The sequence below is a fragment of the Cyanistes caeruleus genome, chromosome 13 (assembly GCF_971803275.1).
Source record: "Cyanistes caeruleus chromosome 13, bCyaCae1.hap1.1, whole genome shotgun sequence".
Lineage (NCBI taxonomy): Eukaryota > Metazoa > Chordata > Aves > Passeriformes > Paridae > Cyanistes > Cyanistes caeruleus.
In genome coordinates, this window is record NC_141713.1 from 5289661 (window position 1) to 5411556 (window position 121896).

Sequence of the window (121896 nt, forward strand, 5' to 3'; positions counted from 1 at the left end):
CTGTGTGGGTTCTGGGTCCTTGGGAAGACACCTCGTGCTTAGTGACCATGCACTGTCAGACGTGTGTGTTTCTGTCAGATAATTTCAGGGAAAGGCTGGTGCCTTCTGGAGTTGTAAATGCACAAGAAGCAATTCCTCATCATTTTTCCATTGAACTTTGCCTACAAGTGCACAAATTACTCCATCTTGGCACAGGCTCACACGCCCAGGAAGGAAAGGGGAAGCTGGAAAAGTGTCTTTACCACCGACTTGAAAAGGCTTTGGAAGTCATCACAGGTCCATAAAAAAGCCAAAAGCCAGTGCTCTTCCTTTGGGCAGTGCAATGCAAACCTAGCAGGAGTGAGTGTCCCAGTGCCCAGAAGTTCATTAGTGTGTGACCTGTTAAATGTTCCAAGAAAATACAACATCTTGCCTGGCTTCACCAAGTCCCTGTATAGGGTCCTTAGATCTTAAATATGTTTTAATTTGGTCCCATATTTGTCTCTCTGGAAACTGCACACATGATGGGCAGTGGATGTTAACTGCTTACTGGAAAGAAAGGCAAACTTCATCTGGATTTAAGAAGCACTTGGATAGGTCTAGCTTTGCCCTCCATGAATCAGTGTCATCCGAGGACTGAGAGGAGGAGTGATGGGCACTCTGTGGAAACTTTTCAAAACATCTCCCTTCCAACAAGTCTGTAAAAACGCTGAGCTGAAAGACTCAAAGCAACTCACTTGAGACTCATTTTCAGTGTGGTTAAAGTTCTGCAACCCAGACTGCAGAATCTCAGGAAGCAGCTGGGTTCCTAATTAAAACAAATCGTTAATAGATTTAGCAGGCCAAATTTATGCTTCTCAATTAAAACCACTGTGGGGCTTGGTGTGTGTGCTCGAGGAGATTGGGTGTGAGCTAGAGGAGTTGGGGGAGTGATGTGTGAGGGGCTGCCTCAAACCTCTTGTCCACAGCACACATTAAGAGATTCAGAACATCTCTCTAAACAGGGTACAACAACCCCAGAGCAGAGGAGCCACGACAAACGTGGTGTCAAGGACGCTTCATGCACTCCTTTCCCCACCACAGACTGTTCATCCTTCTGCATGAAGTCAGGCATTTTCCTCACAGAATTTCTTCCTCATTTGAAAGCTACAAATGTTTTAGTCAGCGTGATGGGTCCGAGCTATTGTTTGGCTGGTGGTCACCCAGCATGAATTAGTTCTTTAATTAGCCCTGCTTTTTTCTGGGTATTGTTGATTTTCACACTTCAGACCAGAGCATCCATTTGCTTCCCTAGAATGGCTCTTTTGCAGGCGTTTCAGTAAAAATGGGGTAAAAGCAATTTTGTTGTTGTTGTTATTTAAATTATTTTTATAGTATGACAATAATTCTCATTACACTAAATTTGATGAAATGATTTTTATTTCCATCTTTTTTCTACTGAGACAAAGATTGCATCTGTATGTTTTTGTTTCAAGAAAGAAAGAAAAAAGCCATGTGTTGCCTCAAAGCATTAAGCTGCCGAAAAGTTCTTTTGTTGCTACCAAAATGAGGCTAGCAGCTCATATATCTGCTTTTGAACAAGAATAAGCTAAAAACTGCTCTCATTTTCTAAAAGCTAATTTCTCTTTTCAAGTTAAATGAAGGACTACATCTATAGATAATTCCTGCTCCCCCCTCAGAAAAAAAAATTCAAATTTTATGTTTTCAAAACGCTGATGGGAAAATAAACTTTTTCCTGCAGCGAAATGTAAGGCAATTTTAAAAATAAAAAAAAAAGAAAAAAGGACAGGAGACCACATATCTCCCAGAACCTGTCCTCAGCTGATCACGGGACTCTCACTGTGCCTGACCCCTGCATGGTGTTCAAGTGAAAATAGAAGCTCCAGTCCCACCTCCAGTCCTCTGACTGTATAGATATTTATTCATTTGTGCTATAAATGGGGAACTTGGGGTTATGGGTTCACTGTAGCAGATTCCAATGCAAAATTGGGCCCCTCTCTATATACAAACATTTGTAACAGCAAAAGACTCTGTGGGCGCTATGGCTAAATGCAGGCTGGCTGCTCCATCTGCCTAAAGATTTTCTGCGACGCTCATATTTAGTGCATTGCCTTGCAAAGTGCTTTCAGAGACATCTCGGTGGCAAGCAGACAAAATTCTCCTGTATTGTATTATAATGTGCAGATCTGACCTGATTTATCCTCTCTACCAAGAGCAACATGGGGAACGTGCAGTGTTTTTGTAAATTTTGGGAATGCAGCGGCACCAGAGATGTATTTGGGGTTGTCATGCTGGCAGCCAAAGGGGAGGTGGGAAGGGGAAAATGCTGGGTAGATTCCATGGTGCTGCATTAAAACCCTGGAAAGCTCATTTAGTCAGAGATTAAGCTCTGGAGCTAAATCTGAAAGTGAGAAAGGAGAGGAAAAGCTATTGAAAACTGAGATTCTACTGCTGACTATGGAGGCCACATGACCCTGACACATAACTTTTACTGAGTTGACTATATCTCACTTCCTTTAAGTGCCTGTCCCTCCTGCTCACTCTCAAGGACTTGGCCAATCTCCTTTTGTAAATAGAACAATGCTTTATATTTCTCTATTACTCGGGAGTGACTATATCAATAATGCAGGAAAGGCATCTGTCCAGCACAATGAGATTATTTTTCTGATTTCGGTTGACAGTTATGGTAATAGTTTGGCAAACAATCTACTCCACCATCAATGACCACAGATTACAGCTGTTTTTAAAAATCTCAGCCGCTCCTGGAAACTTAGAAGATTGATTACTTGGACAGAAAGAGACAGAAAGATGTGTCAAAAGCTTTTATGGCTGAAACTTTTAACTCTGTCTTGCTCCCGTTTTTTTCTCCCCCTCCTGATTCTGAAAGTCGATGTACAGCCTTATGAGTGCAGAACATGAGTGCAGTGGGTAAACAAGTGGCTGTGCTGCAAAGGGAATTGGGGAGCTGCTCAGCCCCAAAGCCTGTGGAAAGCAGGATGGGAGGTGTGAAGGTGGCTGTGTGTTCCTCCAGAGCTGTGGAGGACAGCCAAGGGTGCTTGCCTTGTCCTCTACATGTCCTGTGGATTGTGCTGCATCCCCTGTGCACGCTGTCCCTGTGTTTGTGAGGCAGGATCTGGGTCAGGGTGGCTTCTGCTTATGGGAATCTCATGGAGGGTGATGTAAGCAGCTCCCAAGGTTTGTCCTTAATTCCTGAATTTGTTCCCCTTCATGATTTCCTTGTCCTCTCATTGAGCAGCTAGAGGATTTGACTGGGAGGCACCTGCAGGTTTAGAGGAAAATCTCCCAAGAAAAAGCAGTTTCCTTTCATTGTACCTATTTTTTATCTCACATGAATCAATAATGGGACCTTACAATCAAATATACACCTTGCAGAGCTTAACTCTACATTAAAGGACTCAGAAGTACCAGTAGCCAGAGTGGAAAACACACTGTTTTGAATGTATGTGCCCTTTATGGAAGGAACAGAAATAACACCATGAGATCTGTGTGTCTAGCTAGCACTGGGATTTCAGATAGCAAATGTTCACAGTGAACTGCTCAGGGACAAATTTGCAGAACAAGAATTATCCTCAGAAATTATTCAGCAGATATTTTCAATTTGAGTAACAACAGAAGAGAGAAAATCAGAGGCTGCTTGTGGACAGGGCCATGAACAGATAAAAAAAAAAAAGGGGGGGAGGTCAATTCATCAAATAAATTATTCCCTATGAATTATTCACGCAGGTCTAACTTAACTGTTATTCCTACTTTCCCAGCCTCACTACAGGGGTTGACAATAATACAGCTTTGTCAGTTTCTGGACTTTGATATTAGCAGAAATAAAATCTCAGAGTGCAGTTAGGTCTGCCAGAGTCAGTCAGGAGGTGCATTTGGTCCTGCAAGTTGATTTTTCTCACAGCCCATGACTTTGGTGTTATCAGCCATCATGAACGCAGAAGATGTAGTCAAGAAGGTTAGTCAGAAAAAGCTGACAATTACAGAAATCTCGTAATATTCCTTTTTTTTCTTAGATAAAGAGCAAAAACACTCCCAAGCAGTAGTGAATATGGATTAAGAATCTGTCTGCTCAAATTCTCAAAACTAATGTGGGTTCATCTGTCTTATGAACTCTTCACCCAAGCCCCAATTAGTATTATATTAACCTCTTAAAATATGGGATTGCTGTGATCTTACAACACTCCAAAATGGTCTATTAGCTACCCCATTTCCTGACTCCATCAGATGAGAATGCCTGCAGCAGGTCACTTGGAGGCATTGCTGAATTAATTCAGAGAGCTGCTGTGGGTTACCCGGGATGTCGACCATGCTTGGAGGACTTCCATTACACACCCTCACAATTTTACACTGTGAGTGCTTGTAAACATGATCTGAGAACTTGTGCACCCAAACACTCAAAAAGAAACTAAACCTTGACCTCTTGCTGAAATTGATAAAAATTAGGTGCTTAAATCCCATGAAGAAATAGGGCCACAGTCTCGTAAATAGCCTTGGATTAGGTCCCAGGCAAATGAGATTATTATTCTGGATGGTGTGAGCTCCATATTGCACCATCATATATTCTGAGCATAATGCAGTTTACAAGCAAGGAATAAGTTACCTCCACTTTTAGAGTTCCAGATCACACAGAGGATTTTTCAGGTGGACTTGGGGGAAAATTTCTTTTTTGTTGTTTGTAGGTCTATGCAATCATTTCCTACTGAAAGCTACTCACAACATTGCTTGAAAAAGCCCTCTGGTTAACTAGGCATATTTTTCAGAATCTGACTTCAACTAGCTTTTGAAAATGCAGGTGAAGCTCTCAAGCCAGCCAGGCATTTTGAAGGTTTTAGCTGAGATGCCTGTTATGTAATTCTGGGGCACCACATAAAACCTACTGCTATTTGTGGAGTCGTGGCATTGCTTCCACTGAATCCTTGCTAAATAAATCCAAAGTGTCATTTCCCATCTCCTTTCCCAATCATGGCTCATTAAGCATTATACGGAATGTAATCTATTAGCAGCGATCTCCTTGGTTGGTGAGAAAATCAGTTATGAGTCGCTAACTTTTATAAAACAGAAAAAAAAAAATAAAAATAAAAACAACATTATAAGGCCTGCCACTATTAAAGAGATTGAATGCAGGAGGTGTGTATTTATGCCATTGAGCCAACTTAAATGTTCATAAAGACGATGAAACTTCAGTATCCTGAGTCGTTGATTTCGAGCTTCAGGTCAGAGACAGATGACTTCATGCTGAGATTTATTACTAAGAGGCAAAGCTTTGGAGTTTGTGTCAAGGTGGGCTCATCCATCACTGGAAGAATTCTGCCATAATATTCTGCTGTCAGATCCCATCTACCCTTGATCAATCTATCAGTCGGCCTGCTTAGGAAATTGTACATAAACCCAATATAATCTGATTAGACATCCAAAAACAGCGCTGCTGGTTAATCATGCAGGTAAATTGTAGTGTGCTAAATGTGACTCCTTTCCCAGGGCATGCACCTCGTGATGGGGGAATGTCCCCAGCCTGGCTAATGAATTTCTCATTCCTCAGTGCCTGGGGAATCAGTGTTAGAGCTCTGCCCCTGTTAAAAATTCAAATGCTCTGGAAATAATCCACTGTGTGTGTGTGTGAGGCACTGGAGTTTGTACTTGTAAATCCTGGCCGTTAATTTTAAGCTGTTTTGAGGTGAAAACATTGATGTTTATCAGCAGGTACAGGTGATGCATTGTTTCCAGTGAATACAGTAATGTTATCAACATCTACCTGCAGCTGGTTGTCAACTTTGTGATATAAATACCCAGACTCTGATCCAGGAAGGTGGAATAGTTGACTTAACAGGGTTCTTCTGCTGTCTGTGATTGCTTAAAATCCACACAAGCAGGGACAATCCTGTCCACTCAATTGATCAATAAATCATTCCACGAGTTGCTACATCCTGAGATGAGGATAAAGGTGGATGTTGTCCACTAGAACTGCAGGAAACATTTTCCCCTGACTTTAGTCATGTCACCTCCCACTTCACTTCCAAGAAAAGCCCCTGACTGTGCAGTGCATCCTTGTCCCCCATGATGCCAATTTCAGTATTGGGTCCTTTCAGGGTGTATCTCAGATGTGGGACTGCTGGGTTGCAACCCTGATTTCCCACAGCTTAGTAACAGCTTCAGTATGGCCAAGACATTAACAGAAGTGTATTTTCCAAAATGAGGCAGACCAGTGAGCTGTGCTGGCAATGCAATTCCATTGCTTTCAAAGAACTTGAGGCTGTTACAGCCAGTCATGTGGAACAGAGTTCTGCCCTAAAGAAAAAAGTTCCATTTTTTTATGGTTGTTGTTTACTAATTATTATTACTATTATTATTGATAAAAATAGTGATTTTATTTGTTTGTTTATTTATTAATTTATTATTCATTTATTATAGTCCAATGTGAGAACATTAAAGAACTGGAGTAGTGGAGTTAGGCAGCAAACACATCTCCAAAGTGAAAGAACATTAGTTTTCCTGGGGTGTAAAAAGTAGCTGTCAGTGATTCCCAGATAAACTGATGTAAAACGGAACTTGGAAACACTTCACCCTCTGGTGCTTTGCCCATAGAGGATGTCCCCTGTGGCAAGCACAATCCTGAAAATTTCCATTAATTAAGGGTTCCAATCCAAAGAAATATCCAAAGAGATGAAGACTGAGGGTAAGGTGAGACTTGAAGAGCTACTGAAAGGGAGTGGAAGCTCACCCCAAGATCCTTTTTTCAAATGTCTGACTCACCTGTTTGGATAAGGAAAACTATGCAGATTGTCTACACATGCAGAGGCTGTTGGTCACATCCTTCAGCTTTATCTGAGTTTCTCTCCCAAAGGTGGCAGACTCAGGAAATGGGCAGTGATGAGCGAGGACATTTCTCATTCCTGCTCTCTATTCATTTCCCAGTCTGAATTTAAGGTATTTGGAAGAGCTCATCAAAAAGATTCCAGAGGAATTATTCAGATATGAATTGACAGAAAGCTTCTGCAGGTACAGATGATGAAAGAAGAAAAGGTGGAGCCCAACAGAATGTAAAAATTTCCATCCTACTACACACAGGATGTTGCACAATCCAAACAACAAAAGAGCCTGAACAGCACCAACATTTATAATATCCGGAAGCCTGTAAAACACTGAGTTGTTTGAAAATCCAGCAGGAAGGTGCACTGAAGCTTAGCATCTATGTTTCAAAATAGAGGAGGAAAGGCACAGAGAGCCAGGGACATTTTCCCTGGAGCCCAGCTCTGAAATGCCAGCCTTTAATGATTTTGAAAGAAACACATTTCAGCACTACCGTGGCACGAAGCAGAGTGGAGATGCAGTCAGGAGCCTGAGCAGGTCCTTCTCCTAAATACCTGAGGGGAATTTTGTCACTGCTCCAACCCACTCAAGTGCCTCCCAAGGGCAAAGTGTTAACAGCGTGGTGGCCTTGTTGGGGTCGGGTGATAGTGTGTATTACACCACCAAAACTGTACCAAAGCAGCTAGGGGGGATTAACCACAGGTATTTGACAGCTGCTGTTAGGCTGAACTTTGCGTTGGAAATGAATACCAAGTCAAGCAGTATTGTTACATGAAACCACTGCCCCAGATCTGGGTTACTGACCTGACAGGCCCTCCTTTGTTAGAGATTAAATTATTTGGATTTTTTTTTTTTTTTTAAATGGCTCCATTAAGGTAGGGTGTTGTTGCTGTTTCAACTGCCTTGCTAATTTTTTATTCCCTCCAGGGCGTTATTTCAAAAACTCCCCTGAATGTCTTTAGCCAAAATGAGTACAGTCCATGGTAAGCATTGCCTGGGCATGTGATCAATTGATTTTTTAATTATTTTTTTTACTGTAGCAGATGTTTATCTGTCTCTGAACTGCTTAAAATAGCACAAGACCAGGCAGTCTTATGATCAAATGAATGTTATAAAAGTGCTTGAACTTCAAGGGCACTTGCAGTGGCTGGGCAGATCATTCCTTAAAGGAATTTGATTTCTTCCAGTAGTATCCATGTCTCTTCAGGTACACTGATATACTGTAAAACCAGCACCCCACCCTTGCTAGCATCAGGAAAGTACATGAAAGTTACATTCCAGCAGAAAATCTAGGTAGCTCCATGATGTGACTTGCTTGAAAGAATTCATATATCTTTCCTCTCCCCACCACTCACTTCTGGCTATTTGTTTCAAGGTTTCTCAAGAGACCAGTTGCCTGGAAAATATGATGGATGAACAAATAAGCTGGGGGTTGAATTTTTCTTTTTATTATTATTTTTTTTTATTTTATTTTTTGTTTTCTAAGACTTTCTACCTTCTGTAGATGCTTTTCAAACATGGGAAAATCATTCATTTTCCTCAGCATACAACCCTCAGAGTTTAATTCCCAGTGAGGGAATGGCAAAAGCCAATGGCCTGTGTGGTACATACATGGTTTGGATCTGTACCCTCTTACTGTGCTGAACTTTATTATGGTGTAATGCAAATAACTCTGAATAGCCCCATGGTGACTCGGGGTAGATCACTCACAATCCATTATCTGTGCTTGAGGAGACTCAGCTCTAGATTTTTCAGGATGTGTTTCCAACACTGAGTGATACTGTTTTCTTAAAAGTAATTCTTAAAAAAACCTACAAAATACTTCCTTATAAATTTGTCAGGGGGGTATAGAAGAAAGGGGATGCTGATGTTCCGTTCTCAGAGAAAATGAAAATTATATGTGAAAATAATATGTGGGGAAATCATGACTGGTATTATCAAACTAAATATCCTACAAAGATCAGTAGAAACTACGTTTTCATTGGTTCTGAAGGCTGACTTTAGGGCACAATAGTACAGAATTAACTATGGATAACTAACTTCAGGTCAAATTTAGTAGCGGAAGGTGAAAATGCCTTTTGCTTTCTAATTAAAATCAGTCACTGGATCCAGCCCCAGCTATTAAATTTAATCCAAGAGTCTTGCCCAAGATCACAAAGGCAGCAGGAGTACATCACTGCAAGAATTGGCTCTCACTGCTTGGCCCCAGCCACTTCCCCTTCCTCCACCTCAGCCTTCTCTTTTGTACTTGGATTACTCCTGTCTGTGCAAGTGGATATCTGGCAGGGGTGTTTCTGCATATCTGGACATCACCAAACCAGTTGGGTTTTGCATTAAAAGAGAAGCAAACAAAGAGAACAGTTAACCTTCCCCTGCTCCCACACCCCCAGCATGTTCTTTACTGACCATGGCAGGCTGAATTCATTTGTTTTTATTAACCAAACTCTGGATCGGTGGGACAGCTAAAGGGGAGGAGGCAGTTATCAATAGACAATCATGCTGCTGTGGATTAGAGCCACTTAGCTATCTATTGTACCTTTGCTCTCCCAAGGGTCTGATTATAACCCTTGGCTACGCTTTAGATGATGTTAAAAACATACTGAAGCAACTGATATCCCTTCCAACCCCAAAACACATGCTAAAAAGGGAGATTAATCTCTTTTGGCAGCTGATCCCCTACCTGGTGGTGAGCCACTTTCATTAGAAGAGGAAGGGCAGGGCTGTGTTATATATACTTGCTGCTAACTATACAAGTATGGGAGACATGTGACTTCACTGGCTCCGTGCTGGCCCTTGCAGCCTTGCTCCTGGATAATTTTGCCTGTTTATTGAAAAATGCTTAGAGGTAGGAGGGAGAGAAGCACATCAGGCAAATATTACACGGGATAGCTAAAAACCAAAACGTCCTGGCCCTCTACCAGATTCCACTAGAGTCATAAAAATCCATCTTGTGGACATGTTCACGTGTGTGTGGTGAAAGGCCTTTGTCAGTGCAATAGATGCAGAAGAGAGATGCAGAACAATCTGATGTTTTCCCCACACACAGGGTAGTCAGGAACTCCTTGATCTCATCTCCGTTTCAACTCCTTCTGCGGCCTTTAGAAGGTCACTTCACTATTTTTTCTCCATCTGGAAAATGGGAATAAAAATAAATCACATGCTTATCTAACTATCTCCTGGGGTTGGTGTGAAGTTGTTCATAAAACACTTTAAACATTGAGCACGCTCTGTAGGGCTTGCCTTTATTATGAACTTTGTAAGTGTGTCCCAGATGAACCACTGCTGATGGGAGGATATTACTCCCACAAATTTTTCTGCCTTTAGAATCTGGCAATGCAAGGGGACAAGAAGGCAAATGTTGAAAATAAGTGGGGAAAACCAGTAATTATGGGTAAATTCAGAATAATTCCAAATTATTTAGTTAGTAGGTCTGCCTGTTCACTGCAGTCAGCTTCCTTTCATGCTCTCAAAACATATCAGGAACCCCAGAATCTTATCTATCTTCTTCACCTGCATATTCCCATTCCCAGAGGCTGTACTGGTACATTTCCATGGCCATCCTAGAACCCTGTGACCTTTCCTACAAGACAAGATGCTCCATGTCCTCCAGTAATGCTTGCCTTCTGCACCAGACAGCTGTTCATCCAGGCATTTCTAAGGCTCAAAGTGGCAACAAAGCCACAAATGCCATGTTCTAAACACAGCTGTTCCAATTGTGCAGTTGTGCTCTCCTTCCACCCCTCCACAGTTACTGCCCAACACATTTGACACTGACAATATAAAGTGTCACCTTGTGCTGACCATGTGAAGCCTACACTCACTGAGCCCAAGTAGTTTTCATGTTTGTTTATCCTATGAGAAGTGCTTGACCATAAAAATTTGAACATTGGCTTCCTTTATCCATCCTCTTCTCTGTATTTCACAGCTTCAGATACTGAAATTTAACTTTTTTTCCCTTTTAATTCAAGACTAGGACTTGGGTCCAAGGATATTACTCCCTGAAGGAAATAATCAATAACAGGCTTTAGTTATTTTCATTTGTCCACTTTTCTTTTTCACCCATCCAACCCCCCCTTTTCTCTTTCACTGGAGAGAACCAAACCTTTTAATACCCAGAATCCTTCTGACCCATCACTAATTGTTCCTATTTTTTAGGAGAGCTTGGCAGGTCTGGTGACATTATAGAAAAAGTCCTCCCTAAAGAGCACTGCCAATTTCAGCTTTAATTCCATCAGTAAACAACTTTGACTGTGTTGGGAAAATTCCATTAATCATTCATGTTCTGTGAAGAATGATACACAAAGGAGCTGTCAAAATCAAGCAGCTACTCTCCATTTGTTTGGTAATTAAGAAACTCCAGGCCATTCTGATGGTGCAGGGACACAAATTCCAAACCCAGCTAGAACCACTTCAAATGATACAGAATCACCTGCCCTTAAACACTAGTGGCCAGACTTTAAAGCCCTCTTTCCACTTCTGTGCTCTCAGTGGGTGTATTTAAGGTCACTTGCACATCTAAATGCCCCATCAGATTTTCTGATGTCTAAATTATGTCAGCTGCCCATGAAAATGTTTGTAGGAATAGACAATAATGCACCAGGGCCTGAACAAAGAATATCATCAAAACATGGAATGAAAGAGGAAGAATAATGTAGGTGGGTAACATTTAAGGTTGTGGGATTTATTCCAGGTGTTTTGCTTTAGTCAGTGCAGTTTTCCTAGGACTCATCCCTCCCCTCTCCTCTATCAGTTTGTCCACTGCTTTTCCTACCACATGACATCTGATTCTTGGAAGCCCTACCAAATTCAGTGCATTTCTTCTGGAGTAATTTACAATGGAAGATGGGGTAGAATCATAACATATCCTGAGTTGGAAGGATCATCAAAGTCCAATTTCTGGACCCATGAATCACACCATGTGCCTGAAAACATTGTCCTAGTCCTCCAAGAATTCTGGCAAGTCATTTCTGGTAGGAGAATTGACCTCTCAGCCATTAGTAGTAAATGTAGTTGGCTTTTCAAAAATAGTTAAAGTTGACTTCTTACACGATGATTCTAAACTTTGGTGTGAAGCCCTTTGTTCATGTCTCAACTGAGGTGGGAGTTAACACATTAAAAATATTTCAGGGTTATGTCAGACTGGTCTGGATAAGTACTCAGACTTAATCTCTACTGTCTTTGAACTGCCAGGCTTTGGAAAACAAGGCAGATTTTTCCAGGATACTCCTTAAGAGAGCTGCAATGCTGCTAAGTGAATTGCTGGTGAGGGTCCAACCTATGTTCATGTTGGAACCTCCACTTAGTTTATCTTAGTTGATACTGGTTCTATTCTAGGGGAAAAAAAAAAAAAAAAAAGGAAACTATGTTCAACATGGTCTTTCCCAATTTTAATGATTCCATGATTCTGTGACGAAGAATGGCAGGATGGAGTGTTAATTATGTAGGGCTACAAAGTATAATTTCACATACACATTTCACAAATTTTCTCCCACAGTGCTTCCAAGTAGGCTAAAATGATAAACATGGATTGCTGAATTAGGCAATGATGTACAGAAAGAAATGGGCTGAATGATGATCGATCAACTGATTTAATCACTGTTCTTCTCTTCTTACTAAAGCAGAACTAGAGGTTTACAAATAGAAACTTTGTTAAACTTTCACACTATAAGACATTACTGGGGATTTTTATATTTAAGCTAAGAAATATTTGATTTTCCATATAAAAATTATATATGATATTTTATGAATCAGTTGTACTATTTTTTTTTATTATAAAAATAGCCTATCAAGTAGTGATATAAAAGCACTCTGTGATACCTGATGTCCAACTGCTATCTCGATGTCTTCCTAGACACTCCAAATAAGTGCAATTTGGATTAAAAATTGCACTTATTTGGAATTTGGATTAAATGCTGTGGAGCCCATGCACTTTTAACTGATGGTACAAGCTCAACGGAGGCCCTTCAGAAGAATCTGTGCCTCTGGGGTTTGTAGCACTTCATGCTGCCTGGAACTGAGGGCAATGTATTATTTATGAGATTATTATTAGATCAGCAATGATGATCAGTAATTCACTGGTGGTGCTTGATTCTGGGCAGATGTTCTGGAATCAAAGTTGTCTGGAGAGATCTGCACAGTGGTTTTTATGCTGAGGTCAGATTGCCTTGCAGACATTCCAGGCAGTCTCACTGGGCTGATCCTGTGGTTGTGATGGGAATCACCAGGGAACAGCCCTCCTCTCCAGCTGCTCTCCTCTCCTCTCCCATTCCAAAGATGCTCCCTCTAAATGTCACCTGGACAGCTCCCAGACAAGAGGAAAGTCTCCTCTCAGGTGGGATTGGGCACTAGCAAAAGAATGTAATCCTTCTTTTATTTAACAAAGTTAATAATCCCACTCATTTATTCAGAACACAATGCCAGAAACACGTTCACTTTTTGACATTTAAATGCGACCTTTCCTTAAAACCACAATGTACTCTCTCCCTTACATGATGCTGGCTCTGACATTCTTAACCCGTTTATACAGAACCAGCGCAGCTCAAGAGAATCCAGTGATGTAACAAACCACATTTGAAGGGGTTTTAATTCTTTTTCTCCAAAATCTGGGTCTTGCCTCTGTTCTCTGAGGTCCTCATAAACATTTACTTGGCTCTGTTGATCAGGACTATAAAACTCCTAACAATTTGGAACAATGCATGGTCATTCAGGCTCATCAACTAACCGGGCATTTCTTCTTCCTTGTCCTAATATTGATTTCCTAGAAAATCACTCTGGAACCATAAGTTGCATTTTTGGGGTGGGAAAAGATAACTAGCGATTTAGTTTTTAATCTAAATTAAGAAAATCAATCAATCAGCATGTGCTTCCATTAATGGGCTGTATTTATTTAGGATTAATTAGGGTGGTGTTTCCAATTATCCATCATGCCTATGAACAAGTTAAAAATGCATGTTTCCTACCTGCTGCCAGGGAACAGTTACCATGTGCCAGCTGAGCTGCAGTGATTTGCTGCAAGTGCATTCCTATGCCTGGGGCAAATGCAAAATTATACACATCACTTTGTCCTCTTTCCTGGCAGGCTGAACCTTACCCTGTAAACTGGCCTTTCCTTTCAGATAAAAGCATGCCCAGGAATGGTTGCTGCAGCTTAGCTGACTCATGCTAACTTGTTGAACTGTTGTGATTTGATCATCTCTTCTGGTTTTTTTTTAATGAAAGCAGATTTTTTTTTTTTTTTTTTCAAGCTCCTCATTCTCTGAAGCTGTTCCTCTGGATAAAAAAACCATCCATCATCAAACTAGTGACACAACTACAAGAGTGGGCAAAACTGCTCTTCTGCATATTCTTGTAGCTTATGGAAGGCATTTAATAAATTCCTTGATATCAGACAGTTTTAATCTACATGGCTGGTAATTGAGATCGCTACTTGGCATACATTCATCCTGCATCTCATCTCTCCCTCCTATGTATATCACATCATATCTTAATTAGAAAAGTGAGTAGGTCTGCCTTGGAATACACTAGGAACATGCCTCTTGAGGAAAAAAAAGCAAAGTCCTCTTTCATATTCCATTTCTTCTGACTACAGAAGAAGGATCAGAAGTTACAGCATGTATCACATAGCCATGAATTTTTCTACCTGATGACAGTGGATGTCCTTTCAAGAAAGAATGATCAGCATTTTAGTACCTAACTGGCAACTTGTTGAAAAGTCTGAGGAGCTGAGGTTTTGCTGTACACCAGCAAGTCTGGAACTGCATTTGGAGGATGAGTCAGTCAAGCTGTCCAACATGGAGAATCAGATGAAATCAGGCGTGGGTTCACAGCCTGAGTCCTAAACCCTGGGAAATTACAGGCCCAGAAGGGCATCTCAGCATAGCAACAAGGCAGAGATAACATATTCCACCACAAAAATAAAAATTCTTCCAGCTAACAGGTCTCCTCAAGACAAATCTCAACTCTTCTGACCACGGCCCTAGAGAAAAAGAGTGGCCTTGAGTAAAAAACGTGCTACTCACCCACAGATTTAGAACCTGCTTTTCAGAAACCATAGTAAGCAGCCTTTTATTTGCTAATCCTAAAGACAAAACAGTTACAGCTGATCAGACTCTGTATACCCAAGTACAGGGACAGTACTTGAAATTTCAATGGGAATAAAACTGAAGGAAAGCATTGGTCAGACTGAGGGAGGATTGGTGGACCTTGTCCCCAAAGGAGAGCTGTAACCTTGAGAAGCCATCCTCAAGGAGGGTAATCTGGGAGGAGATCACTGTCTAGCTCTGGCATCTGGGGGTTTTCTCCTCTCTCCTGGCTCATGGTAGCAGAAGAAGGATGGTCTCAGCACCATCAAGGGATTCCCTTGTTGTCTCTGCAGAGGGTAAATATAAGGATTTCTGCAGCACCCCAGCTTGATTTGGATGGCTTACAGCACTGTAAATAGTCTGGTACTGGCATTGTTTACAGCTGTGGATTTCACTTAATGAAGGCAAAACCAGCTCCTTAAATAACATAGTTCTGGTAGGTAGCATAATCTCAGTCAGAGCACTCCTCCTCTGAGGAGTCTCCCTTCCACCACTCCTGCCCTTCCTTAGGCATGCAGGAAAGCCTGTGATTTTTTTTTTTTTTTTTATTTTTTTAATTTTTTTTAATGCCCTGTTTTCAGTAGGGCACCTTAAAGGTCAAGTAAGACATTTGATATATTTTAACACAGGCAGCTTTGGAGATGAACAGATTTGACATATTTAAATAAAACATCCTAATAGTATGTTCTGGCCTTGAAGGCCTCAGGCAGCATACATTGTATTTGTTAGACACTATGGCTTAATTACTCTCATAAATGAATTATACCCATTTCAATTTAAAACCATAAGTGTTGCATTTGAACTAGGGTCAAATTAAACTTTCTGTCAATTATGCAGATTACTTAAGCAATTATGTAAATTGTTAATAAATTCTTAAATGGAAGGAAATTTTTTTTCCTGCAAAAATATATATTTTATGCATTACCAAGCTTAAATATTTTCAGTGGTTTAAAGTACAGGAGGAAAAAAAAAAAAAAAAGAGCGTGGCTTTAAATAGCTCTCTTGGGATTTGCTGCACTATCTCTGTCTCAGACACTGGTGATTTGGGGTCACCTGCTCTCCAGCTGGATCAGAAGGGGGCCACTGAGTTAATGCCAGGTGATGGTTTTCCTTCTTTCATGGCATGAAAAGTGCCACTAGGCTTAAGGCAGGATGCTGTGGTGGTGACAGCCAGCACTGTCACAAGCTGTCACACCTTCTCAGAGGTCAGTGTAAGCTCCCCCTCCATCCCATACTTTGTAAGGCGTTTCCATAGATAAAAAGCTTTTGGAAGCAGAGACTATGTTTTGCTTCCATTGCCTTTATTGTTTAGGGTCTGTCTCCTTCAGTGAGGAAGAAACAAAAGCTCTGCCACTGGTTTAAGTATATATGGGTTAAAGTCAAGAACAATAAAAATGTAATTGAAGCAAAAGAGTTTCTTTCTCTGGATTTGTATTTCCTTGCCAGACACTGAAAGCAAAATCCTAATCTTGCTTCCATGAGGATGAGAGAGGGATTACACAGTTACAAGCATGGAGCAATCCCTCAGAATTCAGGCCACTGCTTGCTGGATGTGTTTTGATGTAATTACGCTGAATTTATTTCAGTGCAAGAGTGTTTGGAATTTTCAAGGTTCCATTTTAGTCCTGTCATTAGGAGGCTCAACTCTCCCAAGACCTGCTAGTCCCCTCACATCCACCAGTTTAATGCCAGTGTAACTCAATTGACTTAATTAGAATTACGCCCTGCAATGAGAAGAGAATCAGGTCCATTAACTTTGGTGGGAACTTTCATTAGGACTCAGTTCAGTCTCTAGGGGCTTCTAAATGAATTAAAGCTACATCCATTTTGTGCCCCCACAGAAACCCAGAAAGGTGCAGGTTCCATTTCTGTGTCACCTCCGCCCATTTGCACTGACTTGCATGTTGCTGTTATTGAATCCTGCTGATTTGTGCTCCTCCCAGGCCAATTTTTGCTTGTCAAAAAACCACAGAGGTTTCCAAGTCTCTACAAAGACATGTCCGTGATTTATCTCAGCCTGGCACTCGACTCACAGCTTAGTCCCGTTTCTGCCGTGATGCAAGTTGTTCCAGTGCCGGGTGGGGTGAGAACTGGAAATCCCACCAGGAAAAACAGGAAAGCAGACTAGTGGTTGGGTCTAGGAGTTCAGGAGCTTTTGCATCTCAGCTTTGGCAAGGGCGGTGTTCAAACCCAGAACTTGGGCGTTCCCAACTTGGCCCGTGACTAATTGAAATCCTAATAAAGAAAAGGCCTCTGCCCTCAATCCTCCGGGCCACTTACCTTGTGCAAATTAACATTTTAACATCAGTTATAAAATGTGCTACATCTCTGGGAGGTGGGTTGAGGGGGACATGAGGGAGGGGGAAGCATCTAATGCAATGAAATATGCATATCAAAGCCTAAAAAGAAATAGGGAAATTCAATGAATGCTAAATTATGGATCTACAGAGGGTTAAAATCTACACGGTGGTATCTTTAAACTCCAGAGTATTAACCAAAGGCACGGGGGCAAACATACCTGGCAACCCTTTACTTTTTATTCTTTGTGACACAGAGAAAATACTTTATAAAATACTAGATGAAAGGGCCCTTTCAAAGCTACTTTGCTTTTATGGTGCCTTTCTCTCGAGCTGTTCTGCATACTTAAAAGTCAGAGGCACCTTGAGTGGATTACATTTTTATTTTTTTTAAAGTGCATTATAGCTTTTTCGCAGCAGCCGACGTAACAGCCACCCGACCTGCGTTCCCAATGCCTTGTTGTCATCATGATAAGCATTTACTGTGATAGGAAGGCAAAGAGAATCAACCTTTTTAAACACACACAAAACCCTCGCTGCTTTGTTGAAGCAAGCGGCAGCCCCAGCTCGCAGGGATACACAGGGGCTGTAGACAGAAAGCTATTTAGAGCATTGAAAACAGGCTTATTACCCTGCTATTTTTTTGTGCACAGGATTTTTTTTTTTTTTTACCCTCCCTCTCTCTCTCTCTCTCTCTCTCTCTCTCTCTCCCTTTTTTTTTCCCTGTGACATTAGAGAGTCCGAAGTGACATACATTTTTTATAGCTTCATAAAGTCGTCTCCTGACCGGGTCACCCTTCTCATAACTAGGGAGCAGAACGCTTGAAAAAAGCCATTCATCAACGTGAAAGGAGCCGCTGTCTACTGGCTCCAATATGCACACAGTCTGGCAAGATTCAGCTCAGTGCAAATGCTAAGTTACTCCTTTGCTAATGCCAAATGACCCGCTCACTTCTATTAGCACACAGAAGGGGACAAGAAGGGCATGGCTGCTGTCCGTGTCTGCATAAACGCCTCTCAAGACGTAGAGCGGGATCAACACGTCTTGCTAAATGTACTGAACACGTAAAAAAAAATTAGTTTCATATTTATACTAATTAAATATTCAATTAAACAAAGATAAAATTATAGGAAGAAAATTTGTTCTTGCCTAATGGTCTATGTCCCATTTATTACTTTTCCACACATATACCATTAAAATCTCCGCGCAGGGATGCAGGATTGTTACTCCTGGTTTATGTCTTCCCCTTGCTCCCCCACGGCTCTTTGTTCTGATCTGAGCCTGGAGGACTGGGGAGGTAAAACCAGGCAGAGGGACAAGCAGACTTCCCTTTTTCCTGCAGAAAGCTCCCCGGTGAAAGGGCTGTTCTGAGAAACACACACATTTGCAGAGGGTTTGCATACGGGAATACACCAACACATGGGAAAATGGGAATGATTATCCTGGATAAGGCCTCTCCTTGCTATTAATGATGACCAAGACCAGATGCCTTCAAGGAACACCCTGGAGACCCTCTAGTGGGCAACTCTGGGATGACCTGCCAGGAGAAGAAGTTTCTTCCTGACCCTCAATAATTAGAGTTTAGATTTCTGCCTGGGAGCCCGAGGGTTTATCCCAACCCCTTGGAAAAAGTGTGCTGAAGATGTTCAAAATGAACAGTAGTTTTTGTCATTATCAAAATAAATGTCAAATGGCTTTTTCAATCTTGCTTTGGACTCCAGAGAGGCTTTGTGGTAATGAATCTCATAGGTTAATAAGTCACTGGGTAAAAAAGCAACACCAAGGAAACTGTTTATTTTCCCAAATTTAAATGTACTTCATTGTTCTTGGGTTATAGGAAGAGTGATAAATCATTCCTTGATTTAACTTCTCTAAGCTGTTCATTATTTTGCCAAACTCTTTCACTCCTCTCTGACTCACCATCCCCCAGTGCTAAAGGGTCCTCCTGGTTTTCATTTATGATTTTAGGAAAGAATTTCAGTACTGCTTTTTATTTTTCTGGAATTTCTGTGAATTTCTCTTTTGTATAATTTTGCAGACAAAGCCATGATGAGCTGCTTATTCATAGACTATACTGGTACCACTACCTTAAAGGTTTATTCCAATTGTTTTATTTCTTTCTGCTGTTTTCACAGCAGCTATACATTTAACCATGACTTTATTCACCTTTCCCTAATGCCCAAAACTTCTGTATCCTTTTCTCTTTTTTTTCTCCCTTGAAAGATTATAAATACAAAATACAAGGGAACTCTGGAAAATACAGGCCTGTGTAATCAGAGCTATGTGCTTATCTGGGATTTCCTTTTTTACCAAACATGAAGGTTTACAACAGCTGCAGGTATGGGGTTTACTTTGGAGCTTTTTTTTGCTTTTGAAAGCAGAATGCTTTTGCAGGATGAATGTAATAAGGCTCTTTACCTAGAGAAACCTGAGTTCACCGAAACATTTCATTTGTACAAATAATATGCTGAGTATTTTTCTCATTATTAGACAGAACTGATTGTCATTCATCTTTCTCCTGGACAAGCCACTAACTTTTAAAATAATGTTCATCAGAAAGTAGTTTTCTCAGAAGCAAACTGGGAGTGTTTCAGCAGCCAATAGGTCCAGAGGAAAATTAAAGTGCATTGTTAGTGCTTCCTGAATAATTTTCTTTCCAGAGCCCACCTCAGCAGATCTCAGATATTAAGTGGAGGAGGCAGGCTTGTCAGAAGACACTCTAAAGCTTTTGTTTTGAGGCAATCAACATGGTGTTTCTTATGGGCCTTTCAGGAGCTGTCAGTCAGAAGCAGCTTCCCAGACTGCATAGATGCACATAACACTGCAGTAAAGACTATGCTGTGAAATTCAGAGATCCAGCCAGAGAAGGGGGGAAAAAAATCAAGCTTTCATGATTCCAAGCTTTAGGTCAAAAGCCCCAATGGAAAATTTGGAAGGCCTTATTAACCCTTCTTTTGTTGTGGCTGTTCAGGAATCTTCTGCAGTGAATAGCACTTCTTTCTTCAAAAAGTCATTTTTCCAGTTAGATACATGAAGGTCAAAGAAAGGCAAAAAATGTGGGGGAAGTTCATGTGTGGAGTCAGTGGCTTAAACACAAAGTGCTGCCCCCGTTCCTTGATGCAGAAACGCTGCTGCCCTGCTTTGGGCTGCCTGTGCAGGAAATGGAGTAACACACATGAAGATATTTGGGTGTCAAGGCAGCCAGGCTGTAATTGCCAATTACAAAAGAAGACTGTGAGGCTGCACTATTGATTGAGTTTTTGGAAGAGAAACTAAAGTAAACATAGCGCATTCCGTAAGCATCATACCTTTGTTGTGCCAAGTTAGATAAAAAAGGGCCAGAGGATTTTCTGCTATAGAAGGAGTTTGTCAAATGCTCCCCCTGACAACTGAAAGTCTTTGCCCCAAAATGATGTCTCTAGAAGGGTTTATTATTTTCTGTGCCATTTGCCATGAAGCAACAACCTCACAAAGAGAAAACAACAGCAACATCATCAAAAACAACAAGAAGTTTTGATTGGTTTTGAAACAGAGATTCTCTTTAAAGCCCCAAATGGTTTCCAACTGTTTCAGATTCAAAGCAATTCCAAGTATATGTGGAATTTAGAGCACAGAATTGGGCCATACGAATGGATGGAGTGTGAGCACCCCTCACTGCTCTTCTGCCATCATCCCAGTGAATGTGGTGTGACACTGAAACTCTGAAGATGGGAATTACCAGGCTTTGGCAAAGGTCAAATGTCTGCTTGGATCAGCCAGGTTAAAATTCACCTGCAGGCTGCCTGTCCTGTTCCGAGGCTTCTTCATCCTATCGTGCTTCCAGATGTCTCCCTGTTGTTTTCTGGGCATATTAAAAATCACACTAGAAATCAGCAGAGAGAAGAGCCTCTCAGTCCTTCAATCTAATCTTAAAATACAAACCATAAAGAAGAGTTATCTGTGAAGCAGAAGGGAATTTGGGGGTTCTTGTCCACTGCCAATGAGCTCTTCAGAAGTTTCAAAAATTGTCTTCAAAAGCAATGAAAATGTAACTTCTTTTGCTAGCTCTCATGTTTAGTTGCTAAATTATTTTTTCAGTATATGTTTTCTTGTAAGATTTGCTAAACAATCTAGTTACAGCCAGATTCATATTCACAATTTCCTTTGGTTTCACTGTGACTTACATATGAATTTGTGGGCAGAACTGGAGGGCTGAGTAATTTATAGAGAAGGTCAATACTAGATTTGTGTGAATAATTGATTTTTCAGCTTGTTTGTGATTTTTTTTTTTTTGTAAATAGACTGTTTAAAGTCCAGCTGAAAAAGAGCCTTTGTTAATGTCCTGAATGCCTCACTGAGTTGAAGAAAAAAACAATCCACAGTGAAATATTTTATTCTTGGGAAGTCTTAATTTTAATTAACTTAAAGTGTATTGAGAACAGAGCGATTCAAGTTGAAAAAGAAAATTAACAAAACGTTGCAGTTTTTCTTAGACTTCTTCAAAAGAAACAATTTGGTCAGTCTGACTTTTTCTTTCTTTGCTCTTAAACCAAAAAGGAATTTTGAAAGAAGCTTTTACAACCAAAATATTTGTCTAGCTGTAACTGTTGCTGAAAATGACTGCCAAGTGTGAAGAAATTGAGTATTGTCTTTTCTGTAATTTCTGTTATTGTTCAAGTCTTTGGTTTTGCATATCAGATCTTGAGTTCTCAATTTAAATGTCAAAATACATTGAAATTAAGAGTGACCTGAAAAAAAATATAGATTGGATTCTGAGCAGCACTGGGTGTCCTAAGGGGGCTATATTTGTTTTAATGCAATTCTAATTGTTCAAGTTCAGTTGAAACTCTGGAAAAAAGAAAACAAAACCCCTTGTAAGTAGAAAAAGAAGTAGCATTATTTGGAAATAACCCTTTTTCTCCCAATCTGAGGTCTATTCTCAGAAAAATACTGCCATTGACTTCATGTTTCTGTCCCTGAGGTCCCACCTCAGATGTGGCATTGTCCCCCCCCAGTCTCTGTACAATTTTCCAGCCATGCTTTCCCAACAGCTCTGACATCTCCCAGTCACACAGCACTGCAACCTTCAATTCCTTGTCACAGCTTTGCCCCAATCTCTCGTTTCCATTTCTCTGCATCCTGCTACTTCTCTCTCTTTCCCCAACACGCTGTCCTATCTTTTGCCTCCCAATCACATCTTGCTGTTGGATCACTTCATGCTGCATCCCATTTGCATACTGAATACCAGCAGAGACAAGGTACCAATGTCGTGGGACATGACCCGCAACATTTAGATTGAGACGCACATTTTTGGATCACTCACCCTAATCCCAATTGAGATGAAACACATCTGAGCCACAACTTTGGCAGATGGCTCACAAATCAGGTGTTTTCAAAATCCCCCCCAAAAGTGGGAAGTATTTGTGTATGCTTTGTAAACTGCAAAACTCCCCTGGTGACAAAGAGCCTGGTTCTCTCCTTGGGCATCCAGGCTGGGCTTAGTTTTCAGGGGATTTCCCAAAAAAAAACATACCCTCTGTTTGCTGCCTGGAAATATTTGGAAAGGATTTTACAGGGCCTTTTGGGGGAGTGCTTTTTGTGTTTTTCTAGTTTCTTTTCTTTTTCCTATTTAATTTTTGGAGCTCACCTCAACCTCTTGCTCAGTCTCCTGTAGATAATTAGCTTGAATGCCATTTCCATCCGTTGTGCTAATGTGAAATCAGACAATGTCAGGAACTGGTAGAATGGGTTTTGAAATGAGATTGCTTACTTTGTGGGTGTGCAGAGAGGATTTTTTTTTCCCCTGGACTTGGGGAGCCACTGGGGAGATTGCTTCAGATATCTTTTCACTTACTTTTATTAACTACATTGTACAGAATTTACATCAAGTCAAGAGCGATACACAAACGGCTGAGAGAAGGGAAAAACAACCCCACTTGCTCCCTTCACTTGAAACAAACATCCATGAGAAGGTTACAGAGGGTAGTTACGAATCATTTGGAAACTCTTGGTTTTCAACCATCTTTTAATAGTTTCTTGTCTCCCTGACAGTTGTTGCCTGCCCTCTTCCCAGTGGTGTCTGTATCAGGCAGAGATGAGTTAATCAGCTTGATGAAGTTTGACCATAGTGAGCCTCCTGCCTGCACTTGGTAAATCAGTATTTGGCCTGATGGTGCAGTTCTCCTCTTCCCTGTTCCACTGGTTGAGTTCATTGTTCCAATATCCTTGGTGGAGACAGCAGGGAAGGGATTCTGCATGAGGTATGGGATTCTCTATTTCATCCTTCTCGTAAAGTGTGAATGAAGCTCAGCAGAATGACACTTCTTTAAATAAAGTGTCTTGCTAATTTTTTTTTCTAATTTGCCTCCAGATTCCTGGGAACGAGAGGCTAAAGTCTTGCCCAGTGTTGCAGGTCGGGAGGAACAGCCAGAGAGTTACAGATTTACACAGGCATAAAACAAGCAGAAGTGAAACCAGAGTCTCCAGTTCTTTTATCCCGAGCACAATGCCCTTTTTCCTTTGCTCTGTCTTCCACTGAAAAGAAAGATCCCTACACCCACCACCACTTTGCTTTCCTACCACCTCATTACTCTTCTATGAATGCTTCTTGCTTTACCATTTCAATGGGGAATGGGTCCGAAAAATTTACAGCTGCTGTCTTGTCTCCAGGGGAGGAGAGGAACCCTGGAAGGTGCTGGATGAGCTCACCAGCTCTCCAATCCCTATTTCCCAGGGAATGTGCTTAATATCTTCTAGGCTGAACCCCGTCCTTGAGCTGTGATCCTGTGGTGACACGTGTGGGTCTCTGCCCTTGTGCTTGTTTGAAGTCCTGTACCAGAGCGTGTCAGTGCCCGTCCCCTGCCCGTATCAAGGCTCCAGACATCCAGCGAGTGTAAACCAATCTTCCCAGCGCGTGATGCATGCACAGCAATTTGTTAAATTTCCACATATGACACCTCCTTCCCCCGGCAGCCCTCCCCACATTTCCTCTCAGCGTAGTTGAACTTTAAAAGGCCCAGGAGAAAAACGAAATAAGACTTTAAATAATTTATTTTGGAGAAACAGTCAGTGAAGAGGAACAAATAATGTTTCACTAAAAGAAGCGGGACCTTTGACACTCCCCTTTTCGCTCGGGTACCTGAAGGCCTAGCCGGATTGCATTAGTGAAATTTTCATTTGATGGCATTTTAATATTCTGCCTTGATGACTTTTTAGCAACATTTACTTTCAGAGGTCTTGAGTGCTCCCTCGGAGGAAATGAAACATGTCAAAGCCCATTACAAAAATCAAAATTTAAATACCTCGGCCACGTTGGGGCTCACACACAATCCCATCAGCGCTTAAACTGCAGCTCACAACTACTCATTCACTTGCTCAGTTGGTAATGAGTACATTTGATGAAGCATTCTGGGGTCATGGAACATACGTTAGTGATCTAAACTTAACCCATTGATTGCTTATACACAGAGGGACCAGAGGAGGGGTATTTTATTGAAATGTAATGTTAGAATAATTTCCGTCAGTGCTGAAATAAGTTTTTTCTTTTTTTCTTTTTTTTTTTTCTTTTTATTTAACAATTGCTTTGATGAACTAGAATGTTAATAAGCATGATGGGAAGGCCTTTTATTTAAGGTGGGGAGGAAGGAGCCAGGCTGGGAATACAGAGCAGTTAGCTCAGTTCTTCAGCCACTCAAAGGCAAGCCCAATGGTGGGGCTTTCTTCCTATGAAACTTACATTTGAACTTCACTGGAAGTCTTCCTTGTTTTATCATCTAGCTTCTTTTCTTACTGAAATATTGATTGGCCTGGTAGAGGGAAATGGAGGTGTTCAGCCTGATACAGTAGAATGGTATTAAGAAAATGCTATATTCTAAATATCATAGCTAGAAGCCAGCATTAAAATTTTCCATAAAGTATCTGCATTATATAAATCAATCTGTAGATATACTGCATTTGGTTCCAGTGTGAAGGTTGCACTTTCTCTCAACTGTTCCCCTTTTCTCCTTATTTTCCAAGATGTATAGAACAAATGGCTGAGAATGTACATATTTCCATTCTTTCTCCTCTCCTTCCCCTCAAAAATGGGAAGGAATGGGAGGGAATTTCTGCTGTATGCCAGCCTCATCCATGAGGTAACTGTGACTTCAGTACCCCAGTGTTTTGCTGAAATCATCTTTAGTGTGTGTGATCTATAATCAGAAGCTCAGCAGTAGTTCCATAAGTCATTCCAGGATTTCCATCCCTAAAGAAGACTGGCTTCAAACTGCTCTTTGGCACCCCTGTACAATCAGCAGAACCTTTCTTGGTTTGTCCAGTAATTTGTGTCCTTTCAGTCAGATAGATCATCTCCATTTTCTTCCTTCCAATTCCAGTGGTAAAACCAGCATTTAGACAGCAAATAGGATGCAGAACCCAAAAGCTTATTAGGATCCAGAATAACATTTTTCCAGGAAAGGCTACATATCATAAAATCATTACAAACAACTTTACATCCATGAAAACCACTTTCTTCCAGCCAAACACTTGTATTCCATAGTGGAAGCTCACATTTCAGCACTAAATTGGCTCCTGTACCCATTTTAGATTTGCCTCTTGGAGCAGTCCTAGTAAGATGAACCACTGATAATTTTGACTTGTTCAGTCTTTGGTACTGGGGTTACAGAAGTAATGAAAAATGTCTTAACTGAGTAATTTGAAACAAGCTGCAAATACCTTCATGTTAAGGACAGCTAAAAACCTGAAATCTGGAGAATTTTGCAAATATGCTGAGCAAAAATCAGGACCCACACTAAAGTTCACAAAGCACAATCACCTTTAGAGCTGATTTCATATGTGAGTGATAAGATGCCAAACAACCCTTGAAGATGAAGGAATGATCAAACTTTGGAAAACAGCTTGGATCTCACCTGAATATCAATGACTCTTTGAGCTGATGGGAGACTTTCTCCCTCACACACCATTAGATAGAGATTAGACTGGGCTGGCAATTCCCAAAGGCAAAATACAATAAAAACATTGTACATGGGGAAGGTTGTAACCCCTCCTTTTGTTGATGAAAGAGTAGCATAACTCTAAGGATTCATAACATTAAACAGTTGTAGGTATTGTGAGGAGACCTCTATTAAATTGAATCAGGCCCTACCACTATGTTGTTGTGGGCTTTTATTGCTAGGAGGAACACAGAATACAGAAAGAATCTTGAGTGTAAAAGCTCTTTCTGGGATTATGAAGGACAAGTGGTTCAGTGCAATTTATACATGCTGTAAATGTTGTCAAAAGTCCAGTTATGGCCTCTTCCCAATTACTCTGCATTGCACTAACCAGAGAGGAGGAGGAGGGAAAATACTGGTTGTTATAAACAAACTTTAGGAGTTCCCACTATTCCATCTTGCAGTCTCTTTGGATATAACACAATTAATTTTGGCCAATCCAGCTGTAATTTATTTTGAAACTTTTTTTTTTTTTAAGTCATGTTCAAGAAATGTGCCTGCAATCAATTTTTTTCAAGAAAGAATAGTTAGCAGGAGCCAGTTTTAATCACATATATTTAGATAATGTCAAATAGCAGTGCAGGCAGTTAGCAAACTGGGGGAATTCCTCAGTAGATTTGTGTAATGAACATTTTTGACATTCTATGAAGAGAAAAAAGAGGCAAATTCTCAGAACTTGTTACAGATTCTTCACTCATCTCTGTTGGTAACTGGGTAAAATCAATACAGTATGAATGAGGGATCCTGAAATCAGGTAAATGGGACAGATATAAGGAGGCTTCTGAAATTCTTATTCTTGGTGAGCATCAGACCTGTTGCTTTTGCAGAATTTGTCAGTATATCCATTACAGAGCCAGGGAGCAGAAATTGATCTGTGAGAGCTGTTCTCATCACACAGTAAGAATGCAAAGCAGAGCACCTCATGTGCACTCCAAATTTTGATGTCTTCATGCTCAAACCCATAGAAAACAGCAGCCGAGAGATTTGACTGTTGCATGATAGATAGTCACTCTGAGACAACATCACCACTGAAAAGCAGCCTGGTTGCATTTGCCCTGGTTCTGCCAATCTGACTCAAGACCTGCCTATGAATTTGTTGACCCATTTCTCCCTTGTTCTGGTGCCCGCCCCGCACACCGCGTGTGCAATAAATCCATCGCGCACGATGCTGCACTGCTCTTCTGTAACATGAATTTATGCTAATGGCTGTCTGCATATGCTTATATCACATATCTATATTAAACTTAATAGTCTGTTACATTGCTTCTTAACCCTGTGTCCACACATGATTAACTTTTCTGATTTCTTTCAAAACCGTTATTAACACAGTGTAGCATTTCACTCAACATGTCACCAACTTTCCCTGCCTGATGCGGGAGTTGGGGTAATTATGCAGCCCTATAGTTCTGTCAAATAACACTGTACACTTAGGAGTTTATTCAGAGATTTGGGGAGCTGCATCAATGTGTGCTTGTGTACACTCATTTTTCTTTAAGGATAAGTGGTGGTAAAGGATGATCCTTCAAAAGCCACTTTTCAGCAAAATGATTCTTCATTTCATTCAGTTAAATGAGTCCTTTTGGGTTTAGACATCAAGTTTAGACAAAAAAGCATCAGCATCCTTATATTTGTAGTGATATTCATGAAAGTCACTTGAAAGTTGGAGTTTAGAGAATCATTCAGAGGACATGGAACTAATTTGAAAACCTTCCTGGAGACCTACAAAGGAGACAGGGTTGAACCACGCTGACAATTTGAGGATCACAATCATAAATATTCTTTTTATGTGAATATCACATTAATAAAATTTAATTTACATACAACATAAAATAGTGTATTTGCTTTTAGATATATATTTTCATTGGGAACTCAAATGAAGCTCCTCGACTTTCTGCACAAGGGTGCACTGACACATTTTCTTCCCTTAGTCACGGCTCTGACTGTGGCTGTTAAAAGCAAAGAAGTTAGAGCTGGAAGGTTATTCCATATAACATATGTTCTGAAGTCAGAATTGCAGAGAAAACTCTGCAGTTTCATTTTCATGACACATTTTAAGGTTAAAATGCTACTGTCATTTATAAGCCTCTGAAATCATGAAGTTGTGCTGGAATCCAAAGGCCTTTGGAAAACTCTGCCTGCTGCAATTCATGCTGAAAAGATGAATTTGGTATTTCCATCATATTTTATCTGTGGCCTTTGAATTTTAACTAGTTGGAAGATGGGACACCAATGGAAAAATAACAACAAATTGTATATCATCTGTACCTTCATACAATTTACTTGCTGCATAAATTAATGGGAATAATAGGCACAGGCACTACTTTTGTTGGGTGAGGGTAATAATTACTAAGCAAGATAAAACAGTGGTTTCCAAACCAGCAGCAGGGACAGCAGTCAGGAGTTTCTAGTCACAGACACCACACCTCCAGTAATTTCACTCTCTCTACACCCCAAATTCCCTGGAAAATGAGAGTTTTTTACCAGTTCAAAAAACAAAGTGAATGCTTAAGTAGTAATTATAATAAGATAATATCTGAAGGTCGTGCCAATACACAGCTGAATATTTATATGAGCCAGGTACAAATTTAACACTGGAAAGTCTTTTAGTGTCTCAACCCAATGGCCACATTCCTTTTTTCTTCATTTTCCATGCCTTCATCATTTTGAACCTCCCATGTGTTCATCACGGTATCTTGCAAGAAAAACGCTTTTAAAACATTTTCCACCAAACATTGCATTAACAGGACCATAAAGTTTTACAGACTTTTCTAATAGCTGGATACTGATTTCAAAGTGGTTTTCAAATTTTCTATCTTGCCTTAAAGCCTTTTGACAACATGATAGAGCAACACATAATAATAGTAATAATAATAGTAATAGTAATAGTAATAGTAATAGTAATAGTAATAGTAATAGTAACAACAACTAGTAATGACAGTGGTGATAATTTTAGTGGATCAAAATTAGACTGAATAAGTCCCTGTGGATGTTAATCCACTACATTTAAATCCACTGCTGAAGAACATAAAGGTTTTTCATATCTCACATAAGTAAGTGGTTGTTCACTGGGCTAATGGGACAAAGCCAAATACACTGTAAACCACCACAAAAAGGATCCTTTTCATCAGATACTAAACAAGGAAAAGCTATCACTGAGTATTTCTGCTCCACAGGCAGCTTTATCACTTTCCAAATGTGTGCTTGATCTGTTCTACTGACCTGCAGAGAAGCAGATCCCCCTCCAGCTGCAGAGCTGGAGTGTAATGCTCCCTCCACCACTTTTTCCACTGCTCCAGAACTCATTTCTAGCTCATGTAGAGGTTAGGAGCAGCACAGGAACATTACCAAGGAAATTCAATGTCAAAGCATTTTTTCCAAATCTGAACATGACAAAAAAGTAGTATCAGTTGACAGGGTGTCCTTACATGTACCATTACTCTGCAATTTTTGTTGACAACTGTTATCACTGTCTTGAACCCACAGAGCACATTAGTGTGTTTGTGTTGTCTATCAGTCTCGATAGATGTGAAGTAAGGGGAAAGGAAAAATGGAAACTAGTGAAAAAGTAGTGCAAATAAACTGTTGCACCCATGCCATTTTTTATTTTTTGGTTTAGTTCAGTTTGTACAACAGCTTTATGAAGCTCATTAATGACAATGTTATTTATTCAGCCCAATTTCTGAAATCAGAAAATAGCTATTTTCAGAAGATTAGAGCCCATCAAAAGAAATAGACTTTTTTTTTTGCTGAGCAGAGACTTGAGAGGTGAACTATAAAAGTCTGTCTGCCCAGTGTGCAGTTTGTGTTCAAATAAACCTTTCCAATTCCATGGAGAGGTGGGAAAGACAGGGGCTCCTGAGGTGCTTTGAAGGAGACAGCACCTGACTCGTAATACACCCTGCTTGCTGAGTGGACTGGCATTTTTTACACTTACTAAGGGGACAAATACATAATTTACTAGCTTATGTGCAAATGTACTTCTAGCTTCTGCTGGATCAGTTCTGGCTCACAAACTTCTGCTCCAGTACTTGAACTTATTTTATCCTTTAGTCTCTGGCCAATAATTTTTTTATTTTTACTGGATGACAGTTAAAGTGATAAAATTATTTCTCTAGCATTATGTAGGGCTTCACTGGCAGCCACAAAGCTATGAAATCATTGTAATCATTATGCAAAATCACTGTAAATGTTGATTTTAACTCTAGTCTACTTAAGAAAAAGCTTGCCCAGGGTACTGGGGGTAACCTAGATTGAATTGCTCAGATGAGAGGTCGTGGCTATCCCAAAGGTTGGGATGTATCTGATCCAAATCAGTATCATGTTTAAATACAAAACAAGTGGCAGCCAAGTCTCTGTGAGCTCTCTAAAATATTGAGCTTTCTCTGGTGTAGTACATGTAGCCATTATGAAAGAGATTTGGCACTAAGGGGGCAAAAACAAAGTGAAATACCAGAGTGCTCTTGGGATTGATTGTATCACAGAAGTGAACAAGGGAAAAGGAAAAGACTTTTGCTAGTGGAAAAAAAAAAGTCTTGGCAACTCAGGGATGTGTTGTAACAAGAACTTGAATAAAATAAATAGGGAGCATTTTCAGGCTCTGGGGGCTGAATGAACACAATCAATCTTCCCTGGGCTGGAACTGCATCAGTCTCACCCACAGCTCCCTCTACTGAATTAAAATCCCACGGTAATTTTAGTTACACGGTGCCACTCTGACATGGGACATTCACCAAGGACTCCATGATGTGTATAATCATATATGGGATTTCTGAGTGGAAGGTTCTGGGGAGGTGCAGCCTCCCACTGGTACAAACCCCACAGACCAAGAGGTGGCTCGATGTGGGCATGTTCAAAAAAGCCAGCAGCATCTGTGTTCAGACTGGATCTACATCCAAGTCTTGGCATGAGAATAAATAAGTCATCAAACTAATGATGATTCATTTTTTTTTATTCAATGTAATCAGATCAGTGATTACTAATTTTCCATGTCTCATTCTGACATGCCCTACTCTTACCTACCACTTCTTTATCAGTCCTTTAAGTTCTCCTTGCTTTTAGATTAACACTTAAATTGTCTCTTCCAGGATGCTTTTGCCTTTCCTACTTCAAAGGAACCATGAAGGAAATATCAGAAACTTTGTTTTAGTGCCACTAATCCTATATTCACCTGTTACTTCACAATTATTTGAAGGTTCTTGAATTTTGGCTGGGGGAAATGCTTTTGTCCAAATTTCAGACCTCAGTATGTAACTTCTGAGTAGAGAGCCTGCAGTCAGGACTCCCAGGTGCAGGTTTATCCAAGTGGTAGAGGAATTTTGATATTGTGGTTTAGGGAGTTATTGTGCCCTACTTTGTGCATTTGACAAGTGTCATGTGGCTCTTTGGTTTTTTCATTATTATTATTGTGGAAACACCTAATATGAGCCAAGTTCATGCAGACTCTTGAATAAAAGATTTCATTAAAAACCTTTGTGTGGCTATTTATTATGCTGTTGATCCCTGGAAATAGAAGATGTCATGTGCAGGAGTCAGACCTTCAGCTCTGCAGAGTTTCTGCTAATTAAATTGCTAAGTGTGTCTGTTATTAGGAAAACCATGAGAAATGCAGCAAGGGGAGGGAGAGAAGTGCCCGTCTTGTCCTTTCTCTGCAGAGCAGCGTTTGGAGAACTCCGACCCCCAGGTCTCGGAGAAGCTGGTTTCTATCCCATCTTAGCCAAGGAGAGAAAAAGGTGACGGGCAAAGAGTCAGGGCTGGGGGAAGTGTGTGGCCAGGAGTTCATCTGGAGACTTTCAGGCAAAACTTGCCCTCCTTAGACACACACTTCACCCTCTCCTCCCCCGGCAGCCCCACGCATCTGACATTTCTGTCAAAAGATACCCTGAGCTGCCCCTCCTCCCTCCCCCTCCTTTCTCATCCCTCTGCCCTTTTTTTTCCTCCCTCTTCTTCCCCCTTATATGTGAATAGTGAGAAAATGACTGGAAACAATGTGCCAGTTTGCAGCACTTTACACTGAGGCCCTTTTCTCCTTTCCCCTGACTCGCGAATGACTGAGAGTTGTTTTATTGTACAAAGATTCTCGGAGAAAAGAACTTTTATTTTACCCAATAACACAAGAATGGGCAGCGGGCAAACAGTTACTGCCTTGTTCCCAGCTGCCACTCAGACTGCGGTGGGGGAATCGCTAATGGGGTCTCTGTGCTGCCTCTCTCCTCTCCTCCGTCTCTCTCCGTCTACTTTGGCTCTCGCCTCAGTTGGCTGCTTGTGAGCCAGGGTAAAATGCTCCCGAGATAAGCTGCTCCGATGGGTTTAATAACCCCACCTTTAGTTTCTCAGGGAGAAAATATTCTGATTTTTTTTTTACAGTCAGGACTTGGCAGGCAAGCATACAGCGGGGCAAGGACATGGATGGAGTGACACAACTTGTGATTTGTCCCTTTGCGCCTTGGAAAAGTGGAACATAAGAGAAGAGCTGCAGCACAGGGTGCCCGTGTTAGAGGGAAAAAAAAATTACAAAATCACTTCACTAAGACTTCAGCTGTTGATTCATAGTTGATATCTAAATGTCAGCCTTTTACAGCTTAATCATGGCTTTATTAACCCCTCTTTTTCTTGGCTGAAAGGCAGGCTGACTAGAAGGAAAGAATAATAAAGATTGGAGGATGGGGAAGCTGAAATGTGAAGAGTGAATTAGACTTGTTTAGAAAAGAAAAGACTAGACAAGAAAAGACAAGCTGGGAAAGAAGGGTGTGAAAAAAAAACCCAGAAAACATCATGCCATTGGCTGTCCAAGTGTTTCATATTCTCGGCAACAAAGTACGAAGCATAGTTGTTGGAGACATTGAGAATTTGGGAAAAAAAAAAAAAAAAGCCTCTACTTAATTTCATCCATAATTCTCAAAGCTCATCTGTCGTTTAAAATCCTTCCAACTTGTTATACACCAAGTCTTTGACTATGGGTAGGATTTTTAGAATCTGATGAAGTTAGGTATTTAAACTCAATGAGACATGAATCGTCACATTTCCTTTGAAAATCATACAGTTTGGGGTCTGTTTTGATTTGTTTGATTTAGCAGAATGTCATTAGATTTGAAATAACAACATCAGGGGCCAAAAGTTTTCACAATGGACTAATGTTTTCCTGAGAATTTCGAGTCATATGTAACAGAAGCAAAAAATACCTATAGCTAAAGATATGGGTCACCTTTTTATTACAATACTGTACTTTTGCTTGCTTATAAACACTTCCTAAGTGTTTTTGAGTGAACTTCAGGTTTTAATATTAATTTGTATTGTTCATATTTTTAAGAAAAAAAACTTTTCAGCCCTTTTGAGAGACTGAAAGGTTTTATATTGCTTGCCTAAGTTAAAGAATGTGCACTATCATCTCCACCTAGACACGTGGGAATTGAGAAAATTTTATGAATATATCTTCCATTATCAATTCTTTTTTCATGTTCTCAGCTTATTTCTTTGCTGGGAAGAAAATCTTAATGTTTTTTCTCCTGTTGTTCCTAACATGAGCTTCTGATCCAGATTCTCCTGAGGATCCCTTGGCTTCACTAAAGCCAGGTAGAGAGAGGAGGATAATATCATGGAAATCGTGCCAAGAATGATAAATTACTGTTAATGATTACATCTAATCTATAACTAATAAATAACTATAATATCCTTTACATATTAATTAAAAAGTAATTGATATGCATTTGCTGTAGAGATTTTAAAATTTAGTGTTAGATCTGTTTGAATCTCTTTTCTAAATCCTGGAAAAGCTGTGATACTCTTACTAAGAAGTTCATTGAAATCAAACTTGCACTAGGCCAATTGAAACCCTTTCTGTCTGGATGCAAGATTGTTTAAATATTTTGATCTGGTTTTGAAATATAAAATAGGTCACAATGCAGTGATCAATGCCTGATCAAAAGAACAGCCAGTTCAAACAGAGACAATCTGCCTCCTGCACATCACTCATTTCAGGGATGCAGATTTGCGGGACCAAATTAATTTGATATAGTCCATATGGGAAAATTAAGGGTGGAGCAGCAACTTTGTGTGCAGAGAGCCTGTGAAAATGTCAAATTCCAATTAAACCTTGATGCTTGGACCATCAATTTCTCCAGGTAAGTGCTGTACATTGGCTTAGTCTCCCTCTCTTTCCTGCTCACATTTGTGACAATCTCCACGGTGAGTGTGATCTTAGTTAACTGTTGCTCAGGTTGTAAGTCAGAGAAGCAATTCAGGCTGCAAGAGCAACATTTCAATTATACGAATAATCAAATTCAAAATGTTATTTGAATAATTTGAGTTCTTAAATTAAGCAAGCACTTTTTTTGCAAGTGGTCTATAAATTACATTTTCCGCTACATTGGCAGTAAACGGGTAATTAATATCTCAACTTTTCCTTCTTAATGTTGATTTAAGAAAAATAAAATAAGCTTAGAACATAAATGAGCTTTGCTTTCACAGCTCAAACATTACAGTCCCTGCTCAGTTGGCTGTGTAGCTCTTCTGGCTTTCTCTTTCCCATAACTGAACTGATACAAGTACCTCTGTTCTATGTAAATAGAGGAATTTTAGAACTAAATAATGTATGACTAATTTTTACTTCTTTTTTTTTCTGTTGATTTCAGAGAAAATATCTCTTCATCTTCAAAATTAAATAATTTGATTTGTTACTTCATGTCCTGTACCAACCAGGCATTTTGGTTCATTTACCCAACATAAACTGAATTTAAATTTGACTACTTTCCTGAGTGAAAAAATATACCTAAGTTAAGCCATTACAACAATAAAAATTTAAAGTGTCATAAATGGAAAGAATATCTAAAAAATGTCATCCAGCTTCTCAGAAAGTCATTGTGAAAATGCCCTTATTTTTTATTTTCCTGAAATAAAGAAGAGTCATTCAAATGGAGAACATGGGATGAATTGTTAATATTTCTCAACCAGGGAGAAGATATTAAGTGGACCACTGGGTGACTTAAAGAAGGGGTCACCAGTGACTACATCCATAGTTTAATCAGTTTACCCCTACTATAAATTTTATGCTGATAGGGATGTTTATAAGAAATACACTTGATCAAAGTGTGAAGGTTAAACACATGCTGTTCCCTTTGTAGGGTTAAATGTAGTGAAGTTTCACCTAAGTGACAATAAGATATATAAAAGACAGTAAGAGAGACAAAGGAAAAAAAAAACTGTATGTTTCCAAAGCTGCACTTAGACATAGAAGAAAAACGCAGGGAAATAAAACTATCTGTTTCAAAAGGATTTATATTTTTCATTTTTATTTAACCAATTACTTTTTTCTTTTTTTTGTGAACTATATATAAAACACCTATCTTAAATAGCTTTGAAAAACTATAAGCTGTGAGGAGTGCATAGGAGGCTAATGATAATCATTCTTTATTTGATCACTTCCTTTGTTCATCCATCTTTTAGTGAATTGGCTTTGTTTACAAAATGCTAAAAAAACAACTCAAAATAGACTGAATTCTGATTTTTTTTCCCTTCTCAGACTATTTCCTCAGTCTCTGCCTGGAGCTACAAGCTGAGCCAGCAAGGTGGTGTGAAACTAGTGAAGTATCAGAGAGGAGCAGTGAAATTTAGATCCTGGATTGTTTTAATATGGCACTTGGGAGATGAAGAAGGGCAGAAAGTGGGGGGAGTCTACATAACTGAAAAGAAACTTCAAAATACAGGAGAAGCCCTGATACATACTCAGCAGCACACAGCCTTTATATCCAATTGTTTAAAATCTTTCATATGAAAACAGTTCTGTACGATCAGGGCTTATCTTGATGGGTTCAGTTCTCACATTTGCTCCATGAGTGTCAACACAGAAAAAAAGTGTTGGCTGCTTCGAACAGAACCTGAATTCAGTATTTGTTTGCCCCACTACATCTGACAGGGTATTGAGGGTCAGAACCTGCAGAGACCTTGGCCACACTCCTGTTTCAAAACCCTGCACAACCCCCTGCAAATGTCACAAGCCAAGCAGTGTGCTTCCAGCTGACATGCATTTCCAACCTAGGTCTGATGGAATGCTTGAGAACATTCAGGTGATTTTCTGTATGTTCCGACAACCTAAGGAGGTATTAGGAATATTTTTTTTGCTGTTTGAGAAGATGAATACATGACCAGAAATAATTACTCCATCGTTTCCTACTGGTCAGGATTGGTAGTTGGTTAATTATTCAACAGTCTCTGGTGCTGCTGCCAAACCCATGCTTTCTTCTCAGAGAGGAGCAGACAAGCTTGTTAGAGCAGCTTTCTTTGGACTGGCACTTTTATGTTGATAGGGGATTTACTGAGATGCCAGCACTTTAATTTCAGTTTATTTCTTTATTCTCTAATTTTCTTATTTCTATCATTAAAAATGTACAACTTTCCCTGTATATTTGCCTTGTCAAGCTAAACTATATTAATACTACCTTTGTTACAGTGTGCCATTCTTTTGCAGAAATTATATGCAGGGTTTAATGTCTTAGTGGAATTCTAGAATTAATGTGTGCCTCTTTCCTGGTACCGTATGTTGCTGTTTTCCACCCGTATGGAAATTCAGGTAATCTTATGCCCTCCGTGACATGGGCAAGTGCTTTACAAAAATGCATCTTTGACAGTTATCTTTCATACTTTAACATGACCAAAGAGTGAGGCTCCTAACCAGTAGGCCTTGTACTACTTTGGGATTGGACAAAAGGCAGGAGTCTTGTGATAGTAGTATCCATTTATGAGTTTGTATTATCATTTCATAAGGCAAAACAGAAGGTGATATAAGCCCACTGCCATTCCTTAGTTTTTGACGGAACATATTCATCAAAAAAGCATGCAGTCCCCTGAGCTTGCAGCCATATGCTACAGGAAAATGTCACCAGTTAAAGATGTATTCATTTGCTGTTTTGAAAACTCTGTTTGATATTCATGCATTCCAAGTGTTTTGACCTAGATTTCTGTAGAGGCATTAGATCCAGTACTGAACAGGAAGCTAGACAGCTGTTGCTTGTGTAGTCAAAGGAAGAATTTAAAGTAAGGGGGAAAAAAAAAAGAATAAAAAAATGAAAACATTTATTAATGCATGCCAACATTTTGCGCAGCCAATATGTTTAATACTAGATTAACTAATATAAGCATATGGAGATGCATTTGTTGCAAAGCTTTAAAGAAAAGAACAAAGAAAAAAGTTGGAAGTATCTAAAGTTCACAGAGAATAGAATTTGCACTTTATCCTATAAATGAAAGCCTGGTGAAATGGCAACATACTTTAATTATAAGCTACTTGCTAATGTCACAACATTTAAGTTTGGGGGCTATATTGTAGTACAAACCTCTCGGTGAATGCCTTGCTTAATCCAGGAACCTACAGGTAATAATAATCCTTCCTGAGCTGAGCTGCAATCTATTTTGCACTGAAGTCCTATAAGCAGTTTGCTTGTTGTAATTGTAGGTTTCTTTCCTGTAAATCAAGGTACAAAACAGATATAAGGTAAATGTACACATCTAATTATTAAATGCTGGTATTCATTCTACAGCTGTGTCAAAGTTTCTGCATTTCGTAATTACTGGGTTTATACTGATTCAGTTCATCTGATGCCTATGGGTCCTTTGGCCATGGGATAACAGCTAGCAACAATAAATAGCATGGGAAATAAATGTTCTCTTAGTTTAAGAGGCCCTTATGGGGGAATTCATCTAATCCAGCTTTAACCAGCCAAAATTTAGATGTCAAAGCTACTTGTCCAGGTTGTCTCTTCATAGTTCTTCACAGCACCTACTGCAGATGTCTTTCTTGGGCTGGGCTGGAAAGGAGTCTGTTTCTTCCCTTTCAGGGTCAAGGACATTTGGCTGATTTGTCCAGATCACATGCCAAACCTTAAGACAGACACAGACAAGACATTCTCCTTTAACAGTCAGAAATAAGCCCAAGTCTTTTTTAAGCATTAGTGGAAAAACTTTTTAACTATGACATTCAAGCAGTAATGTGTTACCAATTTCAGCATTTTCTGGCAATGGATTTTATACCAAGCCAGTTCAAGAATAGAGGAAAAAAGTGCAAATATTTCTCCTACCTGAAAACAGTTTTTGTTTTCCCAGTGAAAAATGCAAAGATTGATTTCTTTTTTCCCCAATTTCTCTTTCCCTAAGTGTTTATCAAATAGTTTATGCAAACGTATTTCAGCTTATGGTGTATTTATAAACAGTTCAATTTCATTCTCCACAAAGGTGTGGAATTGGTTATTTATTTATTTACTCACTTATTTATGACTGGGTAAATGAAACTTTTTAAATGAGAGAAAAATGAATGAAGAATAGTGAAAAAATGATGCTGCAGCTCAGAATGAATAAATCACCAGGTCTAGATGTCATGAAACTGAATTCTTCAGTATCTTTATGAATAGTCAGAGTACTCGAGGAAGCCTGTTGACAACTAAAAACCTGGATATTCCACGAGGTACTTGAGCTACTCACACATGAATAAATGTATGTATCATCTCAAATGATGTCCCATAAAAATGTCTGGGAAATAAACCTCATGGGTGTGGATGTGTTGTCGGTGCTGCGGCCTCCCCCATTAGAAGCGATGCTCAGGAGGTGGTGACCTTATTGTACTCTCAGAAGCCAGCTAAGGGAGAAAGACTTTTGGGGATCATCAGCCATGAGTTATGATGCCATAGGTGTGGCAGAATCGTGCTACCATCCCAGAAAATGGAGTAACACTTAATGAAGGTAGTTAGGAAGGGCTGCAAGGGGATGGGTTGAGCAGTGATGAGAAACATAAGCCTTTGGTGGTTAGGATTGCAGGATTTTGCAACCAGAATGAAAAGAACAAGGAAAGTCATAAATGCTTCCTTTCCTGTTGATTTATGAAAAAGTATCTTCCTGGCTGCTAGAGAAATTTCTCCTGTGAAGTAATCAGTTAAATACTGGACTTTTTGTCAACTGTATAACATCTGTGTAAGATCTCTGTTTAAAGCCCTTATTTCCACAGAGGTGTCTTGAAAATTTGTTCCACGTAATCCTGTTCAGTGGTGATTACTGCTGACAGTGGAGTTTGATATGTTTGATACTTCCCTTTCCCAAATCAATCAACAAAGTTAGAGGTTTTTCTAAGCCTAGTTGACCCACTGGACTTGGTTGAATGCACAAAAGAAATGTTTGGTTAGTCTGACATATGGTCAGCTTTAACACCCACCCAACTGTCCATGAATTCATTTCTGTCTGGATCATCTAGGCACAGGACCAGGATAAAGCTTGAGCACATTTGTCTGGTAATAAGATGTTTCAATCCTTCCACCCTTGCTTTCCCAGTCAGAAGACACTTTGCATCTTAAACTGACATATTTTCAAATTTTATAGTCTACTTTTGCAAGATCCTTCCATATGGTTACAGTAAAAATTCACAGAGGCTATAGATAGCTGGGATTGTCTTTGGATTAATCCAGAATATGCCCAGTTAGGGAACACTACCTCTGTACAACACAACAGGAACAAATAATGGGTTAGTTCTTTGCTAATAGCATACCTGACACAAAATATCTCGTTATCCAGCCTGAACCACTTAGGAATTAGCAGTTGCATACTGTGCTATAGCCAGTTTGAACAGATGGATTTAGAACTGGAGACTCAAATATATCCCTTTTTGGAATTTGTCTGCCTAATTTACTCATGTTACTGTTACAGAGATACCAAGATAGCTGCTGCTACTGCTCTGCACTGTATTTACTCGGCTGCATTGCCACACAGAAATGTGATTCATAGACTCACAGGAATTGCAGATGGAAGAGCCATATTAGATCATTCAACCCATCTCCCTGCTGATGCAGAATTGCTCACTACAGCTACAGTACATTTTCTAGTGTTTTGTCTGGTCTAGTTGTAAAAGTCCCCTGACATGGGACTTCCACTGCTTCCCTTGGGAAACTACTCCACGGTTCATCTTTCAAAATTGGCACAGTCAGAGACAGGCTAGAGAATTAGAGGGACCATTGACCTGTAGTCAGTTGGGAATTCCTCCCTTCCTAATCACTAGGTTACCCTACATGAAGATGCTGCACCATCAAAATCTCTCGGTGCTTGTGGACGTGTCACAGATTTACAGTAAAGGACATTTTGTCTTCTCATTTGCAAGATGCACTTTGCTTTTTCAAACCTACCATCTTCTGCTCCCTTTTTATCCCAATCCCCCAGGTGCATCTGCCAGCCCCTAACAAGCAATGGCTTGATACTAAAAATCCATCTGAACAACCTCAGTTCCTGTCTGTATCCTGCACTTCTCATGTAAAGTTCAAGTTTTTCATTTTCACAGGTTCCTGGCCCATTGTCAGTGCCAGACTTTTCCCTCCTCATATCAATGATATTGTCTTTCTGGTTGCTTCTTTACTGCTCCTGTAGCCTTTGGTTTATTCCATAAGAGTAAGAAAAAGCAATTTTCAGTTTCCATCTTGTTCAGAAAAAGTCTGGCCAAGGAGGTGGACAATGTTGTCAATCAACACCAGTAAACAATTTCTCAGAATGTCAGAAAACCAAGAAATTAAGGGGGGAGAAAAAACTTGTTGATTGAATGAAACATTGCACTTAAAAATATGAGTAGAGTGTAAAAATGTAAATAAGAAAAGAAAATACTTAGAAGTGGAATTGTGAACATTTCTCAACAGAATGATTCATTTATCTGACTTCTTTATATAAGGAAAAAAAAAAGAATAAAAGTACAGGGAGGAATTTTAGTTATCTGTATGTATGCTGGCTTTTCATTCAGCATCTCTCCTGAAGGAGATGATATGACCACCTCACACCCTTCCTGATTATCTACTTTTATTAGGACTTACCAAAACAAGGCAGGACAATATTCAAATATTTCACTGAAATCAGAGGGCTCTCTGCTGAAAAAGTACAGATTTCTCTACAGTTCAGGAACAATTAGGAAATAGAGACTGGAGGATAAAAAATGAAGAAAAATCAAAATGTACACAATATAAAATATACATATATTTTTTGGTCAATTATACATTTTTCCCATGAAAAACTGGAGAACTGGATATACCAAATACCAAGCGAAAGGGGCAGTTATGTCAGTAAGTCTAACCCATCTGGAAGCAATAACTAGAGTCAATCACAGAGTAAATCCTTATCTGATGAGATTTCCAGCCCAATTCTTTTAGACACAAGCGGTTCAGATAGTTCAGATAAGGTTTGGCAGCTGAATTGGTATTTGTCCCAAGCAAACCTCCAGAGGTTCACCAGTCACTGGCAATAAACGAAAGTCTTTATCAGGTGATGGTTGTTTTGTGGTCAGCATGAGATAAATTGGCGGTGCCAGCCCAGGTCCTGGGAGACAAATGTCTCTGTCCAAACGCCATCACCAACCTGCTCAACATCCCTGCAAGGGCTCTGGCACCTGAAGGTTTTAACGAACCCTCCTCCAAAGGGGGGCTGCTTTCACTTTTGCCCTGAGGTAGAGTGGGAACCCAACTGCTTTCAAGGGCAGCAGCTCCAGCACGTTCATTCTCTGGAGCAAAATGCTCTTTGAAGGAGACATCAGTGGAGAAAACAAGCTGCTTGGGATGCAATACACACTGTGAGATCCACATCCATTCCATCTCTTTCCCGTTAGCTTGTTTGCCTGCTATGCCAGGTGTTCTCATTAGCCATATGTATAAATATTTGTCTAACCTTTTTTTTTTTTTAATCATTCTGTTACTGTATGTATAGGAAGAAGGGAAGTCAATCTGTTTGTGAAAATCAATGTTTGAAGATTTCCTCCTGTCTGCTGGTAGCTGGGACCTCTTTTAATAACCCCTGTTGCACTTGGCTGTTATCTCGGAGCCCCTTTTCCAACTACTAGATACCAAATTAGAGAAAAAAGAAAGGATATGGATGAGATATTGACCTTCCACATGTTGTACATTTTACCAATAAGTATTAATGACAAAGACACTAAGGAGTGTAATCTCCCATCAATGAATCAATACAAATCCCATTAACACTCGATGAGGGGATAAGATAGACTTCAAGAGTTTCACACTTACTCTTTGTATAGGACTCCCTCTAAAGGCTCTCGAAGTCCTTTTTGCCTCAGGACCATCAGTATATTTGGGTTTAGTGAAATGAACAATTTACAAGAGGCCAGAAACTCAGTAGCTGAACACACCCTACAAATTCCAAGTCTGCCCCACACAAAAACTGATTGCTTATCTGATGTGTGTCAATTCTTTTAGAATCTGGAAACTATGAAGCCTACAACATCATCTGTTCAAGTTGCCAGCTAGGTCAAAAAAAACAAAACAAAACAAAAACAAACAAACAAAAAACCCTACAGACAATTAAACAGTTTCATACTTCTTAGAAACACAAGTTATCAGTTTTTAATCAGCTGTCTCCCACTTCTGTGCTTTAACTTGTCTCTCCACTTTCACAAGTGATACCAACATTATATATATAAAGACCCACCCTAGACCTCTTCCCTTGTAGATCTACAATCATCTGCAATAGTGATTTAACTCACAGTCCCTGCACTGTGCAATTTCTGCTTCTGTTGAAGCCAAAAACTGGAGCTAAACTTCATGGGAACTTGCAAGAGACTTGAGTACACGGATTTAGCTCACTGAAGATAGCCAAGGATAAATTAGTTAAAGAAAGCTCTGATGTTACTCAGGGTAATTGGTTTGAGTTAACCATTAGACCTACTGGGCAACTTGAAGAAGTTCTTGAAATGCTTTTGACTACAACACTGTGGTGGGAATAAGAGGAAAACTGCTTACATATATCTAAATCCTCTGGGCAAAATTTTCATACCAAACAGTCTTAATTTAGGCTGATAAATCAGAGGAAAAAAGAAAAATCAGATTCTGAGCTGTATGTTTTGATTTGGAAGGATCTTTTGGTTTTTCTTTTCCGAAGTACTTGGTGGGAAAATGTTCAAAGCCTCTGAGAGTAATTTGTACTGAATATTAATTTGAGGGAGGGGGCTTTGAAAGCTTTTCCATAAATCATCAGCACATTTAGGTACCACAGTGTCAGTGAATTGAATAAAGTAGTTTTCCTTAGTTTTCTACTCCCCTTTCTTCCTTCACTCTCTTGTATTTATGTCTCTCTGAAAATCTGAAAAAAAACCCTGCCTGCAATTCCATTTCTTACTCTCTGTTTTTGCAATTAGATGTGTAGTTTGTGTTACCAGTATCCTGGGAAGACAACCAGGCTGCCTGCCTCCTTCCTGGTTGCTCTGAATTGCTCCAGCCAGCAAAGAAAACATTGTGGGACTTTGTTCAGAACAGTAAGAAACTAAATATTTATCTTCCCTCTTATAATTTATGCAGCATGGGATTAATATGGAAAGTACCAAGACTGAAAGGTCAAGTGAGCTTCCAAACAGTGTTTCACAATGATATATCATTGCACTTTACCAGGTCCTGCTTTCTAGAAAATGAAACACCAGCAGCATTGATGCACCTAAAGAAATGATCTGAACTGTGTCATGGTCCAGTTTTCACCTATGTAAGTTTCATTTTCATATGGTTATAGGAACCATTACCTCTGCTGAAAATTTTAAATCTGTTAGTACCAAGAGAGTCTTTACACATTTGTGCAATTTTTTGTAGGCACCTGCTAATGTTTAAATTATTCAGTGGACTGGCTATGGCATGGAGATATTATGGTTAAGGGATCTTCTGGTGTTGGACCAAGTCAGCACAGCCCAAATTCCTACCACACATCCAGAACAGGCCAAGGAGCAAAATTGTTGAGAACTCCTGGATTTCCTCTCAGATATATAGCAGTAAAAACACATTGTCCTCTCTCATGAAAGACTTTGGGATAGACAATTTCCCTTCCACCAAGCTGCTGGAGTCACAGTTCTCACATTTATACTCAAAGGATCTTCCTGAAATTTCAGTAATAGTTGTGTCATTCCTTTTGTATGTCCATTATTGTAGAGATTTCAAGTGAGGCCAATGCAAGCCACCAGCCAGCCAGGCTGGACACCACAAAAAAAATAATAATAAAAAAAAAAGTGTGTATCTCTGGTATTTTCAGTTTTCTTTAGGCTTAAGCTGGTTGAATCAGATAATATAACTCCTTATTATGTCATTTAAGTTATTCACTTAACTGTGCTCTTCTCAGGTTGGAAAAGACCCTTTCCACAGCATTGCATCACGGGTCAGAACAGCACTCAAGTTTCGACTCAAAGGATATTTTAAGTGCTTTCCTTAAGTTGAATGAGCTCCTAGTGGAGGTAGTGGGCTCTCCACTTCTTGAAGCTTTCAAATCAGGAGTGGATGCCTTTCTGAAAGACATCATTTAGCAGAAAATGATTTATTATCCCCACTACAGTGGGAAATGAGTGAAATACTAAGACTGGAATTATAAAGCCGCTTAGCATAGGTGACCTTGTGACCCTCCTCGGTTTTAAAAATCTAACAGCTTAGCCAAAGATCTGAGAAGTGAATACAGCTCTTTTATAGGCATGATGTAAACAAGTTTATGTGGATGTTTTGTGAACCAGGACTCACTGAGGTTTTGCTAGGTCAGATTTGAAGCGCTTTAGAGCATAAGGCCACTTCTTCATGAGTACAGAAGTCATAAAAGAATAATTAAAAAGAATAATAATATCATAGGTGTGAGCTAAATAAAGCAGTGACTCAAAACCCTCAAATGCCACATTCTTTGGAAGAAGAGAAGTGGAAAATTATAGGTGTAGGGCCAGAAAAAGGGAGGGGACATGAAGCAGAACCATCAGCCATCAAAATCTTCTGGTTTGCAGATAAGAGGGGAATGAAAGACTTCCTGCACACAGGGAGCAGAGGCCCTGGGGGCCAGAGCCAGCTGGGAAATGCCTAATGCTGTTTATAGAAACCCTGGCAAACAAACAGCTCCTGCCTGCCCCAAAAGTCATAAAAAGCAAGGGGAGGGTGCCTGGTCCCGACCCCTCCGTGCCTGCCTGGCCTGACAGATTTAACAAGTCCAGCAGTCACATCAAAAACACCCAGAGCCCTCAGATGAATGAGCTGTTTGTTTTTCTTCCCGATGGCTTGATAAGAGGTCACAGGATGTGTTCAATTTATTTTCTTTTTTTTTTTCTCTCCCTTTATTCTTTTTTTTTTTCTTTTTTTTTTTTTTTTTTTTTAATATATAATGAAACAATAGGTTAAGAGAGAAGCCCCAGCCCAGTCCCAATAGGTCTCTCCGTCCCCCATGCTGCTCCATTTCCTGCCTTTTTTGAAGCAGACATCCCGCTTTTGTTTTCCTCCGGCCCGGCCAGCGCGTGTCGGCGTGGCGGCCACCCAAACAAATGGCTTTTGGCCAGTGTCACCTCCTCGCCCCCGCCTGCCACTCGCTCACGGCCGGCGGCTTCCTGAGGCCCCGCGGGCCTCGCAGGAAGAGATGGCGCGGCCTTGCAGCCGCCCGGGCGGAAGGGACGGGAAATCCCTGCAGCCGCCCGATTGCGGGCCCGGCCGTGCGGCACACGGTGAGGGAGCCTTCCTGTTGGCCCGGCCCTGCTTCTCCCCCCGCCGCTGCGAGGCCGTGGCACGCCGGCTCCCACACGCACGCCGGGGGAAGTGCTGGGAGCTGCAGATAAGCGCTGCCGCTGCTGCTCCGGCTGCCACCCGGCTCTGCCGTCGCGGTGAAAGTGGGAAATAAGGCCGAGGCGCCTGGGAGGCTCGCCGTGCTCTTCCAGGAGCTCTCCTGCCTGGAAGGGGACACTGGATGTGTCCAGGGAAGGGCAGGGGCCCAGCAGCGCGCTGGATGGGAGTAAGGGACCGTGCTGGGAGCCGCCAGCCTCCAGGGAGAGCTCTGGGCGAAAGGATGCTCAAGGCTGGAATCGAGTATCCAAGCTTTCACACCCTTCCCAATTTGCCAGACTGTCCAAAAATTGGGATGTCTATGGATTGTTCCAGATGTATATGAACTCCGTGGTTTTCAGGGAGTTTGATCCCTGCCTCTGGGCAGTATGACACCAGGCCTCCTTGACGGAAATATGTGCTTAATCACAATAAACAGAGCTGGAATTCAGAAAGCAGCCACTGCACTGACTTCTTCTAAAGTTCATACACACCCTGTCTGTGCCTGGGAGTTGAGCAGAAGTGGGAAAAACAAATTTTCCCTTCTGGCTGGAGCTGCCCAGAAGGAAGGATGATGGCACATCCAGGTGTTGTCAGACCCCGGACACAGCATCTCTGCCTGTGCGAGGGATGGGGAGATGGCATCTTCAGGGATGAGCTGCTCCAGTCTGGAACTTCCTGGTTCCATGTCAGCCCAACTTCTGGTTTTCGTCTAAAACTGTAAAAATTAAAAAATAAAAGAGATCTCTTAAACTACTCATTAAGGTTCTCAATTTTCCACCTTCTATCTGATGACCTCTTTATAATTCCCTACGCACAAGTGACCTTTACTTTTGCACAGAGGATGCAAAGCTCATCCACCAGGCAGTGCATGAGTTAAAAATATATTCATATAGACAAATTTGAACACTAAAATAAAATAGTCTTCCTGAGGTCATTGTCTCTGTAGACCAAATTGAGGGAGGAAGTGCAGGAATGTGATGCTGATTAAGATACCACATGCTGGGCAGGTATCAGTTTAAACACTTTAGACTGTTACCTGCTCAGCAGGGGAGACCTGAATCCACATTTGATGATTAGACCATATTTATGTCTCAGCTCAGCAAGTTTCTATACATTGGCCTGATGAGCAGAGCGTGTAGAACTCACACTGGTGTCTCCATATTCATCAGAGGGGTGAAAAAAAAAAAAAAAATGTTTCACAGGTATGTCAGATTTCTAAATACGTGTGTTTCCAGGGCCCATGTACCCCAGGCTGTATTATGGGGAAATGAGATTCCACTCAGTCTGCCCCCTTTCACATTTGGGATGAATCATGCAGCAAACTGAGTCATCTCAAATTAATACTCATTCACACTTGCACAGGCAACAAAACCAATAATGTGCTGCCCAAAGACAGGAGTTTCTAGCACATGGAAACTCTGCAGATATAGATACATACACAAATATCTGCACATCTATCTATAAACTCTACACGCACACCTATACGGGCCCTATGTATAGATATTTTGCAACTTTGCATGGCAAGCAGTAGCTGCGTTACTTTGTACGGTATTTGAAGGTCTCAAATTCTGATTAGCATTCTTGATGGGTTCTTTCAGCATGGTTTACTCAGGAAACCAGGCTTATGCAATCACAGTCTGTGTATGTGTGTACGCGTCTGTCACCATTAGACATCAGATAATTTACACAGGAGAGAGGCATTATGAATGTCCCTAGACCACGAAAAGCTTCCTGGAGAAATAGCTGCTGTCAGTGTTTTCACCTTAAAGAAACAGAATGAACCCAGCTATGAGTTCAGAAGACTAAAAATCTTCATTAAGCTTTATTAAATCCTGTACTCATGGAACTGTTTGCTCCATATCTAAAGAATTATTATGAATAAAGAGTCACCAAAGAAGCAAAATGCTACTCATATTTTTTGTTAATCTGCTACATTTTTCACTGTAAGATATACCCTTTTAAAGGTTCTATTTTTCAGTTTACAAAATTCTTCTCTAGGCTATACACAAGTAGGTTTGCAGTTGTGGGCAGAGTTCAGCTTTCAGGATATGGCACTCCCACATGACCCAAATGATCTCGCATGATACAAGGACTAATATTTCTATTTGGGAGTTAAAGCTGCCCTCCAAATGCTCATGAGTGATGTGTGAGAGGAGCCTTTATCCCACATGTTCTGTAAAATAGAATTCCAGAGTAAGGTCTGAGCTCAACTTCTGCTGATGGACCTGAACGCTCCTTCAGCAACAGTCCATGAAGATTAACCCCCATAAGATTCAATTATGAATTTAGGATTTAATATGGTATTTAATATAGGACAGTGGTTTAATTTTTTTTCCTGGTGTTTTCTGTTTTGGGGATTATTATATATATGCACACAACCTTGGCACTGGGGTTCACACAAAAAGCAAAGAATTGGGCTGTGCTGTTGCTTACACAGAAAATCCAACTCAAACAGCTGTGATTGCACCTGGGGAAGCCCCAGCTCCTGCCAAAATCTGTCTCTGACTTGGAGAGTTATTCTAGTACCCCGTTAGGCATTTGTGCCCAAATACCCACTGCCTCAGCTCACTGTTACAGTTGGCTCACAGACAATTTACTGGAGTTCTTTTGGGGCAAATAATCTAGGGATATGGAGAAACCAGAAAGAGGAAGGGAATTATGGTTTGAATTGCTGATATTTCTAAAGGAAAAACAGCAGTTGCCATGACAATGAAAATGTGAAATATTCAAAGAGGTCAAAATTAAAATACATGATTTACTCTTCACAAAGAAAGTGCTACACACACACATAGCTTGTGAATTTTAGTTTTTCGAATTCAATTTTTAATTTTTTTTTCTTTTACATTCAGAAGACCATCTCTTGGAGTATCCCTCACTGTTAATACAGCTACAAACTGACCTCTGCTGTGAAGGCCATTTCTGAAATAGGGTCCTTATGCTTACTAGTAATTTCTAGATTAGAAAAATGTGTCAAACATCTCTAGTCCATCTTTACATCTGTGACTAAATGGGAGTGAATGGGCCTGGAGAGATGGAGAATCCCCAGCTGGGAAAAGATGAGAGCATTTGCTTCTGGAATACTAATATGTTGGCAAACAGAGATGCTTTGGGAAGGGCAGACCAACAATCAGTACTTTGTGTTTCTTTCTTTTCAGATTCTCTGGAGAGGGAGGGCTGTTTTGTTTGGTGGTTTTTTTAATTTTTGCTTTAGTTTTAGCCTCCCTGTAGCATATTTCCAATATAACCACCTTGGCATCGCCTTTCTCCTTCTTTTTTTGGCTTCTGTAAGGAAGGCTAGCTTGTACCAGAAGATTGATTCAGTATCTATATAATAAAACTATCCACAGGCTCCGTCCACAAAATTTGACAAAAAAAATCCAATACTTTTTGGAACACTCAAGATACAAAACCAGATTTTTATTTTCCCCCTTGTGGTAGCATACTAAAATGAAAGAAGAGATTGTCATTAAAAAACAAAACAAAACAAACAAGCAAAAAAATACCCAGAAACTCCTCCTTCCAGGCTGGGACTGATCTCTGTTTACCTTGGGGGTTGCAGACTGGCAGGAGAACCTGCCATCTGAGCATGGCATGTGCCAAGTTTTCCTTGTAGCCGAGTCCTTGTGCTGTAATTTACTTTCCATGGAACAGAGAAGCATCCAGAAGGATCAGTGAGGTGTAAACCTTAAAGTGTGCAAGGCCTCTTTTGTTCTGAACTAATTATGTTGTTATTAATGTGTGTCTTGGGTTGGAGATGTCCACGGAAGAGCAGCCAAGTCTACTCCCTTCACCCCTGGTCACTGTTCCAGCCATAGTGGACGGCAGTGTTTTTGTCCTCAGGGCCATCAAGAACTGGGCACTTCAGGAATTCACAAAATCAATAATAAAGAGTAAAACCATGTGTGAGTGGGAAAAGGGAGGAGAAAGGTCAGCAGAGGGACCAGCCTACCTAATGTCTGGGGCTTGTTCAGTGTGGGGTGGGTGGACCAGGGCAAGGTTTTCTCAGAAACCCTCCATTTACTGAAATAGGTTGAAGAGGTTGAGCCACTTAAAATCAGGTTAGTTTTCGTTCTTTTGCTGTGCTTGCTCAGGAAATGTCAACAGTGACCCTTACCTGCACTGTATTTTGAAGAGGATGGATTCTGCTCTCTGTGGTGCTGCTGGAAATCCCAATTGCATTAATTGTGCCAAATTCCCCTTGCCCAGATCCTTACCAAACTGTGAATGCATCTCATTCACTGTCACAGGTAAAACCCAGTTGAATTAATAAGTAATGACTTTGGATGTTCAGCTTTTTCTTTTTTTTTTTCCCAGTCATGTAGAAGGCTGATTTCTTTTCTAAAGAAAGCAAAAAATTTCCCACCAGAAGCCTTTGAACCATTCATTTAAATTCCTGAATTTGGAGCAAAATATTATGTGCACAACAGTGTCAGCTCTCCTTATCTCCATAGCCTGAAGTATTCCAAGTGTTACCTGCTGTACAGTTCATATCTCATTGCAGAACATGGGGCTCTGAAGTGTGCCAAGTAATAAGCTATAAAGAGAGAAGCAGGACTCAAGCAACACAAGGATGCAAAGCAATATTTTCTCTTGACACCCAAGGTCATGGCATAAAGAAACGTGGAACAAGGGAGCGTCAATTTTCATTGGAGAACAGGGTACAGTGCTGCAGTACCGAGCTAACAGAAATAAATTAATGTGATAGCAAACTTAGAGTATCCTCTTAAAATGTGTTTGTAAGTGTGTGAGAATGCATGCAGGGGGATGATGCTGCATTGCTCTGTATATTTTCATGGCTAGCAGAAACAGGCAGCTCAGACTTAAAAATAAACACTTTTTAAAGATAATCTACTCTCTATATGCTATAAATACCAACACACAGTTTTGCAAGGAGCTCTGGGTTAAAGAGCTGAGAGGAAAAAGTATGGTTTGCTGCCCAGTGAATTACTCATCAATACAGTCTTAACTCGTTTGCAATTCCTAACCAAAACATATACCCAAGATAATTTTCTAGGATTGATTATACTTATACCCGGACCCTGGAAAAAATGCTGTTGCATTGTTCCATTCGCTGGTGTCCATGGTAGGAACTATCTGTGTATAGGGAAATAGAAGGAACCTTGCTTGTCTGGTTACAAAGTGTAAATAAGGAGTAAATGCAGAATAGATGGGTTTCTGATTGTTCATTACCCAATTTGTCCTGTAAAGGCAATGGAAAATCTTCTATTGGCTTAGGTGGGGTTTATATCAGTCCCTTAGACATTATCAATCCAGCCAGAAGGATTCATAGCATTCACACTATGGCTCCAGCTTACTTTAATTCTTTACCTAACATTTCTGAAATGCAGACTGTAAGGGAGCATTTCTTTATAGTTAGGAAAGCACACGGTGCTTAATTTTAATGGAAAACTCTTTTTTAAACACAGACGGATCCTGCTGTGTTTGACAAATATGTTCCAGAAAGAAGCTCAATCTAGATGTTATGTGTAACTTTATCTTATTCCCTTTTGAGCACTACTGTTCTTGCAAAGTGATCTCTCAACTGCCCAAAGTCATTACACTTTTTCCCTTTCACATTGTACCTCTGTAAATGTCAGGCATAACTACATTTTTATTTGCAGAGATACCACTGCTATGAATGAGTAAAAATTTCCTGCTCCCCCGCCTCCTTCTCTTTACCCTGTGCGCTTTCTGCTAATATGATTTGTTGAACAAATTGTTCCATTAATCTGGGGCTGTTTGACAGAGTGAGAAAATAAGTGCCAAAGTGAGAAGATTCACAAGAATCGGAAATCTCAGTCCCTCTTTCTCAAGGTAAATAGTTATTATATCAGGGTGTCAGACTGGTGAAATGGATGTACTTTCATTCTCAGTTTGTAAATGTCACTTTTCCTCAGCCCATCAGGGTGACAAATGAGGTGTGGGTTACAGTAAGAGTTCATTCCTTGACAAAGTTCTTGCTGGCTTATTTCAACGGGAAGGTAACCTCCCCTTTCTGCCCCCCACCCAAAAGCAGGGGGAGGGGGACACATCTTCAGTCAGGAGAGAAAGAAGGCAACTTGGGCTTGAATAACGCCCAAATTGTTCCCATTTGCTGCTAAAACCTGGTGGAGGTTTCTTCAAAAGCAAGTCATGATACACTTTGTTTGCTTTCCTACTCTTTTCTTGGTTGTTGTTTTTAGCAAAGACCCATATGACATACTTTTACTGGTGCTTATGTCAATATTTATTGAACAAGTGGTCAAGAGAGGCCACTTTCTAAGCCCTGTGCTATCTGGTTGTTAATTACCACACTGCAATGCGTTAATGAAGAAGAACACCCACCTCTTTTGACAGGTAATTGATAAGAGATCAGGAGGCCCAATGACTGAGAGGAACCTGAAATGGTTTCTTTGATTGCCCCACAGATCACGACTAGCAAGGAGCTCACATGGCTCCTGGGGAAGCACAGTCACAGGGAGAAGAGAAAAGGATCATCTAAACAATTTGAGCAGCAGGTCTTTTTTGATTTCTTTATCTCTGATAACCCTCAAGAAAATAAGACTTGCAGTAGCTCATGAAATGAGTTAAGGTTCCAAGGCTGAACCATTATCTTCAGGACTGTGGGTTTCAGTTTTTTTCTATTGGTAAGATAACCAAGGTATTGAAAGAAAGCTGCTCCTGCCAGAATTTGCCATAGTAGTAATTCAGAAAGATATTTGTTTGATGGATTCAATTATTTTCTTTCAGCCTGTAGCAGCTCTTAGCTTTTAGAATTATCTGGTGACTCAATTTGGATTCTCGTATCAAGAATGGTTGGTGGGGTTACTGTGCTTGATGCTCATGAACAACACTGTTTTGAGCCATAAAGATGTGATTTTGTGACAAATTCTGGAGAAAAAGCAGGCAGAAAGTAAATGTGGATGGATTCTTTTTTTTTAGTTTGAAAATTAAACAAATTTTTCTTCAAAAATTAGGAAAACAAGCAAGCTGAATAGAAAAACCAGAAACAATCAGCAGACCCCACTTGTATTTTCACAGAAGCTTATCAAAAGCAGTATGTTTCCAAGTAACATTTTGCTTTTAATGAATCAGCATTTTCTGATGAAAATACATTTTATTGCAAAATGTCTGCTCCATTGGCACATAATCCTGCACATGTCATAAGAAATGAAAAGGGCTGTGGGTGAATGGGAACAGGGACCTCCAGATCTGGATCTACTGCTTGAACTGAAAGGCTCCTAAATGAACAGCTATTATAGACTCCTGTGCGTGTTCAAACCCTCAGAGGGAGATATTAATTAAATGCATGTAACATGTTTCTTTTCCTGACTGATAAAATGTCAGGCTTTGAATTAGCTTGACGATGACAATGCTTATGATTCAGAAATGGAAATTTGCTTTTCATTATTAAGAAAACCACTGTACTCCAACACTCACTTGAAAGAATCTATTTCTACCAACACGTCTGCTGTTAAATTCCCATGCTAGAATATTTGTTAGAAATTAACATTAAAATGGAGACTACACATAATCAAAGCAAATCTATCTAATTTTATCTCTGCGTGTGCATTTCCAATATATTTATCTCTGCAAAATCCAAGTAGCAGATAATACTGAATTTTGTATGACATCATATGCATTTCAAACAGATCACAGTCTCATCACCATACGATTATCTTTTCCTAACAAATCAGGGACTAAAAGGCCTTACTGAAAATAGAAATTTCAAAAAGTAATAGTACAACGAATAAGAAAAACAAATCACTTCATACTGTGACTTTATTTTTTTTTTTTTTTAATGTTATCTTTTTCTCATCAAGCTTGTTCCTGCACATAAATTGTTCTTTGAAGACCTATTTTCTCCAGTACTGGCTAAAATAAGCAGAACAGTTACAGTCAACAATATTCTGCCCACTTTGCCAGAGCCTTCATAATTTATGTCTAACCTGGATAGGAAAAGCCCTTATAAATTTCAACAAATGTCTCATTAATTAACACCCCATCTCCCTAAGCCACAGAGCAGCTGGTGAAAGGAATTGTGTAGGTTGATTCTGTAGATATAAACTAGGTCAACAAGAGGGATCCATACTCACTATTGCAAGCTGATATTTCTCTGGAGGGTATTAATAGTTTCTCGGATCTTTCAGCTTAGGCTCATAACTATACAAAGTCAACAGTATAAAGCTGCTCAGCCTATGTACTTAAATGAAATAAAAATATAATAAAAAACCCCACAATGCATTACAGGATTTCTTTGCAATCTGATGCAATGGGTCAAATCCTGAAATCCTTCCTTAGGCCTTTAGCCAAGACAATAGGAGGCTTTCTGTTGATTTAAATGAACTTTGTATTTCAAATTTTTTCTGGTTAGTACTTGATCATGCAAACTCTTTACTGATTACACTATATATTCATGAAGAGTCTGAAGTCCTTAGTCAGGCAACTCTTTCTTCTTGCCTGCATGATAAATTATCTAGAGAGCATTGTTCTCTGCTCATTTCTAAATACTCCTTTAGCCTATTCAGCATGCTAATTTTGGGGTAATTTATTTTATCTATAACTGTGCATAACTTTAATAAAATTAAATTAAAAATATAAGACTGGACAACAAGGGATTAATATAACAAGTCTATCTAATGCAAGGACTGAATACAAGGTGGGGAAAACGAGAGGAAGAAAATGCCTGGGAAGCATTTCCCTTGCTATAGATGTCTTGCATATGAAAACCTTGTCTGAAGTCATCTGAGGAGGCAGACAGGCAATTTTCACCTATTCTTAGTGTTAGTATATACTATATCATGATGGGAGGCAGGGAAAGGAGAGGAGAATGCAGTGGCTAGCAGGGAAAGATTAGCATACAAAATTTAAGCAGGATCTGATAGCAGGAGGAGGGAGTCAATGGGCAGGCAGAGGAAGACTTTTCCACGCTGCCAGACTCATTTCAAAAAGGTGCAGAACCAGCACCAAAATAAATGATAGCAAGGGGGTGAGCATTTATCAGAAAAGAGGGAGAACAAGTAGGGGATACAGTAGGATGTGAAAGCAGCAAAGCAGTCAGCAGTGAAGCCATAAAGCTCCTCGGAGGAGATAATCCTGCCTCTAGTGAAGTCAATGGGAGTTTTGCCATTGACTTCAGCAGGGTCAGGATTTCACCCAGGGAGTGTTAATATGATGTGGAAAGAGATAGGAAGACTGGGGAGATACTCAAGAGAGAGAGCAACATGGTCATAGCATATAACATTAGCATATTAATGGCTATGGCTGTTTTATTTTACAGCTCTGTATGAAGCATAGAGACTATAGGAACTTTAAGAATACTAATATGTCCCTCATTATTAACTAATGCAATGTCAGGAATCCTCCAAATACAGATACCCTGCCCACTCCTGCTACTCCCCCTGCAATATCCCATGAGGGAGCTTGAGTCAGACTAATTTTGGAATTAAAAAAAAAAAAGTCAGAACAAATATCCTTGTGTCCAGTAAGCCAAATGTATTGATTGAATCCAAGCTGACCACAAAATTTAATTGCAGGTCTTGAGTTGTTTGAGGTTAGGAAAAGTTACATTATAGTTTCTGAGTTAAGCTAAATAGATCAAGACTTTTTATCTTGTAGAAGAACCTAGAAGAGGCATAAGGAGGTCAGAGATAGGTCTTTAACATCCTGACTGGCCTGGAAATGGCAAATAGATAATGAGTGTTCACTGTCTCTAGTAATGCAAGATTTAAAAGTCATCAAAGGAAACTAGCACGGGGTATATTCAAAATTAACAAGATTTTAACAAGACTGTCTTTGTAGCACAAAGGCAACTTGCAAAATTCCTTGCAAAAAGATTTAGGGGTGGTTGTATAGTTTCAAAAACAATCTATGGAGAAATTCGTAGAAGAAAAACACATTGAGAGCTACTCAATGCATAGAAAGCTTTTGTTTAAGGAGTTTCTGGGCCATGAGGATGTTTTTTTCTGAAAAACAGCTCAAAAGTTTTTAAAAATATGCTTGCATTGTTCCTAGGATATCTGCTTATATCCAAATCCAGAGAACACACAGGGTTATACAACTCTTAGGTCCAACATGGTGCAGCAGTTCTCTATTCTGAGGCAACAGAGGCAAAATTATTTACATAAAGTCTACATTTCTTCTTTTTTTTTTTTTTTCCTTTTTTTTTTTTTTTTTTAATCAAATATTCTGTGAGTACCAGGTAAGGGATAAAACTGTCTGCAGGTAAAGGTTGGGTTTGTCAGAATAACTCCACTGGGCAGGTCTGGAAAGTTTAGCTCTGCCACTGCTAAAAGGAGACAAGGGTGCCAAGAAATCGACAGCTTTGTTGGCTGGGATTTTGCCTTCTACTGGAAATTCACTTAGGAGCTAATCCAAAGCCAACTAAGTCAATGAAAAACTCCCATTAAGTTTAATGGGTTTGGGATCAGGCCCTTAAATCATATGTAGGCAGCTAAATCTGCCAGTCCTTTAAAGCTGCATAAATTTACCTGCTATTCCCCAAAGCACAACTGCATCCCTCCAACACCTGTCTGACAGAACTATTGCATATAATAAGAAAACCTTCCAGAATCACAAGTAAGCTGTGAACACCAGCCTGCCACCAGTCTCTTCTGATGCTGAGGTAGTTAGTACCTGTGGCTGCTAAAAATCCACAATCAGGGACGGGGCTGAGATATGAAATACAAGTATTCCATCTGCTTAAACCGAGTAGCTCACAAAACATTAGCCAACTGCTAAGTTGCTGCTTTTCTACAAACTGAGTCATCCTCATCACACATTACACTGGGTTTTAAATGATTGACAGGAAAAAAAGCTAAGAGAAGCAGCTATTTCTTTACATTTAGCTGGTTTGTCAGGGCATTTGAAAACTTCTGGATTAAGGTGAAAATGCTTAAGGATTAAGTGGGGAGTGAAGGGAAAGGGAATGAAAACATTTTAGTGCTGCGAATTTAGAAGTCAAACAGACGCGCTCAGGAGAGCTAGCAAGACCTTTACCAATATGCTGTATCTAATCAACAATATCATTTAGAGTTTTCCACTTTATGGAGGAGAAAAAAAGTAATGTTTGAAGGTTTCTCTTGCCAGTGCTCTATCTCATCAGGGCCTTAATATACTCAGCGTGTGTTTTGCAAAATGAGATTTTGCAAAAATCAGGGTCACTCCTTGCACCCAGGCAAGGGGTATTAAAAGATATTCATCTTTACAAAGAGAGTCCTGAAATGATGGAAATAAATATAAGTCTCAAGAACTTTGGAGAGAAGTTACCAGAGGCTTGATCACACCAGGCAGCTGTGAATCATAACAAGAGATATCTGGGAATGTATTATTCAAATGGAAGTGCTGATATTGATAATATACACATTTAAAAGACTACTGTGAATTGTTTTAATGGTCCTCATCACATGAATAGCAGACAAAAAAGAGGTACCATTCTGTACTCCTAATTTCTTTGCACTCAAGCCTTTGAGGATGTCAGAAATAATGATTTCATTCCATGGCCTATTGCAAGGTCTGGTAATGTTTGGAGTACTTGGTTTTCTATGTTTATTACCCCATGTAATATTTTTGGGCAGAAAATTTTAAAAAGAGAGAAGAAAAACCACATATTATCAGTTTTACAGAGAATACTGGATAGTTCTGTCATGTAGCAGGAGATTAAAACATCTTCCACTAACTCTGGAAGCTTGGTTTGGTAGACTATACAAAAAATTAGGGAAGTTTTTCAAATGCTTTAAGTAAGTTTAAAGACCCCAGGGAGGAAAAAGGCAAGTAGGAAGAAACAGAAGATTTCATATTATCACTTGTAGGAAGCTTTTTCTTTTGCAGAGACCCCCAGAGCTGAAAAAAAAAAAATAAACAAAAAAACAAACCAAAAGGAAATGGTGAATCATAAATTCTCAGCTCAGTTGTTTTCTTTCATGTTTGCTATTCAGAGTAAGTATTTTATGCCCATTCTGGGACTGAAAACGTTTATATACACAGTAGCAGCAGCATCAGCATCATAATAACTGAATAATTTATATTAAAAAATAAACTTGCACATTTTATAAAACAGTATACAGGTATTTCTGCATTTGCCCATGTAAAGAGCCACAGCAAACCTCTGCCTAGAAACTGTCCTGGTGTTTAGAGGGGAAAAAAACCTGTATTTAGCTAAAGACAATTACCACCTGTAAATAAAAAGCTTGAGGTAATTTCAGTTTATTGGTAAAGATTGATTTGTGTAACACACAAAAGTAGCATCTCTCTATCACAGCTCTGTTTTTTTCTGAATTTTCTTCCTGGGGCAATGTCTGAAGACTACAGAAAGCTCAGATTTTGGGTGGTGTGGCTGCTAACACCAGGTTTCAAGGAGCAGTGCTGATTTCCCTACTGCTCTTCACAACCTCACACGGCCCATGTCCCACTTATTTCAAGGGTCTGACTGGAAATTCTTCTGCTCTCATGGCAGAGATGTAGAAATATGCTTTAAGGAAGATGACCCCCATTCTGAGGATGTCCCAGAGATGCCATGTTCATTCTGAAACCTGCTTCCCTTAAAGCCCAAGAAAATAAAAATTCCCTTTCTCATCTCTGACCAACACGAGCTTGCAGCCACCATTGCAAGAGGCATCCTCCATTGAGGATCTGCTTTTACAGAAATTAGGCTGATTCTTCTACCCCCCCAAAAAGCCCAGCCTATCAGTTCATTGGATTTAATTTTTTTGAGTTACCTGCTTAAAATAAGGTGGGCAAAAAAAAGCCAAAACTAGGGGCTTGAAGCATCACATAAATTTGATTTACTAATCAGCCAGTCTGCACCCTTCCAAGCCCTATAAAATACATGTAGGTTAACATTATTAAATCCCACCTAAAAATAGGTTGGTTTTGTTAAGTGTGGCATGATTTTTACTGGGTGTTCTGCCTGCCTGGACCCTGGACCTTGGGAAGCACATGTAAGTACACGTGTCACTTGCTGATGTAGCCACCTGGCTGCAGCCCTCTATCAGCTTCTAAGCCATTCCCACTTATTAGCAGAGAGGATTTTTTTCTTCTTTTAATCTGCACTTTGCACATGCATTTAATTTTACATAAAAATGCATGCATAATTAGGCATAGCAGCGATGAAACATTCCCATTTGGAAATGTCCTGCCCAAACCCACACAATTCAGTGTCACACTTGGTACCAAGGTTTTTTAGTACATGACAGTCCATTATCCATTAGTTTTGAATCTCTTCTGTTAAATGCCTTGTTTCGGTTAGAAACTGCACAGTAGGAAATTAAAACATGTTGATAGATTGGAAAGTTATTAAGCTTCCTTGCAGTGTTAAACAAGAATTTACAAGAATTCGCTCTCCAGATTTATCAGGGATATATTTACAGTACTTGAGTAAGTGTGAATATTACTCACTGGAGATATTTAGTCACATACTGTATCTCTCTGAAGGGAGACCATATTGCATTAAATGTCTCCACCATGTTCTATAATTTGAAAGATAAATCCTTGAGTGCTGATTAGTCATATATTGATACAGAACATCTATTATTTTGGGTCTATAAGAAGATTTTCATCTCTGTAATATTAATTTCTTGGCTATCATCATGCTTTTTCTTAGCAACCATCTTTCATTATCATAACTCAGGCCACTCGATATTGTTAAATTTCCTCATGTACAGTGCCAGAAATGGCATTGCAGGTGGGGGAGGTAAATCTTACTTAAATTAAATGGTTTGGTGTGGGCTTAAAACAAGAGCAGATATTGCTAAGGTTTTGTGTGAAATTTTTCCAGTGACACATTTTATGGCATTAAGGAGAAAGCTCAGACTCACAGGGACTCCATTTCTACATCCAAAAACTGGGTTGTAATGTAAATTCCCAGTGACATGGGAAGATGTTGTTTTTATTCCCAAATTATTATGTAATATATTAGTTAAAATAGGGTCCAATTGCTAAGCTCAAAAATAGTATTTAGCACCTTGACACCCACTGAATTCAAGTATCTGACTCTGCCTGGGTATCTGGTAGGGAAAAAATATAGGTGCTCTGTCTTGCATGTGTATTTCTGTCTAGTTATGAAATACAGGCAGCAATGGTGACCAGAATAAAACCCCAATTTACCAAAAGAAAAGATAAAATAATTTTGATCGTTTTGTAGGTAGTGAGAAATATCAACTATATCTGATACACATGAGCTTTACTCAATACTCAAAGCCAGAATAGCTCTCGTAGTCCCATAGCTCAAAGTTGGAGTTAGGAGCAATTTTTAAGCATTGATTTTTGACTAACCATCAGTGTAGCACTAGATTTTTCTGTCTTTAAATCACAGCTGGGAATGGTGTTCTCAAAATACTGTGGTTGAGTAGGAATCGAAGTTCCATGGAAAGTTACTTTTCACAATGCAATATTGTTCCTATACATTAGAGAAATATCAGTTCTCCTCGTCTGTCTTCAGCCCACTTGTCAGAAGAAAAAATTGTCATGTTTTCAGTTTTTCTCATTTTTTCCCCTTCCTGTTAAAAAGCAAACAAAATCTGCAGAAAAATAACTGCCCACTTAACAAAATCCACACAGGGACCCTAATTTACTTCTCTCCAATGTAAATGCTTTGCAACAGGAAGACTGACTTTTTTTCTGGACAGCAGACACAGCAAAGGTCTTTGGTGGCAGATGCCCTGAGCTGCCCTCCTAACACCTCTGAGCTGTGAGACAGAGGGACTCAGACCCAGGATCCCATCCCTGTGCCTTTCCACCCCTCGTCTCTCCGAGGAAGCAATGATCACCACGGCGTAGGCAGCTCCACATCTTTTGTGATCAGAGAAGCTGCTCTAACACCAGCAATTAATTTCTCCTATTGGGACATCAGGGGCTTCAAACAGTTCACAAGCACAGCAAAATAGATGGCAAGACTCCAATTTTCTTCCATGAACTTTCTAGGTCAGAAATCAGGTTTCAAGGGCACAGGAGATCATACTGTCTGGCTTGCTCTATAATCCTGGAAAAGAGACCTGTCCTAGGCTGACCAGCTTGTGAATCGAGGACACTGTTTGTCTTTAGTTGGCCCTGCAGAAAAAATAGATTTTTTTCTTTGGGCTGAGTGCTCAGAATTCTTATGGAAATAAAAAAGTGAAAAAAGGGAATGGAAACAAAAAAAGAAAAGGGCAATGGAGGGGGAAGAGAAAGGGAAAGGAAAAAGGGAAGGAGAATGTGAAGGGGAAGAAAAAGGGGAAGGAAAAAGGGAAATGAAAATAACTTCTCCTGCGTTAAATGCAGCTGGATATAAGCCTGCCATAATTTCACACAAAAATCTTAACCTTTCCTCCCTCAGCTCCACCAGACTCCTGTAGTTCACAAAATGTTATCACAACCGAGTTGAGCTGGCTGCACACTCACAGCCCTCTGAGCTCTCAGACCAGTATGAGACAAACCAGCTGTGCCAAATCCTGAGCTGAAGCATTGCCACGAGGTTCATCTGCTTTAGATCAAAGGGCTGTGGGGCGACTCTCATCAGAAAGTGCTGTGAATAGGAGACCTTAAACCTCTTGATTCCCCCAGTCCCTCAACCTCCAGATAAATTAAAATATTTAATCAAAATCTAATGGCAGTGATCTTGTTTGTAGAAATGCTATATTATCCCGTGCATTTTAACCGCAATCTGCCTGGTTCCTAATGCGACCTAAAGAACTAGTCGGCATTTATTACAAATGCAAGGCAGAAAGCTTCTGGCTCAGCAATTAATCACTGACATAGAGGAATTTCTTCTCTCCAGGTGGGGAACCCATCCAAAAACTAAGAAAAATAATCGGGCTAATTAATTCTTATCTGCAAAGAGCAATTAGATAAATGACCTAAAAACAGGCCTGTCACCCCTAGTGAGGTGCTCGGCTTCTAAATAGAATAATGTCTCTTTGCCAGGCCATCTCTGCAGTGAAATGGAGATCACAGGGAGGAAGGGGAAAAGGCAGCATGTGGGGAGGGAATGGACTGATAGGGGAGTAGGTTAATTAGAGCTGAGACCAGCCATTGATATAAAAAAAAATTAAACCAAAGCTCTGCACTTGGGTAGATTTGCTGTGATCCGATCACCTTCACAGCTCTGCCTTTGTGCAGCCAGAGGTACTAGGGAGAGTGAAGCCACATCTCCAAGCTACTTTTGAAGAGGAAAACCACTCACCAGGCTTGTCCACCACTGCATTGCATTTCACCTTGGTGACTGGCACCCTGACATGGCATTCTTATTAACTCTGAACTGTTTGTCTGCGGCGTGGAATGACGGTGCCAAAGTGAAATGCAGAGTACTCTGCTTCAATTAGTTTGCTCCAGCAGACTTCTTGTGGTTTAGTGAGGAAATGTGCAATACAGAAATCTTCAGGAGGGAGCCAAATTAATCTAAGTAGCACAAGTGAGAAGGCAACAAGAGTATTTGTACAGAAGACCTTTGGTCGTCTGTGTATCCCCAACAAAATCTTGGTGTCCGTTCAGATGTCTCATAGCCAGGCAAAGACCAGGAGGATAATCAAAAGAGGAGAGAAAGGGCTTTGGAGTATATTAAGATAATACTGAGAATTTAGTTTTGCTCTCCTGTTTACAAATAAGTTCCTCGCTCAGTGGCACAAGGTATCTTTTCCCTGATCCTGCTGTTCTGCTTACCTTATGTCATGACACCATGCCATGTCCGATGGCAGGAGATGAAGGGAGACATTGAAGGAATTGATTCAGGCTTATTGAAGTATTTACAGAAATAAGCCTAAATGACCAGACATAAAATACTACTGCAGTCAGATTAAAACAATCCACTCCAGTTAGTTAATCAGGGCTTTAGCCTCCAAGGAGCTGATTTGAGACTAACAAAGTGTTTTCCAGCTCCCAAACCCCATGCCAATCACGTTACTCCTGCCTTGGAGCTGTTAACAATACCAAATACAAAAGTAAATGCAAGTCTGCAGATAATTTTACTGTTTCCAAGATCCAAAGCTTCTTACAGTAAAAAAAAAAAGACTAAAATATCACTACCCCCAAGGCTACAGATGCTGGTAAGAGACCTCTGTCTCTGTCTGAAACCTTGTGTGACCAAGGTTCTTATAATTTATACAAAGCAGATGCCTGCTTAAATGCTTTACTCAAAGCTGTCATGGCCTCTACATCCAAGCAGTTAACAATAAATTACAAGGACTAATGGATTAGATTAAGATGCATGAAAACATTGTATATATTCTGAAGAATGATACTTCACCTACCAAAAAAAAAAAAAAAAAAAAAAAAACCAACAAAAAAACTCAACCCTGTGAGTGTTTGGAAAGGAAAAGAGATATATATTCCAGTTAAGTACTTTGCTGCTTGCATTGGCTGAAATGCGGCGGCACAACAAAAGCAACCATCTGTGTTTAAACACAAAGGAAGAGACAAGCAAGTCTGTGTCAGTTTAAATTTATATTTTCCCTCGATGATGCTAATGTGAGGTTTAAAGCAGAGCAGAGCCCACAGGATGCCTAAGGATGTTTCTGGAAGATGAATGCATGTGTGGAAGATGGACAGCTCAGGCCCAGGTGTGAGCTTCTGCAGGACTGGGGATGTTCTAGGGAGAAGCTTTGCTGCTGGAGTGGGATTCCTTCCTGAGCTTGTGTCAACTTTGTAAACTTTGCCACAATTCAGAGAAGATGAATAAGTTTCAGTTTGAACTTTGCTGTGTATATTAAAATGGACAAGGCTCCAGGCACAGGCTGTTGAGGGGGACTAATTGGAAGATTGCTCTAATAAATATCCTCTCTTCATTTTTTGTGAAGATGCAGGAAAGTTCTCAAGAACTGGAAATTCAGACATGGCTGCAGTCCAGAGTGGATATTTGTAAACATTGCTGCACAATAGAAGTGCTGGGAGAATCCAAAATTAACACAGGAAAAAGTAAAAAAGTGGCTGGGAAATTTGCAGGTCAATTGGTGTTTTCAGATACAGTATCTTGACAAGAAATTCCAGTGGCACATTATCCAAATTTCAGAATAGAAAGATAGTATTATGCAAATCGACACAGATTCACTAATAATTTAATTAATCTTAGTAAAGAAAAAATCAAAGTGTGAAAACATCCCAACTGCAGTTTTCCTGCCAAAGTTCTTCCCTTTTATTTCTGAGCCTACTTTGGCTTTATCAAGAAGAGCTAAACCAAGGCTCATTCCTATCTTATCTAGAGTATGTTGACTGCACTGTATTGATAATATTCATGCCCACAGTAAAACTGGAGCTACCTGGAATTGAAAAATTTGGGTGAAGATGGTACATAAAAGTCCCCAGCCCACAGCAAATGTCTGCAAGGGCTGTTTCCTCTACATGCATACTGTACAAGGACTGGGAGTCAGGAGAAATACCTTTTTTTTTTGCCTTTCAACCAACTCACTTATGTTTAATTTATATAGAAGTAGGCACAGCCTCCTTCAGCACCAGAACATTAGGGTGTTTTTAATGAATAACTTACAAGAAACAGTCACCTGCTAACAGGTCAGCCTCCCTTTTGTGTTTCATTCTAGTTTCATTAGGAAAGAAAAAAAGGCCTTTGATTGGATTAATGGAAATAGAACCACAGGGTCTAAATTATAAAGTATCCAGTGGTTATTTCTAGTAGCTCCTACTTTCAACTGGGACCATGATTTTTATCATCTCAGGCTCAAAGCTTTTGTGTTTGACTGTCTTGGACTGCAACATGGAAAGGTTTTGCTTTAGCAGAAATCACATTTCATCTTTCTCTCTTCACTGATGCAGCTAAACAGCCTCTGGCTTCAAGGCTATCACCCCTACTTGATCCCTGAGCTGCTGGGGTTGCTCTCGACAGAAACTTCTGAGCAGACTCCCTTTGGTTGTTTGCTTTTTTCTCCCCTCCACTCCTCCTCCTCATATCCCTGCACCGCCACCTTCCAGCGAGGGGCTAATTTTATTTATGTATTTATTTCTTTCCATTGAAACTGCAATATCTGGAGGTGGCTACAGGCAGGACACCGAGCCATATGCTCTGCCTAACTTATATAAACAGCGTCCTGGGTGACAGCCTTTCCTGGCCCATCTGCAGCTGCCAGGGAATCCATTATTTTTCTGGTCCCTGGGGAGAAAAAGTTCTTGAGCATCATTACTCCTAGGCAAATGTAACTGACTTTACCATGCACCCTAATTTGCTTGCCATAATTATAGGTCGCTCACCCCCCTTTGCTATTTATAAACCCTTTTTATTTATTTTTTGTACTTATCAATAATGAATGGAGGCTAGTGAATCATGGGGCTGTAAATTTGAATATTATGAAAATGCTAATAACAAGGTATCATAGGCAGCAGCACCCAGGTCTTATCAGCTGGTCAGATGCTCTATTAAGCAGCCAGTGAGGAGTTCAAGCAAATTGGTTATGTTAATGTCCTGTAGTACTTGGGGAAGACGAGGAGTTAGCAATTAATTTTTTTTCCTTCTTCTTCCCAGGCTGCAAGCCGACAAGGCAAATTTATATTCCTCCTATTCTGTGGGACCCCAGCTCACAAGGGGGGCAAGGTGAAAATGCAAGAGGCTACCAAGAGCTTTCTGAGATCTAATTGAATGGTGCAACTGAAAAAGCTGCTGGGAGGGCAAAGGGGTGAGCAAGGAAAAAATAAATATATAAATATATAAATAAGCAAGCAAGCCCCAAAACAATGGGAATGAGGCATTCTTCCCCATTCATTCAGCTGACAGTGCTTTTGCAACTTAAACCTGTTTTATTAATTATGTTTGACATTTCCTTAATTAGTTTCATTTACATCCCATCAGCCCCTACCAGACGATTGCCCCATACATCATTTCACCGGAGGACTGAGATGCCTACAGAATTACAAAAACACCCCCCTTCACTGCAGCCCTCAGTAACTCATCATTGTATATTTCACAGATTTTGGGAATTAATCTTTTCACCTCCTATTTTTCTTTAAAATATATGGACATTTCATTTTTGTTTTTTTTTATTAATATGAAATTTTCAAATGAATGTGATGCCAGACTAAATTTCAAGTTTCCTTCCAAACATACAATTTGCTTTGTTTTACAGTTCTCATGTATCCTGACATTGACAAAACATGGACTGTAGTGAAGGATCCAATTCCATGGACTCTGTCCTGGCTCCAGAGCCCTGTTAGCAACCCCAGTGCTTTCCCCAGTCAGCTCTGGAAACTCACAGTATTTTAATTTATAGACAGATTCTTGCTGCCCCCACAGTTGTTATGCAGTTTTCCATGTATTGATTAATTTCTACAGAAGACATGACAGACTTTTTGCAACTTTAGTAAGAATGAAAGGATTCTTTTTGTTGTTTCATGCCATTGCTCAGAGCTCTGGCGTGTTTGTCCTACCTCTCTCTCCATCCCCTCCAGGGGCTGGTGCGTGCGCTGTCACTTCGCACGTTGAGCAGCCAGACACAGGACTGGCATTAGAGCCAGGCATTTTAAAAGTACACAATATTTTAAAATCAGCTCAGTGCATTGTGCACAGAACAGAGAAAGTCACAGCTTAGCACGAGGAGCACGCAGTGCTTTCAGGCTGGAAGCTGCACAGCCAAAATCACACGCTGCTGCCTCAGGAAATCCAATCTCCTGGAGGAGCAGAGCCCTGCACGCCCGACCTGGGAGCCACCTGGCAGGAGGCTGGACCTGCTGCCCACTTGGGCTGTCAGATGTCTGCTGCAGAACACGGCTCTGCTGCCCAGCCCTGGGCACACAGCGACTGCCTGCTCCTGACTGGGGTACAGTGACAACCTGTTTTTGCTAATCCCAGAACGTGCTACCAGGAGCTGTCATTTCAGAGTCATCACACTCTCTGTTGATATCACTGAAGTTAATCATGCAGAAGGAAAAAGCTTGTATTAAAGCAGATAATTATTCCCCTATTCCTTAATAATACTTGCAAAGGAAAGTGATTCTTATTGTCCTGGCAAACTGGGGTATTTCAGCACATTTTTTGTTTACTATTGATGCCCAGGTATCTTTCCTCCTTTGCACCACCTAGATCAGAGCTGTTACACTGTACAGTGTCTGAGAGGTTTCTTTACAGTGGACTGCTATACCTTATACTCAGCCCATGTTGTAACTTTGGCACAGTGGGAACTAATTGACAAGAAGTAACCTGGTTATCTTGATTGATTTGAGAAGTTTATCCAATTAAAAAGGCAGCTGAGGAGATGTTGTCCCTATCCAACCACCTACCCGTCCTTGCAAGGGCTGTCCAGATCTGTGTCTAACAGCAGCACAGGGATCTGCCAGCTCAAGCCCTCCCAATACAAATACCAGATGGGCTCACAAGCCCCAATAAAAGAAATATTAATGCAACATATGGAAATATATTCACTAAAAGAAACAGACTCAAAGAAATATTGATGTGCTTGCTTTCTCAGTGGGACTCATTTGCTAGGGCAGAGCTTGCTGCAGTTTCTTAACCACATTTCTCAGCCCTTTTGGCTCTGAGGCCAGGTCACATGAAGCCAGGCAGATATTTCTGAGCTTTCAACAGGATCCAGATGTCACAGATGCTCCTGGAGCTCTGTCCTCTCCAACCTCCACATGGATGGCCCTAGCCTGGGTTATAACCAACTGTCTCCTCAAATTAAGTCTGCCCAAAACTTAAAGCCTTCACTTTAATAAAATTCTCTCAGCCCTCAACCCTCAGAGGGGAGGCAGAGGGGAGAAGATGGGGGAATAACGTTCTCATTTCACCTCAGAGGTTATTACATCTGTGCTTTGGGAAGCAGCAGACATCAGGGCTAGAGTTCCACAGTTGGACTAGACATAGAGAAAAAATCTTGCAATTTGTTCTGAAACCAGAGAGATTTCATCCTGTTTTGGAAGCCTTCCAGGTAAAAGCCATGTCTGGGACCCTCTCCAGATTTTCTGCAAAGCACTGGCTGTTTCATTTCCAGATCATTTCAGTCCTCAAGATCAAAGGGAGCCTGATTTTTAAAAGCAGGAATTAAATGCTGGTGAAGAAGAAGGCAGTTTTAACTTTGCTGTAACCATGCACTCGATTCACAGAGGAGTTTCATCAAGAAGTTTGGGGGGGTGCTGCTTTTGTTTTGTTGTTTGTTTCTCTCTTCATTCCTTTTCTTGTTCTCTCTTATCTTTGATCCAAGCATCTCCCCAAGACACTGCAAGAACATGATTGTGAGAGGAATACGAAGCAGATTGTAGGGAAAAGTTTGATAAGTTCCATTCAAAATTTGCTGTTTTTCTTTCTCAAGAATTCAGCTCAGAAGCAGTTCAGAGGAAGTTTGGAGAGATGAAGATGAGGGATGAAATACATATCACTGCGGGACCACAAACAGCCCTGGGTGTTGTTCTTTGGGCTTTGGCTTCACACAGTGGTTCATTTTGAGTGAGGCTGGCTCCTTTTTAATAATGTCCTCTTCTGTCATTGATGATCTTTCATAGCAGGTTAACCTCAAAGGGTTTAGATCATTTCCCAGCTTTCCTGTTTGGATTCCACTACAAACACACGAACACAAACCCTCCAGTTCAATTATGAATAGTTAAAAACCTCCACTAAAGTAGTTTGGTAGATTTAGCAGATGCTGCTGGGGCTTCAGATTTATCTCAAATACCATCAAATGGCCAAAAAAAAAATATATTTTTCTGTCACATGCTGTCATACATTGTCAGGGAACCTTGTGCTATAGCTGCAGTGAAGTTGAATCTGATTAAAAGATCAGCAAACAAGGCAGGTTGAGGGGAATTTGATCTCATCATTGCTATGCCTGGAAATACCTGTCATCTTCTAGGTTGTCCTGCACTGTGACACTCTTTCTTATCCAGTTTGCCAATGGACATTCATGGTGACATTCTCTGCAAGCAAAAAATGGGAAAATGATAAAGAAAAAGAGGGATTTGAACCATACCAATTTTATTTTCAAGTTCTGTATTTTTATTCCTCTGAGATCAAGTCTAAACATAAATACCAATTATCAGAGCCACAGACAAATGAATAATTTGTCGTAAAACAATCCTGATTTATTCAAATGAGAGTAGAGGTGAAATTAGAGCTACGCAGGATATTATGTTAAAAAGCACACACACACACAAAAAGAAAACAAAATGTCTAATTTTAACATAGTGTTGTTATCTGTGATTAATGATTTCCGTGGGTGTATAACTCTTATGCAAAAATGCCATGTAATCATGTACATATTTGATTAAATAGCTTAATTTGTGTTCATTTAAAAAAAAATAAAATAAAGCCAAATAAGCTAGATAATGAGTGGGCGTGTTGTAGGAAAAGCAGATGGGATTTGAGGCACTAGCTGTGTTCAAAGGAAGCCACCAATTTCACTTCAAGAATATTTGCGTATGAAAGCTGATATTTTCTAGAAACATTCATGAGTAGAACACAGAGGGAAATTTTGCCAAATTCTGCTGTTTTTAATGAAGGAAAAAAAAAAAAAAAAAGTTCAGCTGAGCCCAGTTAAATTCCCACTCCATGGGAAGAGCATCTTTATTTATTTATTTTTCTATATTTACTGGGAATGTTTTCTTTCTCTGAATCAATTATACCTAAAGCATCCTTTTGTTTACTTCTGAGCCTCTGACAACAACCTCCCCTTTCTTTGCCTTCACCTGTGGAATTAAATACTTATTTTTCATCACACAATAAAATAGACACCTCCCCACACTGGAAATAATGGGATTCTTTTGTGGTAAAGCTGTGTAAATCATAGTGTCAAATGAATGGACAAAGCTTTAATGGGGCTAATAAACACGTCCCTCTGTATTGAGCAAGGGGACTTTTTATGAAAATGATCAAATAAAGTAATAAAAAAGAAGGGGCTTCCCCTCTGGGTTTATGAGCTCTCTTGTTACACATCATGTATGACACACTGACTGGCAGAATATATGATGGACTGTCATACATTGCAGAATGACTTCAATTAGGATGATAAGATGACAAGTTCCCATAGTTCATATCTGGGTTGGCTGTGGGTTTTTTTCAGCGGGGCTCTTACTTTGACCTCTTTCTTTCTAATGTTTGATATGAAATTTAAAGGGCCGGTTGAGGTCATAGGAGACAAAATATGACTTATGTCAGGGGAGGGAGAGGAAGGCCGCTTGTTTCTTTGTTTTCTCTCATATCCATGGGTAGGATCCTGTAATTCAGCCTCTGACTCACTATTGAAAATAATTAATGCCAACAGTTCAACCCACACTCACAACTCCGGAATTATAAACCAACACGTACAGCCTGCCACTCAAAGCTGACTGCCAAAATCACTGCAAACCCCCCAAAAACCTACCAACAAATCTGAAGGCAAATCAGACAAGGTGACACATGATCCAACATCCACGAGTGTCATTTATTTGCTTTATACTGACCAGTCCTGCACTTGAGATCATGGGGAAATGCCTGTATTTCTGATGGAAAGAGACTGACATTGGGACCATAAAGACAGATTGGAAGAAGCAGAAGGCTGAGATAATTTTGCTCAGCTAAAACCTTGGTCTGAGTCTCTCTATTTGGCCAAGACAGGTAGGAAACTTTAACTTGAAGAAGGAGTTGTGCCCAAGAAGGATGGTGAGGCAGTGCTGTCAACACTTTGAAACTTAAAGAAAAATAAAATGGTACAAATTAGGAAGTACTTAGAATTTACAGATGGTTTTGAGGGTCTGAAAAACTTCACATATTAAAAAATAACCCCACAAAACAGCCCCAAAAAGCCCTTCTTTTAGGGTTATTTTGGGGTTCTTTAAAGGACTATGTTCCAGTGGTCATCAAGAGCAAATATTGCTCTTGTAAGACCTACATATAATACTACTGGGTCAGGCTCAATCTCTGACTGCTTCTTCTGTGGCAGCTATAAAACAGACAGAATGAAGATGGAAAGCTATTCATCCTCTGCAGGGCTGAGCAGGCTCCCTGAGATTGCTGCTCCTGGGGACCATCATCTGCCTGACCCCAGGGATGCTCCCTGGCCGGACAGCATCGCCTCACCCACTCAGACTCTGACCCAGGCATTTTACATGGTCGTGTGGTTTGAAACAGCCCACCAACCTGGAAAAGGGAAATGCTTTCCAATGGAAGATCACATATTTTCCAGGTGGCCTATTCTGCGGATTCAGCGTTATTGCAAAGGATTTGCCTTCAAGTCAAAAAATTGCTTTTGTACGAGTCTCAAAAGCAAATCAGTAAGTGCAAGGAGTGGGATAATGGAGGCACTTATCTCTGCACAAAGTCACAAGTTTGATTTGCATAGATCCTGGCAGGAATGACTCTGACTTTGAAGAATGGCACATGTCATGGTACGGCCGCAGCAAAGAATGCAACTCAAACACACTGAAAAAGAAAAACCTCACTAGGTAGAAGCTGAATAGCAAAACTCACTTCACTTCTCCTTAGCTCTGAAAAGCCACAAATATCAGGAGGCTCCAGGAAGAATTTCCTGAGCATCTACTCCTGGGGATAAATCGAGGTCTAAATCTAGACTAACGTGCCCAGAAAGGAGCTGCTGTTGAAGGAAAAAGAGAAAGAAAAAGAAAAGAATAAATGGGGAAAATTCAGCTGAGTTTAATCTGAAGAGTGTATCCATCACCAAAAATGATACAAATCAGCTATTACTGGATCATGCAAAGGCAAGTCCACTACCTGTGATCCTTCCTTTGCTTTCTAAACCTCTTTTCAGCCCAGCCTAATGAATTGTCAGAACTGTCAGACAGCTCCAAGGAATGACAAATGTCTATGATTTGCTGCTGCTACTTTGCTGAAAACACCTGATGTATATAGTCCTGAAATCCTCTTTTTTGTATTAAAGGCAAGTGTAAGCTGAAGGAATTGCTGTACATGTAGAGTTATTTTCTTTCCTTTTACATAAATGTAGCTTAACAAAAAGAATATGATAAAAGAAAGTTCAGGTTGAATATTAAAGTCCTTCTAAATCAGGAAATGTCAAAAAATAAGGCATAAAATACAGCCTCAACCATGGCCCATTTTGAACACTTTACAATCCCATATTTAGTTATATTATTTAATATTGTATATAGTAACTCTCTATGACCTGATATAAAACTTGCAGTGATATACTTGCATGATGTTTTCTTAATCAAAATTATAGATAATGCAACACAAAGCATTCTAACTCCACAAAGAAATTGTTTGACACACAATAAGATCAGTCAAATAATTAATCTGACAAATATCAGAGTTTGAGTTATACAGGCTCCAAACATTTATTAACTTGCAGCCAGATTCTGTGAACATTTGTCATTGACTTAAATGGGTCTAAGATTTCACTTCTTGACGAGTGACAGGCCCTGATGGGTATTTAGTCATTTCTGCTATACCAGATTGGCACTGTACTTAATACATTTGCTAATTCTGTCATAGAACTTACTCTCTATAACATTCCCCTGCATCTTCCCTAAAGAAACTCTTGTGAATCTGTCCCTTCAGTAACACATACAGAAAAAACATACTTTTGAAAAACAGACAGTACGAGTCTTGTCTAATTAGTCATTTGTCCAGCACTGTAATGCGTTTAGAAAAGGCTCCAATTGACTGGGAGAATAATTATTGCTGCTTCAATGCTTGTTGGATGATATTTTCACAACAATCACTTTGTTTGTATGACTTTACGGGGGAAAGAGAGAGACACAACCATGGCACTATCCTTGAAGGTAACAGACACTGAGAGGCTGATCTGAGTAAGGTTGGGAGTGTCACAAATTGTGTTTCTCAGCTGAAAGACTGGAGACAAAACACTGAGGTTGTAGCAAGCTGAACCAACTGTGTAGGAACCAAGCAGAGCTGATCCTTCCTCTCACTGTCACAACCTGTCTGTGACAGGTTTACTGTCACAGACTGAGCTGCCTGGGAATACAGTCCAGATTCAAAACATTGCTAAAAGTGGGAACCTTAATGAGAACCATGAGGACATTTGTACATATTTCTTGTACACCACCTCCTTGCCACACTGGGAAGAAAAACATATTACACTTAAATAACACTTGTTTGTAGATCAAAAGGCAATGCCAGTCACCCCCCTGCAAGTGTGCACAGTGAACTTCATGAATGGGAGAGCCAAGGGTGATGCTTCAAAGATGGAAAATGAGGTTGAGCTAGGTCTTAATGTTTTATCAACTTCATTAATGCTTCAGGCTGTCTGCAAGCCAAGAACATCCTCAAGTCTTATTTCCAAATGAATCAGGCCTAGTCCAAAAAGAAAATACTTGCCCAGCCCTTGTAAGTCTAATTAAAGGGAGGGTTGGGAGAAAAAAACAACCAGAAAAGCCTACAAAATTTAAACTGATTAATTGACTCACATGAAGGGCTGTAAAATGGAAGGCCCCTGTGCTGTGTGTCTTATAATAAAGCTCCCCTGGCACACACTTGCACAGCTGCTACCTTGGTGTGGATGTCTGCAGATGATACCACATTGCCATCTCCCTGGATATCATCCCAATGAACACATTCCTCCTCAAACCACTCCTGTGAGCCTTCCTGTTTTACAGACAGGCAACTGAGGCACAGAGAATACAGATAAAGACCTCCAAGGCATCAAGCTTGCTGGCACATATTGAAGTCCAGAGTAATCAAGCCTCTAAACAGGGGTCAAATGCTGTAGAATCATCTAGGAGGCTTTGCCCTCGGTGGTCAGTTCCAATTAATCAGGGCATGGAAAACAGGTCCCCACATATTAAGTGGCTGTCTAAATACTGGCATCCTGCCTCCTCTCCCTTCTGAACAGACGTGGGTTTGGGCCAAGCCTGCCTGAGTGAAGGGATGGGGTTGTCAGCCCCTGTGCTGTCACGTCAAAGCACGTTGATGGGACTGTGTGAGGATCTCCCAGGGCATCAGTGGATAACAGAGGGGGGCTGGTGCTTCCTCAGCAATCAGAGCTGAGCTCCCAAAAGCAGCCTCAGCAAAGGGCAGGAGGAAGCTCTGAATCACTGCTGGTCCCATGGATGCACTGCAAATGAAGATGTGTATACCCAAGCAGGAGGAATAATGAGAAATGTATGCCAAAGAGATTACTGGGTTTCTCTGTTAGATTAACTCTAGTTTGACAGTGCTTGGGTTTGGGAAATCCTCTATGATTTAAGAATAAGAATTCTTCTCTAAGTGGCCTAAAACTCACTTCTATATCATCACTTGCTGTTGTCAAATAAATAATCATGCGAAATCAGCTGCAGAGAGAAGTCTGCTGCAGAAGAGAGTTCATGCATGACATATGATATATCTTTTCACAGGGACAGATACATCTTTCTTACAGCCAGCATGCAGCTTCCTTCACTGCACCTTCCCTCCCATCCAAATCACCTCAAATAAATGTGAGTTCTGCTGTGTTCACAGTAATTCCTTCATTTTTAAACACATAATGGAAATGTATAACTAGTCCTCATAAAAATTTATATCTCAATTCGTCCCTTTAATTTATAACAGGCCCTCCAGGCAGTTATTATTCAAACATTAATAAAATGCCTATGGATCACCAAAAGCATCAATTTTCAGATCTACCTCCCCTCCTATTTGTACATATATAAAGCCAGATTAGAGTTAATGCCACTTCTGTGTCTAACAACAATTACGCCTTTAATAAGATAGGAACAAATGATATATTATCTTAATCATGTTAGAAATTTGAGTTCTTTCCATGAAACAAAGTTGAATTTTTTATGCCCTTTGTGACAATTGTTACTTAACAGCCTATGTGTTTGGATATTGCAGTTTATGCAAATGTTCATGTTCTATAAATTTTAGATTTATCTCCATTTATCATTCCACATGTTCTAATATACAGACATTATGGTTTAGCATCTGACTCTGCACACAGTCTAAAATATGATTAGGGTACCTTTCATTTATTTATAACATGGAAAAAAGGGTGGTGGCGGGGGGAATAGCTGTTGTAGAGGCAGGATCCTCCACTTCCATAAAGCCATGTACTGTGCAGAGCTGCAAAAGCCATCTTAGAATTTGATCTTTCATTTACCAACAGCTGAATGTCAAAGGATTGAGGTTTATAAGGGAACTCTTCATTCTGTGCTCTAAAATCAGTCACAGGTTCATTGTACATCACACTTTAACAACTCTTACTCAGGAGAGTAATTATGGCTCATATGAGCTCTCCCATAGAGAGACAAGGAGACAACTTGCATGCACAACAGTTTTTGGATTAAAGCCATTTTAGAGGATCATTAGGATCATAAAGATTTGTAGGAAAGAAAACCCTGGTATTTTTCATTTTTCTGCTGGGACATTTAAAGCTCCTTGAATTTGGAGAAGAGAGCAAGAAAAGTAGATCCTCAGCCATAGTCTCATTCTCCAAAAATTAATATGGTTGGATTGACCTCAAAGAAACAATAGCAAAATATGTAATCTGAGAAGCTGGACCTTTGCATAGCCATGAAAAGAAAATAAAGAAAATACAAAAAAAAAAAAAAGACCCTCATAAAAAACAAAATACACTCCACTCTGAGGTCTAAAGCAGTGTAAATTTACTCTTAGGCTTCATCCACAGGAACTCACAGTGATGTTTCAAGTGGGTGCTGAGCCAAGGGGGAATTACCAGGAATGGAGCTGTTGTTGTGGTTTCTTTACACCAATACAGTGAACAGGCAGGGATTCAGCTGTGCCATCTCACCTTCATGTGTTGCACCCAGGCTTTAGATTTAGATTTAGAAATCTGTCTCCTTTAGACAGCTTGCAGCACTGATCTGGAGGATTTTAGGGCTGTGTTTCCCACCCCTGCCAGCAGGAAGTTCCCATTTGTTCACCGAGGTGTCCCTGCATTTCCCAGGCACTGCAGAAAAAGCTGGTGAAGACCCAGGGAGGGACCAAAACTAAAGTGAACCCCATTAAGACAGGAGCTGCCTTCCTGTGTGTTTCATTATTAATACTGAGTTCAATTACTCTGATTTCTTCTGTTGATGAATTAGTAGCACCAGAATCAAGTCCCTGGCTGATACCCATTTGTCTTTGCTTATAAGTGCTAATGTGATCCTGTTCCTTTAAAATCAAACTCCTGCTTCAGTCACTTTACATCTTTGCAACACTAACTGTCTTTTCACTAATTGGTGCTGTGTAAATGAAACAAGCTGAAAAACACTGTGGCACCAATAAATATTAATAAGTTATTGTTTGTTTTCTTTACCTTGCTTATGAATTCATACAAAGACAGTGCTAAGACATTAACTCCAGTCTATTAATTGCCACCTGATAATTGCCACCTGATACTTTTCTCCTGGATAATTAGGTACCCATTAGTTCTAATCAAGTAGTTACTTAATTATTGCAGTAATTAGTCTAATGGACTAGCAAATTGAAGCTTTATCACTTTTGGATACTTAATGTTCCTGACAGAGTACTTCAGCAGTGTCAGGGTTCCTGATTCAGCAACCTGCCATCGATGAACCCCCTGCTGCCATCTCCACCCACCCACGCTGCTCCCAGGACACACACAACATAACTTGGGTGCCTCAAGCCAGAGCTAACATAAATTTGAGCCCCTGTTTCTTCTTGTTCCCCTTCCCACCCCTGCCTATGCCTCCCCTCCTGTGCTCTTACTGCTCAGCTCATTCCACGCCAAAAGAACTTTGTTGGGAAATTAAATAACATCTTGGCATGGAGATCACATGCATTAGGCTGTACAGCAGCGTGAGTCAAAGAAAGGAGCTAATGTTGGCAGGTGTGGGAAGAAAAAAGCAACTGTGAGGGGAGAAATAATAAGGAGTGTTCATGAATACTCATATACAGCCCCACTTGGAAAGGGAGAGGAGCAAAGCAGACTGGTGGTAAATGAAGGCATGGCTCCAAGGTCTGGGACTGCTAATAGGTCTCTCCTTCATCTCCAAATTGGAGGTGCAAATACAACAGATTTTTATTAAATAGAAAAACATGGAAAGTCTTTTTTTTTTCTGCCCAGGGCCTCTGTATCCCAGAGTGGTGGGCAAGAGGCCATTTCTCTGCCCCATAATTTTATAGTTAATATCACACTTAATTCTAACTCGGCTCTCAATCCCATAGTTCCACAATATTACACTGAGAAATGCCATCCTTCACCCCTGTACTCTGTCCTCATCCTCGTCCAAGCATCATCTTGTGCACTGTGCTTGCTTTTGAATACTGTGTTTGAGATGGATATAACATGCACAGACATTTAGAAGCAATAAATGTGAATTTATCTCTCCCACTGATCATCTGATGCAGATTCTCTCCTGTTTCTTCATGTCAGATTTGTATCAGAATTGATCATCAAACCCTTTGGCAAGTGTCATCTGCCCCAGACGCTGCAATGTGTAACATATAAGCATTCATTGTACTGGGAAGGGGGAAAAAAGATTGATCCTGACCAGAAATAAAGAGGCTAATTCCATTCAATAAAAGCTTGACAACTTGCTAATGATTAAACTACTTCACATATGTGGTAAGATTATGTATTCTGAAATAGATGTATTTATCTGTCTTGATCAGATAGCTCATGCTTCCATTGCTGCTGACAGTGGAGCACAGTCTCAGATATTAGCCAGGGAAACAGGCTCTGGGACGTGCCCTGGGTGGGTCCTGCTGGAGCCTGCTGGGTTTCCAAACCAGGTACCTGGCTTTGCTTTTTATGGATGGCAGGGTACAGGCTGGTGGCACTGAGGAGAAATTAGTGGTGTTCACCTGGGTTTTGACCTACTCTGGAACTGGAACAAGGGCAAGTTGTGGGTCAGATGTCTCTTATGTGTCAAAAGCTGTGTAATTTATAATTTAGGTTACCACACAGAGACCAGAATCCCCTAGTCTACCTTTTAATGCACACTCATAGACCAAATTAAACCCCACAACCTAGAATCCTCACAAAATATGGAACTTATTTTACTTATTGACCTATCCTCTGTATGCTTATGTTATCAGAGCTGACAAGCCAACAGTTTTCAGGGAAAACAAGTAATTTAGTAACTTCATCCCTCCTGATTCTTCTCACTGCATGAAAAGCAGTCTCCTTTTACAGTTGCTTTGCATTCTTACCCAAAATATGATAGACCATGACAGAGGTCACTGGCTGCTGAGTTTTCTGCCACAGCTCCACATGCATCCATCACAACCAGCTGGGGATGTTTCCTCTGGAGTTACTCTTGAGGTAACAGTCAACAAAACCTCATGCTGCTACTGGAAAATCCTGCCACAAAACTGCTTAAACACCTGTGTGGGGCCACTGAGCAATAACAGTCCCATGCACTGAAAGCAAAATTAGGCAAAGCATATTTGGTCCATTAAGAAAACATATTGCTTGAAATTACAGTGCCCCAGCATGCCTGGGTCTTGCTTGTGGTGCTGGCTCCAGAGGAGAGGGCTCCCAGCTCTGTTTCAGCATGGGACATTTATTGACCTCATTTCAGTGGCTGACAACGTTCTCTCTGTCAAAGAAATCTGGCAGAGAAGATTTTGATGGGGAGAAACAGCAACATCCTCGTCCATCAATAGCTGTAAGTTGTAACTGATGTTAAAAAATAAGCAAAGCCACCTGAGGGAGAAAACCTTGGAAAACCAGTGATGCTGGATCCATCTGGGCTCCTGAGTACTGCAGGCACCCAAGACCATACACCTGTCCCTCAGCATGCAGCTGAGAGCAGGGAAACACTGACAGCCTCATCTGATTTCCCCAAATTATCTGGACTTTTCTGTCCCACTGGGAGCGACCTTGGTCCAGAGCAGATCCCCAGTGCACGAGCTGGCACTGGGGGACAAAGGGGCAGCAGGCTGGGGGAACCATCACAAGGGTCTCACCCAAACTGTGCCAGCTCTGAGGCAGAGCAGAGACTGTCTGTCTGCAGCACTATCGATCCTGCACAAGCACTAAATTCATTTTAAGGATGCTGAGAGACAGCGAGTAAACTGTACGTGACAGATGTTAGTCACATTGCTTAATGTACTACTCGGAGGTGTTCAGATGCTCTCGTGATGAGGGTGCAAATAAAATCAAGGCAGAATAGAGTGAAACAGGCTAAGAAGATTTTTCGTTTTGGAAAGCTGAAAAAGGGGGGTTTTTATAGCTTGAGGGGGAGTAAATTTTGTAGTATTTTTTCCTCTGGATCTGACATCATAGATTTTCCCTCTGGAAAATCTTCTGACTTTGAAGCAGACTCTTAGAATTCTTTAGAAATTACACTGCAACCAGCAAATTGGAAGGCAAACCAAGAATACCTTTTATGTTGAAAATACCAGGAAAAACAGTCCAATGGCTATTGAGAGAGATGCAGAACTCATCAAGGCCAAATTGTTCTGAAATCTTATGAAAGAGAAAGAAGCCCACAAAATAATAAAGCAAGATCTTTTGTACCCTTTCCCCACTTCTCTCTGTGCTGTTTCCAGCACTTCAGTTCACAGGCTCAGTTGCAATCAATTTTAGCTTGTAACAATTCAGCAGTTTAAGATCTCCATAACAGTTTAGACCACCGCTGTTCAATGGGCTGCACTGCTTTTGGGGAAAGCCTGAGTTGTGCTAGGGAGGAAAGTGCAAAAGGAAGGAAGAATCAGGGAGGCAAGCTGCTTCCAATTTGTCTATCCAGAATCTAAGATCTTTTTATGGAGTGTGGGTTATTATTGGAAAGATATTAGTCTTCACCTCTTTGAGAAGCTCTCTGAGTGCTTCCTTTATGAGTTTTGTCATTTTCTTGCTTGGAGCACACGGAAAAAATGCCAGCCCACAGGATACAGGGGATAAAGCAAGATCAAAGGCAACCATTCAGCTTTCTGCCACTGAATAAAGCAGGGATGTTTGCCTGTTTGGGAAAATCAGTAGCAAAATATCTACAGGGTGACCACTAAGTGGTTCCTCATGAGAACCTCAGGGGAACACCTAATGCAAAACACCTTTCACGAAGGTGATGGGGATTTTGCTTAAGAGAGACCCCTTGAAATGTTAGTGAGGGGTAAGTAAGTCATGAACAGTCTGGCCCTTGCTCCCTTCTCCTGATGGCCGTGAGCAGCCACATCCTGGGAAGAGTTTGGCGCCCGAGCAACCCAGTGGCAAAACGACACTCAAAAAGCAGCGGCTGCAAGCAGAATCTGAGGAAAGCAAAGTGATTAATTACTTTGGAAAGACACCCCAAGCCATAATTTCATCCTTCTGGCCGTAACCAGGCAGAGAGCTGGGAGCATGAACAGCAAGGATACAAAAAGCACAGCCATCCTAATCTGAACCAGCCCCCCAGAAACAGTCTGGGGGTGTTGGATGGCCACTCACTTTCCCTTTTAGAGCAGCAAGGTTCCTGCTTTCCTCTTTTTGTCATCCTAGTGTAGAATTGAGATGGTCTGAGGGTACCAGTAAAGACAGAGAAGGACTGATCACTCTGAAATTTGGCTTTATGAGTGGTTGAACTGCTGCATTTGGGGTTCTTTGCTTTTTGGTGTGTTTTGGAGGTTTTTTTACAGGTTGTTCTCAGCTGCCTGTCAGATGGGGCCATGATGAAACCTAACATCTTGCAGAGACATAAAATGGAAAACAGGCAACTCATCAGAAAAGTAGCAGCTGTTTTACACCATCACTAAACAAAATCATCATACACTAAAAACTAGATTTAGCAGTTTAAAAGAGCTACTAATGCAAAATTAGCTGGAGACAACAGCGTGGTTTTGTAACTGACAGTGCTTCACTCCAACGCCCTAATTCATGCAAAAACAACTTAGGAAACATTAAACGGCTGATGCTTTTGGAAAGAGGAAGAGCATCCACTTTCAATGGCTGCTTAGGAAGAACATGCAGATTTATTACATCATCTTTTTTCTTTTTACAAATTTTAAATAAGAATTGTGTCAAAACTGCCACCTCTTAAATAACAACGATGCTATAGTCCTCCTGACAGAGGGAGATACCAGCTTTTATTGGCAAGTCATTTGTATTTATGGCAGGCTGAAAGCCAGTAAAAAGGTTGTGCAGAACTTTAACGGTGAATGAGATGGAATAAGAAGGCCTTGAGCACTTTGGATCATCAAATACTTCAATAACTGGATATGGCTGTTCATACAACCATAAATTCATACACATAGAGAGGATATAAAGACACAATTGCCATATGAATGGACTTTCTGTTGCCTTCTGGAAGCTCCTATGTGTGTGTGATCTGTTCTAGATATAGGTGTCACACAAGCTTTCCTTTGGCCCAGCTGTGTTTCCCACTGAGGATGAAAATTTCCCTGTATTTAGAAATGCCCATAACCAACACAGTTTATGAGAATTAGAAATCTGCCTGGCAAGAGACTCAGCTGATCACTCTACTACCAAAGGATATGTAGCTTGGCTGGAGGTCTGTCATCTTGTAAGAGTGAAGGGTTGAGTCCTGATTGCTTGGGACTAGGTTTAATTTGTCCATACAATTACTAAGATAAGAACTTGGTTTATTTTCCCATGAAGTAGCTGCCCTGCTCTGGCTGAGGTGCTTCCATATCTCCCATATTGTCAAGTCCCTTCATCTGTATGATCTGACCCTGCCAGTCTTAGGGGATTCTCCCATCGAGTCCCATCAAAATCCTGCCTGAGGGAAGAATTCAGGGCTGAATATAGAGCAAAAAAGGAATAAAATTTTAGCTGAGGTCTGGCTATTTGTTCTGTGCAGACAAGTTGTGGCCATGAAAAAGTCTTTTGTTTCCTAAAAAATTGTGAGGGTGGGAGCATAAAAAGTGCCCTGTACTTCAAGGGTATTTTTATTTAGATGCTACTCTTCAAAAGACTATATATAGCAGTCTAGTTGCAATCTAAAGTTTGAAAAGTTGCAGACTCTTGCAGACAGTCTGATGGATCTAAATTTTTCAGCTAAACAACATCTATGCTCTTGACCTGAGACCTGGATTTCACATTTCAGGAATTAAATGAGCATCATTTTCTCAAAGACATTAGACCAAGGCTGGGCTATCCAAAGGATGGCTTCACGATTTAGATGAAGATGTTGTCATGTCAAGGAGACTTAAAACCTGACATATCCTTTTTCTACTGAAAAGCCAGACCTAGTTTGTTATACCACATTGTAGCTTCTTACATGCAGGAGACAAAGGAAAAGTGGAGGTTGTTCTGGATTTAACATCTCTTAGAGGATTCTCTGCAGTAACAGGGTGTAAGGCTCAGTGCCCCTGATGATCTGGCCTTGCCTTATATTGCTGTGTTTGAAATTTATCCAAAGACTGTGCCAAAACCCTGCCAAAATATAAAGGAAATATTTGTGACCTCTGCCAGACTGTGAATCTTCTGAAATACCTCAGATGCTTTGATTAGACTGAAGGAGTTAAGCCTGAAGAAAGGGGAGTGGGAAATGAAAGGAAAAGTATTCTTTACCTTATGCTGCAGAATTCAGGTGTGTGTCTTAGTACTCATCCTCCTCCCATGCAGAAATCCTGTTTTTCTCAGGAAGGTGTTCAGCCTGCTTAAAAAAAAGCAAACATCAACAAAAAAAGATTAAAACAGAAAGTAAATTGGGATGCAGGCAAGTAAAGGAGACCTTTTATCCCTTGAAAAGGCTGTATCCAACCTCAAGGAATTGGAGCCCTCACTTTTCTTTGGCTGCAAACAGAAAAACTCAGCTTGTGGCTGACAGGTACATCCCAAAGTGGAATCCTGTGGGACCTGGGCAGCCCTAAAGCCACCCAGATATGCCACTGCTGCATCCCTGGGGGGATGGAGACAGAACCTCCTGGCAAGCAAGGCACAGAGCCAGAGGAGAGATTGACTGATCTTGTTTCAGATCAGATGGATAGCTCCAAGTGACCTGTAAAGACACTCCCTGAGCCCTGAGCCACAGCATTAAGAGCCAAGACACCACTAGCACGTCTGAAGTAGTTATTAGTGACTGAAGTAGCACTTGTCAACTGCAACTTCAGTTTCAAGTAATAGTTTAACAGCATCAACTAGAAGAAAGGTTACATCTCAGTGTGTCTGGTGTGCTGCTGACACTTAAAGGAAATAATTGGTAGACTTAGAGCAGGGGCAGATGCCCGTGGTAGAGCAGGGGAGGAGGTTGGGTACTCAAAACAAAACTCCAGCAGTATCATGTGATACAAGAGCCAGGAATCCATCCTAATCCCTGGCATAAAAAGTATGAGGAAGCTGTAAGCCAGCCTGTGGAAAGAGCTCTGTTCTCCCCACGTGAGCTGGGTTGCTGTGATTTCCAAAGACCCATCTACAGCTGCAGTTTGCAGCCCTGTCCTAACAAGAGGTAAAAAAAATATGTTGCTCCTTAAAGTTGTTGGCCAGCCTTTTGGAAAGCACATGTAATGCAATCTCCAGCTGATTTTTGCCTTCAGGACAGCCCAAGAGAGAAAGTGTGCTTGTGTGTGTGTGTGTGTGTGTGTGTGTGTGTGTGTGTATTCATGTGTAATGTGGAGAAGGCAGAAAATAGTCTGGAATGAAGTGAGGAGTCTCATTTTACCTGTACTTGGGCTGTGTGACGGTAAAATAGAGGAATTAGCATGCAAATCCAGCAGTCTCCTGGCTGTCATCACCTTCCAATTAGCTGCATTTGATTTTGGTGGGCGCTGAAGGATTGTGTCAGCAGGTGAGGTGGGATGTCTGATGGGTGCTCTGGGCAGGAGGTGCTCTGTGTGTACATGTTTTTGCCTTGTGCTGGTGGCTGGAATGATGCTGACCTGCCAAAATAAAAGCACTGCTGTCACTCACTGGCCAGAGGAACTGATTCTGCTCCTGGTGACCTTACCTTTCTGCAAACATTAGTGCAACAACCACAGAATTGTAGAATATCCCTAGTGGGAAGGGACCCACAATGACCACAGAATTCCAACTCCTATTTGATCCACCAGTTATCCAGGTCAAAGCATGGGTGTCTCAAATACATAGTTTGGAACTGTCTTTCTGGTTCCTGTCCCATTTTTCTTCCATACTGCCATTTAATAACCATTTTCTGATTTATATTATTGATTACTTGCATTATACTTATATATATATATATATTATATATATAAATTTATATATATTTATATATATTGATTACCTGATTACTGCATCCTCAGAGTCCCCATCACTGAGGTTAGGGAGCTGCTGTGCTTGGTGCTGTAGAAATATAAAATCTTGCTCTTGTCCCAGGAAATGCTCAGACAAAACAAAGGGAAGAGGAACTGGCAAAAAGGAGAAATAGCAGGAGAACATGCACCAACATAAAATGTAGCTGCATCCAGGGAAGCAGAGCTTTGCAGATTTACTTCTTGCTGTCATAAGTCACAGGGTGTCTGTCCTAGCAGCCAGCCTGGGAGGGTGGACAGGATTCTGGCTCCTTGTCCCTCTGACCTTCTCCTAACTGTGACCATCAGACCAAGCTAAAGAGCGAGGCAGTGTCTTCAAAGTAAAGAATAGCTTTCATTTGTTGAAACAGAAGGACTGTCATGAAGAAATATCTTCCTTCCAAGAAGGACACCAAAACAGCAACACATTGGTCACACAGATAAGCTGGAGAAATTACATTTACAGAGTAATATGGAAAAATGTACATGTGATTCAATTTGTCCAGGAAAATAAAGAATGTTTCCACAGAAAAAATCCAAGCAATTCTAAACCTCTGTAAGGGTTTCAGTCGTGTGGAGCACCAGGAAATTCAGTATCTTTTCTGTTTGTCATAACTAAAACTCAGAAAGGCATAGACACATTCTGAAGGTAATAAATTAGAGAGGTGAGCCAGCTGAAAAAATTCCTTACCTTTGGAGCCTTAGTAACAAATATGAGTCCCAGATCATGATAGGGAAAAAAACCCAAAAAAAACAAAGAGAAGCAAAGAGGCAAGATTTTGTGGGGAGGAAACTGGAAATTCATGGTTAGCTTAAGATGACAGCTTACCATGAGTGAGTAAAAGTGAAAGATGCTGCATGAAGTTTTGGTTTTGGACAAAAAGAAACAAGTCCAGAGTAGACTTGTGAGTCTTGTCAGAGCATGGATGCTTGAGCTTGGATATGCAGATAAGGTTGCCAAGAGAAAGGTAGGGGAGCAGAATGGAAGAGAGTAAGAATTTTTATTTGTGAAGCCAACATATAGTTGTAGGGTGGGGAGATGATGAAGAGCCTGGAGTAAACCAGAGCAACATTAATAGAAGACTGAGACCTGGGTGCTCAGAAGAATAGAATTTATTCCAAAAGGAAGGAACCATGGGAGAAGAATTTAAGATGCTGTTAATAACAATGTAGTATTTAACTGTAACAAGAATATCAATGGTACTCTGAGCTATACACATCTATTTCTGTTGGGCTGGATTATCTTAAGAGAGAACACGCCAAGAAAGCTTAAAAGAGCCCTGCCACTTTTGGCATCTACCCCAAATGAGGCCTGCACCTCCACCCTGTGTCTCACTGAGACTGAGAGCTTCTGTCCTTGAATGTTAAACTCATTATCTGGTAGGTGTGGACAGTCTTGTGTATCACAGAGCCAGGAAGAAATTTGACATCAGCATGTCACAGGGAGGGGGGGAAAAAACCCAACTCCTGAGAAATGTTGAGAGTATGTGTATTTTTGGCAGAGGATACCAGCCAGACATGTCAGCTGATAGCATCCATAGAAGTGGAAGACTGAAAATGAACTGCAGTACAACAAACACAGATTTCACAACTGAAAGCAGCACACTGACATTTATATTAGCTCCATTTGACATGACCTGATGAGCTGGACTTGGCTGGAGCAGAGCCTGTCACAGCAGCCACCATCCACCCACTTGTGGTCCAGCCCTCCAGCCCCCCTGCCCTGTGCCTTCCTCACCCTCCTGGAAAAAAAGGACATCAGACCCATGCTGGTGCTCTTTGCTGTGAGAAGGTCAGTTCCTGGGCCAAATGCTTGGCTAATGGGTGGAGGCAGAGCTTTTACCTTGCTCTGAGGGGTTCTGTGGCAGACCATGGCCACCAGTGCAAGCCAGGAGGGCTTGACAAGCCCCATCTAGAGAAGAAACGTGATGGGGTCAGCAGAGGTTCCCCTCCTCCAGGCTGTTCTGCACTGACCAGAGTAACTCCTTTGACCTTGGTGGAGTTACCTTGATTTACCTGAAGGAAATAGCAGAGCCCAGCCTGATAAATTCTGTCTGGTTTATGGCTTTGCGTATGAGAGAAAGGGAAGTTCGGACCTGCAGTCCCCAGGGCTACTTTGGGGGCTGACTGTCAAGGTGTGTTTTTTATTGTGTGTACTGCTTGTCTGATGATAGGAACTAAATTGAGAAGAGGCTCATTTCTCACAGGCCACTGAGCAACCAGAATGTGCTAACTGTCATACGTAGGAAGCACTCAGGTGTCGGGATTGTCAAGAGAGAAAGTGCAGTGCTTTTTATTAACTGCAAGAGCAATCAGCTCTGTCTGGGTCTGCTCAGTCTTGTGGAAACACATAGTTCACACTGGGCAATGCTCAGAGGCTTAACACAGGTATCAACACTGTGCCTGCGGTAATAACTTCACATCAGAGCTGTTGCATTACAGACTGGTGCATAGTCACAACTGCACTTGTGGTGCTTGGTAGTCTGATCCCTCCAAGGCATTTGCTAAGCCTGAATAGGCTGAAAATTGCACCACTCAATTGCATATTTAAAATGGATTTTATTTTGCTCTCTGAGGTCTTGCACAGTGTATGCAAGGGCTGTGTGCACCCCTCTGCCTGGCATGGTGCCCTGCTCAGAGGCTGCCTGTGCTGCTTCACCCTCAGGTCTGAGCAAATGCAGCTGTTTCCAGGGCTTTGGAACAGAGAATGGAGCCAGGCAGGGTGGTGCATGGCACAAGGACCCTAAAAAGAAAGAGGGTGATGAATATTCAAGGTCAGATCCGAAGGGGCTTTGAGCAGCCTGGTCTAGTGTGAAATGTCCCTCTGCTCATTGTCTGTCTGCTCATGGACTAGATGACTTTAAGCATCCCTTCCAACCCAAACTGTTCCATGATTCTGTGAAGATGATTTCAAAACACTTGCAGGTTTTTTTCCTCAAATTAAGTTCAGATCCACTGAGTCCTTCCCTGGAGGATATGAAAATACCCTCAGATTTCGAGGGGAATTCAATCTGATCTTGATTTGAATTTGGCTAATTTGAAGAACTAAAATTGGGTTAGATTCAAACACAATTTTAAAAAAAAAATCAAATTACACTTTTGAAAAGTGTTTCTAGCAGCAGCATCAGTGCCACTTAATGGTGGCAAAAGGGTCAGATGTGGTCCAGGTTTCATCTGCATCCTGACATTGTGTCACTGCTGGACTCTGTGAGATGATCTCAGAGACTTTCTTTTCTCAGCTGGGACATCTCCAGACATTGACCCAAAGCCACCATCACAAGCAAATCCCTGCAGCATGCATAGGAAGGAGGTCAAATATCCCTCAAATCCCTAAATTGCTTCCACACTGCCTAGAGCTTATCAGAAACAGTACAAAAGGTTCAATCTCTGTCAAGGAGTGGCTACAGCTATAGGAGCTGCCACATCTCAGGAAGCTCCAGAAGTGAGGGAAATCTCTAACCTGTTGCCTCAGCTGGGAGTTGTCTGTCTGAAGTGATGGGTCTATTACATTTCCCTAGCATAAAATCAGCTCACAATTAAATATATATGTGTGGGCAAAGTTCCAATCTGTTTACCTCCCCGCTCTACCCAGGGAGAGCCCTGAGAACAGCATTAAAACAAGAGGCCAGCTGGGCCAACAGAAATGTTCACGGCTGGCTGCAGTGCAGCACTTAGCTGCAAACACAGAAAATAGCCCACCACATCAGAGAGAGAAAAATGAAACACAGGAGGCATGCTGCCACTGCAGTGCCTGAGCAGCTCCCTTTCCACATGGCCTGGGGTGCTCTGTGTCCCTCCCTGTGCCTGCAGGTGCCTCGTGATGCTCGGGGAGATGCCCAGCCCCAGAGCCACGCACGCAATCCCCTGGGTTATGGGGTGGGCTGCACGTTTTGGGGACAAGCAAAGTGACACATCCTGTCACCAGAGCAGGGTGGGTCAGCTGTACAGCAGCCTGTGCCCTTAGCAGGTGCTTCAATGTCAAAGGTATTAAAGCTGGTTATTTTGAGCGCTGTGCCAAGTGCCGTGCGGGCTTGTTCCTCCCCTACCCCCATTCTAATTAAATTTATAGGCAGCAACTACGAGCTGGGCTAGGAGTGGAGCTGTCAAGTTAAGAGAGAAGCTCCAGCGCTGCAAAACCCTCCAGCTGGAAAGACAGAGTTTCTGATGGTTGCTGTATTTTCTGGAAATTATCTCTCCAGTCTCATCTCTCATGTGTTTCCCCATATATCTCATCTCTCCCTCCGTCTCTCACGCACCCAGGTGCACGCACACACACAGAGGCATGTGCCCACTCTGAGTTATGGGCTATAGTGCCTGAGTTTGGTGGATTACCCCTGTCTTTACAGGAATATATACAATATAGCTGAGGGCTCTATCTTTCTGCCAGCTACATCAGCATAAGGCAGGCTGTTCCAGCAGTGAAAATGCCTCATTTAACCCTAGATACAGGCAATTCTGATTTTCAGCGGAGCTGGTGAGAACAGCAGGTTTGCAGCTCTCAACTGATGGTCCTGTGACTGCGTGGTGCAAAGTTGTCCCAGAGTTTACACCTCATCCACCACCATAAGACTTGTTAGAACAGTGCTATGGGCATGTCCCAGATAAACTGGGGCAATCTTGGTCACTGTTCCAAGATTAATTTCTCCAGCAAGGCAAAAAACTGAGATCTTCACATGGTTTAGAGTGAACATTTCCTACAGCTTTCAGCTTTACACAAGGCCATCCCTACAGGCCTCAGCATCTCAGAGGAGCTCTCTGATTTTGCCTGAGCAGTGTCTCCAGAGACAGCAGCACCTTAAGGGATGAGGCAGCCCCAGGACCTACAGATGCTCTTTCTCCCCTCTGGAATTTTTCTGCAGGGGTTCCCCTGACCTAGACTGGGAGAAGTGGTAAGATTGCAGCCAGCAGAAAAATGGCAGCATGCCAAACAAATATATTTTCTTCAGCCCTTCTGAGGGTCGTGTAGCTTCAAACTTCAGTGTGTTCTCACCTGCACACACTGGAGTGCATTGGCTGGTCCCTGTGTGGCACAGCAGAATGCTTATCCAGTTCATTTCCCTCTGGCCACACTGGAGGACAACAATTCCAATAAATCTCTCTCATCCAGAGGTTGCTCACAAAATCACCAGGGGAGGTGGCTTGGTGGAGGGTTTCAGTGTGCTGTTCTACACATTGCAGCTGACTTTGAAGCAGCTTAAACAAACTGGAGAGTGATGTGATTCTGATTGCTACATCTCCTGGATGAGATGTTGCATTGCAAAGCCCAAACCTGATCCCCAGAGTTTTTCAGAAGAAAAATTCCCTCAGCCATTCAACCACCACTCAATTCCTAAGATAGTTTTCCAAAACTGAAAAAAATCAGACAAAGATGAGGTGAAAGATACATAAGGGATTGAAGGATAAAAAAAAAATATTTTTTGGTAGAGCAGGGAACCTTCAAGAGGTGCTGAGTGTCCACAAAGAATGCTAGGAAAGATGGAGTTTTTCAAGTCAGGCAATAGGTTTCCCTGTTACTATTTGCTGGTTTTGTCAAAGAAAAAAAGAACAAACTAAAGCAAACTATCCAAAACTTCATGGCTGATACTGTTAGAAAATCTTTCTCTAGGTGCTGGGGGTTGGTGACACAGAGAATCAGGTACATGTAGTGCCTTGGTACCATCTTTAAGTAAAATCTAAAGAGTGGGAATTGAGTGCAGTTTAGGTCTCCTCACAAATGGCTTAAGTTTTAAGATGTTTTGATGTAACCTGGAAAACTTGTGATTACCAAATTAGTTGGTTGATAAACCTTCATCAGGATTCTTTTTAGGGAAAAAAGTAAAGTTGATTTTTTACTTCAACATGAGTTAATTTTATATTAATTTAACTTGGCCAACTTATTAGGGCAGGAAAGGATAAAGAGAGAGAGCTTGTATTCCTTTAAACTCGTACTGCAATAGAGGCAAACAAATGGGAAAATTTCCTCATGTACTTATATTTTAAAATCCACATTAATTATAAATCCACTTATTCTTTGTAAAGGCAGGGACTGCAGCCTGGTTGGGGGAGGGAATAGGGGGTCATGTATAAATTGTATCCCAAGGACCCCACTGAAATTTCCATAGCATTCACCATATGACACTGATGTGTGAAAATTGACATGAAGATTTGAAAATTGGGACCGAGGGAGACCAAGCATAAAATAACTTCAATTTTGCGCTCTCTCTGTCTCTCAGAGGAATAGTGCAGTGGACTGACCAACACAACACAAACAAGTGAAGGGGAGAGAAAAAAATATTCAGGGAGAAGGATAGTAGTTATTAAAGAGAAAACACACTCCTCACTCACAGAGAGAAAGGATGATCAATGGATTTAGTCACAGAGAAATTCAAGCAGAAAATTGCTGCTGTTTTTTATCTGAGAGGCAGAAAGTTTAACCAAACCAGAATCCTCTCAACTCACACTCAAGGCAAACAGTGAAGAAAACCACTGTGTTTTGGAACAGTGGGAGAATTTTGTTTGTATGTGTATGTGTAAATTTTTGTTTGTGATTTTTACAAGTGTTATGATGCCAAATAAACTGCAAGGTAAAATCCTCACCTCCAAAAAAGAGCTACATTTTATTCTATCTCTATTCTTTCACTCTTGTTTTTATGATTCTGAATGTGGTTTTCCAGAACTAAGTTTTGGTATTTTGGAGCCTCCTGCTAACACTTGTGTACACCAAACCCAGCTTTAGGACTGGTTCTTTATGCCTCCCAATAAACAGATCACTTTGCGAAGGCAAAGGTACTAAAATATCACTGGCCTGTGGAAATAACACCAAAGTTCCTCTCCTGAGTTATAACTGCTGTTCTGGAAATAGATATCCATAATTTTCTAAGCACTGACTAGGTATTCAATAGCTCACATCTTTGGGTTATTGGTCAAAATGTTAACAGAAAGTGAGAGAAACTCACTTCAGATTCTCAGCAGGACCATCCAGATCTGCTGTGTTGCACTGCAGACAAATACCTGCCCTACCTGCAAGACCATGGGAGTTTTACAAAACTAGATTTGTCATAAACTTGGTCTTAAAAATTCCACATCTGATCTGCCCTGCTTTATAGGGAGGCTCAACACTCACCATTACCACGAGCATTGGAGAAGAGTCCTGTTGCTACTGCTGCTATTTCCCTTTTGGGTCACAAGTTGTTTTCTGGTCCCTGTTATCCCAAAGACACCTGCAAGGCAAGGGAAGTGCAAGTCTACATTTCTGCACTGTATATGGATAGAGATGAGACAGGCATGCAGACCATGGCTTTAGCTTTAAAACTACCCATTCTCTAGCTGCTGCAAGTCCTGAGGTCATTCTCAGGCTGAGAGGATGCACTGAGCAGTCCTGAACACTCAGCCATCTCCCCCCAGCCTATTTTTCTCAGGATTACTTACTTTATTTTATTTAGCTTTTGTGGCACACGAGGTTCCCTGCGCTTGCTGATACGATGATCTACAAGAGCGGCGTTCACATGCTATGGATCTCATTTATTACGAAGTGAAGTATATAATAATGAAAAATAGCTGCAGCTATTCCTCCTCTCTCCAGGGTATCTCAGCACCCTTATGGATGACCGCACACACAGGCAGCTCCACAGAAACAAATGGAGGGGAAATGGCAGCGCACAGCTCCGAGCTGGAGGACTGAGTGCCTTTGGTCTGGAGCACGCTTGATCCATAGCTCCTGTTGAAGGCACATTACGGAGGCTACTGAAAAAAAATGTATTTTTTTTTTGCCACAGCGTGCCTAGATGTGGAGCAGATTGGCCTTGTAGGAACTGGGGAGCGGGAAGAGAGGAGAATTCTCTATTACAGCAGCCCGTAGGAAGCATTTGTCAATAAACACCTTGAGGATTTTCTATAGAGTCCTAAGCAAAATGCCCCACGACTCACAGTCAAACACAAGAGCTGCCCATCATTAACTCTTAATGCTCTACTGAGCATGAAAACAACAGCATGGAAACAATATGAAAAGGCCTTGCAGGTAATTTCACAGGGTAACAAGAAATGCCAGGCTTATTGTAATTACTGGCACTGGCGACAATGGAGTTAGTTTCATTTAAATGCTGGGACCTTTAGGGCAGCTTCTGTGCCTCACACACTGCCTGGATTTTTATAAATTTTGTGCTTTGACTCATCTAATGTAGTTACATAAAATTAGGTGATTTGAGTTGCACTCAAAATGTGCTTTTGAACTTCTTTCCACAAGTAGGAAAACTAGGATATTGCATTTAAATAAAAAAAAATAAAAAAAGGAATTGTAAATTTACCTGATGATCACCTGATTGCAGCATCTGAGGCTTTAAGAAAAATAATGAGAAAACTACAAGAATTCACAATACTAGAACAATAACAAGGATGATGATATTAATAACGGTTTATTACCATGTAAATAGAAAATAGAATGCAAGGACACAGTATCTAATGATTTCATTACTTTCTTTTACAGCCTGTTGCAATACACTGGCTGTAAGGCAGTACTGACTTGAACTATAGTTCTATAATGTGTCTGTTTTTTATTTAAATACTTACATCTCTTTGTACTGTACCTGAATATGGCAAGGTTGATGCCATCTCCCTTTTAATGAACTCATATCGTTAAGTTACTTCCAATTTACAAAACTGTGTGATCAGAATATGTCTCAATACTTCTGTTAACACTTTTAAATCACTCAAGAAATCATACTAACAATTATTTCTTCACTCTAATAATAAAATGAATACTTATAATGCATATGCTTCCTGGGTTTTATTTCAAATACTCTTTAAAGGGCCTGAATTTCTCACCTTAAAACTCTCTTAGTTTGTATGATCTCTTTGGTAAAGACCCACTCATTCTAATACAAAGGTGATTTAAAAAAGATTTTCTTTACTTATTTATGTATAATCACAGTACAGATTGCATCAAATGCTTTGGAATGTTCATATAAAACACTCCTGGCTGGTTTCACGCACTTGGGAGATAGTCATCTCCCTATGAAGTTTGAGATGAAATATTCAAATAAGAAGAAAATAAAAAGGATAACACCCACCTTAAAAAGGTCTTCAGAAGCCTGCTGGGCAGAGTTTGAGGAGGAAAGATAGGAACGATATCGTGCCATTTTAGAGAAGGGATGGAAGAATCACCTCGATTACTACCATGGAGAAATGTTTTCAAGGTTACTTTTTAACTCCAGAGCAATAGTAGCAAATACTTTGCAAGCTGTCCTGAAGATTTTAACTAGAAAAGTGATATTCACAGAAGCAAAAAAGACAGTTATAGGCCATTGGGTGCAGTGTAATTGGCACTCAGCCCCAGCCACAGAGGTTGGAAACTCTCTCTGAGTTTGACACAGGGCATATATTGAAGTTGGAGGCAGTTTAGTGAAAGCTCATTTTCTTGGACTATATAGTTCTGTCAAAATGCAAGCGCTTCACAAACAGCTTCAGAAATAAAGACGGAAGAATAAAGTTCCCACAGTTCTGAAATGTCCACTTTTAACAGTTTGGAAATACAGCTTGAGGTTTGTGTTTAGTTTTTATATATGTGCATTTTAAATAGTTTAATATCTAAATATGTGAAACCCCCAGAGTTTTAGATATCCAAATATATAGTTTTATATATATATATATATATATATATCTTTTCCTTTATTGTAATCTTTGGAACTAAAATTTTCCCTTATTGGAATATTTCCCTCATTGTAAAATTATTTTAAAAGCTGAAAAGCAAAATAAAACACTGTTTGTAAAATGGATAATCTAAAACTTCAAACGTCTCAGAAGGGAAAGGAGATTAGCTTCAAATTATTTTTGTAAGTGCTGATCTGCAGTGGATTAATCAGACTTTTCCATTTGGAAGCAGAAAGTGAAGGAAGAAACTATCTGATTAATCTTAAGGTAGATGTCATGGGTAAAAGCAACTAAGTGTAGAGAAGAAACAGCCCTTTTTGGTTTGTAGGCATCACATTTTTTTTTACAGGCAGACAAGGCTTCTTAAGGACATTCTTGATATCTTAATACCTCAATCTTGTTCAGTGTCATTTCTGAATGAGACCATTGTTGAGGCAACAGTGAGTTGCATAGCTCCATCAACCTTCTTTAATTTGCTTGGAGATTATGGGAAAACCTCTATAAATCAGTTTTATGACCTCATGAAAAACTTACAGTTGTATGGCATCACTTGCATGAATTATGAGATAGCCACAAAAAGGACCAAAGATGTCAAGGACACCAAAGTGAAGCTTTATGTACCCTGGGACATGGCAGCACATGTCACAAATCTACACTTGGTAGAAATACCAGAGGCAGACATGGAAGCTAAAACTCTCTGTGTCTCCTAAGCATGAAACAGGACTTGAAAGGCTGGGAAGGAATTGTTAAAATAATCTTGATGAGAGTCATTAGTCTGAAGATGTAACAATTTAACTCTTCATTAGCATTAAAAAAAAAAAAAAGCAGAATGTGCACAGAAAAATATACTTAATGAGAAAAGAATGCAGGTCAAATACTCTTTTTCTTATTCAAATAAAAAGCTTACATAATGTCTTTTGTTAGAGACTTCATACAGTCTGAACATGCTGCAGCTGTAGCCACATATTCAGTATGCTCACAAAATAGACCTCCAATTGCTCTTTCCTGGAGTTCCTTCTGCTTTAACATTACATCTCAATGTTTTCCTTGTATTTGTCAAAACCTAATCAAATCATCACTGAACTTTATGTTGCTTCATGGTACTGTAAACTTAACGCAAAGCCTGAATTTTGCAAATTGAGTTGAGAGCCTCAGAGATGAGCATCTGGAGGTCAGGCTCTTTGTAATGTTAAAAGCAGAGATAGCCACAGCATACCCTGACTATTAGTTAGGTGCTTCCATCAACACTAAAACATTTCATAACATCAAACTGATTTTGACACTGCTTCATTTTGGAAGAAAACTAGAAGAAAGATTCTGACTGTGCTAAAGAACCCATGCCAACTTTTTGAGGGGGACACAACAATATTTGACTTTACATTTTAATTTTCCATCATATAATAGGGAATTATTTTTAAAAAATTAACCCAAGTAAAATATTCTGGTTTTGTCAAAACATTTCTTTCTTTTATTGACACCAAATAAATCTTATGATGTTTCCTGGCATGAGTACTGAATATTTCCATTGTCACTCCATCCAGAAGGAGCCAGGCTCCCAAATCTCATCCTCCCTGTGTTAAATGAAATGTTTATCCTCCACCATGTACTGATCAGGTTAAACATAACCCTGCTGAGATTTGCCAGGATAGAGGAGGCAGAAGGTCCTGGGCTCAGGCAGAGTGAGCCCTGGCCAGGCTGATGTCCTCTCAGCTCTCACTGATGTCCCTGCAGCCTTGTGCTCAGGGAGGGGACACAAATGCAGCCCTGTGGCACCTCTGGAGGGAGGAGATTGCTGCTGCTCTGTTGGCTGTGCAGCCACTGAAGGTGGGTCTGACACTACCTGCTCTCGCCCTGTTTAATTCCCACCTTCTCCCCTTTCTGTCCTCACTTCAGATTTCCCCAGGACTGCTCTCATACCTTAGAGCCAAGCAGATTTTCAGTCTGGGAGGGGAGCAGGCACTGAATACAAGATATCTGTACCCAGTGTTGTAAACTAAATGGTCCCATTTTCTATTTTAACAGGGCTCGGTGTCTCTCTTTGAACAGAGAGCTGAGATGGAGATAGGCTTTTCCTTCCTCCCCTGCCCTGGCCTTCTCAGCTTGATGTTACCACTAATTCTCTCACTCAGGCCCTGCTGTTTGAGTCTCTTCTCTCTTTTTTTCCCCTCTGCCATTATTTCGGGTGGTTGCTCATCCCATTTGACTCCCCCCAGGGTGTCACCAGGCTGCTGCCAAAAGCTCTTCTGTTTCCTCTCCTGTTGTGTTCACTCTTTCTCTTTTTTTAACTTTTAATCTCAGCCCTCGGTGAGGTGTGCTGAGCAGTCATGATGAAGCATTCAGGATGTTAGAAAGTAAACTGCTGGAAGAGGTCAGCAAGAGCAGAAACCAATAAAGCACAAGAAGGAAGTTTGATATGTACGAACAAAGCAATTGGTAATGATGTGAAATAGTTGGGTCAAACAAGGGCTGTGCACAAGTGAAAAGATTCACCTCCAAACACCTGAAAAGTTTACCTAACCTGCTTCTCCTTGACAGGAGCTGGTCTGTTGCTGTGAACCATTGCTAACAGCTTTATACCCTGCTTTATTTGCACATCTCAACACCCACATGAGCGCCTGGCCATCAGCAGCAGGGTGGATTCTTTCTTCAAAAGAAACTCCTTAAATCCTATAAGCCTCCTGTTTCCTTTTCTTTTCTATTCATTGCTGCTTATTACCTGAAAGGTGTGATTTCAGACTAAGTTTGCAATACCCTCTGTTAGCTCCAGTAAAGCCATTGAATTCAAAGGGGTGGCCTCTGATGTACAGGATTTTCAGAGCAAAGGTGGCCTTGTCGAGCTCCTACTTAGTCAGAGAGCAATCAGATACTACAGCTCCTACTAGAGAGGGCAAAATTCCCAATTTGCCAGGCAGGGGAGGTTTGCTTACAAGTGGAATATGCTTTTTTTTGGATGGATTTCACATCTGAGTTCCCCAGATTGACCCAGGAAAAGGTGGAGGGAAACAAAAAAACAAACAAACAAACAAACAAAGAGAAAGGAAAAAGAGAAGAATCAACTGTCTGTTCAGATTAACCCATTTTCATGCTTGGGAAAAACCAAGTTTTTTTTTTAAATATAGAATGAAAACAAATAGCAATAAGAGATGTTTTGGGCACAGCATTTTCAGACTGTCTCCTCTCCTTTTCTCTCTTCTGAGGGGCCAGCAGTGCAAGAGGGGATGTGTTTTTCCTCATTTTACACTTGCAAGCCAAAGCCCTTTTCTGGCTCTGCTCTTGGTACAGCCAGGGGAAATATTTTCATGAAATTTCCTCAGAAAGTAAAGAAGTCCCTGTTGGTCCCTGCTGTCTCTGTGTTGTTGCTGACCTCCTCTGAGGAAGTGTTCTGGCATTTCCACAATGGCTGAGGTACACTGACCTGAAGGGAACAAAATTCCAAGAGCCTGGCTCAGATGGTAAATTGGACAGGACTTTTCCCTACTCTGGGAAGGCAGCCAGCCTTCCAGCTGCAGCCTGGGCCACCTCAGAGCAGACCTGGAGGGCACTTTCCTAGACCTCAATGAGAGCAGCCTTTATTAAAAGGAGAATTACAATATTAATAGGAAAATTATTTTGCTGCTAATGACAAAGAACTCAGTTTCTTCATACTTGGACACAGTTATATTCCCAACTATGCCAATCTCAATATTATCTCAGATGGATACTTGTTCCCAGGAGGCCCTTAGGGGAGTGACCTTATGTCCCTCTACCTTTGATAAACCACTGCCTGCATGCATATAAATCAATTAACACCATCAGCTTATGCTAATTCTGAATTTAGATGGCATGCTGGAAATAAACAGGGGTGTTTATGTCTGTCTAGAAAGAGACCACAATAACAACCTTCCTTCTTCCCCAACGTGCACACACAAATACACCCACACCCAGTGCCCATGCACACTGGGATGCAGCAGAACCCCGACTTCAAGGAGCCTTCATTCAGCTGCTTGTGCTCTCTCTGTTTTCTTGGGCAATTTGGACAAACAGAGCAGAAAAAATAACACCATGCAAGGTATAAATATCCCTTGTCAGCCATTTGCTTTCTGGTTTGCTGCTATGTCATTCCCATTCCTGCTTTTGTTGTTGTTCTGGTATTGCTTTCTTAAATTTAGGGTACTCTGAGGGGTGTGATGCTACTAGACTGGGAAGGAAAAAGACATTTAGAAGTGAAAAAAAATTACTCTGTTCATGAATACAGCTTCCTTTTTATCATAGCCTGAGCATCCACAAGAAATAGCATATCACAGGTTCCCCCCACCCACCACAAGCATGACTTACTGGTATTAATGGTCAAGAGCCATGCCTGAAGTGTTGGGTCCGGACAACAGCAGCTGGGAACACATCCAGGAGGGAGATGGAGCCTCAAGGCGCAGAGGATGATCAAAGGAGCCCAAACAGCCTTTGTGATCAGACCAAATGACAATTTCCCTCTTCACCTCTCCCCTGGCAGTCAGGTGAAGGGTGGTTCACAGACGGTGGCCAAGTCACAGCAAGCAGACACCCAACGAGCTTTAAGGCCCTCCAAGCTCATCAGCAAAAGCTCCTTGTGCTTCCTTCTGGAGAACTTTTCCTGCCCAGGCTCTTTCTGTGTCTGGACAATGAGTGGAGTATGAGGGTGCTATTTGTAGAGCAAAACACATCAGTATATGACATGTTTTAGTGCAAGACATGCAGAACTGTGTGCTGAGAATCTATTCTCTGCCATTGACATATCTCCACAATAAACATATTCATGAACTAGGGGTAATTTTTATCTCTGATTAAAGCTGTAAGCAGGCACAACTCCTTCTCGGTTGACAGCTCTGGGCAAGGAATGGATATGGCAGAATTGTCTAAAATACAAGTCAAGTTAATTTCCTTGGATCCTGCAATTCTCATCAACATGGGCATTTTCTGACGATCTGATTTACTTACCAGCAGTGCCCAGCCTTCTATGCCAAGGCAAAGAAAAACAGAGGACATATGCTGAAAAATTTGTAACATGGTCCCCTAATCAAGTGCTGGCTCCATCCTGTATCCTGTTATAAACTGTAATCTACATTGTGTCTACTGTACACATGTCATTATTCTTTCCTCCACTCTGCCTGATTGCGTTTAAATACTTTTTTTAAGTCATTATTGGTTCTCCTATTATTTATACTTTGCTTGGTTTGGTGGTTATCTCCTTTTCTTTTTAGCAGAGAGACCCAAGATTACTTTTATTCCTCATTTCATGGAGCAAATTAATTTCCAGCATCTCCCAATGCTACCCCAATAAATAGAGCCTGCTGTAGCCTTGTTTCCTCCCACAAGGAGACCAGGATGTTGAGCCAGTTCTGAATCTGGTCTTAGTTCTACTCCATGTTTGAGATATTCAGAGGATGGTCTCAGCTGAAACCCTGTCTGCTCACATTTTTAATATTTTTTCCATAGACTGTTATTTTTTTTTTTTCTCCTTTGTGTAGACTCCTTACTTCATCCTTATAAATCTACAAAATACCCCTAAAATTATTCATCTTTCATTTAAAACTGCTGAGGGCTAAACTGGCCCCTGTGCAGTCTGGAATGAGGAATTAAAACACCATAGCAGCATTCATAAGAACAGGTGTCCTCAAAAGAGAGATGGACACAGGCACACCCTAGTCACAGCCCCTCTATAAATAACAGAACTCCAGACCTCTTAAATACCCTCAGTAAGTCTCCCTAAGAGTTTTAGGGAGACATCATATTCCTTTAAAACTGAGCAGTCAAGTCTGCTTGGGGGCAGAGGAGCAGTGCCAGTGTCAGGCACACAGAGACAAGTGAGTTTTTTTAGGGTGGCAAAGCAAGGGAAAAGCAGCACTTATGGAGGTCTCTGCCCTTATACCTCTCTGTGCTCTGTGCCTGGTCCTGTTTTTGCTGAAGTGTCACCTTTCAGTGTGGGGGAAGGTGGGACTGTGCAGGTGGTGGCTCTCCCCAGGACAGGCAGAGTGATGTGGCTGGAAGCTGGCCGAGCCCCGGCGCTGCTTTACGCCATCCCGGCTGGTGGCACTGCCATCCCGGCTGGTGGCACTGCCATCCCGGCTGGTGGCACTGCCATCCCGGCTGGTGGCACTGCCATCCCTGCAGGAACCTTGACGCTGGCAAAGGGGGAGGGCAGGGATCAAGCACCAGTCAAGGTCAGCAACAGGAGCAGTGATGCAAGGGGGAAATGCATCACGGGCAGTGGGGAGCCGGCTCCACGCTGAGCCCGGGAGCAGCTCGGAGATGATGCTGTGAATGTGGGACTGGCCAGCTACAGACACAAAACTGGGCTTTTCTCTGCTTGAGAAACAGGGAGAAAACAAAGCATCCTTCAGCCAGCAAAGTGCTGCTCAGATCAGACTTCTAGAGGGAAGCGTGCTGAACTGGAAGGCAAAGAGGTCTGACATGGGCAAAAAACATATAATGTAGGATAAAGTGCGAAATCTTGCTGGCCAATGGCAAGAAAACCCTCTGTTTGTGAATCTAATAGGCGTGTGACACACACATGGTGGTAGTAGTTGAGCCTTCCCATCTGGCACTACTGATTAATCAAGTGCCTCTAAACCGAGGAAACCTCCGAAAATATCCATCGACAAGAGCTGAGAGTGTGAGAGAAAGTAAGACAACTCCAACTGTGTCGGCAGAGGCTGTGCTTGATGCTAACAGGTGGTGACGAACATTGCGTGATTTAGAGCTCAGAGGGGAATAGGAATCTGAAAGATCAAGTATCATTCCAAAACACTGACAGACTTTGGGATGTGAACCTTCAGGCTTGAGGTCTTCCAGGAGAGAGCAGAACATGAAAATAGGGAGAGGAAATGGAGAAATCGGCTCCTGTTCAGCATTTCCTGCCCTCAAAAACTCTTCATTATAAATAGTTAAAAAAGAAATTAGTAGCTCACCTGATATGCCAGCATTCTTGAGAATGCAGAACAACACAAAATCTGCTTTTGTTCTGATCTTAGACCAGTGTTCAGACCCTGTTCCTTGCTATCAGTAGTACCTTGCATCCTTTACACATTAAGTTGCAGTGACACCTGTACTCATACCCTATACAAATGTTGATTGGCAGGATGAAGACTGGCAAAGGTAGAATTTACAAGTGATTTATGAATGCAATTCAGTGTCTCTTGTTTATAAACAGCCTGGTTTCCTGAATTGCTGTATGCATCATTCCTGCAAAGATACACACAGGTCTCAGGTGCTCTGCAGCAAGAAATCTGCAAGGCAAGGAAGTGAAGGAGGAGAGGTGTAGTAAATGAAATAGGAGCTCTGGAGAAGAGAAAATTCGTTTCCCTGAAGTTGCAGGACTGAAGTTCAACAGTGGAAGGAGCTCACTGGCCTGGCAAGCCTGGATGCTGCCAAAGGAAAGCACTTTGGGATTGCCTTAGCACTGTCCCCAATATCCTTAGCAGTTATACACCCTGTTCTTCTCCTCAAGCACAGAACTACCTTGAAAACACTTTATCCCCCTTACATCCAGTATTAACCAGTAATATTAACCAGCCAAAGCTTTGCTATTGAACTCAAATAAAATGTGATCAGAATATCTGGTGGGGGAACTGCACAGAGCAGAGAATTTGTTTTCTTTTTCCATTGTGTCAGAATGAACCCTATGAAAAGAGGACGGTGCAGCTTTAATAATAAAAAAATAAAAAAATAAAAAAAAAAGCAAAAGAAAGAAGGAAAGAAAGAAAAAAAGAAAGAAAGGTGCCTCAGTTGTCTCGGCAGCTGATCAACAAAGGAGCAGTCGTGAGCTGTAACCTCTTGGAGCTGCAGTCTGGAACATGACACATGTCAGGCTATGATAAATGGTGCGGAGTGTGTGCAATTTCAAGCGCAATGCCCTTGAGATGCTCAGGACCCCGATCGCAAATGTTATTGTTAAATTAAACCTTAAAGGAAGGATTGGGAAGGGGAGGGGTGGGTTTGTGCCTGCGTGTCTATGTGTGTGTGTGTATGTGTGTAGTTTTATATATATATATATATATATATATATATATATATATATATATATATATATATATATATATATATATGGATATATGAAATGCACAGAAGAGAAGGGGAAAATGGCAAGGTGAGGAGAAAAAAACTTTATATTTCTTTTAATTGAATTGTGCATCTTCTAGGCCTGGTTGAGCTATGGGAGAACTTCAGGCAGGGGTTTTTCTATCCTACAGGCATTTTATTACTTTTGCTCCATCACAATTTGATAGCTAGAGATCAGCTAAAGTAGGCAGGTGCAAGATTGGAAAACAGGTAAATAAATAAATAAACACATGCCACAGATGTGCAGTTTCTCTAGCTCAAGTGTTCTGCGTCCAGGTACCTTTGAATCCAAATGAGTGAAGTTTCAGAGAGTATTGAGTGCTGATTTTTGGGAGCTGCCGGTCTCTGAGGGCTCGTTTGTTAGTTGGGTTGTTGTTTCATGGTGTGTGTTTGTTCTTTCTGAAACAAATACTCACTCTTAAAAGCTGCTCTGAGAAAGAGGCGACGTTTACATCCACATCCCACTGTGAGGAGAGCAGGGAATTTTGTGAGTCCTCCAGGCAGATTTCATCCCCAGCCTGCAAGAATGGCCCTGACGTGCAGCTCATTGCTTCTGTGGTGTCAGCGTCCTTTTTCCTGAGGTTTTGGAATGGGAATGGGGACAGAAGCAGTGTTTTAGACAAACAATTGCAGTAGAGTGAGTGGTCAAGGGATATGGAACAATGAGTAAGAAACAAAGAAACCTCTCCCATATGCTGAATAACCTTTTGCCAGGAGAGGTGGCGGGTAGAGCTCCACAAGCCTTACCCTCTGCATTTTACATCATGTGGATGCTGCAGAGAGCAGGGATTGGATCTCCTCTGCAGCTTCCAGCTGCTTCCTTGCTCCCTCTAAAAGGGTGAGAGCCAACATGTTCCTACCTTGAGGCTGTCTCTGGTCACTCTGGACCTGGACTTGAATCTGTTCCTCTCTGCTCTTCCTTCTGCTGCCTATTTAGTGTCTTCCGTCTTTCCCATGTGCAGAGGAGCCTCCAGTTTGAAACTCGCACAGATTCCTCAGAAGTCCTCTCTTTACTTTCTCCCTTTCCACCCTCCCTCCCCCAGCACATCCATGCTAAGTGCAATTAGTGTAGGCAGTGCAGGAAACACAGTGGAGAAGGGAGCTGTGTAAACGAGGGGGAGGACACGGAGTGGGTGAGGTACGGGGTGGGGGAGCTGGAAAGTGTTCAAGGGGAAATGCTTGCACGGCTCACATAATTGAAGGGAAGAAAGAAGCAATGAGCAGCATAAACCCTTCACTGGAAAAGGAGATGGGAAAAGCCTTTAAATCATGATGGAAAGTAAATTCAAACAAAACAGTAAAAGGTAACAAAGGACTAGCAGTGACTCATTTAGCAAGATATATTGTTTGTTCTAATTTTTACCAGGTACAAGACAAACCCACTGGCTGGAAATAACCAGCATAGGAGACCTCCATGACCTATTTAAAACACTCAGGACAAGGAAAACAGGTAGCAGAGACCTGGCTGCACCAAACTGCTGTATCCATCTGCTTATTGCTCCTGGTTGCCTCCAGAGTGACTCATTGCCCATTAAAACTTCCAGAGTGTCATGACAGCATTAAAACCAAGGCTCAGATTTAGGAAATATATTCAAACAACATATTAGATACCAAAGTACTAAGATTATTATTTTTAGATGCATCTTATGAACATCCTACAGCTTGTTTTGTACTTTTTGACTACTGTTGCCTAGCGTCCAGGAAAAGTCAAGTCCTTTTTCAGTTCTTTGGAACATTTCCTCCATGTTTCTTGTTATTAAAGAAAATAAACATTAGACAAAAGCAGATTTTATTGTATCTATAAATAATTCAATGCAGATGGATTCATGGAAAATACCAGCAGGCAGATTTTCAGAGAGAAAGAAAGAAAGGGAATGATCTAAGGTTAGATGATGAAGAAACAGAAAGAGGAAAGCAGCAAAAAACTATAAGATGAGAATTGATACAAACAAGAAGATAACTAATTAAGGTTAGTTGAACATAAAGATTCCTTGGAAAGACAACTCAATCTCTGCAAAAAGTTTGTATCCTTTAGTTATGAGCTCCTGCTACCAAGGAAAAGTCATTTGCTATGTGTATTGGAAGGGTACTAGGGACTTGCATTTAATCACCTCTAATAATGACTCTTAATTTTTCCTTTTGGGGACAGGTGGCAAGTGATGATAATGTTGAGATGATTATTTAATGATAAATTAAATTATCCTTTATCACCTATCACAGGATCCTGTGGACTTAGAAGCCTGTGTGGATAGATGCCTGAAAACTTGTTGATATTCAATATTCTGTCTCATCCTAGAAGAACACCTGTTGCATTACAGCATGGAAGGTTATATGAATTGAACATTGAAAAGAAGTTTGGCCTGTAGGTAGGAGGAGCTAGTGAAGAAATGAGTGGTGGGAAGGAATAAGTGAATAAGTGCATTTTTAGGAGGAATGGAGCAGCTTTCCTTGATTGCAAACAGCCATTTCCAAGCCACCAATTTTTGCTGATGTTGCACCAGAAAAGCCTTCCTTGAGGTATTGCTTCAGCCAGGCAAAGTGGAATAAAAGCCAGTTAAGACCTCAGCTGGAGTCATTGAAGCAAACATAAAGCAAAAACCCGTGTTATATGGGATCCCTCCCTGCACCACATAAGACATACAAGGCCTCTTTGTCCAGTCACTGCTTGGACAGGAATTGTATTTTTGTGATGTATCTTGGCTTTTGTATCTGTGCATAACCAAAAATGGGTGCTGAAGTGGAAGGCAGAGGAGCTGTAAACCAGGTCTGTGACAGGAGCTGAACGTGTCTCTGCTCCCTAGGAGTGCTTTTGGGAAAGGTGCTGCAGCACTGAGCTAACTTCTGCAAACACAGGGTGTCAGGGGAGGGAGACAGGAAGGTTTCCAGGGAAGAGAACCACCCACCCACAGGCGGGAAGAAAGATTTACTTCAGACATTAGAGAAACAGAAGTAGAAGCGCAGGGAGAAATCTTCTTCTTGCCATTCTGCTGCTTTGCCACATGCTGGGGGAGCAGCACATTGTTCTCCAGCTGAACAATGCCCAGTTCCCACCACGTGCAAAGGGAAAAGAATGTGAGCTTTGCTTTGCTTTATTATCAACTTGTGCAGTGCAGAGATAACTGCACAAGCTGCTCGGTCCCCGAAAAGCGAAGATGAATTTTGATCAAAATTGGATTACAGGGCATTTCATTTCTACTTAAGAATGGTTCTGAATTGGTTTCCCATTTACTCAATATCCACAAAAATAACAAAATAAAAACTGTCAAGGCAGAATAATGCTGCTGAAAAGAAAAAATAAAGCTCAAAAATTTGCCGAAAAATAATTGGACTGAAACAGCTCCAAGTCAGATTAGCCTTAAATCTTCTTAAGAATGATGAAGGCTCTTGCAACCAAAGGCAAGATATTTCATTAGGCTGATTCTGCATATTTAATTCTCAGTGTGCCAATTTAATGTAATATTTTTGGTTATCAGGGACCGTTCTTTCTTGATATATAATAATGACATTGCATTTGGTTTAAAAGTAGAAGTCCACAATCAAGGCAATCACAGACTATTAAGTGCTCAGTCAAGTCCCAATCAAATTGTGTTCAAATGGGTTAAAGGGGGACAGTCAGAGCTGCCAGTCCCAAAATACAGCCCAGCCCTTCAGCCCATCCTGTGGCCAAAGGAATAGTACTCTCTTGACTTCAGCAGAGTCTGTGATGGAAAATATTTCTGTCCAAAACAAAATTGGCCTGTAATCTGGGTAAGCTATTCAGAGCAAACAGTGGCAAATTTAGCCTTTTCTCCTGATCACAAATCATCTGTCTACGGACTTTGTTGTTTTAATGCCTTTGCATGTATTTGTCTGACAAATACTAAATATAAAAATAGCTCAGAAGCATAGTGACATAGATTATATCTTGTATTATCTATGGTAGATTGTGGTATATGACTGGTCCTCTAGGTTACACTGCAATTTAGCCATAGAGCAAATATGTTAAAATACCAGTGTAAAATGTACTAAATCAGATCCTCATGAATTTTAAAGCCTGGAGTCTGAAGCTCTTCCTCAATCTGTTTACCAAATCAGTGCGGCTGCTCTCGAATTAAAGTGCAGTGCCCCATAAGCAAGATCAGGCTTATGAGCCATCATAAACCCACTTTGCACTTGTAAATGGCAGCTGATTCAGCTGTAACCTGAAAGCAGCTTTTGGGACCAGAGTATTAAACATTTCCAAAAGTTTCTAACCATTGTCAACCTTCTAGGCTCTTCCAAAATCATCCAGCATGCCAGGCTGTGGGTTCTGAGTTGAGTGAAGTGTCTGTCCTCAGTAGGAATCCATTGAAATGCAGCAGCAATGTCTTCTTTGTTTTAAAATGTTTGTTTTATAACAACACATGTTTATAAATGTGTGTGTGTTTGTGAAGGGATTGATTGAAAATAAGGTCATAATACTGAAAAGTAGAAAATCTACATTTTTGCCAAACAATGTAGAAATGTTGCGTGTGAGGGTCAGATACAGAGGGAAATTCCATTTAAAGGGTTGAAGGCTCAGTGTGATGGCACAGAGACTAATGTCAGTGTTTGCTACTCTGAGCCTAATTTTGTCAGAGATTTCTGCTTCAGGACCTCAGGTTTCACCTCTCCATGGAGGACATAATGTACATCTTATGGTTTAGTCTTTTTTCTGGTGCCAGAATGGCAGAGCCAGGGCTGTGAACGTCTCCCAAACCAGACTAGAGAGGACTGAAGCCTACCCATAGGCACAGGCTGCCCAGAGAAACTGTGGATGCCACACTCCTGACAGTGTTCAAGGCCAGGTTGGACAGGCTCTGAGCAATCTGCTCTAGTGGAAGGTGCCTCTGCCAATTCCAGGGGGGTTGGGCTGGGTGGTTTTTGGAGGTCGCTTTGAACTCAAACCTCTCTCTGTGAGATGAAGGAAGGATATCCATACATTCCTTATGCCCTGAGTGGACATTCAGCCAAGAGAATACTTGTTCTATAGTTACACAAAACCTATTTATTACCTGTGAGAGATCTGATCCTCAGGTATGTGCCGGGAAAAGGAAAGTATTCACTGGGTCATGTTGTCTCCTCCTGTCTCAGATGTTTTGCAGTATTTCTCTCCAAGAAGAAAACTTTTCTTGCTGATGTGCCAATCTCTCAGAAAAAAAAAAAAAAAAAGAAAAAAAAAAGAAAAAAAACAAAAAGACAAAAATTCCCCTTCTGCCGACATTCCCTTCCGAGTCTGGGAACCTCTATTGTCTTTTCTCTGGTAATAAATGATAATAATTAAAGGCAAATACACAATAATTAGTCACACTAGGTTTATCCATCTGGCATACCTGTATCTCATCACTGTGTCTTTGAAACAGATGACAAGCACCATATTGCACAACATCCTGCTAATGGGTCTGAGCAGGGAAAAAGAAGGTAAAAGGGTTACCACAAAAAAAAAAAAAAAAAGTAAAGAAAGTAAAAGAAAAAAAAGGGTTAGCAACAGGGACTGGCATTATAAACATTATAGAACACTTTAAAAAATAGTGGTGGCTGACTGTCAAGTTACAAACCACTTAGTGGCAGATGGGCTTTTGACTGTGGGTTAGGAAAACATGGAAATATTCAGTCCTTGGCTTAAACTACCTCCTCCTTAAAATACCTGTACCTGACATACCTGCTGTTGAAACAAGGATCATTTCCTGGAAGATTTTAGCTGGGCATGCAGATGGATGAGGAAAACAAGCCATTCTAAAAGCTAACTGAAAATTTGGTTTCGTTCTGAGGATAAGACATTATGGACCCAGTAATCAGCTATTTTGGCTCCTCTTCTGTAGGTTGATTGGTGCACACCAGGAGCCTCACCATGGCTATCAGGGCTGCCTGAGAGAAGGCAGAGGAAAATTAATACAGCAAGGAATTTTCAACAAATATTTACTTCTTTAAAAAAAATGATCATACAAGTCTGGCATTTGATTTCTGGGAACTTGTGAGAAGCAGAGATTTACTTGTATAAATAATCACAGGGAGCCAATTTCAGTCACATGTATTCAGATTTCGATTAAACCTCCACAAGTGCTTCAACTCCCTTTCAAAGAAAAAGCAGAGCCTGGCATGCTCTGGTTGTAATGATTTTTGGGTTGCAGTGCAGTCATGCCCAGGACAACCTCAGAGGATGTTACCTAGCTGCATAAAAACAAAGAAAGCAAACAAAGGCAGTGCCTGACCAAAAGCCTCCACAACCTTGGTGCAGGATGAGCATCGGGCACAAAAGTGATTTTGTGCTTCCCCAGGTCTAACCTGCCTGAGCTTTGCAGAGCTGATAGCTGAAAGCTACCAGATGGCACTCTCTAAAGCAATAATATTAATTTTTAAAGTAGTCTATTATAGATTCCGAGGTGAAAAAAAAGTAATTTGTAATTTACACCCACTACCCATCCGAGCTTCAAGGCAAAATCTTCCTTCATAAACAACAAGCTGCCCTGTCACTCGCACTCTGTGAAGATTTGTATCTGGCTGGGATTTAGGGAACATCTCAATTCTGCCTTTGCATCTTCTGTAGGTGTTACTGAGCTGAAACACCACAAGTCATGGGTGGTTGGTGTGATGCCAGCAGCTGTACTGCTCTCTGTTGAACATCCCAGTCTCAGGAAGGGAATAACCACGACCCTGGCCAAAATTCCCTGCACTCAGGAAATGCATCCCAATGTTTGCAACAATGGTAATGGCAAATAGCTTCATTTTCATGTAGTTCTTGTGCATTAGGATCCCTGATCATACAGGAAGAAAATAATGGAAAGGGTGAAGGGAGGTTCTAAAGGTGATGCTCCCCTAACACCTCCTACTAACTCTATCCCTGACCATATTAACACAGGGAATGCATCATTAACTGAGTTGGGAGAACTGATATTTATTTGAATATACCTGGAGCTTATCTTGCACAACTTTGCCTCCCAGAAGCATTTCAGCCAAGCTAAGCCCACTGGCATACATCACACACAATAAGCTGTGATGCTCTTGCAGTAGTCTGGAAATGCAAAATATTTGCATTGGTCTGCAAATGAATTGTCTCCCTCAGTGTGGGAAGAACAGTGAGGCTCTGGGATGGGGAACTTATATAAAACCAGAGCAAAACCCTGGAGTTTGTCATTAATTCTTCCTAGGTAAATTAACTGGGGACAAGGCTTTCAAAATACTTCCTGTACATATTTTCTATACAAAGAGACCTTCTCTTGTTTGTTTCTCTCTTCCTCTGGACAGTCCCTAGTGATGATTTTCACAGCTCTTATGGAAGCAGCTCATTGTTCTGCAGAGACTTAATTAAAGTGTACTTCCATGAGAAATTAGGCTATTGTATTTATTTAATCTTTATGGTAATTGCTGTAGAAGGGCTGTGACTGTCTGCATCCTACTCTCACACCCACATCTCTCCCCACCCCACGGCCACCACTCCCTGAAGGAAATGGCAAGTTGTTCTGCCCTGGTTGAACTCCTCATCTGCTCAAGTGATGCATTTGAACTTTAACCCACAGACAGCAATATTTGCTCACCATGCCAGCGTCGTTCACAGGCTTAAGATGAGCTGGAAACACTCTGCAGAGAGAAACGTGCTCGTGGTTTTCTTCTCCCACGTATCAGCTGATATTGCATTGACTTCTCACAGCTGTACTGGCTTATTAGCAGAGCTCATGTGGTATTTCACAATTTCTGTGCCAGTCCATTGGTCTTTCCTATGCTGAATTTCATTTTGAAACTGTGCACTCTGTTGTTGTGGGAAAGCTTTCTCTTAAAATTAAAAAACTAAATGTCTATGAGTCCAGCTTACTCACCTGAGATGTTAAAGATACAATGTCAATCACCAGGTATCATTTTTGTCCAAATATTATCCAAGAAAAGTGTAAAATAAAGCTCTGGCACTTGATTGCTCTTGTGAGGGGTAGGAGGAATTGTATTCATTTGTTTTCAGAACATTTCTAGAGTGAGATGGGTCTATTTTCCAAAGAGATGTTGGTAAATTGAAAACAACATCAGGTTTCATTGAGTCCACTGTGCCTGGAAACGGATTAATAGAATTGCAGTGAGGAATAAAAACCAAATAAATGTAATTAAAGCCTCCAAATGGTCCGATGCCAATGTGATTGGCATTTTTTATTTTGTCCTCAAAGACTGAGCTCCCAAAAAGCATTTGTCCTGAGATGCACCAGCAGGCAGGTGATCTACCCCCCTCCCAGACCATACCTAAAGTTCAAGTCTGAGTCAAGAGAGTCACATCACAGGAAGAGGAAAATTGAGGTTTCTGTCTCATCATTGTAAAGATGAAATTGCATTTTCTATCATACTGTAACATCCTGTTTAAATTGCTATTGCTGCAATCCTCTCACATACAGAGAGAGGATTCGTATTTAACATAATTTTTCAGATTGGTTGAATAAAACACAAGAATCCAGCTTTTCATAAATCAGTTGTCTGAAGGACAGATTATAATCCAAAGCATTTCCAGAAATTCTCTCGTCTGTCTTCTGCCAGGTATGTATTTTATGCAATTGATAACCTCCACTTTGTTTCCATATGAACTGACTATTCTCTTTCATTCTGTCCCACAGGGCTCTGTGCTGGCCCTGGTGCTTCTGAAGCTCTGAATTGGCTTCCTCTTCTAAATCAGCATGAGGAGTGAATTATTATTGCAACATCACATCACTATCACTCAGATTCACTTTGATTTATCTGCAGGCTGATCCCAACAGCCCAGCTCTGCTTTCTTGCTGGGTTGATGCAGCTATTGTTTCAAATCTGGTGTAGAGACACCGTATCTGTGTTCTTTCTTTGCAGTTTGCCTTTCTGGATGGAGGGCTGTGTAACTCCATCCTGACATAAGGGACCCGTCCACCACTTTGGAAGAAGATATGAGAAACCACTCACTAGGCAAAAATGGAATAATACATCTCCACTGCACTGCAAAAGCTTTAACCTAATCCTTTGGGCACAGAGAATTGCTTCAACTCGAGATTTTATAGCCATTCAAAACTTTTTTTTTTTACTGTTAACCCTGACTACTCCTCTTCTCCATGTAACTATCTGATGGCTGTGTAGATCCCACTGAAGTCTGACTCTGGGGAAATCTTCCCACAAAATTAACTTTTCTGACATTCTAATTCCTGAGCTAATATTTCTTATTCTGCTTCATTTTTTTTGTAGCAATGACAAAAACAAGGTAAAGAAAGGGTGATTCCTAACTTCTGAAGAGGCATAATATTAAAATATCTGGAAACTTTAGATGCAGTTTGAGGATGACCCTTCATAGGTGCTGTGTTTGCACGTCAAATGAGGTATATTCCAGTCTGAGAGGTCTTCCCATCTTAGGAAAACACCAGATTTAGTAGGTACCTAAAACAACCAAAGGTGTTAAAAAATGAGTAATCTGCTCTTTTGCTTGTTTTCTGAGCAGGCTCAGTTTTTAGGTAAAGAAAATCTGTGAGATTGTTTTTGGGACTTTCAATTTGTCTGGGTTTTGCTCCATAGCTGTGACCTCAGCCATCTGCAATCTGTTCCTACACATTCCCCCTTGTGCAGGTCTAGAAAATGGGGGCATGAGCTCAGCAGCTCAAATGAGCTTCCACCTGCAGCCCCTCCCGAGTGTATCTCCTCAGACCCTCACCCTATTTGGAATTCCTTCTTTTCTACAATGCCTCCTCTCCTCAGAGAATTGCTCTTTTATTGAGCTTATTTTTGGACTCCAAAGGTGCTGTCAGGAAAGGCAGAGATGACAGTTCTCTTTGATGCAAACCGGGTAATACGACTGCACTTGCTGGCATGTTGTACCTACAGGAGTGGAGGGAATGCATCTGAGGGGATGTTTGATCTTCCATGACCATCTCTTACAATCCCTTTTTTTATATGGTTTATATACACTCCACCTGTGTCCAGGCACTGCAGCACCAAGGAATGATCTCTAAACAGAGCATGGCTGTGTTTAAACTGGCCTGTGTTATCCTTCAACCCCTGAAAAATCCATGGGGCCACACCTTACAGGGCCTAAAGGAAAGAAACAAAGATAAACAAAACAAAAAGCCCAGCGACTAGGAACGGGCAGAAACTTCAGCTCCATTATCACTCCCCTTCATCTGCTCAAAAACCCTCGCTGCAGGGGTTGTCATGGTGATGCAGGTTTGACCTCTCACTTTTTACTCTTCCAGGAGCTAAAAAGGTAAAAATGAGCCATTCTGTCTCGAATGAAAATCAACCTTCCTCAGTCAAAGGACGCCGAATTGCTTTTCTCCTTTGTCAAACCCGAATACAGGGGGTACAGAAATATATAAATAACCAGCACCAGCATCAAGGAGCATCCCTGGGATGTGGGAGTGGCTGTGGTGGATGGGGCTCAGAAGGAATGGTCCATCCCTAAGTTTCCTAGAAGTCACAAGGAGCCACATCCCGCATTTCCCCTTTGCTGCCTCGTTCTGTCTCTGCAGCCAGCTCCTTACTCAGCCACTTCAGCCTGGGGTTCGTGCCTGTGGCAGCTCTAGGGCAGAAAAATCAAACTATTGATTGAACCGTGTGGCAGCCTCATAAGGCATTATTAGCAGCCTGCTGTAAGCAGGACCAGAAAGGGTAAAACCATTTATTTTTATTAATATTCTTGAGAGTTAGGCTTTAGCAAACCTGCCATTTCCCTGGATTGGCAGCAAAGTCATTGCACCATCTCCTTGTCCCTGGATGAAGCTGGCAATGCACATGGAGGTCCTTCTGTTAGTGTGAGGGGTGGCCTAATGTATTGGGATAGAGCCCTTGTCTGAACTACGAGCCAAAGTAATCTCCTTCTGTCGATTACTATTGAATCTAAGTCCTCTGCTTTGATAACCAAATCCTTCCCTACTTGCTCATTCCCCCCATCCAGTCTCTCCTCCCACCACTTTCACACAGCGCCAGGGTAGCTTGACATGTGAAACCAGCATGACTTCAAATCAAATATGCAGGTTAACGACAAGCTGGCCTTGAATGAAACATTTGAAGAACCTCTGATGCAAATTCCCTGACGCTTAACACGGCTCCATCAAATCTCTTCCTGCATGAGACTCTCTCTACCAGTTCTACCTTAAACAAGAGCTACTGAATTTGCTTGACAGAATCAAAACAACCTAAGGTATAGATATAAATACACATACACACATTATATATTTTGCATGTGTGTGTGTGTATTTATATATGTCATATATATAAAGTGCCAGCCTTAAAATCCTACTAAACTGTAACTGAAGTCTGGAGTCAACTAAAGTTCAAATATTTCCCATGATTTTGGTAGGGAAGGTTATGAGAACAAGTGCTTTTGGGTGGTGTACTGATGTAGAACGTACTCACAGCACCAGACAACAGGAGTTCAGCTCCTCTCCAAATGCCATTGTCCCCAAACCAGGGACCATCTCTCTGAAGATCCCTCACTCACACATCCCTGCTTCTACTTTTCCCTCCTTACAGATGAATCTTCAGTAAAATGTGTTCAACAGGCAGGTCTGACAGTCCTTCCTGCCTCCCCACGTGCACTCACCAACCCCCAGACACACCCCAGTGCCTGGGCCCTCGAAGGTTTTGTGCCTGAACCCCTGAGGTGTTTCAGCAGAATGAAGGTCCTTCTGCCTCCCATGTGCTCCAGAAGCAGAGCTGTGCTGAGCACCAAGTTCCTCCAGGATGAAGACTATCACTCAGACCCAGCCATGGGACCTTTGGCTCCTGTGCAATCAGCAATACTCATTGAGGCACTAGCTCCTCCTCCTTGCCCACCATCTCAATTAGTAACTTCAAGAGTTCTGAGAGCTGATGAATATGGGCAGCCTCTGCCATGACTCACCTTTCTCCTTTGTCAGCCTCCCTGGCGTGTGCAGCCCCTCCTCTCCTCATCACACGCAGCAGCCTGGGCTGTCCTTGTCACAGGGCTCATGCTGCACCTCTTACTCATTTCTGGAAACAGCCACAGACTTTTCCTTAGAATCCATCACCTCCTCCAGCTCCAGCAGTGACCATCTCTGCAAGAGTCACCGTGACCTCCTGATTCATTCAGAGGAGGCACATCATGAAGGGACACAGTAGATTGTTTCTTGCTCTCAGCAGGAAGACCATGATGCCCTGAGTTATGAAAACAGACAGTATTAGTGACAACACTTTAAGGCTAGTTTGTGGAAGGGCATTCCACAGGTTAATTATATCTGTGAAACTTTTCCTCTACAACAGTACAGCCCAGTGAGTCTGATTTGCCTCTATGAAAGGTGTCTGTCACAGCCCATGCAAGCCATTTCTTGCAGGCAGTCTCTAAGAGTAAGCTTTACAGAGGAAAAATAAATATTTTCTCAGACAAACCCTTTTGTCTTAATTGCAGTTATACCAAAAGCAAAAGCACCTCTGCTTAGACTTACTTTGGGGTGAGAGGGATTGAAGTAAATAGTGCCCTGATCCCATTGTTTTTGTCTTGTAAACTCTGGAAATAATTGAGGGGATGCTATGAAGGTGTTAATTTCTGTATATTTATGCTCAGAAGTTCAGCCCTGAAATGCAAATTAAAAAGAACTTACCACCACTTTTTCTCTCTCTGTTATCCTGCATTTTCCACAGCCTGAAAGATATAAGTCATTAGATAAATGACTGCCAGTGGAATGCTATAGCTGCAATGTAAACTATGAAGAAAAAATCCATAACAACAACAAAAAAAAATGACACCTCCCTCAGAGAAAAGTTCTGCTTTTCACATTTAAATGTACTAGTTATCAGTTATTCCTGTTCACAGGGCATTAAAATACATGCTGTTTCCTAAGCACTGGTGCTGCTCTAACTAGACTCAAGCTTGGAGCTAAAATAGAACATTTTTTACCAAGCAGTATAATGTAAAACTGTTGTCTAAACATCTCTCCTCCTTACTAGGTCTCTCTACAGTTTTCTCCAGAGAATCCTGCTTTTTCTTTATAGCATCATCATTTATGTCTTTGTTTATTAGTGGAATGAACTTGTCAGTATTTCTCTTCCCACCAGCCAACCTTTGTCCCAGCTCCCTACGTGCTCATCTCTCCAGCTTGGATCAGACACAATGGAGAGAGCTCCTGCCAAAGTCGTTTCAACATCAGCCGTTGAGCCCGCTGCAGGGCGAGGAGGTCAGCCCTGGATCCTCGCCGGTGGCCTCCGCAGCCCAGGGGTCACCGTGGGGCCAGCGAACACTGGCCAGGGCTGCCGTGGTCATGCCCAGGGGCTCTGCTGTCCAGAAGTGGCACTGGGAGGTGGAAGGGATCTTGCAGGTTGCCCTGAACACACAGCCACGGACCCAGCCCAGGCATGGGGTGGGAAGAGGTGTCTGATGGAATTCCCAGGACAGATTCCATGTGGAATGCCATACTGGGATGGGCTATAAGATACTGCCACGATGCTGGAAGAAACTTTAATGCCCCCAACCCCTGAGATATGAGAGTGATTCCTGAATTTCAGGACTCATCTTCTGATTTCACCACTAATTCACCAGTTTAACCCACACGCTGCCTGCAGATGCTCCGTCCTTCAAAAAGACAAAGTTTATCCCCCTGCAATATTTTGCTTTTAACTCACAACTTCTGCTTTCAAGGCTACAAGGATACTCGAGTCTGACTTTGAGTCCTGCCAGAGATTTCCTTCTGTGATTTTTAGGTAAACCAGCTGGGGAAATTAGTGACAAATAAACTCTTGCCTAAGTTGGAGCAGATTAGCGGCAGAGCCCCCGTGCACGGCTCCTCTCCGGCGGGGGGATTCCTGTGTAAGCAACTCTCTGCAGGTTGAGAAGTTGCTGTGTGTCAGCTGATCCATGGCAAATGTGATATAATTTAAGGGAGTTTAATCCTTTTTCTTTGCCAGTCCACATGATGAGTTCGTGCAGGGTAGTTGGTACACAGTAAATTCACACCGTAATTTACTGTGCACTAATTTCCCAAAGCTTTTAATTTCACAGTGTCTCAGTTTCCTCATCTGTAAAAGAGAGATAATAAATACTTTCCTTTCTGGCAGGAGTGCTCGAGATCCTTCAGCAGTAAACATAAAAGGAAACATTTTAAAATAGTTACTTACACGAAACTTAATTTTTGGTGTAAACGGTTATTTGTGTCTGATCTTATACTAGAACAGCGTGAGACTAGATGTAGAAGCAAGTAAAATTTGAAAAGTAAATAACTTCTGTTAAAAACAACTAGGATACTGACCACAATATTATTTATATGCAACTGGAATTGCAAATATTTTTTTAAAGATTTCTGTTTCAATCCATCTGTGATTCCTTACAAAGGAGAAAAAAACTAAAATTATGTATTTGCCATAAAGATGCACTAGACCGTTTTCTTTAAAAAGAAGCAACATGTGTCAGGAAGGCCTAAACCTTGTATTTCTCAGGAGACCCTAAACTTCTTTTTGAGCGAGTGATGCATGATCAGACCCAGAAAACAGTGTGGTTTTATTTCAGATTTTTCTAGACTGTAATAGCCCAAGGGTATGTGCTATAAACTGGAGGAGTTGAAGGAGACCTGTTTTTAAGAGGAACGTGGTTAGGTTTCTGTTTCTGATTGGAATGTTTGGTTTAAACTTTTCTTTTAGGGGAACAGTTCAAAACTAGTCGCAGTTTCAGCGATGACTAAATTCACATCGCAATCCCTGTCCCTGGGAGTTGTCCTTCTGGTGCAGCTGAGACTTCAAGAAAGGAAAATTTGCCTTTAAAAATTAATCTTCAATCTGAAATTATGAGTATAGTATTAAAACCTAAAGACTGTGGAGGTCAGGAAGCAAAATGAAAATCAGGAACTTTTTTTCATTAGCATCCATATACTGAAAATTCAGATTAACATATAAAAAGGAAACACTTGAAACTTGTGTATATGGATATAAGACTCTTTTTTTCCCACCTCACTTGCTGAAGGAAACTTTTAGATCTGCTCCTGCTGTAGTAACAAAGCAGTTTAAATTGAAAACGCATTCCATTTCTTCCTTTTCTATTTCTTCAGGTATTTCTGAGTGATATTTCACACAGGCAAAGAACAGCTAATTCCAATCAGCGGTTGCCTCCTTGAGAGAGCTACAACGAGGTGCAAGGCAGCTCTGCTCCGTTCCGTGGTACTCAACTGCCATCCACTGGAGGAGAGAGGCAGAGGCAGGAGATCTTCTCAACCCTTTATAAGTCACAGCAAAAATAAAAAAGAAAGTATGAACTTGGGTCGTACTTTGCTTATTTATCTGTTCTCTTGCGTCTCCATAACACGGAGCACAATTGAAGTTAATAAGTCTGAGAAAATACAACTGACAAGAAAATCCTTTCGCTTTCTTGATGAAGTAAATGCAGTAGTGACTGTCCTTAACCACTGTCTATAAATCCAATTATTCTTAATAGCCATTTGAAGAGAAGGAAAAGGAAAGGAGTTAAGGAAAAGTACGGTTTTAAGATATGGACACTGATCCAGTTTAGGGCAAGATTCCTAGAGCACAGTCTTTTCCACTAGAAAGCACACAGGAATCTCCTTTAGTATGCTTATGTAAATGTTAAATTCTCAGGATATCACTAATTAAATGAAAAACAATTACAATGAAAGTCTCTAAGTTTTGACTGCAACAAGAGTAATAGCAGAAAACAGGCTGGCTGCAGCCAGGGATCTTGTCCATCTGCCCGACATTTTGATGCCTCAGCTGACTTGAATTAGGAGAGAATAACTTGGAAGATTTTTGAGTGCATCCAGCCCCGAGTTCAGAGAGTCCTCTGAAGCAGTGACTTATATTGCATAAGATCATGCAGGGAGCTCCCGGTTGTGCTCTTGACGGCTTTATTAGAAACACAGTGGTGGATCTGTGCGATATAAAAACCATCCAGGGGAGAGCTTCAACACCTGACGCCCCTTCTGCGCAAGGCACAGAAATATTTGGGTGCGAGGTGGGGAAAATAAAATAAATAGCTGTGAGTGCTTCACCGTTCCCGGTAGCTCCCGTCACCCTGCCCTTTCCCCCCAAAGACGCGCCTCCCATGCAACACATGCTGGAGTGAACTTTTGCTCCCCGGAAAATGGGACAAGGCTGTTCCCCATGCAGATGGGAGAGGACATTTCCTCAGATTCCTGCGGCTCCACACTGAAGGATGCTGTGTTTGATAAGGTTGAGATCCTCGGTACCCTGAGATCGAGCTTTTCGTTTCTGGTGAGGCCCTTGACAGCTGAGATGGGCGGCTCTTGTTTGATTGTCGCTCTCCATCACGCTCAGGGAAAGCAGGGCTGGAAATATGGGTGGAAATATCCTTTTCTGCCTTCCCTTCTGCAGGAGCCTGACTTGTGCTTGACTCGTGTTCTGCAAATGCCGCAGTCCTTGCGTAGACAAAATCCTGCCAGCTTGGAGGTTTAGTTTGCCTGGCTAAAGGCTGCAGGATTTGACCTCTGGAAGCTCATGCTAAGTCCTCACAGCTCTGATTTGGAGTTTAAGCTTTGGCCTGGAATAACAATGACTGTGAGGGAAGCAATAGGTTATGAGCTGGGTTAAATGATACCTGCTTCTTGCCAGAAAGTCTAACTGTATTCAAGCAACTTCTGTCCTCATTTTCCTTGAAATAAATATATAAAGATGCTCAAACTTCCTATCTGAGCTGCAATAATGAAAATCATGTGCACATTAATTTGTGCAGGGGTCACCGAGTCTCCCCAGCTCAACGGTTTTCAAACCGAGTGCGTAGTAAGCCCATAAAACATTTATTTTTCATAATTTATGAAGCATTACATATTGTGAGTCCACAATGCCAGCTGACGTAATACGTGATAAATTTGAAATAACAAAACATTTCTCATGTATTTTCCTCCTGATGTGAGAATGTGGGACATAAATTTAAAATAAAGTTCCCTTAGAAGACAAAAGCAAGGCAAAAGAAAAGACTGCTCTTAAATCAATAAGTACTTATATTGCACCAATTTATTGAGCCATTCCCCCACTCCAAGGCTGTGGCTCCCAGCTTTTTGAAGCCTCTTGCTAGCCCTGCTTCAAAGCTGGAATGAAAGGCTGCTGGGGTGGGTCAGTGGTGCCCCCCACGAGCTGCGGGGGTGGCGGCGATGCCGCAGCTGCCAGTGCTGCCCTGTCCCTCCACGACCGCCAGCCCAGGCTCCCAGCACAGCTGCTCCCTGTCCTGAGCCTGGAAAAACCTTCCCAGGAACGATGACAGGCAGCAGGGCTCAAAATCAATACCGTGTAAAGGTAATTTTCCTCCGTAACAATTATCGTCCCTGTATTCCCAGGAAGAGTAGCAGTGAAAGGCTTTGCACTTTTGAAGATAACTTTCTAGTGCTAATTTAGTAGGCATGCAAATATGTAATTGTAGGATTATAATACAGAGCACAGAGCACTGCAGAAAACACTTAAAACTCACCTATGAAGCTCTGAATACCAGCTGATAAATTCTCATATTACGTGAAACACCTTACAGGCTGAAGGTTGAGACTCTCAGCATCTGTAAAATTGCCAAGTGACTCCTACCAAGCACTGAGTACCCAGTGCTCAGCACTATTTGGTTTCATTTTTGGCTTCTTCTGTTCAATTCAGTGCACCAAAGCAATATCTGCTTCAAGAAAACACTGCAATCCAAGGAAGGGAAAAAATGTGGAAGTTATTTGAATGCATGATGCAGAACAGGAGTGAAGGACAGAGCAGGGTAAAGAGGCTCAGGGACTTTGTCTGGTGTCAGTGTTCTGTTTTATAAATAAACACAAAAAATATTTAAAGATTGTGAAAAGACATCTTTTCAATAAAATAATGATCTTTCCTTTTAAGATCAGCTTTTATATTTGTGGACGTTGATTAAACTTTACACCAGATGAGAGGAAAAAAATATTAACATCCATATAAAAAAATACCCAACAGGAATGATGTGAAGTTCAGTGTATTGGAAGTCAGTTTTCCCAGGAAAAGACACAGCACAACCACCAGAGCCAGGCATGCAGGGACATCTACTGGCAGAGCAGCCAGCCCTGGCCTTGATGAGTACAAAAATCTTGTTTTACACAAAAACCCCTATCAGTTTCAGTGACAGCAGAAGGTTTTTGGCTGATCTAGTAAGGGGAATGTGTGCAGAAAAGGGAGAAAGAGACACTGGTTAGTCCCAGGGGTGAAATTAAGATTTTTCACAACACATCTCAGGGTGGGGTGTCCTCAGCTCAGCAACCCTGGCTGCAAAACCATGCCCACGGTGGGGATACTGGGCACACAGGCCATCTCACCCCTTCCAGCACCATTCCTGCACCCCTCTCCTGTTGATTTGGCCCTGTGCACAGGGGGAGCAAGGCTCAGGTCTCACCACAGAGTTCTCCTGGGGGACAGAGTTCACCTTGGGGACAGCAGTGAGGTTTGGCTGCTGTTTCGTCCCTCTACCCCAGCAGCAGATACCCCAAGCAGAACATTCCCAGAAGCAAAAGGCTCCGTGCCTCCTCTCTGCCCTTTAATGTAACCACAGGAGACAAGACACCTTTAATCCCTTCTGGAAAGATATGTACACCAGTCTGATGAGACAGAGCAGGAACCAGCCTGACCTCAACATTTGAAGCACTGCCTACCCTTCTCGAGACAGGGTGAGGATCACAAGCCAGGCAGCCTTACTGTAAAAAGATAAGAAGTGTTTGTTTTTCTCATCTCCAGATCAAGACAAATTTCTCAACTCCTTGTAGGAGTCCTGATTCTATAACTCATAAATGGAAATAAGTGTCTTTCTCCCCACCCCCACCCATGGCGTCTTCTCCACATACTGTTTTCTGCCCTCAGGGTATCTGTTCTATACTTCCAAAAAAAGTCCATCTGGTTATTTTACTGTAACACACTTACCAGAACTGTAAGATCATAGAAAAGACATTTGAAAAGGACCTCTGGAGGTTTCTAGGCCAGCCTCCTGCTTCTTGGAGTTTCATCTACACCAACACCAGATCAGACCGGGGATGTTTTTTGTGTAGGTGATCCCTGAAAGTCACCAAGGAGAGAAATCCCACCACTGCCCTGAATGACATGCCCAAGTGTGGTACTGCACCCCAGGTAAAGAAGTTTAATTCTAGTTTTAGACATAAGACATTAGCCTCGAAGTGAAACAATCATCCTTAGTAGCTGAACACTGTTCAGCAATATTGAAATTCCAGCTTGTACCTGAATTTCAAAACCACCCATTGGGTTATTTACATTTCAGTTTTAGTTCAAACCATCTATCCCTCCAGCACAGACCCTCAGAAAGGCCACAACTGGATGAAGTCCAGGTTTCTAACACACCTCCACCAAACAATGGGGGAAGAAAAAGGTTGAGAGGGGTTGGAAGATCAGGCAGGAGAGCTGGGAAGGAAGGGACCAGACATACACTGACAATGACAGAGACCTAAGATGGGACTCCAATAAATACCATGGGCATGCACTACCTTTAAGTCCCATTTCATCCACCTTAAATATACTCACTTTTACTTTGATTACACAGGGCTTTCAGCATCTTTAGGCTCTTCCAAAAAGCAGCTGCTAAAATCCAGCTAAGTGTTTCTTTAGAAGTAAAGCACCTACAAAATCTTTCACTTAGCTAACATTATGAAATTAGAAAATGATACATACAATTGCATTCCTTACAGTTATATACTTCATTTAAAACATTTCACCTGCTTTCCTTTTTTTCTTTCCTTTTTTTTTTCCCATTCATTACACAACATCTGAAAGATAAGAGAGGGAAATCATTTTGTTACTTTAAATACTTATCTCAAGCTCTCATTTTGAGTACATTGAATACATGCACTGTGCTAAAAAATGCACAAGGGAAAAAATTCCAAGGATACAGCTAAGAGATTGTGAGAAGAAAAAAACAGAAAACAACAACAGCAGATCATAGAAGAAGAAGTGTCTAAAAAATGAGAAACAACAAAAAAAGGGACAGAGCTATAGCATGGTAGAAGAAAAAAATAAATATACTACATAATTTATTGCAGGGAGAGTTCTGAAGAAAATGTCTTGTGAAATAAATATAATGCTCATGAGGACAAGAGATCTCATTCATATCCAATCTGTCTTGTGTAAAGAACTAGGCAATAATGTTCAAGTAAGTGAGTCACTGCGAGCTCTCCCAGTTCGGCTGAAGATTGCTCAATAGAAATAATAACAAGCCTCAGAAAAAAGACAGTGTAAGTACAGGTGGGAAAGGGAGACAAACTCAGAGCAATAAGTACATACAAAATATCGAGATTGCTGTACAAAGTAAAGGCATGATATGTGTCATTCTCTGCCTTCCAGACTATTCCTTCTGTGCCAGTGAAGGTCTGTGCCCAGGCTGACAGCTTCCCTCTGCTCTTCCTGTGCTTGAGACAGCACAGATGTGAGCAACTTGAATAAAAGGTGATTTATTTATGGGTCCAGAGCCAGGGATTTCTCAGTAAAGGACCTTCAGCTCCATATTCTGTTCCTCATAATGAGCCATGGATGTCCAAGTCCCAGAAAATGTCAAGTGCCCTTTGGTGCCACGGCTGTCCTGTTGGCAGAGGATCTGCTGAGGAGCAGGAAGGTGGTAGCTCAGGATGCAGGTGCTTTGGTGAATGAGAGTGATTTACATTTGCCATGAATTAGCTACATTTAAC

At 41.1% G+C, this 121896-nt stretch overlaps 2 long non-coding RNA genes across 6 annotated transcripts; both read right to left on the reverse strand.

Annotated features, from left to right (window-relative positions):
- Nucleotides 1-24704: 24704 nt before the first annotated feature.
- LOC147650663 (uncharacterized) lies at nucleotides 24705-41079 on the reverse strand. Of its 2 annotated transcripts, none has more exons than XR_015275743.1 (3): nucleotides 40975-41079; nucleotides 37477-37604; nucleotides 24705-27871 (listed from the first exon to the last, which is right to left on the reverse strand). It is a non-coding gene; the product is annotated as an uncharacterized LOC147650663 (long non-coding RNA). The 2 variants fall into 2 exon arrangements; XR_015275742.1 differs by lacking the exon at nucleotides 24705-27871 and adding an exon at nucleotides 35554-37150.
- Nucleotides 41080-45199: 4120 nt separating this feature from the next.
- Nucleotides 45200-118896, reverse strand: LOC111934019 (uncharacterized). 4 transcript variants are annotated; one of them, XR_015275738.1, is made up of 16 exons: nucleotides 118683-118896; nucleotides 116197-117773; nucleotides 113863-113903; nucleotides 113145-113419; nucleotides 109132-109354; nucleotides 106980-107185; nucleotides 106333-106465; nucleotides 101737-101896; nucleotides 97565-97877; nucleotides 92671-92772; nucleotides 91034-91322; nucleotides 90729-90825; nucleotides 83041-83257; nucleotides 81951-82035; nucleotides 68422-68499; nucleotides 45200-46420 (listed from the first exon to the last, which is right to left on the reverse strand). It is a non-coding gene; the product is annotated as an uncharacterized LOC111934019 (long non-coding RNA). The 4 variants fall into 4 exon arrangements; XR_015275739.1 differs by lacking the exon at nucleotides 116197-117773 and having other exon boundaries at nucleotides 118683-118878; XR_015275741.1 differs by lacking the exons at nucleotides 91034-91322; nucleotides 116197-117773.
- Nucleotides 118897-121896: the final 3000 nt, after the last annotated feature.